The sequence below is a fragment of the Solanum lycopersicum genome, chromosome 4 (assembly GCF_036512215.1).
Source record: "Solanum lycopersicum chromosome 4, SLM_r2.1".
NCBI classification, from domain to species: Eukaryota; Viridiplantae; Streptophyta; class Magnoliopsida; order Solanales; family Solanaceae; genus Solanum; species Solanum lycopersicum.
This window is the reverse complement of record NC_090803.1, coordinates 4,402,993-4,526,696: the sequence shown is the minus strand read 5'-3', so window position 1 is coordinate 4,526,696 and position 123,704 is coordinate 4,402,993. Positions and strand designations below refer to the sequence as shown.

The 123,704-nt window shown below is 31.1% G+C and overlaps 17 protein-coding genes and 6 non-coding genes across 31 annotated transcripts; 10 read left to right on the top strand and 13 right to left on the bottom strand.

Annotated features, from left to right (window-relative positions):
• Positions 1 to 4,448: 4,448 nt before the first annotated feature.
• Positions 4,449 to 6,112, bottom strand: LOC101261507 (CASP-like protein PIMP1). Its single transcript, XM_004236701.5, has 3 exons — positions 5,822 to 6,112; positions 5,321 to 5,453; positions 4,449 to 4,916 (listed from the first exon to the last, which is right to left on the bottom strand). The coding sequence occupies exons 1-3, from the start codon at positions 5,998 to 6,000 to the stop codon at positions 4,722 to 4,724; spliced, it is 507 nt and encodes a 168-aa protein (XP_004236749.1). The 5' UTR covers positions 6,001 to 6,112; the 3' UTR covers positions 4,449 to 4,721.
• Positions 6,113 to 7,884: 1,772 nt separating this feature from the next.
• Positions 7,885 to 10,141, bottom strand: LOC101261803 (CASP-like protein PIMP1). The gene is made up of 3 exons (XM_004236702.5): positions 9,790 to 10,141; positions 9,540 to 9,672; positions 7,885 to 8,311 (listed from the first exon to the last, which is right to left on the bottom strand). The coding sequence occupies exons 1-3, from the start codon at positions 9,972 to 9,974 to the stop codon at positions 8,120 to 8,122; spliced, it is 510 nt and encodes a 169-aa protein (XP_004236750.1). The 5' UTR covers positions 9,975 to 10,141; the 3' UTR covers positions 7,885 to 8,119.
• Positions 10,142 to 14,310: 4,169 nt separating this feature from the next.
• On the bottom strand, positions 14,311 to 17,490 carry LOC104646699 (CASP-like protein 4D1). Of its 2 annotated transcripts, none has more exons than XM_010320954.4 (3): positions 17,247 to 17,490; positions 16,277 to 16,406; positions 14,311 to 14,557 (listed from the first exon to the last, which is right to left on the bottom strand). In XM_010320954.4, exons 1-3 carry the CDS (start codon positions 17,411 to 17,413, stop codon positions 14,345 to 14,347), a joined length of 510 nt encoding a protein of 169 aa, XP_010319256.1. In that variant the 5' UTR covers positions 17,414 to 17,490; the 3' UTR covers positions 14,311 to 14,344. The 2 variants fall into 2 exon arrangements, with proteins under 2 accessions (XP_010319256.1, XP_010319257.1); XM_010320955.4 differs by having other exon boundaries at positions 14,311 to 14,526; positions 17,247 to 17,483.
• An 8,800-nt stretch (positions 17,491 to 26,290) lies between these two features.
• On the top strand, positions 26,291 to 29,377 carry LOC101262100 (uncharacterized). The gene is made up of 5 exons (XM_004236703.5): positions 26,291 to 26,506; positions 26,627 to 26,670; positions 26,792 to 26,833; positions 26,946 to 26,996; positions 27,103 to 29,377. The coding sequence occupies exon 5, from the start codon at positions 27,588 to 27,590 to the stop codon at positions 29,112 to 29,114; it is 1,527 nt and encodes a 508-aa protein (XP_004236751.1). The 5' UTR covers positions 26,291 to 26,506; positions 26,627 to 26,670; positions 26,792 to 26,833; positions 26,946 to 26,996; positions 27,103 to 27,587; the 3' UTR covers positions 29,115 to 29,377.
• Positions 29,378 to 29,809: 432 nt separating this feature from the next.
• Positions 29,810 to 30,826, bottom strand: LOC138347855 (heat shock 70 kDa protein-like). Its single transcript, XM_069296435.1, has one exon. The coding sequence runs from the start codon at positions 30,668 to 30,670 to the stop codon at positions 29,945 to 29,947; it is 726 nt and encodes a 241-aa protein (XP_069152536.1). The 5' UTR covers positions 30,671 to 30,826; the 3' UTR covers positions 29,810 to 29,944.
• A 9-nt stretch (positions 30,827 to 30,835) lies between these two features.
• Positions 30,836 to 31,474, bottom strand: LOC138347836 (uncharacterized). Its single transcript, XM_069296382.1, has one exon. It carries the CDS (start codon positions 31,472 to 31,474, stop codon positions 30,836 to 30,838), a length of 639 nt encoding a protein of 212 aa, XP_069152483.1.
• Positions 31,475 to 31,920: 446 nt separating this feature from the next.
• hsc70.3 (heat shock protein 70-3) lies at positions 31,921 to 34,821 on the bottom strand. The gene is made up of 2 exons (NM_001279284.2): positions 34,567 to 34,821; positions 31,921 to 33,849 (listed from the first exon to the last, which is right to left on the bottom strand). The coding sequence occupies exons 1-2, from the start codon at positions 34,778 to 34,780 to the stop codon at positions 32,108 to 32,110; spliced, it is 1,956 nt and encodes a 651-aa protein (NP_001266213.1). The 5' UTR covers positions 34,781 to 34,821; the 3' UTR covers positions 31,921 to 32,107.
• A 1,395-nt stretch (positions 34,822 to 36,216) lies between these two features.
• TRNAP-AGG (transfer RNA proline (anticodon AGG)) lies at positions 36,217 to 36,288 on the bottom strand. The gene has a single exon. It is a non-coding gene; the product is annotated as a tRNA-Pro (tRNA).
• A 4,914-nt stretch (positions 36,289 to 41,202) lies between these two features.
• Positions 41,203 to 44,819, top strand: LOC101262710 (ubiquitin-conjugating enzyme E2 7). Its single transcript, XM_004236705.5, has 6 exons — positions 41,203 to 41,499; positions 41,590 to 41,692; positions 42,628 to 42,725; positions 42,836 to 42,936; positions 43,859 to 43,936; positions 44,397 to 44,819. The coding sequence occupies exons 1-6, from the start codon at positions 41,457 to 41,459 to the stop codon at positions 44,469 to 44,471; spliced, it is 498 nt and encodes a 165-aa protein (XP_004236753.1). The 5' UTR covers positions 41,203 to 41,456; the 3' UTR covers positions 44,472 to 44,819.
• A 1,544-nt stretch (positions 44,820 to 46,363) lies between these two features.
• LOC101263013 (CASP-like protein 4C1) lies at positions 46,364 to 47,965 on the top strand. The gene is made up of 3 exons (XM_004236706.5): positions 46,364 to 46,859; positions 47,293 to 47,428; positions 47,700 to 47,965. Exons 1-3 carry the CDS (start codon positions 46,639 to 46,641, stop codon positions 47,925 to 47,927), a joined length of 585 nt encoding a protein of 194 aa, XP_004236754.1. The 5' UTR covers positions 46,364 to 46,638; the 3' UTR covers positions 47,928 to 47,965.
• Positions 47,966 to 49,435: 1,470 nt separating this feature from the next.
• LOC104646700 (dolichyl-diphosphooligosaccharide--protein glycosyltransferase subunit 4A) lies at positions 49,436 to 52,658 on the bottom strand. Its single transcript, XM_019213296.3, has 2 exons — positions 52,622 to 52,658; positions 49,436 to 49,706 (listed from the first exon to the last, which is right to left on the bottom strand). The coding sequence occupies exon 2, from the start codon at positions 49,701 to 49,703 to the stop codon at positions 49,593 to 49,595; it is 111 nt and encodes a 36-aa protein (XP_019068841.1). The 5' UTR covers positions 49,704 to 49,706; positions 52,622 to 52,658; the 3' UTR covers positions 49,436 to 49,592.
• Positions 51,762 to 51,834, bottom strand: TRNAR-CCG (transfer RNA arginine (anticodon CCG)). The gene has a single exon. It is a non-coding gene; the product is annotated as a tRNA-Arg (tRNA).
• Positions 52,214 to 52,286, bottom strand: TRNAR-CCG (transfer RNA arginine (anticodon CCG)). The gene has a single exon. It is a non-coding gene; the product is annotated as a tRNA-Arg (tRNA).
• A 124-nt stretch (positions 52,659 to 52,782) lies between the features above and the next one.
• TRNAH-GUG (transfer RNA histidin (anticodon GUG)) lies at positions 52,783 to 52,854 on the bottom strand. The gene has a single exon. It is a non-coding gene; the product is annotated as a tRNA-His (tRNA).
• Positions 52,855 to 57,075: 4,221 nt separating this feature from the next.
• Positions 57,076 to 61,162, top strand: LOC101263507 (UDP-glucuronic acid decarboxylase 6). Of its 4 annotated transcripts, none has more exons than XM_004236707.4 (13): positions 57,076 to 57,316; positions 58,320 to 58,419; positions 58,517 to 58,603; positions 58,911 to 58,998; positions 59,190 to 59,281; positions 59,417 to 59,481; positions 59,553 to 59,641; positions 59,911 to 59,988; positions 60,082 to 60,175; positions 60,274 to 60,340; positions 60,427 to 60,490; positions 60,588 to 60,628; positions 60,811 to 61,162. In XM_004236707.4, the coding sequence occupies exons 2-13, from the start codon at positions 58,339 to 58,341 to the stop codon at positions 60,994 to 60,996; spliced, it is 1,032 nt and encodes a 343-aa protein (XP_004236755.1). In that variant the 5' UTR covers positions 57,076 to 57,316; positions 58,320 to 58,338; the 3' UTR covers positions 60,997 to 61,162. The 4 variants fall into 4 exon arrangements, with proteins under 4 accessions (XP_004236755.1, XP_010319260.1, XP_010319261.1 ...); XM_010320958.3 differs by having other exon boundaries at positions 57,179 to 57,460; XM_010320959.3 differs by lacking the exon at positions 57,076 to 57,316 and adding an exon at positions 57,459 to 57,615.
• Positions 61,163 to 61,510: 348 nt separating this feature from the next.
• Positions 61,511 to 61,583, top strand: TRNAK-CUU (transfer RNA lysine (anticodon CUU)). Its single transcript has one exon. It is a non-coding gene; the product is annotated as a tRNA-Lys (tRNA).
• A 2,528-nt stretch (positions 61,584 to 64,111) lies between these two features.
• Positions 64,112 to 64,608, top strand: LOC544081 (histone H4). Its single transcript, NM_001247192.2, has one exon. It carries the CDS (start codon positions 64,148 to 64,150, stop codon positions 64,457 to 64,459), a length of 312 nt encoding a protein of 103 aa, NP_001234121.1. The 5' UTR covers positions 64,112 to 64,147; the 3' UTR covers positions 64,460 to 64,608.
• Positions 64,609 to 66,851: 2,243 nt separating this feature from the next.
• Positions 66,852 to 79,035, top strand: LOC101263805 (uncharacterized). 3 transcript variants are annotated; one of them, XM_010320961.3, is made up of 12 exons: positions 67,013 to 67,202; positions 67,921 to 68,029; positions 68,396 to 68,462; positions 68,685 to 69,575; positions 69,661 to 69,740; positions 71,685 to 71,897; positions 72,015 to 72,990; positions 73,865 to 74,383; positions 74,481 to 74,809; positions 75,759 to 75,857; positions 75,942 to 76,067; positions 77,035 to 79,035. In XM_010320961.3, exons 4-12 carry the CDS (start codon positions 68,708 to 68,710, stop codon positions 78,790 to 78,792), a joined length of 4,968 nt encoding a protein of 1,655 aa, XP_010319263.1. In that variant the 5' UTR covers positions 67,013 to 67,202; positions 67,921 to 68,029; positions 68,396 to 68,462; positions 68,685 to 68,707; the 3' UTR covers positions 78,793 to 79,035. The 3 variants fall into 3 exon arrangements, with proteins under 3 accessions (XP_004236756.1, XP_010319262.1, XP_010319263.1); XM_004236708.5 differs by lacking the exon at positions 68,396 to 68,462 and having other exon boundaries at positions 66,852 to 67,202; positions 72,015 to 72,987; XM_010320960.4 differs by lacking the exon at positions 68,396 to 68,462 and having other exon boundaries at positions 66,892 to 67,202.
• Positions 79,036 to 79,507: 472 nt separating this feature from the next.
• On the bottom strand, positions 79,508 to 79,579 carry TRNAC-GCA (transfer RNA cysteine (anticodon GCA)). Its single transcript has one exon. It is a non-coding gene; the product is annotated as a tRNA-Cys (tRNA).
• A 1,995-nt stretch (positions 79,580 to 81,574) lies between these two features.
• LOC101264416 (actin-depolymerizing factor 2) lies at positions 81,575 to 84,237 on the bottom strand. The gene is made up of 3 exons (XM_004236710.5): positions 84,046 to 84,237; positions 82,016 to 82,281; positions 81,575 to 81,923 (listed from the first exon to the last, which is right to left on the bottom strand). The coding sequence occupies exons 1-3, from the start codon at positions 84,046 to 84,048 to the stop codon at positions 81,761 to 81,763; spliced, it is 432 nt and encodes a 143-aa protein (XP_004236758.1). The 5' UTR covers positions 84,049 to 84,237; the 3' UTR covers positions 81,575 to 81,760.
• A 1,659-nt stretch (positions 84,238 to 85,896) lies between these two features.
• ypt2 (GTP-binding protein) lies at positions 85,897 to 90,623 on the top strand. 2 transcript variants are annotated; one of them, NM_001311176.1, is made up of 9 exons: positions 85,897 to 86,049; positions 86,141 to 86,266; positions 88,319 to 88,391; positions 88,827 to 88,927; positions 89,386 to 89,451; positions 89,742 to 89,839; positions 89,974 to 90,036; positions 90,127 to 90,219; positions 90,320 to 90,623. In NM_001311176.1, the coding sequence occupies exons 2-9, from the start codon at positions 86,194 to 86,196 to the stop codon at positions 90,401 to 90,403; spliced, it is 651 nt and encodes a 216-aa protein (NP_001298105.1). In that variant the 5' UTR covers positions 85,897 to 86,049; positions 86,141 to 86,193; the 3' UTR covers positions 90,404 to 90,623. The 2 variants fall into 2 exon arrangements, with proteins under 2 accessions (NP_001298105.1, NP_001233944.2); NM_001247015.2 differs by having other exon boundaries at positions 86,135 to 86,266.
• Positions 90,624 to 91,873: 1,250 nt separating this feature from the next.
• LOC101264112 (uncharacterized) lies at positions 91,874 to 100,973 on the top strand. Of its 2 annotated transcripts, none has more exons than XM_004236709.5 (9): positions 91,874 to 92,187; positions 94,138 to 95,791; positions 96,007 to 96,233; positions 96,320 to 96,652; positions 98,731 to 98,977; positions 99,558 to 99,686; positions 99,767 to 99,982; positions 100,265 to 100,388; positions 100,489 to 100,973. In XM_004236709.5, exons 2-9 carry the CDS (start codon positions 94,244 to 94,246, stop codon positions 100,725 to 100,727), a joined length of 3,063 nt encoding a protein of 1,020 aa, XP_004236757.1. In that variant the 5' UTR covers positions 91,874 to 92,187; positions 94,138 to 94,243; the 3' UTR covers positions 100,728 to 100,973. The 2 variants fall into 2 exon arrangements, with proteins under 2 accessions (XP_004236757.1, XP_010319264.1); XM_010320962.4 differs by having other exon boundaries at positions 92,132 to 92,266.
• A 7,356-nt stretch (positions 100,974 to 108,329) lies between these two features.
• On the top strand, positions 108,330 to 111,808 carry LOC101264714 (WAT1-related protein At2g39510). Its single transcript, XM_004236711.5, has 7 exons — positions 108,330 to 108,680; positions 109,264 to 109,326; positions 109,424 to 109,540; positions 109,982 to 110,228; positions 110,751 to 110,915; positions 111,172 to 111,323; positions 111,455 to 111,808. Exons 1-7 carry the CDS (start codon positions 108,472 to 108,474, stop codon positions 111,630 to 111,632), a joined length of 1,131 nt encoding a protein of 376 aa, XP_004236759.1. The 5' UTR covers positions 108,330 to 108,471; the 3' UTR covers positions 111,633 to 111,808.
• Positions 111,809 to 123,704: the final 11,896 nt, after the last annotated feature.

Below are 123,704 nucleotides of genomic sequence, written 5' to 3'. Positions count from 1 at the left end.
TTAAAATTTTGAAATACAATTTATGAACAAACGTATTCTTCGAAAAGATCTATTATTATTTTTTGTAAAAAAAAATCTTATCGGTAGAAGTTACATGATCACGTTCCTATGACTTTATGAAATTGTTAAATAGCTTGGGCATCCTTAAAGGCTTGAGTTAGTCGCAATGTAAAGCCCTTAAAGTGAAAGAATTTTCTTTCATGATTTGATATAAGATCTGATTAAATTAAAGTTTATATTGAAATTAAAACAATTCAAATAGAAATATTATTGTATTTATATGGATTTGAATTTATATTTGACTAAAAAAATAAAATTATACTTATTAATTTATCACAATCTTAATTAATGGTTTATAATTAAGATATAACGTACCATAAATTATAATTAATTTCGTGATAGTTTGGATCATTATAGCCTTGCAAGAGGGATTTAGTGGACCAATTCCACTAGAAAGTGACATATAATTGAGATATTTGATCCTCCATGTAATAATGGCCACATGTCTCCTCTAAAAATGGAATTATTGGCTAGAACTTTTTTTATATTCGGAGTTTCATTAATATTGAAGTCGATTAACTTTAAAATTATATTAAAAAGCTATACTAAGAAGTACCAATTACTCTTGTTGCACAAGAGGATCGAAGAAGGGAAAAAATAATAATCACAATTAGAAATAATTTTCTAAATAAGTATGTCAAAAGTTTACCTTTCGTTTTGCATGACTTTACAAGTTTGATTCTTTATTTTATGTAAAGCTTCGAAAATTGTTAACTAATTCGAACTTAAATGAGTTTTAAAAAAACAATCAAGCTAGCACTGTAATAAATGAGTTCACATGAGGATAATAAAAATCTCACACGATCAATAAGATTGTTGAAACGTTATCATTATACAAGATCCAAATAAAAGTATATATAGAATTTAACTTTAGACAATTAATTTAGTCATTAAAAATCAACTTTATTTTGAAGGAATGGTCTAAGTATTTGTTTATTTATTATAAAAGAAGGGGGGAAAGTTCTTTTCTTTTTAAATAATAGTATCAACATTTTAGACCTTAAATTAAGCTACTCATTTTTTTTATATTAGTGAACAAAGTTTGTTATAACATAATCCAAAATCATGTATTACAAATACATGTCTAACATTTTATTAATTTGAATTAAATTCATTTCCTTTTTGGTTAAACTTAAAGATTTGTGTATTCTACATATACTACAACGTTACATTGCTAATTACTTAAATTTAGGATTCGTCTCTCCCTTCTCTCGTGGTGATTCAGTTAAAGCTATTAAAGTTATTATGGTCCGTCACCTAATAGTATTGATTGATGATGAGAACTAATACCAGAAATCTATAATTACTTTTGATGATGATAAATAAACCACATACACAAAAAGCAATAGTAATTTTTGATGATTACGAGTGAACTAGGTACACAAAAAGCAATAGTAACGCACAGTTATAATGGTGATCAATATATCAAAGTTAAATAAGAAAGGAAACAAGGTTATTTATGTAAATAAAGGGCGTAGATTTTTCTTCTCGCATAGAAATCAAAAATAAAAGACAAAATCTTTACAGAAAAAGGCTTTCTAAGTCAAAAATAAAATACAAAATCTTTTCAGAAAAAGGCTTTGTCTTCACGCGTATAAATCGATAAATAAATAAAAAAATTTCACATTGAAGACGATGACAGAAAACCTCTTTATTATCAACATTGTAGATGTCGAAAATTGCATGAAGAGCGTCTATAAAAATAAAGAAGCCAAGAAAATCGTTTTTGCAATTCACAGAGAATAGAAGAAAGCGAAATAAAGAGAGAGCAGCAGCAAAAAGATTCTTGTGTGAGTTTGTAAACAATTTGAAGAGTGAGAATTTGTGAGTTTGTAAATAAGAATTGTGATTGGCTTCTTGTGAATTGATTAGATCGATTATAGTTAATCGATACTAGTTGAGATTTGTGATTGATAAATTGTAATTGAAAAAATTTAAATAAAATAATAGTTGAGTTTTTCCTTCCTTGAGTGAGGAAAGTTTTCTATAAACGTATTGTTTTGTTTAAGCTCTTTCTTAGGCAAATCAAGAACCTGGTTCTTGATATAGGGGTAAGGTTTCTTCAATTGGTATCAGAACATGTCTTTTTAATAAAAGATTAAAGATTAAATTACAGCACCACCTACCCCACAAGAAGGAGTTTCTCAAACACGACCATCATTGTTCAACGGAAAATACTATGGATGGTGGAAGAACCGTATGATGGATCATTTTATAGGATAAAATCCTAATATCTGAAGCGTAGTTTTAGAAGGTCATACAATACCCATGAAGGGAGCAGTTGGATAAACAATAGTATCAAAGAAGAGAAAGGAATGAGATGTGCTGACAAGCTTGCTATTCAAAATAATGCCAAGTCTAAAAAAACCTTGATTTGTGGTATAGGGCCATATGAGAAATAGGATCTCCCCTGTCAAGATGCTAAGTCATTTTGGAAAACTCCGCAGACCGCACACGAAGGAACTACTCAAGTCAAGAAATCTAAAATTGACAACTTAAACAGACAATATGAACTATTCATGATAATGGCGGAGAAACTATTCAAGACATACAAGCTAGGTTCACATTAATTATCAATGAAATTTACTGTCTTGGTGAAATAATTCCCAATGGAAAAGCTGTCAAAAAATCCTGAGTGTCTTACCTGGATCATTGGAGAGTAAAAATTGAAGCAACTATTGAAGCGTGTGATCTAGACAAACTACCCATGTATGAACTCATCGGAAACCTCATAACATATGAACTGAAGAAAAATCAAGAGAGACAAATAGGCAGTAAAAGAAAGGAAAAGAATCTAGCTCTAAAAACCATCGCATTTGAAGATTTTGAGGATGAAAATATTGCACTTATGACCAAAAGGTTCTCCGAAATGCTAAAGAGAGGACAAACATTTCAAAAAGAAAATCCTCAAAAGAAGAGAACATTTGTGTCATAAGTGTGGAAGTATAGATCCCTTTATCAAATTTTGTCCACTCTGAGCCTTGGAATATAAGAAAAACAATCCAGACAAGTCAAATGAGGAAAAAGTGACGGATTTATTCCAAACAATAGAAGAATGACAAATCAAAAGGTTGTTGATCGCATTTGCAGCCACGTGGAGTTCAAACATTATCAGATAGATGTCAAAACTGCTTTTTTAAATGGCTATTTTCAAGAAGAAGTATTTATGAAACAACCCCCTGATTTTGAGGACCCAGCTAACATAGAACATATTTACAAACTGGATAAACATTATATAGGTTGAAGCAAGCCTCACGAGCATGGTATGGTCGTCTATCCACATTTCTTCTAACACATGGTTACTCACGTGGGAAGATAGACAATACACTATTCCTTCAAAAGCAAGGCTCAAATATGCTCATTGTGCAAATCTATGTCGATGATATTATATTTGGAGGGACTACGCCTCACTTGGAGTCGAGTTTGCTAAGTTAATGAGTAGCGAACGGGTCTTTCAATGTTAATAATATGGGTGACATCCCGACCCTGAGTATTACAAAAAGGGGAATTTATAACCCTATTGTAGATTGTTTTGTTGGCATCTGACTGAAGTTCATTCTTCAGACAAGCTGGTGCGCTATCAAAAATATTTAGTTGTCCCGTGTTTTTAGATGTCATATTGTGTTTTTCATGAGTCAACATGACTAATTTTCAAAACTATATTAGATTACATTAATTTAATATTTTAAAATAAAAAAAAATAGATATTTAAAACTATATTAAAACATTATTAGTTACATTTTTTTCATATCAATATATTCAAAAAAATATATCTTAAAATATTAATCAATTAAATCCATAATGTCTGACACTACAAAAGAAAATTATAACAACTAAAAAGGACCAAAAAAAAGTATGATAGAGGAGTTAAGACTAGAAAGTATGTTTAAAAATGAAAGACGTGACAAGAACCCTACTTTTAAACACATAATGAATCATACACATGAACATATTAATAGTTAAGAACTTAGCTTCAGGGTGTGTTTTGTAAAGCAGAAATTGAGTTTCAAGATTTAAATTTATATATTTTTCATATTAATTTTAAATGAACATACAATAATGATATATAATTGAACTAATAATCAAATATTTATTTTTATATATATAAAAAAGGTTTTGAGCAAAGTTAGTGGGTTCCCATGAACCAACAAACAACGTGAACAAATGGATCAAATTCAATACTCAATAATTAAGGTGTTTAATTAAACACAACAGATTTTCACTTACTTAAATCATATTTTACAAATTCCTTTGCTAATGAATATTCACAAGTTTATCATAAATTTTACTATTTCACCACTTAATTATTCATATCTTGTGTATATTAAATTTGCACTATTGAAATAGTTATACCTATAAAATTATTCTATAACGGGACACAAAAAGCATACTTTGCAAAATACAAATTACTAGAATGACAATATACATGAAAACACCAAATACAACACAATTCTCAAAACAAAAATTACATAAGAAATTAATAACAACACAATTCTCAAAACAAAAATTACTTAACGATATAGATACAATTTAAATACAAATTACAACCCAACACTATATGACTTGACCCAAATATATTACAAAAGAATCTTGAAATAATCTCTCAATTAAATCAACCCACTTGAAAAAAAACTATTTTTTTTTATATTTTTATTTTTATATCAAGCTCTTTTTGGAAGATTATAAGATGAAAAAATAGATGAAGCAGCAGAAAAAAAGAATCCAAAAAGACATAGACTGGCTGCAGCATTTGAAGTGTTGAGAAATTTATCCATATCACTGTTTGTAAGTCTCCTCAATTCTTCTGTCATACCAAAACTTGCTGCTGCTCCAGTAGCAAGAAAGTAGGAAATAAACTGCACAACATAAATAAATAAATTTATTTTTTCGAAATATATATGCTGACAGTATAAAAAAAATACGTACTTGTCACTATAATTACATGTAACGGGTAGAAGATCTCGGTTCTAGAGCTAGCTTTAGATCAAATCTTATATTATTATTTTTTTCTTAAAAAAAAGGGAATTTTAACATTTTTAACTGACGAGCTTGAAAGAATTTCACTCGTATAATTGTAATAGATTTTGGTAGTACATATATAACAAGTGTATAATCAATGTATACAGTATACTAGAAAAATTTATTTGATAAACGAAGATTAGAATTTGTTTTCGTTAATTTCAAATTCTAATACATAAAATTGAAATTCTAGATTCGTTATCGACTATATATAGAAAAACAAAAGGGTAAATTGATTTACCTTGTCACCATAGAAGTCTAATAGACAGAGACCCTCACCACCTAGTCTATTTCCAGTGGTCACAAAGAAAATTGAAAATGCAGTTTGGAGAAGAGTGTATGCCATTCCAATAACCACACTAGAAATCAAATATCTGAAAATTCCAAAAAAAATAAAATAATAATAAATAAATTAGACTAATAAAACTCATTAGTTTTGTCGTGTGAGCTTGCTTGCATTGTCGGTTTCAAATTCAAACAAATGAGGAGGGTTGTGGTAGATCGGCAGCCAACATAAAATTTGTCAATTCATGATGAATCCTCCTAATACAGAAAGTATGACGATGATGATATGAAATAAACTTAAATGATGAAATGACGATTCATATAATTGATTCCAATTTATTTGAGACGAGTTATTGTTATAGAATTAACTAAGAACATGAATCCCATCGAAAATATTTTTTAACGAACAAATTTTTATATATATATTTTATAGCAAAGTAGTGAAAATTAATTTTACCTGTATGCATAAAAGTTGGTAGACTTTGTTTTGATATTAATAAAATTTAGACTCGTAGTATGAGTGTTGGTGGCAATCACGATGAGTGAAATCAACAAGAAAATTAACGTAGCAACCCTCACAATAAGGCTAACAAACGGTGGAACAATAGTAGTTGATGGTAATGGTGGTGGTGCCATTTCACTTTTTGGTGAAGTATAAAAATTCTTATCGAATATAAATTATAATTATAACAAGAAGAAGTAATTAAAAAATTTTGATAACAAAAGGAAGGTTTTCTTTGTAGTGAATAATACTTTGAGGTATGTTTGGTTATATAAAGAAAAAAAAAAGGATAATTACAAAAAAAAATAAAAAGAAATTGGACTTTGTCTTAAGTCAAAAAATAATATACAACTCAAATTACATTTGTATTTTATAATTGATATTACTACGGTTTCCATATGTAGAGAGTTTACTTTGAATATTTTGATAGATATATATTCCTCGACTTATCCTAAATGACGCGTAAGTTGAAGAAGTATTTATAATGATGAATTTAAATAATATGATATAATAAAATTCAAATAATAGTTATAATGTAACGGATAATAATCAGTCAAATAAGGAATAAATGTTTGAATTTGAATGGGCGTAAGCTTTTAACTATTTTCCTTTTTGTATTAAGATTTAAACACTTTTTTTTGTCTGAATAAATCTTAGTCATTTAGATTTTAAACAAAGTTTTAATATTAATATTATTAAAAGGTAATTTTGTGTGGATAATTATTACAACTACTACAAGTCATCATCACTAATCACCTCTAGGCTCTATCATCAATATCATCGCCCCTCGATCATTTACAGTACTATTATAGTCTATTTCTATTGTATCAATTATTTTCATCATCACAAGTAATATTACTGTCCATTGCCATCAATAGATCATCAAGCACCACACATTCATCAGTTATCGCCAATTATTAACTAACTTCATTATCACAATCATCACCTGTCCTCATTATTATAACTATCATCATCATTATTTTAACCATTAACACCAACTATTAACATCATCATCACCATCGCTACAAACAATCTCCACAGTCTAGTAAATATAAATTTATTAATTTTTATGTAAATAATTATTATAGTTTTGTAGTATTTAGTTATTATTAATTTTAATTGTATATTTATTAGGCTTACAAATAAATAAATTGTGTATATTCAAATATTAAAAAATACGGTTAACTATTTCTCATTCTGATTTAGAGATAATATTTTAATCATTCAAATATATAATTAAAATTCATATATCATAATAGCATAGAGGATAAATAAGCTTAGTGCGAGCCCATATTATAATTACTTGATTAATCTAGCCATTTGGTTGTATTTATTTTTCATGAAACAGCTCATCATTCTAAAGTAGAAATATAATATTCTACTAATCCTAAAGATAGGTTTAATTTACTTATAAAATGAGGATTTTTTCTAAGAAAAAAAATGGGCTGGTATTTCATCGACTTTTGATGAAGATTAGTGAGGCTAGCCACTAATACCTAGTATTCCTCACTAAAAATTGGAGAACCTAACTATATTTAATTAAATTAAACGGATTAAAATAGGTTGAATTATAAAATAAATTGATCATTAATTCATATTAAAATTAAATAAATTGTACGAGTCATGATTATTGTATGATTGACTATATATATCGCTCTTACTATCGTATTTAACTATTAAAGCTTTAGATTTGATCGTTACAAATAAAAAGACTTACGATCAGCGTAAAAATATTTTTCTTTAATAAATTTATTTTGTGGCATAAATTTACATTAGTTAAGTGAAAGTTTTTAATTAAAAAAAGAAGTCAAATCCAATTATTAGGTATCATATCAATCATATTTCTTCGATTTAACAACACTTTGGTCTATCATATACAAATAATGATGTCAATCTCGAAATGTTTAATCAAAACACAATAGCATTCACTTAATTAAATTATATTAGTATGGATTCTTTTGCCTTTTTCCTCGTTATTATTCACAAATTTACTACTCTCTCTATCCCTAATTAAAATATAAAAATTAAATTAAAATATATTCCATCAAAAATATAGTAAATGCAATATCCGAAATTGAAAATCCTCAAAATAAAGAAAATACAAAAAAAAAACCTTAAAATTATATAATAAGACTAATTGCATTACATGACACACCTTTGACCAAGTGTAAACCAAAAAAAAAAAAGATTTCATAATATTGCAACAATTAATTTATAAAATTATTAAAGTAAGATTTTTTTTTCCCTTTAAAATTAAGCTCTTTTTGGAAGATTATAAGATGAAAAAACAGATGAAACAGCAGAAAAAAAGAATCCAATAAGACAAAGACTGGCTGCAGCATTTGAAGTGTTGAGAAATTTATTATCACTGCCTGCAAGTCTCTTAAATTCTTCTGTCATACCAAAACTTGCTGCTGCTCCAGTTGCAAGGAAGTAGGAAATAAACTGCACAACATAAATAAATTAATTATTTATTCACGCTTAATATATATATATATATATTGATGATGTAAAATATATTTATATAATAATTTGTAAGTACGTACTTGATAAAAAAGAAAGAGAAACTTTTCAGAAATAGCATAGATAATAGACATAATGAAGCTATATATCTATAGTATCGGTGATTACATTCCATAGTTATAATTTTGCTTGTCATTTGGAGGCTGCAGTTTATATATTTAGATTGCCTGTGTTTGTATATTTTGTTTGCAAAAATATACAAACATTGTAAATATATACAAATAGAGACTGTGATTTGTATATTTCGCCTTGTCTATTTGTATATTTCACTTATAAATATACAAACAAAGTAATTTATTATAAATATCTCATAAATCATGTATAAATAATTAGGGTATGTATAAATTATCAATTTATATAATCGAAAATCAAATTATACAAATTTTGAATTTATACAATTAGGAATCAAATTATATGAGTTCTAAATTTATACAATTAAATAACCAAATAATAAAATATCGCAAAATTATATCCAAAAATTAAAAATAATCAAAATTTTAGCTATATTACATAATACACTCTAGATATTTTCCATTTGGTGTAATTTTCCATAAAACAATAGTACTTTAACTTAATTACTACTATTACGTGTTAAGCTACATTAATTATGTGACAAAATATTTACATGTTTGTAATTAGTAGAGACAGATTCATCGAAATTTCACTTGTCTAGTCGTAATAAATTGTAGTAGTACATATAACCAGTGTATAATCAATATTATACTGACAAAAAACATTTCAAAAAATAAATATTGAGATTGAATTAGTAGGAAAAAAAGTATTATTCTCATGTGAAAAATTTGAAAGTTTTTTATGGGTAAGAATATATTTTTCGCCATGCGTTTTTTTAATAAGTTGGTCCATTAAAAATAAGTCAAAAAATCTAGCACTGTGTTTGCAATGAAATTTCTAGAACAAATTTAGTACTGTGTTCAATGAGTTGGTACGATCTATGGTACAAATTTCTTACTGATTCGCGATGAAATTTCTATTGCGGTATTTCTATCTATTATTTTGGAGATTTATGATTCTTTTGTTTGTTCTTTTTTTTTTTTGTTCCAATATATTTTCTTTCTACTTTTTCAATATATAAATATAGGAAAAATAATAAAGGAAAATAATATAATTAAAGAAAAAATAATTAATTTACCTTATCACCATAAAAGTCAAATAGACAAAATCCCTCACCACCAAAACGATTTCCAGTAGTTACAAAGAAAATTGAGAATGCACTTTGTAGAAGAGTATATGCCATTCCAATAACCACAGTAGAAATTAAATATCTGCATATATATTTTCAGTAAAAATTAATCATAATGTATATATTGAATAAATTTCCAATAAAATATCAAAAGAATTTTGTGTTTTTTTTTTTGGTAGTGATTAGAAATGAATATTACCTGTAAGCGTAAAAGTCATTAAACTTAGTTTTGTCAACGTTACCATCCTCATCAATAGATTTTTCAGTGTTGGTAGCAATTATGATGAGTGAAATCAACAAGCAAATGAACGTAAGAATCCTCACGATGAGGCCAACAAATGGTGGAATTGTACTGGTTATTGGTGGTAATGATGGTTGTGCCATTTGGAAACTATATTATACTAATAAATTAAATTAAAAAAATAATTGAAATTTGTTGATGCTAATTAAAGGTTTTTCTTCTTGTGATTGTTTATATAGAAAAAGGATAATGCATGGGGAAAAAAACGTTGACTTTGTCTTAGTCAAAAGTCAATGTGTACAACTCAAGTGCATTGTGTAATTGATAGAGTGATATTTAGTTTCACATGCAAGAGTTTACTTTTGTTTTTTTTTCTTTTCTAAATAATGTCTAATATATATTTTATCAATTTAGAAAAACTAAGTAAATTATTCATGTCATTGGTTAAATTAATTAATTCATGTTTATTGATTGAAAATTTGAGTTTCAAAAAAATTTAAATAAAGATAGAAAGGTAAAATTACATTATTTCTTAATGCAAGTGTAAAATAAAAAAATAATACATAAAATGGAACGAAGAAAGTACCGTACATTCTCAATCTCAATTGAAAGCGTATTTGCATGTCTCCATCAAAGGAATAAGCATGCCATTTATATGCGAGCTGATTTCGACAATATAAACATTAAAACGAAATAGGACTTTTAAAAAAATAAGGGGAAATGTATAAACAAAAATAACCAAATTAATATCTTCGTTTATTTTTTAAAAAATTATATACAAATATTCTTAAAACAATTTTTTCTTATTAATGCACCAAAATTTTTTAAGAAATTGAGTAAGAGAAACCTATTCATTTTTTGAAAAAATTAATTTTCGTGAAAAAACATTATATTTCGTATCAAACACGCTCTAAGTAACAATTACTTTAATTCGCAATAGTCTTGGAATGGAAATTTCCTAGTGAACACACTTGGTTTTTTTATTTTCTTAGAATTTTGTGTCATTTTCTCTTATATTCGTTGATTCAACAATTGCGATTCCGTCGATTACTCAATTAGTATTGACATGGAAAATAAGAAGTTGACTTAGAAGAATAAATTATCACCACTCAATTTGGACCAACATGCCAACATGTCATATTTATTTATTTTATTATAATGTAAAAACTTTATCTTAAATATTTAGGGTGAGATTGAGGTGTGAATAGCACAATAGGATGTTGATTATAATATTAGCAATCTATATAATGTTTTGATGAAAATTTTGAGTATTAAAAATTGATTAATGATGTCTAAGAGTATAATTGAGATAATTGTGAAAGAAATTAATTTATGTTTAAAAGTCGTTTTTTTATCATTTTTTATGGAAGATTATTTTTCAAGCATAATTAGAGCTCTCAAAATGGACTAGCCCATCCCATTCAGGCTAATTCATACAGGTTTTAATATTTTACAGGTCAGGTCGGGCTAGCCCATTTTTGGTTGTGGGCTGGAAAATAATCGGCACAATCCATAAATACGTGGGCTACAGGCTTGCCGTGCTAGCTCACTTTTTAAAAATTATCTATTTTTTAATTATTAATTTAAATTATAATTTAAAAATATTATCATATATATCGACAAAACAATATTACATGATGTAAATGTTACTACTTGTTAGTCAAATTCACAAATAAAATTGTCTTTGTAAAATATTTATTAAGTTAAGTTACCATTTTCAAAAAAACAAAAAAAAATAAGTTTTTTCAAGTAAAATTATAAATATTTAAATAGATAAATAGAAATATTAACCTAATTGTTTTTGAGTATGGACTCTCTTTAATTTTAAAATTTTAATATTATATTATATTTTTTAATTAAATTTTATTGGTTCACGGGTCGGCCCTACCGATATTTCTCAAGCCCCTCAAATCAACAGACTTATTTAGGCTGGGCTAAAAAACCCCTTTTTTCTTAAATGGACTTCAAAAATCTTAGTCAGCTTACTAATTTCCGGATTAGGCAAGATCGGCCCAACAGACTTAACCTATATTGACGGCTCTACTCATCGGAGCTCGAACGGAAGAAACTTTTTGTTTTTTATGTTTATCTTACCGTTCATTTTGAATTTAAGTGATATTGGTGCACCCGAAATCTTTAAATTCTGAATTAACCTAATATGGTAATTAAAAGAACAAAAAGTGTATGCTCCAAAGTACTTAGTGTACACACATATTGTTGCAATTGCTTAATTATTTGATGGATCTAGCAAGTTGTATTTATTTTTCATAGAATTAACAGTTCATCATTCTAAGGTCAATTAATTAATATTCTGATGAGATTAAAGAACATGTTTAAGCTACTAATTGTGGATTTCTTCCAAGTTTTGTTAGCTGGTATTTTATTGACTTTTGCCAATAAGTGAAGCTGGACACGAATATCGAGTATTTTTTTGCTAAAAATTAGAGTATCAAATAAATGAATTCTGTGAACAAGAGTAATATTTATGAGTTCAATTTTAAGATCTTAAATCCAATCAATTGCGTGTTCAATGATCGTAATGAAATAGTAAATACTTATTGATCCTTCGCAGAGATTTCACTTAATTATCCGGTGAAATTTCTGACACATATCCTAATTAATTGGATCATTAAAAGAACCTAAAAAAAGACACTTCTAAATGTTATATTTATTGGTTTAGTGAAAATATTGACGCCAATATAACTTGTCACTCGTTAAACATTATAATTAGTGAATTATTGATTAATATTGAACTTCTTTTCCCTATTAATCAAAATCATAGTGGAAAAGAAATACGTGGGTAGGAAAGACTCTAATTTTCCCCATTGAGCTGTTTACGACCCTACTTGTTATTGGGGTAGAGTTAGATGATAAGTTTTTTAAAGAGCAACTTTCACATATAGCAAATAAAAAATTCATATGTGTATGCTATAGCAAACTTTGCATAATTGCGGTACATAGCAAACATAAAACTGTATAATTTGCTATACATATACAATTGTATAATTTATTGACCTAAATTGTATCATTTGTTGGCCTAAATTGTATAATTCGCTGGCCTATTTCGCTGCAATTGTATAATTTGTTTTGCATACAGTTGAATCGAATTAAAATGTATGTATATTGTATAATTATAAGTGTATAGCAAGAAGATATATGTTTTTCTCGCTTTATACAAAAAACAGAAACACAATATATACACTTCTGTTGTATAAAGCTGTAGAAAATTGTATTTCACTGCAATTGTATAATTCGCAATTGTATAATTCGTTGGCCTTTTTCTCAGCAATATTTGAAGTAAAATATTTGTAAATTGTATAATTAAGTGTATAACACGAAGATATACATTTTTGCATGTGTATATACAATTTTCTCTCGCTTTATACAAAACAGAAACAAAATTATACACTTCTGTGTATAAAGCGAGAGAGGCGAGCGAGAATGGAGAGTGACGAGCTTTATTTTTTGGAGAGAGACACTGACAAATTTTAGCTAATGTTTGCTATGGATCACAATTAAATCAAACCCTAGCCATTCCATTTAATTTAGGTTATTAGTTTGCTATTATATACAATTTTCCCTATTTTAAATTCATTTAAAATTAGGGCTTATAAGTTTGATCCATATAAATTCTTGGCCCTTAAGGCTTGATTGGGGCAGGGTCAGGATCGGCTCATGAGCTAAAATTATTTATTTAAGAGTAACTTAAAGAAATCTAACTAATGTATGTGTTAATTAATTACTTAGATGCACATTGTGTTGTAGTATTACGAATCTTATCAAATGATGGTGTGATGTATCTTGAATACATAGACTCAAAATTATGTGTCGTTTATTTTAGATACACTCTATCCACGTGAATTGACATGTATCTAGGATATTTACTCTGATATCACACACTAGTCTCTCTCCTATCTCATTCTTCACTCGCTTATCTGGCTCTTGTATCTGACATGCATCACACCATATAAATGTACTTCGTCTATCTAGTATCCTAGATACATGTTAATCAGACTAGTTTTTTTTCCATTGTTATTAAAATAACACCATTATTTTTTATATTTGATTTGTAAATCTTCTTATTTTCTTGATGTTATAGAATTTTAAGTTTGAAAAAAAAAGGGACTAACCTGCCCTAACTCGCGTCCTTCCAGAATTACGTGGATTGATCATTTTCATACCCTTCCAAATGAAGGGCCGACCAACCCTAGCCCATCAAATGTGTTGGCCCGCGAGGCGTGGGCTGGACTGATCTTTTTTAACAAAACGAGCGGTGATTGGTGCATCTTAAAAAAAAAGTTTAATAAGTGATATTTTATGTAAATGTCTTACCCCCTCCCTTTTTTATGCGCTACGAATCTAAATTACTTGGTCCTAAAAGAATGTAAACATATACTATGTATAGTAAAACTTCAAAAGAAATATAAGATATATATTACTCTACCAATTCAATATGTTATACAAAAGAATTAGACAAAATAAGGAAATTAAATGTCCATATATATTTATAAAATTAGCAATCATACATGTAATCATCCTTAAATAATTTAAATGAAATAAAAGATGAAATCATATTGCATACAAATCCAGCAAGACAAAAACTAGCAGCTGCATTTTCTTTGTTAAGAAAATCAACGGTCACCATAGCATGATTTGGCAATCGACTCAAATCCACCGTTAATCCAAATCCTGCTGCTGCACCCGTACCCACTATCATCGACATTATCTGTTTAATTAATTATAATATATACGTAAGACACATAATTTTTGACCTATATACTCAGTATAATTTTCTATATATATAATATAATTTTTCAACGAAAAGTGTTAAAGTTGGATATTCTGAATAACTTTAGATATCAATTGTTGTAGTTAAACAATAACTATACTCTTTGAATTTCAAATTTGTCTCTTGACGGACACTAGAGCAGTCAAAACGGGCTTAGCCCATGGGCCGGTCCAACCTAACCCAACCCGTTATTGGGATAGGGTTGAGATAAGTTTTTCAAGCCCGTTTAAAATTAGGGCTTATGAGCCCGATCATATAAGCCCTTATTCTTTGAGGCTTGATCGGGGCCGGACCAGGGTTGGCCCATGGGCTAACACATTTTATTTAATGGTAACTTACAATAGTATACGATTAAATTACTTAGAGACACACTATGTTGCAGTATTATGAATCTACCAGATTTTGGTATGTCCAGATTGTATCTCAGAACATATGGACTCAAAATTAGGTTAATTTATTCTAGGTACACTCTATTCAAGTAGATTTGCATGTATCTAGGATATATAGAAAAATCTCGAGCACTCACTTGTCTCCATCTTACTTGTTACTATCTTATCTCGCTTGTTTATATGTTATGCGAGATATATATTAATTACACTAAAAAATTTTGCTAGTAGTATAAAAACAACACCATTGTTTACCATATTTAATTTGAAAATCTTCTCATTTTCTTGATGTTATAGAATTATAAGTTTGAAATGAAAATAATGCTAGCCTGCCCCAACCCTCGACCCTTCTAGGGTTGGGCTGGGTTGAACATTTTCATGCCCTCCCAAATGAAGAGCCAACCTGCTCTAGCCCTCAAATTCAATGGCTCGCGAGGCTTGAGCCATGTGAAATTGAACCAGCCCTTCTTAACAACTCTAATCGACATTTTTAAAAAATATAATATAAGCAATCTACCATTACACTAGCATTAATAACTGATTTCATGAAATTTGGATAGTATAGAATGTTCTATATTCGTAGTCCCTTTATCACTTTTTTTAATCTAAAGATTAATACTAATAAATGACTTGAACTTTCCATTTAACCTGTAATAACAAATTTTTGTAGTCATATAAAAATGTTATTCCCTTTGTTCAGTTTGTTTCTATATAAAATTTAAGATTTTTAAAATTTATAATCTCAAACATATTATCATATTATTTGTATAATATTATTAGTATGACTATTAAATATGATATTTGTATATTAAAAAAACTAAAATTTGTTATGAATTCACTCTCAAATCCATTATGAAATTGCTCATAGTTAATATAATATTTTAATAATTCATTACTAAATCGATTTAACAACAAATTATTCTATTTAACTACCAATTTTGTTCGTCCCTAATTTTTATTTTTTAAAATAGTAGTATGACTATACATAGAAGATTTTCATTAAGGAAATATAAAAAAAATTGCATTGAGCGAATCATCAATGAAATTATCAAATAAAGTCAAAAGAAATGAAGTATATCAGATATCACGATTAAGATCATAACTTTTACAAGTGTTCTTTTATTCACACAAATATTATAGCATATTCAACATTATAAAGTTCAAAAATCTTAATTTAGTTCTTTTAAACTCGATATGTTGGATCAAACTGTGTCATATAAAATTAAAATTGAGAGAGTATTAAAGCAATTATGAGGAAAATGGGATGTACCTTGTCAGCATATACATCAAAGTGAGTGAGTTTATCACTTATACAATCTCCAGTCTTGGCTTGGATTATTGCAATTGCAGTTTGTATAAGGGAATATATAAATCCAGTACCAGAACAAGCAAGCATGTAACTGTCAAATCATCATTTATAACATCAAATATAAAAAAATAATATTATTCCAAGATTTAAATGATATACTATATACACTAAATATACATAATTTTTATATCATTAATTTAATAAATTTTTGAATTATTATATCAGACTTGATATAGAGGATTACAAGTTTCTTGCAAATCAACATAACAATAGGCTAGAGCTAAGCAAGTATTAATAGTTGATCATTTCACGATTTAAATCTATGATTTATAGGTCACAGTAAAATCTTAATTTTATCGTTGTTTTATATCTAACCTAAATAAAAATATGCAATCATAGGAAGACTTCCTGTGCACAAAACATCCGGTTAGAGGTGGAGCCAGTCCTTTTGACAAAAAATTACAATGTATATATAAGATTCAAATAATTTTTTTGATATATATGTATATTAGATGTTGAGTTCCCTTTGACTTTTTGTGTAATTACTTTTTTATATCTTCAATGCCCTGAATTAAAATGTTATATCTGCCACTGCATCGACACGCATGATTGGAAAAGGATTACACCCAAGATCAAGTATTAATGCAAGCAACCTAGCAAGCTATCTTGACACAAATATCAACAGTTGATTTTACGATCCGAATTTATGACTTATAGCCTATAATAAGTTGATTTCTTGAAAATAACTTTATCGTACATAACTCTAACACTACCCTATAAATGAAAGATTCAATTACAGAAATGATGAATATGACTGACTAATTTTACGACTCAAACTAATGATCGGTCTATGACATATGGATAACACAGATCAGAGACAACTCTATTGTTACTCCGAGACTCGCAAGAAGTTAAAAGATGAAACGCTTACCGATAAGCATAGAAATCAGTAAAATGATACTTGACTTCAACTTCACCATGAAATATTGAAGCAACAGACATATTAGAAGAAGAAGTTGTAAGAATTGTGACACAAGTTGCTAAAGAAACAAATGAAACAAGTCTTAACAAGAGATTCACAATTGCTAAACAACCCATTTTTCTTCTTTCTTTTTTTTTTTTTTGGCTCTCTCTAAATTATTTCAACTTTTTCAAATTTATAATATGAAGGACATACAAATTATAATTTTTCTCATATAATATAAGAAACATTCGAATCTTCATTATTGTCTCACTATTCAAATGTTGACATAGACTTACCTCATTATAAGTTAATTTCTTTGTAATATAATATAGGCTGCTAACAAAGTTGTTTGAATTGGCGTTTGTTTTTATATTGAATTGTTAATTTTCGAATACAACATTCGTTTTAATTGTAAGTAAAAAAAAAATTATATTATATTCCTAAATTTATCATTAAGTAGACTAATTTGATATAATTGTGTCATTATCTTGTTTCTTTAGCTTTCTTGTTAATTACCTTACTTACATATATATATATATATATATATATATATATATATATATATATATATATATATATATATATATATATACATATATATATATTGAGGATATATATTCATATATTGTTAAAGTATTATTAGATGTATAAATAATGGAGATAAGCTTTTTTCTGAAGAAATGAAAAATTGAAAATGTTAGATATTTATATTAATTGTTGTATCATAATTTGGTTGGTGGTTAATGAAACAATGGGTGAGTTAAGGTTGTCAAGAATATTCAAAAATTTTAAAAACAATTAGAGATAGATATGAGAGTAGACATGGCGAAGACATGCACAATTGACCTAATAATTAATTAATTAGTTTAGTACAAATATTCTTTTTCTCTAGTGATATAATAATTAATTAGATTTGCCCTTTCACATCTCAAATTGTCTAATATAGTAAGCCATAATATTAATTATATTACTATTTTTTTTATCTTCAACTTGAGTTACCTAGTGGCAAAGATTAAAAATTTATGAAAATTCTCAAAATCAACATTGTCATTGATATATATGTTGCAACGATAATTTAATTATTACTAGATAGTATAAATTAGATAGTATAAACTTGTGCAAGCACGAGCTCAATATTTAGTCGTTCATAATTCAATTTAGTGCTAATGTTTTTGGTGACAAAATTGAGATGAATATACTGTATATACAAATAGAAAACGTGAAATATATTTATCATCATCCAATGTGCATGAGAAGATGAAGCATGCATGTAGGTTATAAAATAGATCAAGTTACCATCAGTACAATTATAGTATACTTTTAGGAATTGTTTGGTTTAAATTCAAGTTATGATAGGATTAATTATGATGAGATAAGTTATGTTGAGAATATTTTTTATTGAGTGTGTTTCGTTGTATTCAAAATAATAGGCTTTGCATAAATTTTAAAAATAATTTATTTTTATACAAAAGTACCTTAATGAATGTGAAAAGTGATGTATAAAAAGAATTTTAAAGGGTATCTTTGTCATTTACTTATTTTATTCCGAGATAAATTGTCCTGGATTACTTTACCATCTAAGCGGAGAGATAACTTATCCTAGTACTAATTATTAATTCCAAGATAAGTCATTCCGAACATGCCAACCAAACAACAAATTAAGTGTCGCTACAATTTAATCTCATGATTATTTCGTGTATTCCTTCAAACAAGATTCAAATTTGTTTCAATATATTTCAACAATTAAATAGCAATTGCAAAGCAACTTGTATCATAGACTCAACCTTTAGCCAATATGTATAATAAATTGGATCACCAGTAATTATTTAATTAGTTTCAATAAATCTTTGAGCTATTAAATTTTATTTAATTAATTTCAATAAATCGATAAATTTTTGAGATATTAAATAAAATTTAATAATGTGATTTATTAATCGAAGAAATTGATCAAGTAACGGTGCTATAATATAATTAATATAGATACCTCTAAGATGGAATCAATTTAGGTAAAGAACTGTGCAAAATTCGTTAATAGACCAAACAGATGATCATGAATATATATTAAGTTTTTGATATTTTACCATCTATGTTTAATAAATATATTTTAGTATTATATATTTTATGAATAAAATACATTTAGGTCATCATTTGTAAATAAGACCTTGGACCAAATAAAATTTTCTCGAAGGTTCATAATAAATATTTAGGCCTTTGTAAATTGGATTTTAATAAAAAAAAATATTTTTTAAAAAAATGTGTTTAAAAGTTACAGAATATGTAAATAAAGGATAAAATTGGATTTACTCGAAATCAATAGCGTTAGTTCAAATTAATTTTTTTTTGTTAGATATATGACAATATTATTTGAATATTGTACATTATTTTATATTGTTTTTAAGTATTAAGTTGAAATGAATTTATTTATCTTGCCTCAACTCCAACCAGACAATTTTCATTTTACCTTTTCCTTCTCTTCCAACTGTCTTACATTAATCTCGATAATTGTGGTACTGGAGTGATAGGTATTCTTTCATTATTAACTAGAGATAATTGTCTTATATTAATCAATAATTATTGTGATGAAGTGATAAGTATTATTTTATTTTTTAACTAGAGCTCTCGGGTTCGAGTCTTTGTGAGTACCGAGTCGACTTTGTTAAAGGCTATTTTACCCCACAATGTCGGGCAGTGACGGGTTGAAAAATTTCACAAAGAGTTTTCAGAAATAGCACTACAAAAGCTCTTTCCAAAAGTAGAATTGGTGAGATTTGAACGAGTGAGCACTACCTCATACCAAACATCTAAAATAGTTGAGCTACGATAACTTGTTGTGTTGAAGGGTGTCCAAAATATGTTATTTAATTTCATGTATCATTTAACTTGTATAGCGGTACTTTTTCTGACGAAGACACCTTGACAACCATGTAACTACGCCGATGTTCCCGGTGCGAATCTGAATTCGATCGGCTCATAATGTATCAAACACCGAATGGAAAAAGAAAGAAAAACAACAGTCTTTGTTTGTAAGTTGGACTCGTTTTTAAATGATGAAAGCGTCTATTGGGCCTTTAAAACTATGGGTCAGTTTCAAGCCCACTTCATTTTTCTATTTGGGCCCATATCTGAAAGAGGCCCATTTGAACTCTTAGATCACTAATTTGTGATACATTAATACGAGTCTGTTTTCTACTTTCAAATCTCTCCTTTATTACTTATTAATTAATTTTTAATTATAATTTAAAATGTAGTACTATAAATAACACTAAAAATACTTGAATATGAAATAAGAGCTTTAAATAAATTTTATGTTAAAATTTGTATTATTTTTAAAATTATTGGTATCAAGGCCAAACGAGCCCAGCCTCGCGACATCAGAGGGTTGATTGGGTTTGGACTTAATAGCCTCGGGTTTAGAGTGAGGTGAACATTTCTAGCCTAGACTGAACTGATGGGTCAAGTCTATTTTGACGGCTTTTACAATGTTGATTTGCATAGTATTCTTGCGAGATCGACATTAAAATTGATACTTTTTAAATCCTAAACACCAAAAGGGATACTCTCTAAAAGCATACACCAGAACGGACAGTTCATCCATATATGAGCGAACTATAACTACCATCTTTCTAAACCGTCATCCCTGTTAACTTAAATTCATCCAAAATAATATTACACAAACTTTAAAGATAATTCGCCCACAAACAGTTCTTTTTATTAACTCCTCACGTGAATCTATATCTCTTTCTTTCTCAATTTAAGTGTATTGTGAAGTTTTTTATACATAAATATAAAATCATGACTTTTTTTCAATAATAAACATATAAAACAACTTGAGAATTTTTTTCATAAAATAAATTTTATTATTTATTTGCTTACAACAATAGTAAAAAACTATTAAAGTCGATGTGAATAACGATTTCTTACGAAGAGTTTCTCTTTCACAAACTACATTGTTATGTCATGCGACTTGAAACAATGTTCATTTCGTTTCTATGACACGTAGTACTATTAACTCTAACCATTCTCAAATACAGAGTATTTACGATTAAATTGAATGGAGAAGATAAACAATATAACTCGATCATCCAGGAAAAATATGTCCTTATAAGTTTAGTTGTAATACTCACCTACATCTCTTTGGCTGAATGTCATGTATATCACAAAATTTTATGGCACACAATTTATGCGAAGTGGTTATTATTTTAATATGTAAAAAAATAGTGATAACATCTAATTTTTCTTGTAACTGGTTGGTAAAGAGTCATCATTCAATTTTACTCAATATCAATTATTGCATTTTGGTTTATTAGTGTAAAAAGATATATATGTAAAATAATAATTAAAAAATGGGAGGAAAATAATACAAATTCTAACCATATTTGTATGTCTCAAATGAATGGAACACATGTTAATGCTTTGATCTATTGAAGATTGCCTTGTTTCTTTGATTTGTCCAATTATCTATGCTTTCGTTCAGCAAATAATATAATATAAAATCAACGATAGTTAAAACGTGATTCATAAGCTCTCGATAATACAGATGAACTATACAATCTTTATTTATATGAATTTGTCTATAGATTCAACGACGATGAGAAGAGAATTCATTAATTCTTAAAGAGGATTATTCATTTTTTTCTCGATACACAAAATAAGGATTTCACTAAATTGATTATTATAAACTATCTAATCAAACTTTTGTCTTTGTTCCAATTAAAGTTGATTTTTTAAATCTTTAAAAACAACTATTTTTTAATGGACTCCATAATAATTTATTGATATTTCCAATTCATTATTCTTGTCACAATATTACTAGCTTTTCTATAAGATAATAATAAAATAAAAATAAATTACAGGCAAAATTTGGTATTAGTTTCTTTTATAGAGAAACTCTTTTTTCTAAGTCTCACCAAATAGTGGAATGATTTATTTACTATATCAATAAGTAAATCTTAATAATATTGTTTCAAAGAGTTGTGTACTTTTAAGTACTTTAATTATTTTATATATATATATATATATATATATATATATATAAAAGGAAATTTGCTACCCACCATTGAACATGTGTAAAGCAAAGATGCAAGAAAAATTGCATAATTTGAGATCTGTTAGTGCATCAATATGATAAGTTAAATATGTTTACAAATGGAGTAGGTTGTATCTAGGGTTTGTGTAGGCCACACTCTATTACTATTTTATTGTCATTATTTTAAAATTCATAAATTTTTTATTGCTTATCTATCGATTCTGAAATCAGAATTCTACGAAAAATAATTTCTTCAATTTTATATAAATTATTTATATATTAAATGATTTTTAATATAAATACCAAATTTTGATCAAACGTACAATAAAAATTACAGTTTTAACCCCTCTATCAAACTATGCACATCAATCTAGTTAAGATCGGTTATATAAATTCTTATTTTTATTTTTTTTATTTAAAAATATATTATCGTATCATCATAATTATAATAGATAAATTTAAATTGATAAATACGTCGAAAATATATCAATAATAACAAAAATAAAATTAAATGGCTCTAAAACCTATTCTCAATCAATAGTTAATATCAAAATATAATATAAGTTTAATTCACACATCACATATTGTGTCACCATAATCTAACTAAAACCCTATCAATTATATTAAGTATATAATAAATATACAAGTGGATAGCTTATAAAAGAAGGCCACCTCATACTTTATTTAAATTGAACCTTTAAACAATTCATTTTTTCCAACTAGAAAGATTCTCTTTTTCTTTTTCTAATTATTATTGCTATTACTATCATTTTCCTCTTTTCCTTTTTTCTTTTCTTTTGTGAGGTGCCATAAATATAGGAACCTTTTACAATAAAGTAATATAAGGGTTTAATAATAGTATAAACTAAAGTGGAATATTTTATTATTTAGAGACCAAAACAGGAAGTGACTAAACTAGGTATAAGCTAAGTCCAAATATACTTTTTTATATGTATTGAATATATTAAGGGTTCTTTTTAATGAAATTGCATTATCTCATTAAGTCTCCCTAATAAACATTGTATTGTTTTAATTTATATTACTTGATATATGTTGACCTGACATCAAGGATAATTTCAGAAAAATAAGATGTTTATTCGAATGTTCTGGGTAAAAGAGTTACATTATATATATAAGAATTATATATATTTTTAATTTTTCATGTAGATTTATAGATTTCGAGTCACCTAAACATCAAGGTTAATTTAGTGAATTAGGAGGTTCAAAATTCACTTGAGGTTGGAAGTTTAAATCATAAACGTTATATTTGTATTATTCGAAATTTTCTTAGTGAAAATTCCGAATGTTTGACACACCCTTCAAAAAAAATTTTAATTAGAGGTGTATTTTTACTAAATCAAACTTATTAACAATATTTTAGAACTCTAATTATGTGGTTATATTTAATACTAAAAGTGATATGGAAGGAAAACAATAAAATTTTCTTAATTTACTAAAATGGACCTAAAATGGACAAAACAAAAAACTAAAATATTTATTTGTTATGTAGGTATCAAATAAAATCAGAAGAGAGGATTCCTATCCACTACCCCCTTCACCAAAATATAAGTAAAAACTTTATAAGTATCACTAGTAACAATTAATAACAACTTAATATAATTCATTCCACGAGTGAAATTTGAAGAGTTGAATTATACGTAACTATATTTATATTTTGTGTGACTTGTTATATTTTCTTGTTCATATTTGGAATCGAAATTTTTTTGGAAATAGTTTCTCTATCTCTGAAAGGTTAGTAATAAGATCTGCGTATATTCTATCCTCTTCATACTTACTTATAAAACTTCATATGGTATATTATTGTTGTTTTTAATTGATTTCCCACCCGATATTTGATACTCACATTGAAGCCTAACTATATTCGTATTGGTTTCTCATGTGGAACCATAGAAGGAATTTAATCGCTACTAATTGTTATAAATTAGAATTCACTCCGATAAGTCCTATACATTAAGGGGTAAAGCTCTCCCTAACAAAGACGACTCCATACCCAAGGGAACTCAAACCCAAGACCTCTTAATTAAAGATGAAGAAGTACTTACCGTTCCACCACAATATATACCCAAAGGAACTCAAACCCAAGACCTCTTGGTTAAAGATAAAGAAGTACTTATCGTTCCACCACAACGTTTTTTTATATACTATTATTATATTGCCTTTATTTTGTGTGAGATAGAAATATTATCATCTCCAAGAAAATACAATAATCATTTTTTTTAGAAAAATAAAAATTGTTAAGATAAATTTTCTTTTCAACCCAACACATCCCAAAACCTTATCCCAACAAAAGAAGGGAAACTTTTACAAAGATAAAAAAGGAAAAGATAGGAATGTGTACTTGTTTAGACTAGTACTGTTATATGATAAATCCCCCCATAAATATCAATATCAACATAATGTGAATGTAATAAAGTTAGTTGGACCATATGTGCCACTTTTACTTTTACTTTAATTTAATTTAATTTGCTCATGTTGAGCTGTCCCATTGAATTCTTCACTTTATTCATTCAAAGTCAAGTCACCTTCTTATCTTGATAAGTTCAATTCCAGCTCTATACCTCATATCTTAAAAATCCCCCCAACTTGTACCACCTACCATCAATATATATATATATATATATATAATGTTATGTTTTTTGAGAGTTAATTTTATTGATTATATTAATTTGATATGTTAAAATAAAAATTAGATATTTTAAAATTATATGAATAATTTTATTAGTTATAATTTTTTACATTAATATGATAAAAAAATAAATTTTAAAATATCCGTCAAAATTCATATGATTTAACTCTAAAAATTATGACAAATAAGAAGAGACAAAGGGTTACCCTTTAAAGAACCTCTTTAAAAATTGAAATTATAAAAATTTATTTATACTTTAAGAAAAAGAATTCATTATAAGCATAAAATGAGGAAAAATATAATTAATATGCTCTGATAAGTAATTCGGAACATCAATCTATTTATAATAAATTGGATAACACTCTCTCTGTTTATATTACATTAATTTGATATTTTAAATAAAAAATTTAGATATTAAAAATTTATATAAATTATATTTGTTTACATATTAATATAATAAAAATACATATTAAAATATTAATTAAAACTTTTATAATTTAACTCTAAAAATAATAACCATGACAATTGAAAGTGGACTGAGAGAATACAAGACATCTATTTATAATAAATTGGAAAATTAATATGAAATGTAGAAAATATACATAGATCTTAAAATAAAGATACCTCAAATATGTTGTTAATCAAAAAGGAAAAGAAATACCACGTAAGAAAGAATATATTATTTTTTTTGGGAAAAGTTTGGTTTATTTATGCTATCAGTTAAAAGTTTGGTTTATTTATGTCATTATGACACATTCATGTCATTACTTTTTAATGGTGGTTTTGCAAAACTATTGATACGTGGCTAATTATAATTCGGCCACGTCATCATTTTTTAAAAAATATAATTCTGAAAAAAAATTGAATTAATTTTTAAATTTTTTTTAATTAAATAAATTAATGATGCGGTCGAATTATAATTGGTCACGTTATCAATTTTTTAATAAAGATTTTTTAAAAAAAATTAATTCAATTTTTTTAGAATTATATTTTGTTAAAAAAAATTGATAACGTGACCGAATAATAATTGGCTACGTATTAATAGTTTTGCAAAATCACCGTTAAAAATAATAGAATGAATGAGCCTTTTTTTTAATCGCAATAACATAAATAAGCTAAACTTTTAACTGATGAAATAAATAAATATTTTCTGAAAGTTCAATACATACTTTTTTTTTTTTTTTTTTTTTTACCATTTGTTTTTTTTTTTTTACCATTTGTAGAAAAGGAAGAATTTTGTACATCCACAATAAAATATGATTATTATTTTTCCCCAAATATTAAATATATTAAATTTGACAGGTTATAATAATTGACTTGCTTTATCTTTTTGCTACTAACACAGTCACCGTTATCTAACGGCGTTTGGTCCCTTTGTGTACCGGTTGTAACTAGTGCAGGTCATTTCTCATCAACCCTTATCAAAATTATTATCTTGTTAAGAAGCTCTCAATCAAAGTCCCCTTTTCTCTTCATTCTCCTTTATACGTCACCGCCTCTCATTTCCATAACTTTTTTTGTTATTTTTTTTGCAGATTCAGAGTATTTTATAAGGTATTTTTGAAAAAAAATTGGATCTTTAGTTACATTTTTTACTGAAATTATAGTTTTTATGTGTTATTGTTTAGTGGGGTTGTGTTTTTTTCTAATTTTTTATGATGTTATATATTGTAGGATTGTTTGGAATCAAGAATTTGGTGTTTTTGTTTTGGAATCAGGTATTCTTGAGGGAAAAAATGGATCTTTACTTGGTTTTTTACTGAAATATGTAGTTTTTATGTGTTATTGGTTTGTGGGGTTGTGTATTTTTCTTATTTTTTGTGATGTTATATGTTGTAGGATTGTCTGAATCAAGGATTGGTGTTCTGGTTTTGGAATCAGGTATTCTTGAGAAGTTATGAATTTGGATCTTTACTGAAAAAATTGTAGTTTGTATGTGTTATTCATTTGTGGATGTTGTTTGCTTACTTGATTTTTTTTTTGAATGATACAGATTGTAGGCTTTGTGTGGAATCAAGAATTGGTGTTCTGGTTTTGGAATCAGGTATTCTTGAAAAGTTCTCATTTTGGATCTTTACTGAAATTTGTAGTTTGTATGTGTTATTCATTTGTGGGGTTCTTTGTTTACTTGAGTTTTTTGAATGATACAGATTGTAAGCTTTGTTTGGAATCAAGAAATGGTGTTTGATCTTGGAAAGGTTGAATCTTTAGTGGGTATTTGATGAATTATTTGATAAAGTTGTGAGTTTTCTGATATGGGTGTGTGTGCAAAGCATTGGGAAGTGGTTTATATGGTTCTTTGGTTATCTGTTTTGGCTGGAATTTGAAGGATTGTGAATCTTGGGTTGTTTGATTCAAGGTGTTTGAATCTCGGGTTGTCTAATTCTTTGTGGATATGTGGATGAGGCGGTCATGGTTATGTTACTAAGTGTTAGTTGTGGTGGAAATTTTGTTCCAAATAGGCTGATCCAGGATTTAGAGTCGGTTAGTTGGAAGTGGATTCCTTATAGTATGTATATGCATTTTCAAGATCCCTTTTCACATGTATACTTGGTTAGAACTGAAAGCAGTAGGTTCCATTGAACTCTGTGCTAAGGGCTAGAGGCACCTCTACGACCACCCCGAATAATAGGAAATGCTTGCAAAGGGGAAAATGGGTGAAGATCTTCTAACAACCTTAACCATTGAAAGCAATCATTTGTCCACCCTCTTGTCCATGGATTCTGGCTCATCTTCTCATGATGAAATGGAGAGGGAGTTGATCCGGACTGTTAACCATTTACAGCCGCCTGATATTAATCTCCCACTCGAGCCCAGCCCCCCTCCTCAGTTGTGGAATGATACATGTGATATGCTAGATGTAGGCCTTGGTTCCCAACATTATGAGGTTGAGACAAATATTAGTGTCACAAAGATTGGGAAGAAGTGTGCCAAGCGGCTTGATAGTATTTGGGGCGCTTGGTTTTTCTTCACTTTTTACTTTAAGCCAGCTCTGAATGAGAAGTCGAAGGGTAAGATTATTCGTGAGAGTAGTGGGGTTTCTCGGTATGATAAATCGGATTTGAAGCAGGATGTTTTCCTTGTTCAGCATGATATGGAGAATATGTACATGTGGGTTTTCAAGGACAGGCCTGAAAATGCTCTTGGCAAGATGCAATTGAGGAGTTACATGAACGGGCATTCACGCCAGGGAGAGAGCCCCTTTCCTTTCACTGCAGAGAAAGGTTTTGTTCGATCTCACAAAATGCAGAGGAAACATTACAGAGGTCTTTCGAACCCTCAGTGCCTTCATGGAATTGAAGTTGTTAGGTCACCTAATCTTACAGGTCTTGATAAGGAGGAGCAAAAGAAGTGGATGGAGCTTACAGGACGAGACATGAATTTTTCAATTCCTTCTGAAGCCAGTGACTTTGAGTCATGGAGGTGCCTTCCGCATACAGAATTTGAGCTTGAACGGCTTCCTGCATTGAAGAGCAACACACTTCCTCGTACAGAGAGATTGTTGAATGGATCAAGTCTGAATCTATCTACTCGATCTGCAAACCATGTAAATGGAGAAGGACTAAACATTTTGTCTGTCTGCAACAAGAGGAAGAAAAATGGATTTACTCGAGGAAACAATGACGATTGCTGTTTGCCTAATAGTCAACATCCTGAGAGGCTTACAGATATCCATCCAATTAGCCCACCCTGGCTAAGAGATTTTTCTGGTGCTATGCAAGTAGCATCTGGTCCCGTTACAGCTGCAAAAACTATTTATGAAGACGACGCAGGGTTCTTGATACTTGTTAGCATGCCTTTTGTGGATCTAAAAAGTGTCAAAGTCACTTGGAGAAATACCATCTCTCATGGGATTGTGAAGATATCTTGTGTCAGCACTGGATGTATCCCTATGATCAAAAGACAAAACAGGACTTTCAAGCTATCAGATCCAGCTCCGGAGCACTGCCCTTCAGGGGAATTTGTCAGGGAAATCCCTCTTAGGACTCGCATTCCAGAAGACGCAAAACTAGAAGCATATGGAGATGAAACTGGAACTATGCTTGAAATTCATGTGCCTAAGCAGCGTGTAGGACCAGAAGAGCACGAGGTTCTAGTGTGCCTTCGCCCCTCTCCTTGGACCACACATGCATATGTTGATTTGACAGAAGCAATGGCTTGAAAATCAGTGGATGCTCGCTCTCGTAGGTAGTAGTTACTATTATTTACTGACCTCAATGGAAATGATATTTATATTTTCTTCTAATTCAATCAGGAAAGATTCGTTTTCTTTCCCCACTCATCAACCAATGTGGAACACAAGATGCTATTTTTGCATGCCTTCAATGTCCACAACATTTTGTTCCTGCTACTATTGATCCCTTATTGGCTTCTTTAACAACTTCATACTGTTATTCTTATCGTTGAATAGTATTTGTGCTTAAATCTGTCTCGATTCTTCATATCGTGTGTTATCTTTTCTGTATAACATAATGATCATGTACCTCTCAAGAGAAGGCTGTATTCTTCAATTTTTTGAATAAGCTAGTCTTGAGTATGCACTCGAGCCTGATCAATTCTGGCACTTTCATATCGATTAAGCTGTTAGTTATCTGTGATAACAAAGTTCGGTATCCTGGCAACTTTGGCTTAAAGTTTATAATCTGAAGACTATAATGAAGCTAACTCTGAATGAAAAGTATTCCATAGAGTTGACCCTAAGTTAGAAGTTATATGATGATTTAATCCGCAATTACTTCACTTTACTCGAGCTAATCAGGCTTGATGTTGGAAATGGAAGAAGATATGATTCACCAATACTGATCAATTGAATATATCGACCGACTATCTGAGAGTATGATCCTGCATAGAGTTTGTTCATTTTCTGAAACATCAATCTCTCATAACCGGAGAGAAAGTTGTTAAATGGTTATCATATAACTAAGACTGCACTACAATCTTATTTCTACTACTTAAGAACCAGATTTCACCATAAGCTAGGTAATGTGGAGCTTAGTCCACTTCTTCAATCTTAGGGCCTGCACCAGCACCACTAGCACCGGCTGAAGGGCCATCTTCATCCATCCCACCAGCCATGTCAGGACCACTAGCACCACCCTGGTACATCTTCGCGATAATGGGGTTGCATATGCTCTCAAGCTCCTTCATCTTGTCCTCAAATTCATCAGCCTCCGCGAATTGATTACCATCAGGTAGATGAACATTACTATCTGCATGAGTATTAACTGCCTTGGCATTAATTAGAGTTTTCAACTTAGATGTGATATGACGAGTGGCTCCAGTGTCTATTATCCATCTACTACCTTCATATGCACATAAGAATGCTTTGAGAGAATTAGCTGCATCAGTTACAGCAGCTACATTGGATGAAGATTGAGATGTAGACTCATGTCCATGAGTAGTCAACATCTGCAAAATTTGTTGATGTTGATGTGAAGTAAAGGAAGGTCCTGATTGTGAATTTGCACGTTTAACTCCTATGCCTTGACTAGTGTTTCCTCTAACTTCAGATGCATTGTGTAGTACTGATCTTTGGCGTGACCTCTGTAACCACAATGTTTCACATTGCAAGAAGAACTTACTACCCTTGTTACCAAAGGATGAAGAACCTGCACCACCACTGTAACCTCCACTTGGAGGACCATATCCATGTGTAGCATTGCCTGAATAAGTACTACTTGCAGAGCCTTTATTATATGTAGCATTACCTGAATACATGCTACCTGTAGAACCTTTAGATGTACTTGATCCATTTCTGTTAGAATACAATGCAGTGCCTCCGATTACACCAGATGTAGTAGAGCCTACAACCAGATTTCTTTGAGTTTCCTGATCAACTAAGAGTGCATAAGCTTTGTTAAGTGTAGGAATAGGGCTCTATCATTAGAATCTGACTTCTAGGTTAAGAGTAGGACTCATCAAAAACTGCATTAATCTCTGATAGTCGCAGTGTTCTCCAAACTTCTTAGACTCTGGACAAGGACAAGTAGGACAAGGCGTCAGGGAGTCGTACTCATCCCAGAGATCCCTCAATCTAGAGTGATAGTCAGCAATGGATATAGTGCCTTGAACAAGAGTGTGAATTTCTCTATATAAGTGGAAAATCCTAGATCTATTAACAGTATCAAACCGTTCCTTCAAATCAAGCACATCTAATGTATATACAACAAAGCTAATCAATCCACGCCTGACAGTATTCATTATCAAGCTTAGCACTACTGCATAACATTTCTCCCATTGATTATATAACTCAGGTTCAAATTTAGATTTAGGAAATCTTCCATCGACAAATTCTAATTTTCTTCTACCTACCGGTCCAATTCTGAAAGATCTATTCCATAAGGCATGGTTTTCAAAACCTGTTAGCTGTAATAAAATTAATGAACTACCTACAGTATCAGTGTGTTGAAGATAGAGAGGGTGATTGTGATCAATTACTGAAAACAAGATTGTGCTTGTAATACCACTATCAGCTTCACCATTACCAGCTCCTTCTCTTCCGCTTGAGCTATTAACTGCCATTGCAACGACTTTGGATGCCTTTTTTTTCTTTCGCTTGAGCTATTAACTGACATTGCAACGACTTTGGATGCTTGAGCTATTAACTGCCATTGCAACGACTTTGGATGCCTTTTCTCGGAATCACCTTTGTCGGTTGGTGAATCTGAGCATCAGGAGTCGATTTTATATATTTCTTAGAAGAAAGAAAACTAGCTACGAACATAGCTTTCTAATACCATGATTACTCCATAGATGGAGTTTAAGCTATGGCGATTTACAGAGAAGAAGAAAAATATTATTCACACTATGAAGCTTGTAATTTTCTTAAATTTTCAAGTGCACCACTACCGCTGTTTCATATCAAAGCTTCTGCTTCTAAATTTGGAGACGCGTGGGTTTCCGAAAAGAAAAACAAAGAAATTAAAGATAAATTGCATAAAACTGAGAGTTTAAGAGTAAAGAAATTAATCAAAGATATAGAAGTAATCTAGTACATAAGAAGGTAAGTGCATAGAACTCAAAAACATTAGACTGGGTGAAATATCGAAGGATATTTCTACATACACAAAACAAGTTCGTATAACTACAACTATACATCATCTTATTTCTACTACTCAAGAACTAGATTTCACCATACACTAGGTAATGTGGAGCTTAGTCCACTTCCTCAATCTTAGGGCCTGCACCAGCACTGCTAGCACCAGCTGAAGGGCCATCTTCATCCATACCACCAGCCATGTCAGGACCAGCCCCGCCCTGGTACATCTTCGCGATAATGGGGTTGCATATGCTCTCAAGCTCCTTCATCTTGTCCTCAAATTCATCAGCCTCCGCGAGTTGATTCCCATCAAGCCACTGAATAGCCTGCTCAACTGAATCTTCTATCTTCTTCTTCTCGTCAGGAGAAAGCTTTGAGGCGATCTTGTCATCCTTGATGGTGTTCCTCATGTTGTAGGCATAATTTTCCAAAGCATTCTTGGCTTCCACTTTCTTCTTGTGCTCTTCATCTTCAGCTTTGTACTTCTCAGCTTCTTGAACCATTTTCTCAATCTCATCTTTAGACAGTCTTCCTTTGTCATTGGTGATGGTGATCTTGTTTTTCTGACCAGTTGTTTTATCCTCAGCAGAGACATTTAGAATACCATTTGCATCAATGTCGAAGCATACAGTGATTTGGGGGACACCTCTTGGTGCTGGAGGAATGCCAGTGAGCTCAAACTTACCCAGCAAGTTGTTATCTCTGGTCCTGGCTCTTTCACCTTCATAAACTTGAATCAACACACCAGGTTGATTGTCGGAGTAGGTCGAAAACACCTGCTCTTTCTTAGTCGGAATCGTGGTGTTCCTTGGAATCAAGGTGGTCATAACACCTCCAGCAGTCTCCAGACCAAGGGAAAGAGGTGTAACATCCAACAGCAGAAGGTCCTGAACTTTCTCATTCCCTTCACCACTCAAGATTGCAGCTTGCACAGCAGCTCCATAAGCAACAGCCTCGTCCGGGTTGATGCTCTTACAGAGTTCCCTCCCGTTAAAGAAGTCCTGCAACAACTGTTGCACCTTTGGAATTCTAGTTGAGCCACCAACAAGAACAATATCATGAACACCACTCTTGTCAATTTTAGCATCCCTCAAACACTTCTCAACAGGCTCCATACATTTTCTGAAAAGATCCATGTTGAGCTCCTCAAAACGAGCACGGGTGATCGTTGTGTAGAAATCAATACCCTCATAAAGAGAATCAATTTCAATAGTTGTCTGAGCAGTGGATGAGAGTGTTCTCTTAGCTCTTTCACATGCAGTTCTTAATCTCCTAAGAGCTCTGGGATTCCCACTGATGTCCTTCTTGTGCTTCCTCTTGAATTCTTGAACAAAGTGATTAACCATCCTGTTGTCAAAATCTTCTCCACCAAGATGAGTATCACCAGCAGTAGCTTTCACTTCAAAAATACCTTCCTCAATAGTAAGTAGTGAGACATCAAACGTACCACCACCCAAGTCAAAAATAAGCACAGTTTTCTCCCCTGTACTACTTGATTTCTTATCAAGTCCATATGCAATTGCAGCAGCAGTAGGCTCGTTGATAATACGCATAACATTGAGCCCAGAAATAGTTCCAGCATCCTTAGTAGCCTGACGTTGAGAGTCATTGAAATACGCAGGCACAGTAACAACAGCATTCTTTATTGTTGTTCCAAGAAAAGCCTCAGCTATCTCCTTCATCTTAATAAGAACCATAGAGGAGATTTCTTCAGCAGAGAACTGTTTCTCTTCGCCTTTGTAATTGACAACAATCATAGGCTTGTCAGCAGGTCCCGGGATGACCTTGAAAGGCCAAAGCTTCATGTCACTCTGTACTGACGGGTCACTGAATCTCCTACCAATTAATCGCTTAGCGTCTACAATCAAGTTAAAGAAGAGTTCAGCATCAATTCAAACATAACATAATTCAAGAGTTTTAGCAATATATACATAAAATGACTTCACCAAGAAGTAATTCCAAAATACACAAAACTGATGATCACCAAAAGAGAAGAGAGCAAACACAGAGACAACACGGAAACACAAAATTGATTTCCCAAATGATCTAGTGTAATACAGTTATATATCAAAAAATCACTCTCTCTTCCTTGGAACTTCAATTGAAGAGATAATTTGTGTAAGCTAAAAATTTGTTAGTGGCTACAACAGAGTAAATAATTATTATCTTTGATGATTTTAACCTAGCATTGTTAAGCTGGACAAATTCGCTAGATTCCACTCCTTATAACACTCTTAATCGTTATTGCACTATATAAACTAACAAAAAAGCAGGGCATCAAAAGACCATAAGTTGAAAATGCAGTTACAAATCAGGATCAACTAAAACTTTCATGAATTGATGAAACAGGGCAGAAAAACAGTTCTATATATTTATGTTTGCGAAAACCTAGCTTAACAGTTATAAATGATTGATTAATCGAGAATCTAATCAAATTCAAAATTCATAAAACTCAAAATCCTTGCTCCAATATACTTAACATAAGCTCAAAGTCATAGCTCAAATACTGAACAAAAAGTGAGAATCATCAACAACAAATACAAAAATCACAAAGCAAGGAATTTCCACAACTAACCGAAAACAGTGTTGGTAGGGTTCATAGCAACTTGATTCTTAGCAGCATCTCCAATCAACCGCTCCGTATCAGTAAACGCCACATACGACGGCGTAGTCCTGTTCCCTTGATCATTAGCAATAATCTCAACTCGATCATGCTGCCATACACCTACACACGAATACGTCGTTCCGAGATCAATTCCGATCGCTGGTCCTTCACCTTTTCCGGCCATTTCCAAAACTTTAATTTTCACTAGTAAAGCAAAAGTATCACAGAATTACAGATTGTTTTTGAATAATGTGAATGAAAATGGAAAAAATGAGAAAGAGTATAAATAGTTGAAATGAGTCTCGAGAAGTTTCTAGGTAAGTGTGGATTGGATACTAAAACGGTGAGTTTTGGTGATAATTTTTTTTTTGAACCAATTGTTTGTAGCTTCTGGTAAGTTCTGGAGATTTCTCTACAGTTCTAGACGTGTTTCATAATGCTTCGCTCAATTTTCTTACCTTTTCCTCTAGTATTAGTTAGGCTCTACTAAGTATAAGTACTACTCTTCCCCGTAGATTTAGGTGATATATTTCAAATTTTGAAATTTAAATAAATTTATATTTTATGTAAGTTTTTTTATATTTTTAATTATTAATTATTGAAATATATAATATTTTTTTATGTAATTTATAAATATATATATATATATATATATATATTATTTTTTAAAATAATTGAAAATTTCACTGTTTGACTCAAAAAATAATATGTGTTACATGAATTGGGACAAAGAGTACAACATTTTAATTTTAAATGTCAATATAGGCATTTAATTATATTAAATGTAAATCTATAAAAATAATTTGAACTTTACTTTAAATTCTACATGTTAGACCACTCACTATATTATGAGCCGATAAAATTGAGTTAATTATTCAATATATATATAGAGAGAGAGAGGAATAAGTCATTCGACTCATTCAATTCAGATTATGAATGTTTAAAATGCATATTGTGCAAGGAGACATCACTTTTGCTAATTCGAATTGAAAGGTGATATAAAATCGATCTATTTCTAGCATCATATGCACAGTTAGCCCATTCATCCTAGTTAACAGTTCTAGTTCCGTATCAAGGTTACAATCGATATCGTCATTAGTATCAAGATTGTCACTGTCATCAATATCATCAGTATGCCAATTTTGATCTCATCAATATCAAAGTGTTTGCTAAAGGGCAAGTCCTAACAAAGTCTTTTAAAATATTAATTTGTGTCGAGCATATAAACAACATTTATATTGATATTTGAGGGAAAATGTGATACATATAAGGTGAATAATATTCTTAATGATGTGAAATATTTTCCAAAAGAATTATGTGAGTTTTGTTCATGACGAACAGTATTATACCTTATTAAAAGTATTTTTAAAGTTATTTTAGTTAACAATTTAAATTTCAAATGATAAACGCACTTTGTTAATTTCAAGAGATTATACAACCAAACAAACTTAACATTGCTTAATTTTAAATGAAAAATTATTCAATTACATAACTAACTTAACATTGCTTAATTTTAAATGGAGAAACTATCTAATTACATAAATAGATGTATCAACATTTAATAAGATTCGTAATATTACAAAATTAACGTGTATTTAAAATTAACCAAAATTAAGATTTGGGGCATTCCGAGAATTGAACTCGGGACCTCTCGCACCCTAAGCGAGAATCATACCACTAGACCAAATGCCCATTTTGTTTCTTAGATATCAAAATTTATTTTATATAATAAATATAAATAAGAAATATTTATATCTTTTATTTTCAATCACCAAAGTGATAGAGTTGACAAACATACATTTCATTCAATAAATATACATTATTTTTGACGTATTAAAATAAGTTAAAAATCGAATCATAATCGATCTAAATTCATAAGTAATTTTATTATTTATAATTGAAGCTCCCGAAAGGAATGTTTGTTTCAAATTTCGTGATTCCTAATTTTTTACATTTACGACAACATTATTTTCTATCAACTCTCCAGCGTAAAAATAATCTAGCAAATTATGGTATTGTTAATTAATATTGGGCACCACGTAAAAAATAATTGAGTAATAGTTAATTTTAAAGATAAATTCATTTATGAATAAAAAAATCTTTATCTAAATTGTTCAAAAATAAAACAAAATTGTTACACGAGGTTTGATTCGAACTTTGATACATATAATTTCAGCATAATCACGTGAAGTTTGAAAATTTATCAAAAACTCAAATTTCGTATAAGACTCGTGAAATTTAAACATAAAAAGCTAGAAAATTTAAACTTTCACAATTTAAATGTGATATTTATAAAATTTATTTCGTAATTTGATTAGCGACATCAAAACAACGTAACATGTTAGATTGCTTGATAATTTTCAATCTTTTGGAGTATCTCAGTACAAATCCAAAGGTGCAACGCATGATCCACGGAGGAAAAACATACACATGTTGGCATGTATTTTTTTGTCTAATACTTTTGGTAGTTGTCATCATTTAGACCTATACTTTTTAAACATCATTTGCTTTTTTAATTTTGGTGTTTTGTTTTCACATTAAAATTCGTTTTTAATTTGAATTTTAAAATTTTCAAAAGCTCTTTTTTAGACGATATTTTTTATTTTTTTTAAAAAATATTCTTAGGAGCAAAAACTAGATCTAAATATTTACTTAAAAATAAATAAAAAATATAAATTCATCGTAACATAATTTATATTGAAATAAAAATGTTACTTATAAGTTAGATAAATTCAAAATTTTAAATTATAGAGTATTTAGCACACACATTAATGTGTGGATCCACTTTTGCATGTCGACATACCAATGAGAATGGTCCCTTTTTTTTAAAAAAAAAAAAAGAAGTTAGCTAGCTCACTCAGCCCATTCCTCCAATTACTATCTTTCCTAAAAGGAATTAATTTATATATATAAGATTTTTTTAAAACTTATACTTAAAAAAACTCTATGGATCTAACACTTTTATTTAATTATATTTATTATGTAATTTCTAATGTTCTCTATCTTCGTTTTTAGCTTCAACTGAATTCAATATTTTTTCTTTATAGATTTATCGTTTTCTTTGTCCTCAAGTTCAACTGAATACTAAGAGTGCTAGAATTAAAATAACTATCAACAATCCAATTCACTTTTAAAGTATAACAATACTTTGGAAAAATTCAAGGGTTGTATCTTAACTAAAAATTTGTGTGTTGTATTACCTCAATGACTTTTAGATGGTTATTAAATCACCGATTTATAAAAGTGATATAATGATTATAATCTTTTGATCTTTAATCACCTACCACATTTGACAGTCTACATTATTGAGCAGGGATAGATTGAATCTACAACGGAGTATTAAGTTTTCTTCTTATTTTGTAATCAAGCACGGTAACTAGGTGTATTCCTATTATAAATACAAATAAATTCTAGTTTCGTACGAGAAAAAATCATGTTTCTTATAACTCAAGTTTTATTTCTATATTCCTCTCGCAAGTTCAAGAACAAAGAATAGATTGTTCATAATGAAAGAGTATTAAAATAGTAATTCAAGAACACAAGATTAATTTAAATAATAATCAACTTCATCTATTGATTCAATATTCTGCAATTATTTGTAACTGCAGCCCCAAATCAAGGGTTCTTAGCTATTCATGATAATAAAAAAGCACAAAAGCAATTGTTTCCATGCAAAGTAATGTTTTTTAAGAAAAAATAGAAGATAAGAAACCTAATAACGAATTCTATTGTCTTCTCTTGCGCTGAAAAGTATGACGATACCCTAAAAAAAAGGTACAAGAGAGTGTTTATAGGGTTTGAAAAATTAATTTATTTTCCTTCTTGAATTTAGACCATAAAAAATTTGAGATTCCTCGTAACGACATGTGTGACGGTGTTATGCCAGCATAGCGTCAACTTGGGGCTTCATCAATTTAGACCCTAATGTGGCACACCGACAGAGCGCTAGCTTGGGGTTTCAACATTTTGGAGGCTAGTGTGGCGCCTCTAGTGTTTAGCCTGGGGTGTATGCAGTTTTGAATATGGAGTGACGTCCTGATAATGCTCAATTACACTTCATTCAATTTTAAGTGTAGGCGGTTGCTAACAAGTATAAATCCAACTAAGAATTTGATCGATCCCGCGTACAGTGATATGGTAGAGAATTCAACCAATAAGTGATATTGTGTCCTAATCGTTTGTAGATGCTGAAGTTTTGAAACATTAAAGTAATTACAAAGTTTTGACAATTAATATCGAACGGGGAATTTGAGTAACCAATTTATGACTACTAACAATCGAAAGTAAAAAAGTAGAGAAAGTTTCTTGGGAGTGCAATAAGTTGAATGTTAATGGGAGAATGCACAAGTACTCCCTTAAATTATGATCGAAATTTCAGAGACACACCTTAATTAAACCAAAGTCCTATTACCCTCAAGACTTTTTTTTTTTTTGTAATTATATATACTTTGTGTCTGAAATGACACACTCCGTGACCCACGTAATTGATGCGGGTGGAAGATATTTGAATGCCACATAAGCAAAAAAGGTGCATAAAAATATAAAAAAAAATATGTTCATGGGGATACCTTAATTTAATTAAGGTGCGTCTCTTGAATTTCGGTCATAGTCTAAGGAGGTACTTGTGTATTTTCCCAATGTTAATTTTGCGTGATGGGTAAGTACTAGTTAATCTAATGTGTTGAATCTCACTGGATAGTTATTTTCAATCAACTATTGCAAATCAAGTGAATTCTCTCGAACCTCAACAAGCAAAACACAATTGAACAACTCATTGTCTCAATCAATCAACTTTTTCAAGTTAGATTTGTAAAATTGCAATCAAACTTACGTTCTCAAGTTAGATTCATAATGATGCAACCAATACAATCATCAACTAATAATTCTGACTCTAATACTTCTTTTTCAAGCAAGTATCGAGCACTAAGCTCGAATTACATTTGCAACTACAATTCCTCAATTAATACATAATCAACTAATTGAACCCACATCAAAATAACAATTACAACACCTATTAACTAGCTAACGCATTCAATTACATAATCACACCTCAAAAAATAGGGGTTTCAATCAAACATTGTAAAGAACAAATAACCGTTACCAACAAAGATTTTATCAGATTTGACAACAATCCAAAGTCTTCAAATACTAAAAATTAGGCTAAAAGTCTCACAAACGCTAAATCTCTACTCAAAATGTAAAAATATGTTCTAGAATGAAAAAACTCTAAAACCCATAAGTGAACAATGTGAGAACTACCTCTCTTCTTTTTAAAAATGCATTTATATATGTTCTCAGAATTAAGCACAGAGTTAACTCCGCGAAGTAAGTCGAACTCACTAAACAGATCAACGCGCTGAATGCTCCTCTTCTCGCCTTTTTGGCGTGGCTTTTCACCAAGACTTCCTATAAAATTCAGCGGTTGGGTCGAGTTCGCCAAACTGGTCAGCGGTGCGCTGAGTTCTCCTCTTCTCACCTTCTTAGCGTGTTTCTTCCCACCTCTTTTTGTAACATTTGGCAAGCAAAATTGACATCGCCGAACTCATCGGCGTGTCACCAAACCGCTTGACTGCTCACCAAGTTAGTTTTTATTCATGGATTAACGTGTTGGAACTTTAGGCGAGCTAAAGGTCCACTCGGCGACTCGCCGAGTGACTTTGGCAAGTACCAACTTTGCTTTCCTTTAACTTTTTCAACCTTCTCGCTCTTATTTTTCTCGTAATGTCCTTGTCTTACTCTTGTGTCTTCATTGCTGCCTTTTAACATTTTAGCATCACTTATGAGCATAAAATAGACATTGAGGACACTAAATCTCTATATATTAAGCCCTACAGGAGTTGAAATCCCCGACCCATCACGCCCCTGTAGTGCACCACACTCAGTTTTCACTTGTCTAGTTTTTTCCGCACATTCATCTGATTAGCAACTAAGCTTTACTCGTTCGCTTCAGCTCTTAATTGATTGATTCTCATGTCAAACTTTATATGTAGTCTAGTTATATATCTTAGTGCACAATATCACAATACTCTTTAAAACAAACACAATATAGTAAAAATGCTCTTAAAAGTAAGGGTACATGTGAGTAAAATGTAGCAAATAATATGCTCGAGATCAATATCCTCTATTTTCCGTTTTTAGATTGTGATTATTTTTTAGTAAAATCAAAATCAAATTAATAGTTACGATTTTTAAAATTTAAAATCAAATAAAGTGTCAATTTTTTAATCGATTTGGTTCGAATTGCGATTCGAATTGAGTTTTTTAACCATAACCATGAACATACTTCCCTCATTATTACTAAAAATACAAGGCAAAAAAGGACAAATATATCCCGAACTATCATAAATGATTTGCAAATATCCCCGATCATATTTTTGGGACATTGATGCCATTGCGTCCAAAAATTAGAGCATATATACCCTTTATACTAACTGACATACACGTGTCATAATTTGATCCACCGATCGAACATTTATCGATGCATAAGAACATATATGCTCTAGTTTTTAAACGGCAAAGACATTATATCTCAAAAATATGACAAAAAATATTTACATTATCATTTATGATAATTCAAAAATATATTAATTTTTTTTCTCAAAATTCAATAAATATGAAGTATTGAACTCCTAAAATTTAAATCTAAAAAAACTCTTCCACAAATGGTTCCAAATGATATACTTGTTAACCCCCAATTTTTATGCTGCACCGCCCCTGTTTGTATAAATTCCATGAACCTCTGTTTTTCTTCGTCTCTTTCGCAGCCCTAGAACCTTCTTGAGAGAACCCCTTTTTGTATTCTTTAGCTTTCTCTCTCTAGAAGAATTTCTCTTTTTTCCCCTCTCTCTCTCTGAAGTAGTATGGCTTCACAAGCTAGTCTTCTCCTTCAGAAACAACTTAAGGGTATCCGTTTTGGGGTTCTATGTAATTTTTGCTGAATTGGGGTTGTTTTCTTTTCTTTTTTTTTTTGATTTGTGCTTTTTTTTCTTGCAGATCTCTGTAAACACCCAGTTGATGGATTTTCGGCTGGTTTGGTTGATGAAAGCAACTTGTTTGAATGGAGTGTCACCATTATTGGACCTCAAGATACTTTATAGTGAGTGGTCACCTTGTTTTTGTCTTGATTTTGAATTTGGGTTTGTAGCTAATTTGTTTCTTGAATTTGTTGTTGTAGCTTAAATGACTATCTGATGATTCAAGTAATTGGGTTGTGATTCTATTAATATTTCATTTAATTTAAGAATTTGTTGTGATTTGGTTTAATGTTCCTTTGAAATGGCTGTGCGGTCGAGTCAAGTAATTGGGTTCTGAAGCTGTAATCTACTGATATTTGATAACAAGGTTTTGGCCATTTGGGTTCTGGGTTTTTCGAATTTCTGCTGAAGCTTTGAAATAGAAACATTGATGGTATCTTTGTATTGGAATTAAATGGAATATTGCAGAATAGAAAGAGGATTGCATTGATTGGTTGAAAAGAAGGATCTTGTCATTCAATTGTTTCTTGAAGATGAACTCCCTGTCTGTTGCTCCTCAGACCCATGAATATTGATAACTATAGATTTATTCGTACCGGATTTAGGGGACTGCTAAGTGGTACACCAATTCAATAGTGTTTCCCATATCAATCGAGTATGTCCACCATCTCAGAGGGAGAGTCTGCCTATCTTGATTGGTATGAAGAATGTCTTGAGGTTTCAAGCTATTGAAGTGTATAGATTTATCTTGCCGGGGAGAAAGGCTACATGGAGAGAATGTACAAGTAAAGAGTCTATTTTGACATAAAATAGATAATTTATTTTCCCTATTAAGTGTAGGCGCGAAGTAATTTATGTGAAAAAAGGACTATTTCCAGCTAACTTTGTGTCCTTGGTGCTTGCGGTTTTGAGAACTCATTTTTCTGGAGTTTGCATTCCTCGCCTATTAACTTTCTTTTAATCTGTGATTGTTGTATTAACCTTAGATATGCTAAAATATGACAGTTCTTTCATATTTAATTAAGGGTATAAAATTGTGTAATCGCTATTATTGCAGTGAAGGGGGTTTCTTTAATGCTATCATGAGCTTTCCTGAAAATTATCCCAACAGTCCTCCAACTGTAAGGTTTACCACAGAGATCTGGCATCCAAATGGTCTGTAGCTACATATCTATTTTTGAAGCTTAATAAACTAGTTGTTCTTCATTACCATTGTCAGCACTGATTTTAGTTTTTGCTTGTTTTTTTTTGGTATGACAATACAGTTTACTCTGATGGGAAGGTTTGCATCTCAATTCTTCACCCCCCTGGTGATGATCCAAATGGCTATGAGTGTGCTAATGAGCGTTGGTCTCCTGTCCACACGGTATTGCTATATCACAAATGTCATTGTGAAATGTGAACTGCAGAATTTCTGTCTTTCTTCCTATTTTTTCTAACCTCCCACCAACTGCATGGAGGAAGATTTTTCCTTATCTTTTCATTTTGCTTACTGCAAAAAAACTTAAAAAGTGTGGGGGTTAATGTCTCTCCAAGATTTGGCTACTGTTTCTTGTTTTTGCTTCAAATCTCAAGATCATCTGAATTTACTAAAATGAATAAAAAAACAAAATAAAATAAAAGAAACACTTTGGAGATCTTCTGCAGTGCTTTTCTTAAGCGTTTCCCAGAAAAGCTAAAATTAATGAGCTTTTGATTCACATTGCTCCTGTTTTGAGAAGGCAATGTATGACCTCAAGAACATGGATCTATAATTTTTGTTGTGTATCCTGTGACTGCCTTAATCTTCTATTAGTGATAACTCTTCTATCAATGTTTAATCTCTTTGTAATTGAGTAGGTCGTGGAACTCAATGTGACCACTTTGTCTTTAAACCTTCATTCCTTTGTCAAATGCATCAACCTGTCTACTTTCTTCATTCTCAAGTTCCACATGCATGAAAAAAATACTACAGTTTCCGTTGATCAAAGGATTTAATCTCTTCTGTGGGGTCCCCCTCCCCCTCTTTTTAAATTGACCAATTGATTTATATAAGCAGTGCATAGAACATGTTCAGAGTTCTACTAGATTAGAATTCTCTGTCCAACGTGCTTGCCAATTTTAATGATGCATGTCAAATGTAAGGACACCACCTGTGATGATTTTTTTTTCCCCCGTGGTTTCAAATGTAATTGCTTCAATCTTATATTTTGCCCGACGTCAGTGCTTCTTTATTTATTGCTTATTGACATGTGCAAATGTTGATATATTTCTATAGAATCAAAATTGACTTTGAGAGTCCTTTGCAGGTGGAGAGTATAATTTTGAGCATCATATCCATGCTTTCAAGTCCTAATGATGAGTCCCCTGCTAACGTGGAAGCTGCTGTAAGTAACTTGATTTCTAAATTCTTTCTTATTGATCCCCTGTAAATGAACTGCCTAACATTGGAACTTCATCGGAACCTTCTGTAGTTCATATGTCTTCACACATTCAATAGGTTTTCTTTTTTGAGTTTCACGCATAGTAATATCCCCACAACTATCTCTCTATAAACAAAATGTCCTTAGATATCTCGACTTTTAGGAGTTACCTTAAAATGTAGCCAAGTCTGTGTGATGATAGTGAGATCAATCAGTCGGTGGAAGATATTTGAGTTTGTTAGAGTGGAAGGTGCTGATAAAATAGAAAGCAAATGACATGTCGTTTCTTCTTTATTGTTGAGGCAAGCTGTTTTGTACAGTAAGGATGAACTATAGACACATTTCTTTAAATCATTTGTTCCATCTGATACCCTGAAGTGCCTTCTAATATCTTATTAATGTATCATTTTATGGTCTTGTGCAGAAGGAATGGAGGGAAAAAAGGGATGAATTCAAGAAAAGGGTCAGTCGTTGTGTAAGACGGTCACAAGAAATGTAGTGAACACAGAAATGTACCAATGCATTTTATGATAAAGCTGATAAAATGGCTTATCATCGTTCTTTTGGCTGGATGTTCATTGCTACAAAGTGTAGAATTTGTCAACCGTTAGACATTGTGTATTGTGCCTTTCTAGTCTTACTTTGAAGGTTCATTGCCAGTTATATTTCTTGGAAAAACTTTATAGGTTGCTGAACTTTGTGATCTTTGGCCTTCTCTTTTTTTTTTTATGTTATATCAAGCTTTATGTCTCTTCCACCCCAGAAGTGAAAGAAGGCACATTAATGAAAAAAAGTGGATGGGTTGATATTTGGTTGTAATATATCAAGTCATATTTTCCCATTGTAACGTAGAGTGCTTTTTTTCTTTTTTTGTGTGTGGGAGTCAAGTCATATTTTCCCATTGTATGTATGGTGTTTTTTTTTTCATTCGTTTCTTGTGTGTGTGTGTGTGTGTGGTGGTTTGGAGGGGGGTGGGGGGAGGGAGTTGCATTTGTCTAGTTAAAATGATAAAAAATTTATTTAGATATCACAAAGGTAGAGGTAAGGTTGCGTATATCATTAGTTGATTCTCTTCCATTGAGTTGTCGGGATCTTACATTCTACTCTTTTTATACTTCCACGTACGTGTTTAGATCTCTGAAAGATAGAGGTAAGATTTGTACATATGCTATCTTTGACGATAAAAAATTATACTTAGAATACATGTTAAAGTTCTCTTCCAAGCTTATTCAATCAAAAAGACAAATGATGTAGCACAGGTAGAAAGCAACAAGCAGTGTGTACTTTGAACATTGAATCTTTTTCAAAGTAAAGTGTGTCTATAAAAAGGAAGGAACAAAGAAAGATGTACTGTATTTTGTACTCTAATATTACATATTGATGATCTATTGTGTTAAAAAAAAACATAAAATTCAAAAATATTTCTTACTTCTACATTTTCATGACCTATCAATTAAGACACCATTTAAATGGAAGCAATATAAAGTATTACTAATTATTTATCCCAAAATTAAAAATTCTAAATATTGAATAGGGTCCACATTTTCTCTCTATACCCTTGCCAAACAAATATTTAGTAGTTTTCTTTTTCTGAAATCAAGGTTTGACTAATTTTGAACTCATACATTGCGAAGTTTATTTTTGCAGATAGCTATATATTAATGATTTTAGATTTTCATTAATAACATTGTGCAGTACTCGATAATTCACTTATGATTTTCGATCCTTTTTAATACAGGATTGTTAACATTTAATTGAAGAAAATACAAGAAAATTTTAAGGTTAAAATTTTTATATTACTCAAGATATGGTTGTGTATTGATTGGTTCGATTTGATTTGGAGTTTATTGATTTGACTTATCGGTTATCGATTCGATTTGTAGACGTGTTAAACTATTATAGTATCTCCAAGATATTGTCTTATCAAGTATCGTGTGTCAAGATTGTTATCGGTTCGCTTTGATTTAGTCATAAAGATCTAACACGAACAAAAAAAAAATTGAAAGTCACTTAGAAATAGGTGACAAACCAAATGAATCGTGTACATGAGTTGGCATACTACATCTTGCTTCAGAACAAACATTAGTACATTGTAGAATAATTAATAGTTTGAAACAACCAGGAATAGAAGTATGAAACTAAGTCTTATGTCAAGGACTTCATATATCAAACAACATAAATATAATTAATTAATTTACGATCAAGTTATCGATTAATTCGTTAAGAAAAATCTTAAACTATTTCAAAATCTATTACTTATAATAAAAAGAAAATTAAAATCACTATTAAATCAATAATTTTTTCAATACAAATTACCGTTTTAGTTCAATTTTAAACAATCTTAACTCTACATTATAAAAGTTTACTCGATTATGAAATCATTTCAATCGAGGGCTAAAAATCTCAATCATTCTGTCATAATTTGAGCGCAACTCTTATAAGTGTTGGAACTACTTTTCTCTGTTATTCCTTTTGTCATCTTCCTCACCTTTTCCTCTCTTTTATCTTTACAAAGACAGATTCCTTCTTTTTCTCTCTCTATCCTTTCAAGGGAATTATGCCATGTAATTGTCCTGTAAATTTCAAAACCCTACTCCATTGAAGTAAAACAGTAAAAAGCTTCGAAACGCCGTCGTTACCCTATCAATGCACCGTTGAGACTCGAGATGATGAGATCACCTCAAGTTCGAAACGGCGTCGTCGAGACTCCGTCGCCGTCGCACTTCCACTCCAGCGTATCCCTACACAAGCTCCGGCGGTTCAACATTTTGATTGTCGTCTTCCGGTTTGCTTCCTTCTGCTTCTCTCTTGCTTCAGCTATCTTCATGTTCACTAATTCTCGCCGCGGCTCCGATTTGCCTCAGTGGCATCACTTCGATGCCTTCAGGTAATTATAGTAGTAGTTTTTTTTTTGTTCTAATGGAATTCCTCCTTTCAGCAGCAAACTCTTTCACGCGATTTGACTGGAAATTGAATACTCCGGAGTAGAAGTTTGATGGACTTTTAGCTCATTTTAGCAAAAAAACAAACAAACAAACAAATTGGAATACTGATAAAACGACATTGTTGTAGTACTCTGGAGTTCAAATTGGTTGATTCCTTTTGCTTTTACTGATAAACGCAACAATTTAAATACCCCGGAGTTGAAGTTTGATGGATTATTTGCTCATTGGAGTTGTTTATAGTACTACGGAGTTCAAATTAACTGATTTTTCCGGTTTTATACTGATAATCACGATGATTTTGAGTATCAGGAGTCGAGATTCGATGAAGATTTAGTTCTCCGGCGTTCAAATTCGCTGATTCCTTTTACTGTATAGGTTTGTGGCTGTTGCCGGTGCAATTGTTGCCTTATATTCACTCTTCGAAGTAGGAGCATCCGTATGGGAGATTTCAAGAGGCGCTACTGTTTTCCCTGAAGTCGTTCAAGTTTGGTTCGATTTCGGCCACGATCAGGTTCGTAAATCCTTCACTTCAATGGAGGTCGTTCACCGTTTTTTGCAGAAATTTGTGAAACACGAAGTCAATTTTGTCTATTTTGAGTGGAATTTCAATCTTTTGAGTTTCATAATCGAACTATAACGACATGTAAGGTAGCAAAAGAGAACAATTTGATGAATTGTTAACAATAGTTTGGTCAAGAAACTCTCCCTAACTTATAGTTTAAGTATGAAATTCGAAAAAATTGAACGAGTTTTCGATAATTAGCTCTCTTCATTGGCGGTAGGTTTTTGCTTACCTGTTGCTGTCGGCGGGATCGGCAGCAACGTCACTGGTTCGGACTTTGAAGGAGATGGACACGTGTACGGTTAACAATGCATTCTGCGTTCAATCGGATATCTCAATAGCCTTTGGATTCGCCGGATTCATGTTCCTGGGCTTTTCTTCACTCTTGTCGGGTTTCCGGGTTGTAAGTTTTATTATCAATGGTTCTCGATTTAATGTGCAAAATTAAAATTAAAAATTAAAAAATATATTAATATTTTTAATTTATTTTTTTCTTCTAGTCAATTATATAGTTGATAATTCCTAAAATTTGACCAAAGATGCGTAAACAAAAAGTTGAGTGATGTGGCTATAATTTTATTTATTTATTGGCATTTGATGTTTGATACTACATGAGAGAGCTCAATTGATTGGAATTTGTAATAGCTTCCATTTGGGGTAGCGCACTTCATTAAAGATTTTTTCGAGGAAAGGCTCAAAATAGTCCATTACTTTTGGATTAAGGCTTAAAGTAATTTTTGAGTTTTTACGTAGAGAACTAATAGTCTCTCGTGTTTTTATTATCAATACACTTTTGATTCTCTCCTAAAATTTTGCCTATTTTTAACATTAATTTTGTTCAAAATTTTATACAAAGAATGTCCAATCGTCTTAATATATATAATGGAAATATTAAATCTATCTGAGAGAAGGTGATAAAAAAACACCTCGTTCTGTTCATTAGATATTATTGCAAAGAAAAAATTGTACAATTCCAGGTGAAATTATTGTGATAAACCTCTCGACTTTACCTACAATACGATTTCTACTAAACAAAACAAAAAATATTCTTCTCACATTCTTTCATATTGAGTTTTTATTTCTACTAAATGTATACAATGATGATTAAACATTCCATACATAGGTTTTATGGATAAAATAAATGCTAATAAATAGGTAAAATTTTGAAAGAGGATCAAAAGTACACCAACATTGCAAATCCGAGGAACTGTTAGTGCTTCATATGAAAATTTCAGGATCAATTTGAGCCTTAATCTTATATAAAAAAGGATTATTTTGATCCTTTCCTCAAGATTTTTTCTATGTCTAAATATCAATATCGAGACCTTTTATTAAAAAAAAGTAATGCATTGGACATCACCATGATTATTTTAAAAGTTAGGAATATCTGGAATAATAATGTGTGTATATATATATACTTTTAAATCATTTTTGGTTCATGGATGACCGTATGAGTTCTGGAAGATTGACAATAATTCAATATTTGACTAGCTGTTTTAGCAAGTCATGAAGAATGAGAATTTAAGTCGTCAAAGACGACCAATTATCCATAGAAATTTTGTAAGCGTTGAAATTTCACTTTTATTTTCAACCAACATTATTTCTGAGAAACATTTGTGTATTTCAGAAAAGAATATTTTAGAGATTACAAAAGATATTAGCATTTAGCAATTTAAAGAAGACTGGTTAAAGCTTATAATCATTTGTGTTGTTTACCAAACAAAGTAGCTAAGCCAAAGAGAGCTTATCACTGAACCTCTAGGTGCAGACCCAACAACAAACATACCCAGTAATACTCTGCAAGTGGGTTCGGAAAGGATGAAGTGTCTGCAGCTTTACCTCTACGTAAAAAAATAGAGAGGTTGTTTTTCTGATAGGTCTAACCCGACTATTCAGCACATTTTCTTAAGAATACTTGCAACTTGCAATCGATCAAGACCCATCACGTTCACAAAATGAGAGAGAGAACAAATAAAACTTCTGACTTTCTCAGACCAAATGTCCGATCTCATAATATTCAGGTAAGAACTAACTGGTGATAATAAAAGATAAAAATGAAATTCATCTTGAGCTCATTAAAAGTTACTACTTACTATGGGATCATCTATATCAGTTAGTTGCCCAAGTACTTGGGATCAGCCACTACATAATGATAAGCAATAACAAATACGAAAATAAAGATGCCAAGAAAGTTAGCAAAGAATCCTAAATCTTGATCATCCATTATCTGCAAGACAAAGTTCAAGAGCCAACAGTTAGGACCAAAAGAAGAGTATTAGTTAGTAATTGGTTTAGTAACACAACAGTTAGTCTGCAAGAACAGCTTTACGATTTCAGAGAAATAAGGTGCAAAGACAGAATTCCTTTACAATTCACGAAAGCTATTGAACTAAAACACAAACGTTCAGTTCCTGCAATGATCTCTAGTGTTTCATCAGTCCCATTATCAAGTTACCAGGTAAAAATGAATAAAATATCATCATGAGACAAGCAACATTCGATTCTTTTTGGAGTTGGAACTAAGAATTTCAACCCGTCTATGCAAAAGTAGATTATCTTTTTGTTTCTCTAATAAGGACAAGCTCTGATGGAATAATCTTGATTTCCTATGTTAGATAGTCTTTTCGTGTATCTTATTTGTTTGAAAATGAGTTCAATTGATTTTCTTATCGCCCTACATTCAAAAAATTGGATTACTTTAGTAGGTCATCGACAGTACATCCACTCCCTCCTTGTATAATCAATGTTCTGATGAGACTACAAGTTGCTGAGCCAAGTTACTGAAAAGCAATAACTGAACAATTACGTCAACGATCAATTACAGTTTTAGAGTTAACGAATACATTGTTTTCATTTACAATTAAGAAACACAACCTCAAGGTATCGTCCTCCTCTTTACCACTAGAGAAAAGACTCATTGGACAAGTTAGGTAGCTATACCATGCACAACATTGTGTTCAGCTCAAAACTCTGAAGCTTCACACTGCTCTATACACATGTTTCACAATACCTTTAAAACTCTCTGTCTCAATGTACCTTATGCATATTCCATAATCAGACATCAATCCTACTGTAACAGCCTAACACTTGTTTAGGGAATGATTTAATCAAATTCACAAACCTATCATCATGGTAGACATACTTATGAAAATGTTAAGGTAAAGTTGCTCCTATTCCTTCAAATACTCAAGTAACACCCTTGAGATTTTCATGTACTTCCTTTGTAGATAAAGTAAAGGAAGATTATTGCAACATGTGACACAAACAAACACCTAAACCAATAGAACAGAAAAAGGAAAACTTAGCCTCTTATTTCACTCCATAAGCATCTCTCACGCCGAGGCAATGATTAGAGGAATAAAACCATTAATCAAGTGAAAACCAACATACATTTTCAATAGAAATATCTTGGTGGCATAATTTACCTATATCATGTCCCCAATCAAAACCAAAAAATTACTTAGCAGGAGCACCAAGTTCATAACTAAATGCATATGCAGTGGAGGCAGCTCATAAAAATCTCTCAAACCAATTGCCTCAAGCTTATATCTCCAAAGAAACAAGTACAGCCTCTTTCGAATTTTATATTACAATGATTTTTATTTCACTAATCAATTCCCAAACCAGCGACAACATACCCCATGTAATCCTACAAGTGAGGTCTAGGAGGGTAGAGTGTACAAACCTTACCCTTATCTTGGGAGGTAGAGAGGTTGTTTCAAATAGACCCTCGGATGCAATTCCCAAACCAAACACCAAAATATGAAACCAAGAAAAACAAAACAGGTGCACAAGAAGGCATGAAGCAATCCCAGTGGTATTCAAACCCACAAACTTTAGATCATAAGTCTAACACAATATCCACTCCGCTGTGAGATCACTTGTTACCATCTTCTCTGTTCCCTTATACATGTCAGTACTACTCTCTCCTCTAACATTGAGAAAGACAATAACAAAAGCAACGGTTCAACAATTCCGAAAGAATCTAACTAACCTAGCGTTTAACCATATATTTACTTAAAACTTAAAAAAAGAATGAATTTTCAAAGTTTATTGCAAAAATTGTTTTTGAAACTTGAAGTTGTAGTTGGACATGCACTTTCTACTAAGAAAAAAGTTGAAGTTTTGTGAATCGAAATGAAACTTCACCAAAAATCATGAACAAACAACGCATTCAAACAAAAATTTGAAAATCTACTCCCTAAACAGGAACCAAGTATATATAAACTCACACCGATCTCCAAAACCAAACACAAATTATAAAAGAAAAAAAAGTAGGCAGTGATCACAGTGGGATTCGAACCCACGGCCTTTAGATTCGGAGTCTAACGCTATATCCACTCCGCTATGTAATCACTTAGTTACCATCTTCTCCATTTCCTCATAACTATCCTTTACCAAAATTTCCACTACCATCAAAAGGGACAAAAAACACTCATTTCAGTACTACTCTGTCCACTAACATTGAGAAAGACAAAAGAACAGATAACAAAACCAACGTTTCTGAAAGAATCTAACTAACCTAGCGTTTAGCCATAAATTTACTTAAAACTCGAAAACGAATGAGTTTTCGTAGTTTGTAAGAAAAATAGTTTTTGGAACTTGAATTTGTATTTGGACATGCATTTTTCTCTTAGAAATAAGTTGAAGCTTTGTGAGTTGAAATGAAATTTCACTGAAAATCATGAACAAACAATGTTTTCAAACAAAAATTTTGATCAAAAAAGTAGGCAGTGATCACAGTGGGATTCGAACCCACGACCTTTAGATTCGGAGTCTAACGCGATATCCACTCCGCTATGTGATCACTTTGTTACCATCTTCTCCATTTCCTCATAACTATCCTTTACAAAAATTTCTACTACTATCGAAAGGGACAAAAATACTCATCAGAAATGGGTACCACTTCACCCATCAAAACTTCATTCATGTACGAAGAAAACAAACCAAAATCAAAATCAAAATCAATGACAAAAACGACACACAGAACAACAGATAACAAAATCAAACTCTTCCAAAAATCTGAAATCATGTAAATCCAGATCTATACATATAACAAACACAGAATCATACAGTAGCAAAAACATTAAAACTAAATTAAAAATACGAAACTGTATAAATTCAATAGATCGAGATCTGTACCTTCGATTGATTGAGATCGAATTTGTTGAAAAAAAATTAGTAGCCTGCTGTGAGGGGAAAAAAGTAGTATTAATCAAATAAAAATGAGATTTGGGCTTTTATTAAGTGAACCAAAAATACGAAACTGAAACTAAAAAAGTAAAAAGAAAAAAAAAATTAAGTGTGGCTGCTGGGATTCGAGCCCAGGTCTCCACGGCCACAACGTGGAATTCTTACCACTAAACTACAGCCACTTCATGTTCTTGTAGCAACACAAAACAAAATTATTTAATTATTTGGTGTGGTATTCGAATGTAGAATTTTAAAATTACGTATTTGAGTTTGGTATAAGACATTAGAATTATTGGTTATTCTATATTTTTGAAATACGAAAAATTATTTACTTAATGAATGTCATATTAAAAGGTTCATATTTGAGTAGTACCAGTTCAAAGAGAAAAATACAAAACATAGACAACTAAATACATTTGTCTTTGAGTTGTGTTAATTTAATTTTCTTGATTATTTTTGCTTGTTGATCTTCTATTATATCGTGTATTCACGTAGAAAATAGAAATAATTGAAGCAATAATATTATTAACTTTGTAGTACAATCAGCTACAAATTCAATAAGATTTTACCGAACGTCATATTGATTTATGGATTATCGAATCAAAATTTAAAATTTTAATATTTAGTATCTACTTTTAACTATCAATTATCAAATTTGTAATTTAAAAACCCGACTCGAATGCCGAACATCCCCCTACTTATTCCGGAATAAAATGCGTACATAACAAATATATCCTTCTAAATCCTTTATACAACGCTTTTCATTATTCACATTCATGAAGCTATTTTTATAAACAAATAATTTATTCTTAAAATTTATACATGACATATTATTTTAAATAACAATAAATCGAATGATCAATAAGAATTAATCTCAATAAAATTTATTTCATCTTTAAGTTATATTTAAAAATAAACTTACTCCGAAAAGCACCAACTATTTAGTTACGGAAAAATTGTTCTGTTACTCCAAAAATACACTCAATTTTCCATGCTATCCCTATAAACAAGTAAAAGCCATTATCAATATATATATATATATATATATATATATATATATATATATATATATATTTAGTTTAATAGGAAAAATTATATGTAGAGAATTTGTTCCTTTTTAATTTGAGGGTCCATTCTAGATGATACATTAATTTTGTTTTTTTATCTCTTTATATCGGTTTAGTCAAACAATTTTTTATGTGATAATTATATAAAATCATAATAATTAAAGGGCAACCGTCACATATAACAAACAAAAAATTCATATTTGTATGTTATAGTAAAGTTTGCATAATTACGCTCCATAGCAAACATAAAATTGTATAATTCGCTATACATATACAATTGTATAATTCGCTGGCCTAAATTGTATAATTAGCTGGCCTATTTCGCTGCAATTGTATAATTCGCTATCCTATTTCACTGCGATTGTATGATGCAAAATTGTATAAGTCGCTGCCTATTTCGTTGCAATATTTTTTATAAAATTTGATTTGCATACAGTTGAATCAAATTAAAATGTATGTATATTGCATAATTATAAGTGTATAGCAAAAAGATATATGTTTTCTTCTCGCTCTATACAAAAACAGAAAACCAATATATACACTTCTGTTGTATAAAGCTAGAGAAAATTGTATTTCACTGCAATTGTATAATTCGTTGTTCTTTTTCTCTACAATATTTGAAGTAAAATGTTTGTAAACTGTATAATTAAGTGTATAACATGAAGATATATATTTTTGCATGTGTATATACAATTTTCTCTCGCTTTATACAAAATAGAAACAGAATTTATACACTTCTGTGTATAAAGCGAGAGAGGCGAGCGAGAATTTTGGAAGAGAGACGTCTGACAAACTTTAGCTAATGTTTGTTATGGAGCACAATTAAATCAAATACTAGCTACTCCATTTATTTTAGGTTATTAGTTTGCTATTATATACAATTTTTCCATAATTAAAGTTCAATAGTTAAATGCACAATAATTGGATCAGTATTGAGATTATAAAAAAGCATATCACTAGTAGAAAGTGAAATCAATAAAATTGATTTTAAAAATTTAACTATGTAATCTTTAATATATCATATATAATGTTAGATATAACTAACAATTAAATATAATTTTTTTTAAAAAAAAATGAAATAATCAAATTAAAATAATTAATATCAAAATTCATTTGAATTCAGTAATTTTAATTTAAACAACGAACTAACGGAATTTCAAATTTGGCCTCATATATATGTTTTACGACCCTCTTTGGCACTGTGAACAGTCCCTTCCCAAACTTCTACAACCCTCAACGTAAATTAAAAAATCTCACAATTCACAAATAATTATTTATAAACAGTACTATATTTTTTTTATTAATGGACTCCTTAATTTTTACTAACTCCATCCATATATATTCGTATAAAAAAAATATAAAGTGAAATATGATTGCAATAACGAAGACGTATTTGACTCTTTTTTTTTTATTTGATGAAAAATATAATAAATATCAAACTTTATCTTTTGATTCACATAATGTTTGGTATTTTTAATTGAGTTCATATTAATTTGGATTATTATGGTAAGATTATTAAAAATGATACTATACTTTTGCCTGATAAAATTTATACTTAAAGCTCGATCTTAAAATTTTTAATTAAGGGTAAAATTATTTTATCAATCCCATCATAACATTAGTGGATTGTGTGATTACTGCTTAAAGTTACGTATGAATAAGTTATGTGATATTTCTTTATTCGCGTGAGTATTATTTATCTTCTACATTGATGAGTTAGAATTTTGTGCATAATAACTAAAATATTATTTCGTTAAATCTTAACTTATGTAACACGATTTTTATTTTCTTGAAAAAAAATATTATATTTCAATTATTAAAAGTAACTTAACTTTAAAATTGTAGTATTTTTAGGGATTGTTCGGTTTGAATTTAAGTTGTCGTGAGATAAATTATAATAGAATCTATGATAACTTGTTATTGTGTTTTTGAACTTTATTTATTTTTTCTATTTTCTCAAATAATTTTTTTATGTATCTTATTTTCTCACGATGGTACAATATGTATTTAAAAATAAACTTTCTTCTTATTTAGCTTAAAAATAGAACTTTCATCTTAAGTTTGTTAAAGTAAAAGAGAATTTATGAGAAATCAAAATCAAAATAAACATAAGAATTGATCAAATAAATTCATATATAAGAATTATATTTAAATAGTTGTTAAAGTAAAAGAGAATTTATGAGAAATCAAAATAAAAATAAACATAAGAATTGATCAAATAAATTCATATATAAGAATTATATTTAAATAGTGTGATCTTTTATAAGAAAATATTAAAGGATTATCGTACAAATAAGGAGTGATGAAGAATGCAAATGCTATTATACGTAGTGTTAAAAAAAATATAAAAATACATGAATGTGAAAATGATATACAACAAACAAGGTAGCAGATGTTTTGTCAAAACTAGGTACCAAACATAACACCGTCCATATAAACTATATTATTATCCACTCCACCATATCGTATTCTATCTCTTATCGAGGATGATCGTTATGGTGTAATATCCACTAAAAAATTATTAAAGACAACTTGTAATAAGTTAGCATGTTTTGGAAATCTTAACTCTGTAACTTTTTTATGTTATATATATTATCTTATCATTAAAAAAAAAAAAAGATATACAAAAAATGGTTTAAAATGATATCTTTGTCATTCTACCTATTTACCTCATAAATAAATTATTTTGAGATTACTATATCACCTCAAGAGAAGAATAACTTGTTCCAGTATTAATTATTAATCTCAAGATAAGCTATAGACTAAACGACACTATAATTTAATCGCAAAAGTATTTGATGTTATTCTTTACAACAAACTGCCTTAATAAAAGCATTATAGCCATACAAATATTTAATACTCCTTCCGTCCATTTTTATTTGTCACGTTGCGCTTTTTGAAAATCAATTTGACTAGTTTTCAAAGTTAAAATTAGATTATATTAATTCGATATTTTAAACAAAACATTTAGATATTCAAAAACTATATAAAAAGTACTAGAAATTGCAATTTTTTGCATATCAATATGATAAAAATGTTAGTCAAAATTCTTAAAATTTGACTCTATAAATGGAAATCATAATAAATAATACCAGGGAGAGAATAGATCAAAATATTTGAAAGTCTCTTTTTTAATAATTAAAAGATATTCAATTAAATAATATTACGTAAATTAAGATAGTGATTTGTTAGCTTAGGTACATAACTAATGTTTCGTTCTAATTGGAAAGATAACGTGAACATTTAATTTTGTCTACGTTAATGACACGTAACCAACGTGGCATATTATTAATTACTACAATATAGTACTTAAATGCAAATTAATTTTATATTTTAGATTTTGAAATATATATTTTTAAAACTTTATATTAAATAAAATAAAATAAATAAATTGGAAACAAAAAAGATAAACATATTTATTTATTTATTTTCAAGCAGAAAACTTCAGATTTTTTTTAACTACCAGCAATTATTTAGAACTCCCCACCATTTACCCAATTTCTGTTGAGTTTTATATATATCTCTTCATTTTACACTAAGCTTCATCATTTCCTTCAAGATTTCAATATTCACTTAGGTAGTGCAATATTTTTTTGTTTCAATTTTTTTTGAGAAAAAATAGATTCAGATCTGTTGTGGGGTCTCTTTGGAGTTGCTCAGAAGCTTTGATTGTTTCATTTTTTTTTTAAGTTCAAAGATCACTTTTTTATCTCTCTAGTTGGTATGTTTGGTGTGATTAGAGATCTTGAATCTTGATTTTACGTGTTTTATACGCTATTTTGTTTTGAATCTATATGAATTTTAATCTATAAATTCATGTATTGAGCTTATACTTAGTATTATTTCTGTTTTACATTAACAATTAGAGACAACCAGGTGATTTTTTGCTGAATTTGGAATCAAGTTGTTAGCTTTTAAATGATAATTTGATATGGGTGTGTTCATTTTTTAGAAATTTTGCTTCTTTTGTAATTTGATTTGGGTTTTTTTTGTTAATTTTATTGAGGGGGGGGGGGGGTGAGATGGGGAGATATCTTCTTGCTATTAGAAATTGTGATTGATCTATAAAGAGGATCCACCACATTTGCTGAAGGGGTGTGGTGGAATGTTAAAGGTTCTTACTTTTAACCAGGGTCACGGGTTTTGAGCTTTGAAAAATGGAGTTATCTTAGTTGGGTTTTTAACGGGGCTGATCCGGATTAGTCGGACTATGGAGGATCTTGAAGAGGAAAAATTCATTTTGCTGACACCAATTAATTTTGTGTAGTGAGGACTGGGTGAACTAACAATGTGTGTATGTGGTCAAATTGTTTAAGTATGTATTAGAAGTTGGATCCTCTTAGCTTCTTTGCGTGTTTGCTTTTGTTACTTTTTGGATCCCCTTGGTGGAAGTCCTGCTTCCACATGATGGTGGTTTTATTATTCATGTGTACTGTCTATTGGAGAAGTCGATAATCCTTTTTGTGGACGAGTATGTAATCTTGATTTGCTCTTAGTTAGCTCGATTGTAGATTGTGACAGTTTGCTTGAATCTTATTTATTTTTTTGGCTCTGAACTTTTGATTTGGTCTCTGGTTTAGAAATTGAATTGATCTAGAAATGGCTTCCAATGGAGATAACAATGCTTCTGCAAAACCTCCTCCAGAACCATCGCCATTGCGCAAAGCAAAATTTTTCCAGGTATGGTAGAAATGGCTCTGATGAGTCTTTTCATTTGCTGCTTGTATCTTGATCTTGTGTTTTTACTGTTTTTCATCTTTGAACTTTTTGATTACAGGCTAACATGAGAATTTTGGTGACGGGTGGTGCTGGATTTATTGGCTCTCACCTCGTTGACAGACTGATGCAAAATGAGAAGAATGAGGTAAATACTTTTAAGTTAGGCCTGGCTTCACATCATATGTTCCACTTACAAAAACGGATCCAAGATTTGAAGTTTACGTGTTTCTACTGTAATATTAAGTCGGTTTACGAACAAATATTTATCCATATTTTATGCATTTCTGTGTATATATATAGTGTATGGTGGTAAAAGCTACTAAGCTCACGTGAATCCATTAGTGACCATCTAGATTCGCCCCTGCCACTAGATACTAGCACATTGATGCAATAAAAAATAATAAGGCTAGAAATATGACTGCGTTTACCTAAACTTGTTGTGTTATGCTTAGGTGATTGTTGTGGATAACTACTTCACTGGATCAAAGGATAACCTAAAGCAATGGTTTGGCCATCCAAGATTTGAGTTAATCCGTCATGGTAAATCACTCTTCCTTATTTATCTAACCTTTCTGCTTCCGAAAGTTCATATCTACCAAAATTGTATTGCAAGTATCTCTTGAGCAATATCTGCCGAGCTCCCTCCACAAATTGTTTTCAGATCTCTTCTCTGTTTGCTTCCACAAAGAGTTCCCATTGATTGCCTTGTTTTATCTTCATATTATATGCAGATGTTACTGAGCCGTTATTGATTGAAGTTGACCAAATTTATCATCTTGCTTGCCCTGCTTCCCCAATCTTTTACAAGTACAATCCTGTTAAGGTCAGTAATGAAGATCCCCGTACTGCAAAGTTTTCATCTTTTCTTTATATTATCACTTGTTCCTTTGAATCTAGATAGCCCAAAAAATGGCGTGTGGTTTATATTGATCTTTTACTTGCTATATGGTATTTGCAGACGATTAAGACAAATGTCATTGGCACTTTGAATATGTTGGGACTTGCCAAGAGAGTTGGGGCAAGGTATAAATCTGCTTCTATCGTCAATTATTCTTGTGATAATTGATCTTCGTCTAACTTCATTACTCGAGCAGGATTTTACTGACATCAACCTCCGAGGTTTATGGAGACCCACTTATTCACCCTCAAGATGAGAGCTACTGGGGAAATGTTAACCCAATTGGTATGCATTTATAGCTTTTATAAATTACAGTTTCTAATGATATGGCATTAAACAAATCTTCGATAATGGAAGAAGGCTCGTTGAAAGTCATATACAACACTTGAGAACACATTTAACAAGAAATGACTCGCTTCTTTCATAAATAGCCTCCTTTTAGAGTTTGCTAGAATTGCAGTTTCTTCTTAGTATCTGCTCGATCTATATTTACCCTCGGTTTTGTGAAATTGGTCGTGCTAGATTGGTGATGTAATGTAGCTTGTGTATTTCAGGAGTTAGGAGTTGTTACGATGAGGGGAAAAGAGTGGCTGAGACTTTGATGTTTGATTATCACAGGCAGCATGGAATCGGTATAGCACTTCCTACACATATGTTTCTTTCAAAATCTATTCAGTTTACTTTTGTAAGTTTTGCATTCTGAAGAATTTGTTTTGCATCTCCAGAAATACGGATTGCTAGAATCTTCAACACGTACGGTCCACGAATGAACATAGACGATGGCCGTGTTGTCAGCAATTTCATTGCCCAGGCAATTCGGTAATATTATGAACCCCATTATCACTCTTACCCTTCCATATTTATCTTACATTGTGAGAATTACTAATTGCCTACCCTTTCTTCGTACATTTTCACAGTAATGAACCCTTGACTGTTCAGCTGCCAGGAACACAAACTCGCAGCTTTTGTTATGTTTCCGACATGGTATAATTACAGTCTATGAGCCACTATACTTGAAGTTCATATTACGTTTCATCTTCTTTTCTTACCTTTCTTTCTGAACAATGAAGGTTGATGGTCTTATTCGTCTGATGGAGGGAGATAATACTGGACCAATTAACATCGGGAATCCAGGTTAGCTTCCGTTGATTTGTTTCTTTGGCATGTCCGATCAAAACCCATTCTTCCAATTTTATTACTTAACTAAAACAACTCATCTTCTCGTAATCAGGTGAATTCACAATGCTTGAACTTGCTGAGAATGTGAAAGAGGTAATCCACTGAACATCCCTCGATTATGTATTCACATGACACACACGCCTACAAGTTCATCCAAATCCAGTAACTTCACGGAGCATAATATATATAATGAATCCAATGCTGAGAATCTTAAAGGTTGAATCCATCAAGTGAAAATCTTGAATCCGTCTCTGAGTATAGTTGTTGTTTTGCAGCTCATCAATCCAGATGTGCAGATTATCACAGTGGAAAATACACCAGATGATCCTCGCCAGAGAAAGCCGGACATCACAAAGGCAAAATCAGTACTCGGATGGGAACCAACGATCAAATTGAGCGATGGTATTCCCCTTATGGAGGACGATTTCCGTAGCAGGCTCGGTATCTCCAGAAAGAAATGAGCTATTATTGGTTTTGAGTGATGGACACACTTGAGAGGCTTTTTATGTTTTCATTCTACTCAGTTTTTCCACTCACTTATCTTATTGCATTTGCAGCATGACTATTGTGCTACATATAAATGCATTTTGATGTCAATTTTAATATATGATTATCGAATATTTTTTATATGTGTTTCTTTTATCATTTATGTGTCAAATTGTGGATGAAATGCCTCAACTCCAGTACAAACTTGTATTGGGCAAGCTCCACTACATGGCCGGGGGAAGAAATAGGCGGGGAAAGAGTTTGTAGCAAAATAAATTGAATAGATAGAGAAGCCCGATAAGCCTACTGATACAAGCAAGTGAGACTAGTTTAGTGCCACCTTTAAGACTTCTAAAAAGCGATTTCAAGTCCAGAGTCCTATTCTGATTATAGAGTACAAACCGGTGAATCAAAATGTTTTTGTTCCTGCCTTCTCTTCCAGGAGAAATTCAATAATCCATCAAAGATACGTGGGTACATAAAACAAAAGCCCGTCTAGCTCAGTTGGTAGAGCGCAAGGCTCTTAACCTTGTGGTCGTGGGTTCGAGCCCCACGGTGGGCGTTTATCATTTTTGAATTATTTTAGTCGAACGGTCAAATGTAATTTGCAAAATATATATAAAAAAAAAACAATTCATGAAACTTGAAATTTGCTATGATGTAATTTGCAAAATATATATAAAAAAAAAAACAATTCATGAAACTTGAAATTTGCTATGTTAAAAGTGAACAATCCAAAAAAAAAAATTATGGTGAATAGTCATATAGATGTTGGATGTGCATGGTGATGTTACTTTGATAAACGCGTGACAAAACAAATCTAGTTAAATTCAAGTCAATAAGGAACTATATTATTGGGTAAAACAAGGTGTTCCCAAGGAGAGCTAATTTCGGACATACTCTGACTAGCTACATTAATACGAGGCAATCTCACGTCATGTCCAGTCGATCATTAGTAACCTGATACAAAAGTAAAACTATTTTCCCTCACTTATAACCCATCTTAAGCCCTCAAGTTGTAACAAACTCCAACACACTTTTTTGGTTATGGTGTTCATAAAGCCATTAATGAATCACTCGATAAAAGAATATTATTTCTCTAGTCATACTTATAGAGGTCACTTGGTAAGATGTATTACAACAATGCTTGTTAACTTTGTTATTATTCATATTTTATATGATATACTTTAAGGTATTGCGCTATTTATAATTAATACATGACAATTTTCAGTAGTAATAATACAATATCAAGTTTTTTTAAGATATGCATTAGTATGGATAAAGATACAATCATTCCTCAAAAATTTTTCACATCCTTTCTATCGTATTTACGTAGCAATTTTTTTTTTTGGAAATTTTGCAATGCATATTATTTTCAATAAATCAATTATCAAATATAACATTATGAAACAATTTCAGCATAACGACATCAATATAATTACTATTACTATTACTAAATACTAATTCAAACGTTACTAATACAATATATTTTGATAATATTCATATACAGAATGACATGATAGGCTCAAACTTACACCTCAATTAAGAAGTATAAAGCCGTCGTTATCAAATATAAAACACCAGCTAGGTTGGGTCGTATTTCATGGAGAATAATACAAAAACTAAATTGTATGCGGCTATCTACTTTAATTACTTATTACCAAAACATAATGGAATTTATGGAAGTTTTGATATTGGTTTAAAGTCCACTTTTCGACATATAACAATTAACATTATTACTTACTTCAAAATCAATTAAAGAAAATTAATCAAATTGTGTTTACTAAAACTGTTTGATCGTTCTCTGATTAATTATAGAACTTCATCTTGCGTTGTTAGTATGTCTATACACTTAACCGCTTCTCAACCAAACCAAATGTATCACTTCTATTTGTTCGAACTAAAAGTGTTCACCATTTCGACGATTGATTCTCAAGTTTGTTAATTTTGATATAATATTAACTATTAGACGTGTCTTGAATGATTGTTATTAATTGTTCTTTCAGGTTTTAGTTTTTTTACTCTAACAAGTTAAACTTAAGGTAGATTTTAATGTTTGCAATCATTAGAAAGTCAATTAAAATGAAAGAAATTATAAGGTATACTGAACAACATATGATTTATTTCGTAAAAACTCTAGTCTTAGATCAAATCATCATGGATTTCACAATCCTTAATTATGAAGTTTAGTCACTCATAAATAACGAAATATACTCTACATTTAGAACAACGATGAAAAAACATTAACAACTCAAGATAATAAAAAGTCATGCTAAAACAAATAAAAAGAGATAGTGGAAACAATTTTCCAACATATAACACAATAACCGAATCAAAGGAAATGACAACTATTACTAAAATAAAGAATAATCTAATACAATTGTAACAATAAGAATATTGTGAAGAAAAAATTAAATAATATTCAATTATTTATTTATTACTAATCTTTTACTCTAATCCTCAAACTACATAGTCTTATATCTAATATCATGCTTTCGATGAATAATGAGTATAATTTTAGTTGTTATATATCGTTTTTTCTCGATCATAACAGTCACTAATTTTTTAAAAAAGAAATAAAATGAATTAAAAAAATTAGTACTTAGGTACTACTCGTTTAACTTATCCTCTATGTACCTAATTAATTGTTCACTTTTTAATTGACATATATAAATTTTATCATTTTATTCTTATTAATTATAAAGTTGAAGAACTAAAAAGTATAAAATTGTAAAATAAGTTCTATCTTTTAAAGTTTAAACTAATTAATAAAGACTGGGGTCATTTTAAAATTTTTAAAAATGAACAGGTAATTAAGGAAGGAAGGTATCAAATTTGACTAATCCACGTCATCGATCCATGTGAGAATAAAAACAATTACCATCCGTTGAATTCCACTTAATCAACGGTCCATAATAATCCGTAAGCTATCATGCGGATCGCAATCTCTAGCCGTCCATTTCAAATTTCATAGAAATTCAATCAACCGCCAATATCTTCCGCTCAAAAAATTCAACCCCCCTCCAAATTTTTTCCCCTTTTATATAAACCCTAGCTCAGCTCAATTCTCTCCATCATCCAATCTCTCATTTTTCTCTCTGATTAATCTCTCAAAATTTGTCAAAAATGTCTGGCCGTGGAAAGGGTGGCAAGGGATTAGGAAAGGGTGGAGCAAAACGTCATCGTAAGGTGCTTCGTGACAACATCCAGGGTATCACCAAGCCTGCTATTAGGAGGTTGGCAAGAAGAGGTGGAGTGAAGAGAATCAGTGGGTTGATTTATGAAGAGACAAGAGGTGTTCTTAAGATCTTTTTGGAGAACGTGATTCGTGATTCTGTTACCTACACAGAACATGCTAGGAGGAAGACTGTTACTGCTATGGATGTTGTTTATGCTTTGAAGAGACAAGGAAGAACTCTCTATGGGTTCGGTGGTTAAAACTTTAGATCTCTGTTATTGGGTATTAATACTATTTTAGTTATGATTATGTTTCTGAATCTATGAAATATCTTGTTTCTGAATCTATGAATGTGAAGAACAGTTTTATTTTGTTGAAGATTTATCTTATTTCTGTGTTCCAATGGCTTAAAAATGGCTTCTTTTCATCTCTTGATAATCAGAAACTGTCTAATTTGATCTTTTGCTGTATCTATGAAGTTGTTTTTGCTTTTCCAAGTAATGAAGAACTTTAACCCATTTTAACAAGGCATAATCAATAATGGAACACACCAAATTCATCAAGTACATTGAAAATGGGTTTGCCTTTATAAAGGGAATTACACAATAGCGGCCTCCAATGATTGAATTTCTCACATTTTACTGTCTCTTATAAGAATTTTCGTTGGTATAGAATAATAGTAAGTGGATTATCTCTGCTAAAATGAAAAAGCTAATTAATGGGTTTTTGATTAAGTAATTAAGGTTAAATTAGGATTAATAGGACTGACTTCTCGTTAAAATCGCAAAACACAACTATTTTGTAATAGAATATTATTAATATTTCAAATAATAGAAAACATAAATGAGTTTAATCTTGATAATTTTATGATGTATGGACCTTTCACACCTCTCAAAGGAAAGTTCAATCACATGTTTTTACATCAAAGTGTGTATAGAAATTCCTTTGTTTCTATTTATTTGATTTTATGTTTGAGAAATTAAGTAATTTTTATCATTGTTAACATTATTTAGAATGTAAGATGAATTTGAATTAATTTAGTATTTCAATAATATATTTTCATGGCTAGTCGCTTTCAAGGGTAAAATTGAAAGTATAGTCTTATTTATGCATTTATTTATTATATGTCAAATATTGTTAAATTTTGTGATCGTAAAATTTATTAAGTGAATCGTTCCTTCATTTTATATTAGTTGATTTGTATTGACTCGAGATACCTTTTAAGAAAATTGTAACTAAATATGAAATTTTTAAAAGTAAAATGATCTTTTAATGATACTTTGAACTTTAAATTTGATTATTACGACTCTAGGATTACAATTTATATAATTTTATAATACGCTATTTTTTTCCATTTATATGTATCTTTTTATTTTAATATGTTTCAAAAAAAATTTAAGTTTATTTTTAATAAAAAAATATAAATACGTACGAGATATTTTATACCACAAAATTTATAACTTTTTTTTTAAGTTTTGTACTAATGACATTGTCACAAACATTAAACCTTTTAATACACTAAGGATCGTAGTAAAAAAAACTCTTTCCATTCGCTAAAATAACCAAATAAAATAAATATTTATATTGAATCTAAGAGTCAAGTAAAATATAAAAAAATACTTATTATATATATAAATATATAGGCTCTTTAATTTGGTTTTATTTTTCAATAATGTCCTTCGTTTTAAATATACATAAATAGACCGTTAAGTTGGTATAAATTTAAACAAAGTTGACATATTAATTCTATGTGGCATAATATTTATAAGACACTACGTAAGATGCAAATATCATGCATGCAACATGCCACATAGAATATCTGTGTCTATTTATTTAATTACTCATAAACAAATTTCTAAATTTGTTGGGTTTTTACATTCAGATGTTTTAACTATGCTATTTTCCTATTAGATCATTGAACCACCCATAATTTATTTCTTTTAAACACTATTGGTTGATTTTTATCGACTTTTCTATTGTAAATGACTTCAATTATATTCAAATTATAATAATTTTGATTGAATGAACGAAGATAAACTTTGTGTTAGTCTTATTTTTTTTTTCTAATGTCTTCAAATGACTTGAAATAAAATACAATCATTTCTCAAACAATTTCTTTATCAATTGAATCAATAAGTCGTGGAACAATAAGCGTATTGAATCAATGAGTCGTGGAACAATAGACGTATGCTCTATGAATTAAAGAGTATATACACTTTTGTTAAAGGCCAAATACATAAACAAATTCCTAAACTTGTTGGGTTTTTTCCCTCAGGTATCTCAACTGCGTCATTTTCCTATTGAATCATCCATAATTTGTTCTGTTTAAATAAACACCGTTGTCCGATGTGAAACCAGATTTGTGAAGGGTATTGATAAATGATACATATGTTATTTCAGAACTCATTATTCTAATTGATAATGAAAATGTTCAAGAATAATTATATTTTAAGTCATTTGAACACATTAGAAAATAAAATGAGACTAACACAATTTGTGTTCATTCCTTCAATCAAAATCATTACAATTCGAACACAACTAAAGGCATTTATAATAGAAAAATCGATCAAAATCAACCCACAATGTTCTAAAAAAACAAATAATGATTGATTAAATGATTTAATAAGAAAATGACGTAGTTTGAGGTACTTTAGGAAAAAAAGCCTACAAGTTTATGGATCTTTTTAGTATTTGGCCTTTGTTAAATACTCGAAATTTCATCCCCACAAATTCCCTTTTCGGAATTTCGGCCTCCAATTTCGTCAGCCAAAGTTTCCCTCCGTAACCGCCATTGCAATAGGAGAGAGAAAGCTAGAGCGCGCGGAGAGAGAGAGAGATTGGGCTCAAATGGCGAATATCGACGAAGAGAGGAAACAGGTCATAAAGCATTCGGTAAAAAAACTTACTGAGGAACGAGGAGGAAGAGGAGAATCTTCGTTTCTGAATAACAACAATTCCTCAGGAAGCAAAGAAGAAGGAGAACTTACTGCATCTGATAACGATGTAAGCATCTCTAACTTACCTCAATTTCTATTGATTTTACTTCCTTTGCTCGAAATAGCAGCTCAATTTTGCTAGTTCTATGTTTTAAACTTTAAATTCATCATTTTCCAGATGTGTATTTGCATAGTTTCATTTACTACTGTTTTTTATTTGCATTTCAATGTCTTCCTAGAAGGAGAAACTATACCTCGATCCCAATTTATTTTCTGATACTCAATAATGTGTCATATAAGATTAATTAGGGTTTATATCCGGTACTTTTACTGTGGGAGGTTGCAAATACCTGTGGAATTAGTTAGTGCTCGCAATTTGACTTAGACAACACGTTTATAATAAAACGATTAGTTAGGTTTTAGAGATTCTCTACATTTTGTATAAATCTCTCAACAAAATGAGAAGATTCTAGAGAAGCATCAGATTTAATTTAAAGTTCAAAATCAACTAAGTTCTAGATGTGAAGGTTTTCGCCCTATATTCTGTTCCTTCACCTTTGTGTTGCTTTAAAATCCTCCTGAATTTAGTCGTTACTGCCTTGGTGCAAAGTAAGATGTCTTTTCTTTCACCTTCGTGTTGCTTTGAGTGCCTGTGAAGTGTGAACTTTATTTATTATTGTGTTTTAACAATGGTGAGTGTATGAATTTCTTTTTTGGGCAAATAGAAACTATTCCGGGTTATCAAGCTACAGAGTATTGAGTTGATTGAGAATTGTTTTTGACAGGATCGAAATGTTTGTTCCACCGATCAGCTTACGAGCAGTGTTTCTGCTCCATTGGAGCGGCAGGTTCACGTTGATACAGTGAATGGGAATTCTCAGGATACCCAGGCAGGTATGTCGTTAAGCTAGAGTATTAGAACATTTATATGTATTGTTAACCCTCGCGGTTTCATCTAGCTACTAGGAATGACTGGTGACAGTTTTTTGATCAAACCATCTCATCAGCATATATGCACATTGTTGTTAAGTTCACTTTTCCATGCGTGGCTGTTAATTTGATTGACTTTACTCTGTTGTTTTTTTGAATAAATTTTATTATTATTATATTGAATACATTTGGTAAACAGTGCTTGTCTTGGCACGTGGTATTACAAAACCATAAAATAAAAAATTAGGTTAAAAAATATATATAAAGTGTTTCTTTTGGTCTATGTTGGACTCTTCAAAAATGCCAACGGATGCGTGTCGCCAAAAGTAGTGTATTTTTGAAGAATCCGAGACAGGTTCGGCATCAAAAATGAAGAGTCTGCGCAACTAAGCTTTTGGTACAATTCTTCTCCTTCCTTGGTTCATAGCCCCCCCACCCCCGTATGCATTAAGGAAAGGTAACTAGATAAGAGGTTATAACACATATTCTTCTAGTTCTACGATCCATTTAATCTATGGAACTTGCTACTTAATTTGTTCGGTCTTTAATTACATTTCTTGCTTATCTGTCTGCCCCATGACTTATTTGCTATATTTTTTCTTAACTGCATGCTTTGCAGAAAAAAATACTTCTTCCAGCAAAATGGGTCGCTCAATTGATGCGCCTTCTAGTACACCTCATGAATCAGCTCATCTGAAGAGTTCTAAAAAGAATCGAGAGCATTTTGTACCGTTTCTGATTAGCTTCTCAGATGAAAGTGGCAGTGACTGTGAAAATTCTGGACGGAAGAAGATTTCAGCAAGTAAAAACAGAACCTTTGCTGAGGAAAAATTTATTAAACCACCAGCACCTGCTCCTCGAAGACCTCAGAAATTGCAAAAGATTACTAGAAATGAGGCAAAGTTGATGCCAAGCAAAGGGGCTGTAAGTCACAATGTTTCTTCTTTATTGACCAAACCTAATGGAGGCACTTATGGAAATGCTGCCCGCTTGCATTGTTTTACAAAGTTTAACAACTCAAATAAGGTAGCTACCCTTGACCATGGGAAAAGAGCAAATGCACATCTGAACTCTAGTAAACTTCATGACTTGCGCCAAATGATCGCGATTCGCGAGAATCAATTAAATCTTGAGAGATTACAGAATACCAAAAAGTTAACTTCAGCTTCGTGTAGGGATGTAAATCTTGTCAATAAAAGGAATTTGGTGGTGAGGGCATCTAGAGAAACTACTAATGATAATTTACGGGAACTACAAGAACCAGATAAGAAACGCAAAAAAATTGTTTCGTCAAATCCAAGTTGGGGTTTCTCAAACTCCCATGAAATTATGTCTATGGTTATAGGATCAAAAAACTGTGCATTAAAGGATTCCTGTCAACTGGAACTAGCTGATCATAGCAGTCCTGGAGAAAAATATCTGTCTTGTTCAGTCATTGCTGGACAACTAAAACAAAAAGAGTATCAGGGCGCTTCTTCTTCAACAAATCCATCTCTCACTCTCAAAGATGGTACACATACTCTATTAATATATAGAAGCAACTTTATTTTAATGACATTAGTTGCTGTGTAATTCAAGTGAGCTTATTCCCACAGGTATTGATACCGTAAGGAATCTCAATCAGAGTTCCAGCAATTCGTCAAAAGAAATTGCAAGTAAAGCTGCCAATAAATTGGTAAATTCTCGTGTTTATCTCAAGAATCCCTATCTAGTTGTTAACGTCAAGCGTGAGAATGGGCATTGAATGGCTGGTTCAATATCGTTTTGGCGCATGGAGCCTTTGTGTGGATATTTTGAACTTAGTTTCACTAGCCCAAAAGTCTTCCATTTAGTAAAAGTTCTCTCCTCTATTACTGCAACTACTGCACTTAGAAGACGGTATCTTTCAGAGGTAAGATAGTGAAGATAAAATTTCTGTGCCAAGTGCATTGAAATAATTGTCTAGCCTTTTGGCAAGAGATGCTTAATTCTAAGTGCCTATGTAGATATTATAAAGTATAAGGTGCTTGTTCCCGTAGGGGTTCAATAAAACATTGATATAGTCTGATAAAAGCCTTAGGATAGTCAACAGTTTGATCTTTTTGGTTTGGCTCGCAAATCCAATAATGTTTCCTCTTGGAAATTAAAGACACCTTGAAAATACTGAAAATAGAGGTTGTACTTTCTCTTCGTCAAAAAAAATAAATAGAGGTTGTACTTTCTCTGTCTTGTTCTTCAATATCAGGTTCTCTGGATTAGTTCTTTTTTTCTTGTGCTTCATTATCTTTCACTGGTTGTATGGACTACCTTGAGGCCTGTGATAAGGGGCAATGGGTTAGAATGGGAAGGAAATAAATAGTGATGGAATAGTGAATGAGGTACTGTCTTGACTCTAAAGTGCAGTCTCATTCTTGTCCATTCCTTTCTATTTATCCAAAGCAATTAGTCCCTATGATCAAGCATGAGAAGTTTTGATATTGTTGACATTCCTTCTTCGGTTATACTTGGAGTATGTCGCCCCATCCGGGTCTATATTAAGTCATCCATGTTCTTATTTATTCCTACATATATCATCTGTTGTTATGACTTCTATTTTTTTATAGTTAAGCTGCTATGTCGCATCATTAAGAGAGTTTTTTTTTTAAAGAAGAGCCCTCACAAATTATCTACCTAATTCATTTGGAGTGTAAAACTTTTAGCAATGTTAAAGGTCCAAAATCGTTTTAAATAGGATGGATCGACAAGCTAAAATGACTGCTCTTGCCAATCAAACTTTGTTTACTATGTATTCCTAAATGATCTAGGTATATAATCTTGTCCTATTAACTTTATTTCTTCTTCTTGGCCACCACTACAATTTGCTTAGCAAGGGCCAACTCGGAAATGAAGGATAATGACTCTTTATGACGAGATTCAATGCTTTCCATTCCAAAATTTTCATTAAGCTGAGGTTTTGTATTAGTCATGGTTAAGTTTTTTCCTAGATTTCCTCATCCTGGACCTAGCATGCTTGTATATGCAACATTCAGATACATTTGCTATAATGTCACTTCCACTGTATCAAGTCTGGTCGGGCATATATCAAATCTTTCTTTTCTACTGATTTTGTTTCTGACTTGTGAACTTGACCATTAAACGATAATGTAGTTGAGTAATATGGGAAGGAAATTACCTGATAATGCCAACTTCCTCTTGGATTCTGAAAGTGAACATATAAAATTACTCTTTTTTTGTTGTTGTTGTGAGATGGTGGTTATATGAAATTTCATTTGTTTCAACTTAGTTTCCGCTGCATGATTCCGAGGTGCAAACTTGTCGAAATGGATAAAGCTATCCTTCCTTTTCTCTAACAGTAAAGATCACACAGTAGGAAGGCTTGATTTTTGTCATTGTGTTTTTTAAGCTGTATATACTGGTGATAGCGCAGGGGCTTTTTTTTTGTGTCCGTGGTGGTGTGGTGTGGTGGGGGGGTTAGTCAAAACATGCTTTCTGTATTGCATCGATATTGATCTTCGGTGAACTTAAATTGCAGATATTTTATTGTCTCTTGACAACTCGTGTTAACTTCATGTGCATTTGATTGTGCTAGTGAACTTTTTTCATGGGTACTTGTTATCTTTTCCCCTTTTTGCATTCTAAGGACAAGACAGAGCATGCTGCTGAACTAGGTAGTCAGTACAATCAGCCTCTTTTACCGAAGAAAGTGAGTTCTGGGCTTGCTGGTGTTAATGTAACTGAAAAGAGCGGCAGCAATCTAGTCAGATCTAATGAAAACACACAGAAGCCTTCTCCCGATGGTAACAACATTGCAGCCTTCAACCATGGTGCGGGCAGCAATGCTGTGGCCAATGTGGTACGTTTCTGCCTTTTTCTGTCTTCCTCTTTCCTGTGTTTTTCTTCTCCCTTTCTTTTTCTATAACCAAAGCTTAGAATTGCGTATTTCTGATAGTTGTTTTTCCCCTTGTGAAAGACATCTCTGAACTTTCCAAGCTTTTGGAACTTCTGTGACAAGCCGAATATTAGTGGAAGCAACAGAATAGACTTGCAACCACTGTTGAATTTAGAAGAACTGCAAGATAAAGAACTGGAAGAAGCACAGGAATATCGCCGCAAGTGCGAGATTGAAGAAAGAAATGCTCTGAAATCTTACCGAAAGGCTCAAAGGGCCTTGATTGAAGCTAATGCTAGATGCTCTCACCTATACAGTAGAAGAGAACAATACTCAGCCCAGCTTCGAGATCTTATGATGGGAAATCCAAATTTGTTACTGCCTTGTGGGTTTCCTGATGAGACTGGAATTGGATTGGGCTCCTTACATGCAATTTCTGATGTTAATTTGCATTCAGTTCCCTCTTCAAGTTGTGCAGTGCAGCCTACATTTGACTTCAACAATCAACATGAAGCCAATTTAAATGTCCATCCAAATAATGTCGCTCTTCAAAACGTCTCCAGTTTTCAGGAGCATTACAATTTGGCATCTGATCCCTGCAGCGAGCCTGATTGCATCACATTCAAGCCTCATAAGGAAGATAATGGTGCAAATAACATGTGCTCCCCTTCTGAGGATTTCAGTATGTCTCGTAATGAGGATGAAGGGACATTTCTGTTCGAAGATAAATCTCCAGAAAACCATCTGGACTATCAAGGGAAGGAAAAATCCATAGTTGACATGGACAAGAATATGAACAAAGCATCAGAGGGGCAATCAACGATGGATAATTCTCAGGATTCTTTAATCCTTGAAGCAACTTTGCGCTCTCAGCTTTTTGAAAGACTAAGGATGAGAACTTTGTGCCAGAAGGAGTGCCCACAAGAGAGCCTGGAAGCCGTAGCTGAAGGAAGAACAGAAAATAATGAGCTTGTGGGGAGGGTGGTAATGGGCGATAGATTATGCTCCGATTCAGAGCGAGAGATTGAGCCACAACAAGGATCTGACTTTCAAGGTAGTGGTACTTTATGGACATCTTTTTCTGCAGTAGCTCATCTCTGTTGATCACAATTTGACCTGTGTGCATATGATCTGTAAATCAGAATTTTCTTAAAACACTAAAATACCTTGTTGGCTATTTGGTAGTGCGATGCTCTTAGATAAACAACAAATACTTCTAATAGAATGTAATAAATGGATTTAGTAAAAGATGCACAGTATCCTGTCTACAAAGGACATATTACAAGTACTACACAATAGTTAATTGGATGTGGTAGCTGAAAAATGATATGATGTCAAACGATCCATCAATCTCAATGCCAAACTAGTTGGGTTCAGCTATGTGAATCCTTTTGTATTTGTTGTGCTCTACTTGATTTCACGAGTTCTTTGTTTTCTTAAAACAAATTGAGGGTTTTCTAAAGCCAAAGGTTCTCTACATCCTTGAACTTATTTTGACAGACATACAAATCTCTAAAAAGATTAAAGACTCTTGGCAACAGCAGATCTAGCGTTAGTGTGATAATAATCAAGTTGTTATCGTGAACTAGCTTGTATTGCATATATGGTAAGCTTAGAGGTAGGGTTTTTTTCACCATATCCACTATTTGATGTAGTTTCCTGGACAGGCAAAATTCATTCTGTTGCATCACTTGTACGGTTGTACAAGTTGTTAGGAATAACTATTTTCTTTCTATTTTTGTACACTTTTGGTTTCAATTCTCCAGAATGCTAATCACGAATTCATAATTTTTGAACGTCATGGTATCCATGCTCTTTTGGACGTCATATAACAATGAGTTGTCCTAAATTATCATTTCAGAGATTGACATTCTTTATTCTGATTGAGCCAACTTTCTTTTATTTCTCTTTCCTTTTGAACTTTTTATTAGGTCGTGATGTGATGAGTACGATGTTTAAGATGCCTGCTGAGGTGGACCGTCAGGGCAACAATGAGAAGTTTGATTCTACTTCTGCATCACCTTCCTCTTATATTTGTTTAGATAGTTGTATCAACACAAGCGATGACAAATCTCAGTTCGCAAGCTCATTCACCTTTTCATATCCTATTTTGAAGAGTGCTATCTTAGACTTCAAGGCTTCAGATTCCATGGATCTACTCAAATTACAGATTGGAAATTCCAGTGTACAAACTTCTCATGATCAGGGGGAAGACAATTTTGGTAGCAGCACCATTCCAAGCATTTCAAGTGCGGTCTCAGTTGAAGCAGCTTCACTGGATTTAATTAGCAGTAAGAGTGGGTCTTACTCTTGCAATTTTAGCATTGACCCGCTTTGGCCACTTTGTATCTTTGAACTTCGGGGAAAATGCAATAATCCTGAGTGTTCTTGGCAACATGTTAGAGACTACTCTTCTGGCAGTAGAATGAAGGTGACATTGGATAATGATGGTATGGGTCTTCTGTTTGAAATGCGTAAGATATCCTGAGCAGTTCCTTCATGTCCAACATGTGGAGTTAAATTTTTGTTACTTGTTTTCTTCTGTAGACAGGGTTGGATCACCAACTCAAGTACAGCTATCTTCTGCCGAAAGAACCCTTACCAAGTCACTTGACTGCCTTGGTTTGGCTCCCCCAACTTATTTGGTTGGCTTGGATGTTCTGAAAGCTGATCTGCAGTCATGTAAATCCATTCTAAGTCATGAGTACAGCCAACTGTGGGTGAAGTGTTTCAGTCTTACCTTTGTTCTCTCTAGTCAGCTGCCCACTGATTTACCATTTGATGGGCCGTTATTTCATGGCGCTAATGCTCGTGTTGAGGTCCAGGGTGGTTGGAATAGGCAATCACTTTATTTTCAAAGCAGAAATGGATCATCGGTTTGTCGAATTATCCTGTTATTTTCTAATAATGCATGGGTGTGGGGGATAAAAACAGGGGAGGAAAAACTGATTTTTACCTACTTATATAACGCTTTTGGAAAAAGCTGAACTTTTATTTTTATCAACTATTATAGAAAACTTGCCTTTGAAATACTAATGCATCTATCCTTTGGGGTGGCCCAGTGGTTTGAGCTTAGGACTTACATGTTTGGAGGTCTCAAGTTCGAAACCCCTTGCCAACGAAAGCAAGGGGTTTGCCTTCTGGGTCGAGCTCGTCGCACCAAACTTGCCTAGTGTAGGTTTCCTCTCCTATGTGGTTTGAGAGCTTTTGCATAGGAGCGGGGGTTTACCCTGTGCGCACCCAAAGGGTTGCGACTGCGGGTTTCTCTTGTCATCCAAAAATAAAATAAAATACTAGTGCATCTGTGGAAGTATTAATTTTATTTTTCCATAGATGAATCAAGAAAAATCATTTTGCATCTTCTTGTGGCTTGCCAAAACAGTTCTGTAAGAAGAATTTGGTGATTGTACGAACTCTTAAACTTAAATATATTTTGGTTTTCTGGGTCATATTCTATTTTTATTTTTCTTTGGGAACGTTTGTAATTGCTTGTCAAGGCATCTAAATTTATCTAAAGAATGCAAATGCTGTGTTATTGGTTATGACCTTTTATATCATGCCACTAGGTCCTTTCTGGGGGCTCTTTTAACTTCCCATTTCACTATAATGCTCCTATCCTTCTTCCGGTTTAGGAGTCATCATCTGGATTTTTAGTCATCAATGGTGCAATATCCCTTTTTGTTCCCTGTCCTTGTATAGGATCGAGTTCACTATGCAGCAATCACAGTTTTTTTCAACCTTCTGTTGCAAGAAGATAAAAATAGTTGCTGCCCTTCCTTGACACGTGCTGTCAGTGCTGTAACTAATCTTCTAATAACTTAACAGGGTCCATGCAAGGAACTATCTGCTGATGATGACCAGATTGTAGAGATGGCTCTTCTTAATCTCAGTCAGGAGGCTAATAAACCGAAGGGAAGATCACAGGTATGTTCTTTTGGTGGTGATTATGGATTAGATATTTGGATGGGTCTGTATTCTCATCCTTCTAATTTTCGCGAAAACATGTAGGCTCTTAAACTCCTTGCTCGAGCTTTGGAAGTTAATCCTACGTCAGCAGTTGTCTGGATTGTTTACCTGTTACTTTACTATAGCAGTCAGAAGTCCATTGGAAAGGATGACATGTTCAAATGTGCGGTATGCGGTATTTCAACATTGAATTCTACTACTGTTAAAACAGAATATTTTAGTTGGTTCAAGGTGTTAATACTATTAGGAAGTCTATGCGCTAAAAAACTTTTGTAGTTTTGTATATTATAGGCATAGTAATATAGTAGCTAATTGCTTTGATGGTGTGCCAAATATTTTTTTAATTGCATCAGAGAACACCAGTTTGTTTTACACATTATTAGGTTAAAACCGTGAAAACCGACCGAACTGAATTTTTTAAATTTATTTTGGTTCAGTTATTTTGGTTTAAAGTTTTCAAGTTTTTGGTTTTTGGTTCGAATTGGGCAGAGAACCCGATTAAACCGAATAACTGAACTTCTGCATACATATGCTATTTCTGGTTTCAGTTGCCTCTCAACGTGGGAAATGATGTTTTACTTTTGCAAAATGGGCTTATTTGCATGGCTAACTGTTTGAAAAAGCATTTTATAAATCACCATCAAATCTGCAATGATGTCTCACCAAAAAAAAAAGAATTTTATTTTATATTTGAATTCATTCCTTTTCCAGTGCTGATTTGACTTTAGAATTTAGATATAATATTCTACACTTCTACTGCATTCTTCCGTAGGAGTATCTTCTCAATTCTGGAAGTCAAATGTAATTATCACATATCCTTATCAAATTGATGTAATTATGTCATGTTCAAAAACCCAACATAAAAGGTAAAAACCAAAAAAAAGAACCACACCGAATTAACTTAGGTTCTGTTTTGGTTTTCTTCTTTTACCTTACCAAACCAAACCATATGCCGGCCCCTAGTTTAAGGTTCCTTCTCCAAGTTATGTATTCGCCTTCATCCTAATAGATGGACTTCCTGAAAAAGTGTCATAAATCCACTTCAGCGGAGGTTTGACTTTGACTTGTGAGTTTGTCTATGATTCACTCAATTATCCACATAGATACTGATAAAACTTCTTATTCTACAATCCAGGTTGAGCACGCTGAAGGCTCTTACGAACTCTGGCTTTTATATATAAATAGTCGAACACAGCTGGATGAGAGGCTGGCTGCGTATGATGCTGCACTCTTGGCCCTGTGTCGCCATGCATCTGTATCTGACAGAAATGCTCTTTTCGGCAGTGATGGCATATTGGATATACTTTTGCAGATGATGAATTGTCTGTGCATGTCTGGGAATATTGCTACAGCTATTGATAAAATCAATGAGCTATATCCCACAGAAGAGAAATCTGATAGCCCGTTCAGACTGTCTCTTCCTGATATCATTACATGCTTAACCATTTCTGATAAATGTGTTTTCTGGGTCTGTTGTGTCTACTTGGTTGTGTACAGGAAACTTCCTGTGACCGTTCTGCAGCGATTTGAATATCAGAAAGAACTTTCTTCCATAGATTGGCCGTCTACTGACTTGAACTTTGATGAGAAGCAACGTGGTGTCTCTCTGATGGAATTAGCAGTAGATTCTCTAGCATTGTACATCAATAGAGAGTCTCTTGAAGATGAAGCAAATCTCAGGGCAGCACACCTGTTTTCGGTCAATCATGTTAGATGTGTAGTGGTGCTTAAGGGTTTAGAATGTAGTAAGAGTTTGTTAGAGAACTATGTCACGTTGTATCCATCATGTCTAGAACTTGTTCTGATGTTAGCTCGGGCAGAGTATGATTTTGCAGATGGAAGTTTTGAAGGTTTTGAAGATGCTTTAGATAACTGGTTTGACGAAGTTCCTGGAGTTCAATGTCTTTGGAACCAGTATGTCCAATGCGCACTCCAAGACAGGAAAAGAGATTTTGTTGAGGGATTAATGGCTCGATGGTTCCAATTTTCATGGAAACACAAATATTTCCAAAATAGTTGTCTGGATGCTGTAGATAGTGATAACTCCCAGTCTTTACCAGAGTCTGCTTCAGTATCTGATATTGCTGCTCTCTTTTCCAGTTCTAGCCCGAATGATTATGTATTTGGGATGCTGAACTGTTCCATCTATAAGCTATTACAAAATGACTATACTGAAGCTCAATTAGCCATTGATAGAGCATTGGAGGCTGCTTCTGCTGATAGTTACAATCATTGTGTGAGAGAACGTCTTTTGTTTCCGCGTGCAGAGAATTTGGACAATGATGGGAAAGTATTGAGACTTCTGTCAGGTTATTTGGCTGATAAGCGTGCTTCCATCACATCTGAGCCATTGTCCAGACAATTCATCCAAAGAATTAAGAAGCCTAGAGTCCGGCAGCTAGTTGGCAAGTTGCTATGTCTGGTATCTTTTGAGCCTTCCATGGTCAACACAGTTCTGGAAGCATGGTATGGTCCATCTCTCTTACCTGAAAAGAAAGACGAACTAACCAACTTTGTCGACATGGTTGAGAGCTTAATGGGGATGCTTCCTTCCAACTATCATCTGGCAATTTGTGTATGCAAGCAGATTACGAAAACCTCAATTCCAGCAAACACTTCTGGTGGCGTCTCCTTCTGGGGAAGTGCTCTACTGATAAGTGCATTATTTCAAGCTGTTCCCGTTGCGCCAGAATATGTATGGGTAGAAGCTTCAGATATTTTGCATGGTCTTACAGGTTCCCCGTCCCTATCCCTCAGTTTCCTGAAGAGAGCTCTGTCTGTATATCCATTCTCTGTAATGCTGTGGAAATCTTATCTCAGTTTGTCCAAGGCCGAAGGAAACTCAGAAGCTGTTAAAGAAGCAGCAATGGCAAAAGGTATTGAACTCCAGTAACTAATGCACACACCCCTCGATAAACCTCGGGGCAGTTTTTTTTAGTGTACTGAATTGTTGTATTTTTGTAGAGAATTAGAGAAGTGTACATGAGAGGAAAATCATGTAATTTCATGTTGCCACAGGTATTTCTTTGAGAGAAACATTTTTATTCAGTAGCTTATGAATGTTTAGAGTAGAAGTTACCGTATTGATATTTGATGGAATGGTAGAACGGAAGATTTACTTCCATTTCTTGAACTATTTATTGTTTGCTTATTAGTTTTCTTTTTCCAGTCACTGAATTTTGAAGGATCTATCGGAAATAGACTATCTACCTCACCGAAAGTAAGGATAAGGTGTTATATATATATATATATATTATATATATATCCCACAGTTTCTACATCCCGCTTATGAAATCACACTGGATATATTATTGGATCATTAAATTCTTTAGTTGTTTTCCTAAGCTCATACACATACACTCTTGTCGTATTGTGATTTACCTTTAAATAACACTATCTTGTAGTATTAACAACCACCTCAGCGATTAAAATTGCAATTATGAAGATATCCTTTTGATAATAAGGAAATTGATACACCAACTTTATGCAACTTTAAACGTCATTAATTAACATGAAATTGAGTAGTCAAAAACGTGATTAATTAACGTGAAGTTAAGTAACCAAAAAAAAAAACGTGATTAATGAACGAAAAAAGGTTGAAATTTTGAAGGGCCCAACCGGGTTCGAACCGGTGACCTCTTGATCTGCAGTCAAATGCTCTACCACTGAGCTATGGACCCTTGGTGATAAAAACAGTAAAAGGTATTTATTTAAATTAATATAAGATTATCGTTAGCTCACTTAATAGAACCTTAGTAAGAAACTTTGGCTTCAACTCTCGTTGTCTTATTCAATTCTATATGGTCTGAACTATGTCATTGAAAATAGGGTGTTGCGCCCTTCTTATTTGGGTGAGAAAAAAATATCGGATCCTATTAACGTTCAATCACCGCATGAGTCTAATGGTGCTTATAACTTTTTTTATTCGAAAAATATCAAACCAAAAAAAACTCGAAAAAAATACAATCCGTCTAGCTTTTTATCAACCCCTTCTGTAAAGCGGGAATGCATTATTGACTGCTTTTTACCCACATTAGACAAAAACAAATTCAAAAATTTAAAAGTTTGTAAAATTTCAATTTTTTCACGACATTCGTGTGGTAAAGCTGCCCTTGGTATGTGTGCACATTCACATCAATTTGGGGACTGAAAATTCATGTCAGTAAAATTAAAAAAGTTTGCTTTACACAAGAAAAATATCAATTAAACATAATGAGTCATTTTTAATTTTTACCCTTAGTAATCAAACTTGTGCATGTGAAACATATATATAGTTCTTTAGAAACTAAAGTTTCATGCCCGAACATCACATGAAATATTATGATACGAAAGTAAAAACTTATACCCCGCAAAAAAATATTATTTATTACAAGAAATATAAATTAAAGACCAAACACAAAATAGGAACAAAAGTGCAAATGACCCAATTCCCTGGTTCGTAAGGCATGGTTAGTGAGAATTCATACAACAATTCGAACTTTTTTTTTTTGTGATTAAACCATAATTGTAATTTCCACACCTGTTAAACAATACTTCAGTATGCTCCTTGTTCATTATTCTTTGTCTACAACAATTACAAGTACATCTCAATCTCAAAGCCAATAGAAATTCGCTATATGAATTCTCACTGTCCATGTTCCTCAACTTTCATTCATCTGAACTAAATCCAATTTCTATTCCCAAAAACTTCTGTATGGGAGACAAGATTCTCACCCTCTTAGGAACAGAGACTTGTGAAAACCTCCATGGTCTGGAATTCTGTCATGCGGCTATTGACGCATGTATAAACACATAATAACAACAAATACGCCTCAATCTGAAACAAGTTGGAGTTTGGATGTACGAATCCTCCCCACATAAGTTCAACTCATGTCATCATGATACCAAATAAATAAAGTGAAATAGGTTAAATGTATATAAATAATAGTAACAGTAACAATATTAGAAGTCCTATAACAAGACAAAACATATTCCCAACTAGTAAATGTCATCAATGTGGATCTTGTACCTCAATTTTGTCTTATCTAGAGCAAAATCTGAATATATGTATAAATAAATACATACTTGAATAAAGAAAAAAAATGAGACCACCTTTCGACTATTTTTCTTCAACTTTTTGTGTTACTAACAACTTATCTCTCACCACACAAACTCATGGGCATATGTAGTAACATTATGTTCAGCAAGTTCGCTCGTGCAGCTTAAAGCTCAGAGCATTTCTTGCTTCAAGCCTACTTGTTACTGATTCTCCAACCAAGCACACAAGATGGGCATGCACAATGCTATTTTCTAGGCAAAGTAGTTTCTGTTTATAGGTTTCTTCCATTAGAACTACAGTCCAGTTTAATACTTAAACCACGACTGAAAAAACATCTCGTGCAAAAAAGCAACATAACCAAAGGAATGACGAGAAGTAGCTAAACATACTGTGTTTGTGTCTGCGTGCGAGTATATGTTGTACCTCAATTCAGGCTGTTTTTATTTTCTTATGGTGGGGAAAGGTGGAAAAGGAAGTAACTTAAGTGCATGGTAAAGAAATAATGATGCTCAAAGTGACAAGATGTTCCTGGACTTCACGAGTAACAATAAGAATGTATTAAAGACTATAAAAGTTCTCTGAATAGATGAGACTTAAAAGAGTATGATCAATGAAAAGAAAACAATGATGCTCAATGTAAGAAGATAACTCCTTGATTTCATGAGTAACAATATAACATGGATTAAAAAGTATTGAAGTTCTCTGAGAAGAAGAGACTTTAGAGAGTAAGGTGATTGGGAACGACAAGCCAGTAGTATAACTAACCAAGTTCTACTTCCCCACAAACTATAAGCACTTAACATAAACAAAGACACTCACACACTCAACATTCAATTCCACCAGCTCGGCTTCTGAAAACATCAAGCCCCATCTCTGTAGGATCAGTTGCTTGCAGCTCTACCTGGAATCCATCAAGCTCTCTCTTGAACCTGTCTTTGGAGCTTGCATAAATCATCTTGCTTCTCACCCTTGCTGTGTCAGGTGACCTTCAACAAAAGACAAAACAAAAGGTCATGATAACCAAGAGTATAAACCGACAAGATGATAGTTTATATCACCAAATTTGAGTCAAACATACCAAGCAATGAAGAATATTCTGCTCTTCTGGCAGTTTTCTTCTGTCATGAAATCAAAGTCATAGACAGCGTATCGACACTCATCAGCAGGGAGGCCTGCAGCGAAATCCTCATAGCTTTCAGTTGGTTCGCCAAGCTTTTCCACAATAACCTGCTTTTGCTTCTCTTCAATCTTATAAATGATGAAACGGTAAGTTCTTTTTGCCTTCAACTCTAAAAACTTCAGCTTGCAATCATCATGCACAGCCATCCCAGATGCTGCGTTAGCCTACAATTTTTTGTAATATACAATATTATCTCAGACGTTCTATAATGCAACACATTGAACAGAAACACAGGGGAATAGTAATGGGATAACTACCCTATCTAGATCAACAAGTTCGTCTTAGACCTATAAATCATTAGGTTAAAATTATCCAATCAGTCCAATCACACTTCCAGATAATCCGCCTCCCCTAAGAACAAAGAATCAACAAAACGAAGAACAATGAAAGAAACCAAAGCCTGCAGCATTTCAGATCTTCAAGTCCTATTCATTACTTCTAGAATTTATCTTGCCCACTTAAAATATCTCCACCAAATGACTGTGAAGAAACAAATTACAAGAGAAAGATGACAATTCCATTTCCAACCTAACCATAATTAGGTTGGTCATTCTTCAATTCTTCTGCCTCAGAAGAGGGATGGGGAAGAGCAGTGGCATCAACCTGTGAGACCTTACTACCACATCAATAAAATTAATAAAAGCTCCAAATGCAACTTCCAAGGTACAAGTGTTCCAGCACTAGAAACTTTGTATAATCAACGCCAGCGTCACTTCATAAATTTCAAGTTAACTTAAAACTGATTTTGGGTGTTTCGAACCTCAATGAAATTCTATGAATAGAGTAAAGCGCTGATAGAACTTAGTAGGCACTTGGACATGCATAATTTGCAAAATCATGTTTGTTTAACAATTTGTCTATTATTTCAGCTTCAACTTGAAATATAGAATCTGACGCTCAATAACTGGTTTAGGAGTATTTCAAGTAAAATAATGATTTCATTCCAGCTACAACTTCAAAAAGAAAAACGAAATCCAGCTTCAACATCAAATATTCATTTTTCAGTCAACCAAAAATTGTCAAGACGCAGCCTTATTTCCCAATGCTAGCAAGAAATTTTATCCAATAAAACATAGATCCACACTCCTATTCTGAAATCTGAGATTTACCCTGGATTTTTTCATAATCAAGCTAGCAAGACTAGAAGTTCTACCAAGAACAGTATCTAGATGAGCAAAACACAAAAGGGTTATAATCAAACACACAGAAGACTCTGCATGCAAGACAGGCCTGTAGGCTGTAGCAAAGAACTCACAATTCAAACCATGATCTCACCAAAATTATCAACAATAACAACTAACTAACCCAGTGTAATCCCACACGTGAGGTTTGGACCAAAAGAATCAAACATTTTTTAAAAATCAGTTGGAGCTGGTTGTCCATACAATTTTCTTTCAACACCATTTTTCATTATACATTGAATTGATTTTTAAAAAAATTTCAAGTTAAAGAGTTCCACAAAACATTTTTATTAGTGAAACAAAAAAATCTTTCCCAAGCAAAAAATTCCAACTTTTTCCAACTTAAATGCATGTTCTAACACAACTTCAATTCCCAAATAGAACTTTTCCAACTTATACTTCAAAGCACTATTTTTACATTTAATCAAATACATCACAGTTTTAATGTCCAACCACTACTAAGCAACATTGAAACAAAGATCTAAATAATGATTTAACAAAAAAAAAAAGAGCTCTTCATAGCTCAAAACCAATAGATCCCACATCAATCTAACAAATAAACTGAATCAGATCCATAAAACACTAAGCAATCAGCAACCCAAACTCAAAATTTTCATCAAAATTACAGAAAAATCATGTCTATTATACATATACTTTATAGATCGAAGTAATGCTAAATAAAAATCTTTAATATATAAAATTTTCGTATATAATAAAGTTTATATATACAAAATAAAATCGACTAACCATGATTGAGGCGAGAAAACAGATTTGAAAAAGATGAGAAAAATGGAGAAAATTTAGGGCTCCGATAAAATTGGTATTTGGGGGAAAATGAGACCAGATACGAAGAAGAGGGGTTCTTGTTTTTTATCTCTTTTTTTCTTTTTTCGGAGATGCGATTATTCAAATATATATTTATCTTTTTTTTCTTTAATTAAAATCTTGATTATAATTTTGCATATTAAATATTTTTAACGGAAATTCAATTAATTTATCGAATAACTCTTTTAATATAATTTTAGGTTAGTCTTAATTTTCAAAGTGTGATATGTTACCCAATGTATTATGCATGGTGACATTGATATTTTTAGAAAATCTTTTTACCCTTCTTACAACTTTTTTTTTTTAGGGGGGGGGTGTTGTGACTTTGAATTTAATGTGTGAAAATAAGGAAAGTTTGAATAAATCTCTCTTATTTTGATATTGATATTATAATGTTCGTTGTTCTAAACGAATAATGTTTATTGCGTAAAATCAATCACGTGATGATCCTACTTGTAGCTAAATAAAAGTTATCCAATGTAAAATTGTTGAGGAAAATTGATGTAAAATATTATAATTTATTATGTTCTATTACAATACGAGATTTGAGTTTCAGATTGATATTAATGTAAGCTACTAACAAGGGTTGTGATAGATTATGAAGTGTAAGTACTTCTTATCTTTAATTAAGAGGTTTTTAGTTCGGGTCTCGTTGCGTATGGAGAGTTACCTTTATTAGGAAGCATTTTGCTCCCTGATGTATGACTTCCAGCACAAATTTATATTTAGATGGACTCCAACGCGGGTACCAAACATCTGGTAGGAAATAATTTTTTGTAGAAAAAAGTCTAATATATCCCTTAACTTTCATGTAGAGTTGATATACCCACGTCATGAAAGTGACTCATATATACCCTTATTGTTATACGAATGACTCACATATACGATTTTCCTCTAACAGAAGAGATTTAATTTTATTTTATTTTTGAAAAAAGATAAAATACATATGGGATATATTTGATCCTTCTCACACATAATTTTTTTGGACTTTTTCGTTTGAACGACAAATTTAAATTTATCATTTTGATGGTCAAGTTTATTTATATTTAACTAGTTCTCTTCTAAAATTTATCATAGATACCCAATTTTTAATTTTATTTTACAAATACAAACTAAATTACAATATTACCGAAAAAATTGATTTAAATTTTTTTATTTAAACTAAAGAATAAAAGAAAAAAAATAAGAAACTCGAATAATAAAAATCAAAGAGGTCAAAAACAATTATTACATGAAAATTTTTTATAATGTACCTTAATTTTGCTAAAAGGATTAAAAAAACTATTCTACCTATCCATAATTACTTATCCTCTTTTGCATAACACACCTATTAAGAAAATAATTATTGACATAACGAATTTATCATTTTACCTCTATGAATTGTAAAATGGATGAATTAAAAATTAAGTTTATCAAGAAGTTCAACCGTTTTCAAAATAATTAATTGAGGCTATAATGGGTCAAAAAAGTTTCATTTCTTGATTTGTCAAAATTAACAAGTAATCAAAGAAAAAGGAAAAAATGGACAAGTAACAAGAGGGAGAGGGAATAATTTTTCCACTTCTGTTAAATGAATCATAGCTCGATAATGATATATATCAACTATTTGTATAACAATAAAGTATATATAAATCACTTTCACGATAAGATATATATCATTTCTAAATGGTAAAGTTAACAATCTATGGTAATACCATTTTTTTTAAAAAAGAAATTATTTGTATAATAGAAAAACAATTTGGAGGAACAAATGGTCCACTTCCCCAAATAATACAAATACCAATACAAAGCAAAAGTCGCACACCAATATACACTTGGGCTTTGGTAGATTTTTTTCTACCATCTCACAATTTTTCTTCCCCTTCAGCCCAATGTCGCCGGCGACTTTCTGACCTGCTCGATAACCTCCGTCTCTCTCTCCGTTCGGTGCGTTTTTTTGTTGAATTTACGAATTTCATTCTTTTTGTTATACAATTAAAGCCTGATTCATTTGCATTTTGTGTGTTTACAGAAACAGATTTCTAGGGTTTTGGATTGTTGATTCAAATTTATACATATCGGAATAAGACGATGGCAGCTCCACCAGCTAGGGCTCGAGCAGATTATGATTATCTCATCAAGCTTCTCCTCATTGGCGATAGCGGTTAGTTTGCTTTTGATTTGTTCCTTTTCTTATCACAAGTTAATCGAATCCATTTTCAGGCAAATAAGGTTTTAGAAAAGAAGAATAACACAATAAATCTTATCAATTGGGGAAAAAAATTGTATCTTTACGTGAAATTGGTGAGATTTGGTTAAGATGGGCTTCGGGTAATGTGGTAAAGCACATTTCTTCCCTTATGTCCAAACCTGGGTGGGCGGAGTTGCCTGGTACTTGTGTTGGTGGAAGGTAGCAAGTACCCGTGATGGTTTAAGATGTTATTTGACATGTCACAATAGAAAAGAATATGTTTAATCGACTTGGATTTCTATACTAATGAAAATGGAATAGAATATAAAAGTTATGGTTGATTTGATGGAACAAACATAATATATAAGTTCAAATTTTTTAGTTGTTTAATCTAATTTGAGATCTTGAAAGTAGTATTTAAAAATGGAGTTGTGTGACATAATTTAAAATGTTATAGAGCATGAAAAGTGTCATATAAATTGGACCAGAGAGAGTAAGTTTTATCATTTGTTGTGAGGTGTTCTCTCATGGTCTGGAGCTCCTAAAGTGCAGCCATAGTGATGCTCCAATTCAACATTTTTCTAATCAATTGCTGTCCAATTTGATATTCCTTACGGTTATACTATGTTCCGTTTCTTTTTTAAGTTAAGCTCATGCTAAATAGTTCTAGTCTTTGCTTGCAATTGAGGGATGGGGCACTGACAAATGCATTTTCAGCAATCTGAGTTCATAAGTCTCCAGTTTCCTTGTGAAGCCTCTTAACCTCAAGTGTCCAGAGATGTGTACTGATTAGTTCATCATTCTTAGCTTACTTTTTGTTCTTTCTATGATTAATTTTGTTGTGTTCTCTAGGAAATTTGAATATGGATTTGGATGGTCTTCTGTGAAAGTCAGTTCAAAAAGCTTTTTTTGGTATTCTCTTACTTTTAAAATTAAAATTAAAATTTCAAAGCTGTGTCTCAAGGATGACACAACTTTTATTTCTGTAAATTTAGAGTAGTAGGAACATGGGAGATACTTCAATTTTAGAAGGCTTAGTGAAACAACAAGGGTGCTGCATCTAATTCTGAGTTGACCACCAGCTTCTTTACCTTTCTCCTTTTCTGGGAAAAAAATTGACGCGGATATGAGAATCACTCAGATTTATAGAGATATTACATCCATAAATTTATACTCCCCACCTCAGTATCTTTGGACATTTGTTCTTTCACCATACTTGATGGATCACTTTGATAATATGATAAATGGATGTCTCACATCCGTGTTTGGTAAACTTGACCAGCTTCGACCAAAATGCTTGATTTGTTCATTGATTCACCTAAGTGCATACTGCATCCAACACCCTTTTCACTCCAGCCCTCATATATGAACAACCTAAGAGATAAAAAGGTACTAATAGGATTCATCCTAGGCCGAACTTGGTCAGTTACCACAACCTCTCCCTGTTTATTCCTCATCTTTAACTGAATCTAGAACACACAAACGAAAGGTTGAACTTTTATAGAGTTGCTGAAACATAAATGTTCCTACTTCAAATAGTTTTGAAATTAATTAAAGGACAATTTCAATATGTTGTTACTATATTCACATAGTGACTAGAGTACCATTAGTTACAGGTTGAACTTTAGGTACTTATCATTGTTAGGCAAGATCTTCCATGAACAGGCTTCTAGAAAGGATTTCTAGTTAAGATGCAAAATTTGAATATGAAGGTCAAGGCCACAACCTTTTTAAAAAAACTGATTTTAGTAGTAATACATTTGAAAACCTGAAGTATTTTAATGAGAGGAGCGAGGATGGTTATTTTGTCCATATGATAGACGGAAATTGGCCATAAATATGATCAAACTCTCATTCTAAGCACAAGAGACTCATTGTTGAATTGGTAGGAAGATGCGACAGTTTCACTATATTTCTAGACACTAAGTAGGTTGCTTATTTATTTATTACCAAAGAATAGAGGATATTTTCCATGTATAACATCAATTATCAGTTCCTTACACTTAATGATGGTTATATTTATAGGTGTGGGAAAGAGTTGTTTACTTCTGAGATTCTCAGACGGATCCTTCACAACAAGTTTCATCACAACTATTGGGTTTGTATCCTTGACTCTCTCTCCTCTGGAGCTACTACTTAGATTGTGTTTCAGACACCGAAGTACATCTTTTCGGATTACTGCAATACAGTTAGTTCTTTTTCCTTTGGCAAGACTATCGTTTTAGTCAAATGATGCAGAAATTTGAGGTGTTACTCTGATAATTGAAGAAGTTTCCAAGAAACTGTGAAAAAGTTATACGCCAATGATCTTTGAAATGTAGCAGGAAAATATTGTGCTGGAAAAAAAGAGTAGAAAAAATGTGCTCTCTTGTGCAGGATGCTATATGAACTGTCTAGTTTGGGATCGTCATTCTTGAAAAATAAAGTGAATTTATACCTCATTGCACTGATTATTGCCTCCTCTCAATCTTTTTCCTGGCTTTTACTTTTCCTCCTCCTCCTTCATATTTACCGGATTGCTCTGCTTTTACAGAATTGATTTTAAGATAAGAACAATTGAACTTGATGGCAAGCGGATTAAGTTACAAATTTGGGATACAGCTGGTCAAGAGCGTTTCCGCACTATCACAACAGGTATATCCAAACCCAGTGAGTCGAGTGTTGTTGGATTGAAATGTTTCCAGTCCTAGCTTTTTGCAAGGGTGAAAAGAAATAAAGATTACTAGTTCTGGATCTGCAGATGTCCTAGGATGTTAGCTCCTTGCAACGGTTAAATGAAACAAAGACTTTTTGTTGTGTAACTTGTGTCCTAAATAAATAGAGTTTGGAGCGGCTATATGTAGTGACCATATTGATTTGAAGCTTGTCAATGGTTAATGATTCCTTTTATCAGGGGTATTGGATAACTTGTATATGCACATACTTTAATTTTTCAAAATGTACTTTACCACATAATTGGGAAGTTTCTCAGCACTTATGAAGTCTTTGGAATAAAATTGCTAGGGGATTGAATTAAAAGGTCTCTTCAAATGTGAAATTTTCTTTCATTTTCAATTTGTGTCTCATTCAAGTTTGAATTTGGTTGTTCACAGCGTATTACCGAGGAGCAATGGGGATTCTGCTGGTGTATGATGTCACGGACGAGTCTTCTTTCAATAGTAAATGCTCTCACTAGCTTGCGTCAATGCTCTTCTTTTGTAACTTCGATTTTTTTCTCAATTCATTTTTTCGCTACCTGCTTATATATGTAGACGTTCTATCGTTCAGTGTGATCTTTCTTTTGCTGAGAGATGTGATAATTTTGTTCCAATTTTGAGCTTAAGCTGGTTTTATGGTCTCAAGTTGCAGTTGCATGACCACCTTTCAAAAATTGCTCTTTGATAACCAGATTCAGCATTTGCCAGAGCAGATTTAACTTAATTGTTTAATGTTTAACTGAACCATTCAGACATCAGGAACTGGATTCGCAACATAGAGCAGCATGCTTCTGATAATGTCAACAAGATTTTGGTCGGGAACAAGGCTGATATGGATGAAAGCAAAAGGGTAATTATTATATTTATGAAAATTGTAACCATTGGAATTTCTTGTCCCAACTTCTTTGATCAATTACTTCTTTTCTGATTCACAAGAGTTTCCATTAGATGTTATCGATATTATTATTCCTTTTTCCTATCTAGGCTGTGCCAACTTCCAAAGGTCAAGCTCTTGCTGATGAATATGGCATTAAGTTCTTTGAAACAGTAAGTCCAATTCTTTCTGATGTAGAAATTGAAAGTTTTTTCGGATGTAGTAAAGTTCAGGTCACTGATAAATGACAATATCTACTGCAGAGTGCAAAGACAAACCTGAATGTCGAAGAAGTTTTCTTTTCAATTGGTAAGGATATCAAGCAAAGGCTTTCAGAATCTGATTCCAAGACTGAGGTACGCAGATAGTTCCTTCGCCTTCCATTATTCTTTTCTTTCAACGAACTCGAGTTATTAGTACATCTCGTGTATGAATATGTCCTCTCTGTTCGTGCAGCCTCAGTCAATCAGGATCAACCAATCCGATCAGGCAGGAACTGCTGGTCAAGGTGCCCAGAAGTCATCTTGCTGTGGTTCGTAAGCCGAGTTGGCTACTGTTTTCTTGATTGCACTTGGATGTACAAATTGGTGGGGATGAAAAACTGATCCTTGTGAACTTCATTACCATTTATCTGCCATTGGATGGCAAGTTTGGTGTGTCAAAGGCCTTTTCTACTTTATATTTGGAATCTATTTGTCATATACAGCTTAATAGCCTTTGTTTGGTTATTGTTCTTTGTTATCTATGTCTCTTAGGATTTCATCTCCTTTCCTTGTTTTAATCATGAAACTATTAGCTTTTGCTTTGATTTAGAAGGTGAAAGAAAAATATAATGCATGCATGAGTTATAACCTAATTTTTTTTTCTTCCTCAACAGACTCTCAATTAAATCTTAGACTAATAATAGCTACGCTTCAGTCCCGAATAAGTTGTTTTGTCAATGTGAATAGTTTACTCATATTTTATTTAAGATCTAACTCATATTATCATCGCACTTAGCGCGTGATGATGGTAGTCCGCATTAGCTTGTGACTTTACACTAACTTGTCGATTTCATAATAAATTGAGACTAAAACGTTGCTGTCTAAGATAATTTCCAAAAACTGAAAAAAGACAAACATAATTTCTATTAATTTACAATACAGGAATTTACATTTTTACTCAATTTTATAGTGGGGAAATCATATATATAAGCCATTTTATGTCATTTTTAGTGTTCCACTCTTAGTTTTGAAAACGATAAGATTCAACTGAAGAACATTTTTTACGTTAATAGATCTTGTATAAATATAACTTAAATTAATCGATCCCTAAAAGTAGCGCAAAATACCGAATAGAAAAATAAAAATCAGAAGCAATATCATAATTCTGTAAATAAAATAGGAAAAAAATAAATAAAATTGAAAGTGATCTATTTTCTTTAAAATTAATAATAATGAAAATAAATAAAGAAATAAAATGTACTGTGCCTTTGACAAGTATTGGTTTCCAGATCACACTTGTGGCTTAACACGCACAGGAAAAGACCATTTACATGGGGCAGTTTATTTTGAAAAAGATGGATATTATATAAAAAAAAAATAAATTATTTTTGACAAATAAAATAAAATTTTATAATATAATAATAATATAAAAAATTAATAGTCAAACCATAATAAATAAAACCAACACATCACACAAGTCTTTGATCCCTACCTATTAACTTATATATTGCAACTTTAAAATTAAAAAATTATTCGTATCGAGTATTTATATTTTCGATAAATTAAAAGTTTATTAAAAATAATAATTTTGAACAATGAATTATCTTTTATTGTATTATATAAAATATGTTATAAAATCAAGCTCATAAGAGATATAATTATAAAGAGAAGAAGAGAAGAGATGTAGATAAAAGAAGAGGAATTTTCTTATTATTCAAGTGTATTCAAGTCTCATATGTATCTATTTATTATGATACTTAATATGGTAACCTTTGGAGTGATTTCTCACTCTATTTACTATTGTAATATATACATATGAGACTTGAATACACTTGAAGAAAATTTCCCTTCTTCTATCTATCTCTTTTGTCTCTTTCTCTTGATTTTATAACAAAATATATTTTATTCACAATTATTATTATAACAATTTTTTGTTTTTAACTGTCCAAAAATTATATTTTGCAGGGAATAATGGTGACTGGTGAGGTTCGAGAAGAGATGGAAAAAGTATTGTTAAAATATTAAATGCTGATTGCTCAACTTTGAACGTGGCTTCGTCCACTCTCTAGAAAGTCATTATATTCGCTTCGCTCAACCCATAAAACTTGTTAACTCTTCAAGGTATTTTTCGAATCTTCTTCTATATTTTCACTTTCAGTTCATTAATTTCAATGCTGCTCGTAAGTTGCTACAATTCAGTGTAAGTTTTGTTCGATTTCAGTTTTTTAATTGTGATTTTTCTACTGTTAAATCTGTTTTTTTGGAGATTAAAATTTTAGATCATTTTCAATGATGTGATTCAGTGTAAGCTCTGTTCGATTTGAATTATTTGGTTTCGAATTTATCTGTAGTTTTTTTTTCTATTTTTTTTTTTGGAGATAAGAGTTGTAGATCATTTTCAATGCTGCTCGTAAGTTTTTTTTTTGTTTGTTAAATTTGTAATTATGATTCAGTGTAAGTTCTGTTCGATTTGAATTATTTGATTGTGAAATTTTACTGGAAAATTTGCTTTTTCCAGTTAGTTTTTTTTGGAGATTAGAGTTTTAGATCATTTTTATTGTTGCTTGTTTTTTTTTTTCTTTACAAAAATAATAATGATTCAATGTAAGCTCTGTTCGATTTGAATTTTGTGATTTGGAAATTATACTGTAGAATCTGGTTTTTCTAGTTAGTTTTAGTAGTCTTTGGGAGATTAGAGTTTTAGATCCTGTATCGTTTGCGTAGCTGTTGAAGGAGGACTGTTGGATCGTGACTTTTTCTGCTTTTATAGGACTGGTGTTAAACTTCATTTTGCCATTCTTATGCTACCGATTTTATATGTTCTTATCTATTTTCATTTTTCGGTTGATTATTTTAAAATGCTGTTTGTAATTTATTACAAGTCAGTGTAAGCTTTGTTCGAATTGAATGATGAGATTTTGAGTTTTGCTGAAAATCTGCTTTTTCCAGTTGTTTTTTGTCTTTACTGTAAAATCTGTTTTTTTTTTCAGTTAGGTTCGGTCAATTGTAGAGATTAGGATTTTCGATCCTTCAGCATTTAAATAGCTTTAGCAGGAGGACTGCTGGATAGTAAAATTTTGCTTTTATAGGAGTAGTGCTTAATACTTCAACTTACCGCATCTAACGTTGCATAGATTTACTATGTTCTCATGTATTTTTGTTTTCAGTTGATTGTTTTCAATGCTGCTCTTAGTTTAGTACAATTCCGTGTAAACTCCATTCAATTTGAATTATAAGGTTTTTGAAATTTTACTCTAAATCTGTTTCTCCGTGTTAGATTTGGTCGTGTTTGGAGATCAGGATTTTCGATTCTTCAGTGTTTGAATTGCTTGAGCAGGAACATTGCTGGATCATAAAATTTGCTTTAATAGCTGTGGTGCTTAAAACTTTAAATGGTGAAGGGATTTGTTTTCTACTAAAGCTAAACTATCACAATAGACTGTCTGAATCCTCTACCAAATTTTCTTTTTTGATAGCCGCGGTTCTTGCATGCACCTTGACTACTTCCATGGTACCTGCTACCTCCCATTAGTACCTGCTCTACCCATAAAGGCAGCTTAGACACATGCGAAGAAATCACCTAGTGTTTTGCTTCTTCTAAGATTTGAACCTGAGATCTTATGGTTATCAATCCAACTCTAAGCCAAACCCTTGGGTGCTGAATCCGATATAATTATTGTGCTTCATTTGGGCACATTTCATGCTCATCCTTAAAGCTAAACTATTCAAATTATTCAACCAAGGAAACCTCAATCCCAAACTAGTTGGATTGGATGTATGAATCCTTGGTTATCATTTTTCTCTATTCTGGCTTATTTCATTCACTAAATGTCCAAAGCTGAACCATTTTATCAATCAACCACACCTCAATACCAAACTAGTTGCCGTTGACTGTATGAATCCTCAATAACAATTTTGGGCTATGCGGGCCCATTTATCCTAATACTGCAAACTAGACCGTGGAGGCTACTTACATTCTAGAAATTGATCTTAAATGTTGATTAGTATCTGTCTATTTGCTGCTTTTCCATTTGAATTATTGATTATTTTGTTTCCTGTTACTCTTACTAGGTCATTTCTCAAGGTATAATGATTGTGTGTTGAAGTTTTGTTCGTTGAGGGTTTATCGGTACTTTTGAAGACTTTTAAATTCGATTTGAGGGCTTGATTTACAGAAATGGCATGGTTTAGAGCTGGGTCTAGTGTGGCAAAGCTTGCCATTAGAAGGGCTGTGTCTCAGGGTGGCTCTTATGTGCCAAGAACTCGCATTATTCCATCACAAAGCAGATATTTTCATACCACAGTTGTCAGGCCAAAAGCTCAAGCTGCACCAGTCCCGAGGCCTGTACCACTTTCTAAGTTGACTGATAGCTTCTTAGATGGCACTAGCAGTGTCTACCTTGAAGAGCTTCAGCGTGCTTGGGAGCAAGATCCAAGTAGTGTAGATGAATCTTGGGACAACTTTTTCAGGAATTTTACTGGCCTAGCTGCCACATCTCCTGGGATTTCTGGCCAAACAATTCAAGAAAGCATGAATCTTCTGTTGCTTGTTAGAGCTTATCAGGTTAATGGTCATTTAAAAGCCAAATTAGACCCATTGGATCTGGAGGAGAGGGATATCCCCGATGTTTTGGATCCAGTATCATATGGGTTCACTGAAGCTGATCTTGACCGAGAGTTCTTCCTTGGTGTTTGGAGGATGGCTGGTTTCTTGTCTGAGAATCGCCCCGTGCAAACCTTGAGGGCGATTTTGACAAGGCTTGAGCAGGCTTATTGTGGCAGCATTGGTTTTGAGTACATGCACATTTCTGATCGTGATAAATGTAATTGGTTGAGAGAACGAATTGAAACTCCTACACCCAGGGAGTACAACCGCGAACGACGTGAAGTTATTCTTGACCGGTTGATGTGGAGTACTCAGTTTGAGAACTTCTTAGCCACCAAGTGGGTGGCAGCCAAGAGATTTGGGCTTGAAGGTTGTGAGACTTTGATTCCTGGCATGAAGGAGATGTTCGACAGATCAGCAGATCTGGGAGTTGAGAGCATAGTAATTGGGATGCCACATAGAGGTAGATTAAATGTTTTAGGTAATGTTGTTCGAAAGCCACTAAGGCAAATTTTTAGTGAGTTCACCGGTGGTACAAAACCTGCGGATGGAGCTGGTTATGTGGGAACTGGTGATGTCAAGTATCACTTGGGAACTTCTTATGATCGCCCTACTAGGGGTGGTAAGAGAATTCATCTATCTTTAGTTGCAAATCCAAGTCACTTGGAAGCTGTGGACCCAGTTGTTATTGGAAAAACTAGAGCAAAGCAATATTATTCGAATGATGTGGATAGAACAAAGAATATGGGTATTTTGCTCCACGGTGATGGTAGCTTTGCTGGACAAGGTGTTGTTTATGAGACATTGCATTTAAGTGCTCTTCCAAATTACACAACTGGTGGAACCATTCATATTGTAGTGAATAATCAAGTGGCCTTTACGACTGATCCAAAGGCTGGAAGATCTTCCCAATACTGCACTGATGTTGCAAAGGCTTTGAGTGCTCCAATTTTCCATGTCAATGGCGATGATGTCGAGGGCGTTGTTTATGCCTGTGAACTTGCTGCAGAATGGCGACAGACATTCCACTCAGATGTTGTGGTTGATATTGTCTGTTATCGTCGATTTGGTCACAATGAGATTGATGAACCATCCTTCACCCAGCCCAAGATGTATCAGGTTAGTTTATCTTGACGTTCCTTGTGCTTTATGCAGAGTTATATTCTTTTCCGATTTTTCGGCTGAAGTTACTCATTTACCTTCCAGTTTTAAGTTATAACTGATGCAAATGAACAGTATAAATATGTTTACCTTCTCTGCGATCTTACTGGGCTTCTTCTGTTCCTTTTGACTGCAGTCATAGCATAATATTTTGTTCTCAATTGTGGTTACAGGTCATCAGAAATCATCCTTCTTCATTGGAGATCTATCAAAACAAACTCCTACAACATGGTCAAGTGACAAAAGATGATGTGGAAAAAATACATAACAAGATCAATACAATCCTTAATGAGGAGTTTGTTGCTAGTAAAGACTATGTCCCTCAAAAAAGAGATTGGCTTTCAGCCTTCTGGTCTGGATTTAAGTCACCTGCACAGCTTTCACGTGTTCGAAACACTGGGTATGGCTATTACTTTTCATCTTTCTGTAACTAGTGTAATTTGAACCTTGAATTATGAGACTCAAATTAAAAACACTGGTTTGCAGTGTCAAACCTGAGATCTTGAAGGATGTCGGGAAAGCAATTACCTCCCTTCCAGACGATTTTAAGCCTCACAGAGCAGTAAAAAGGATTTTTGATGACCGTAAGAAAATGATTGAGACAGGGGAGGGCGTTGACTGGGCAGTGGGAGAAGCTCTTGCTTTTGCAACATTGCTTGTGGAAGGAAATCATGTTAGGTTGAGTGGTCAGGATGTTGAGAGAGGTACTTTCAGTCACAGACATTCTGTTGTTCATGATCAGGAGACAGGGGCAAAGTACTGTCCTCTTGATCATGTTATGATGAACCAAAATGAAGAGATGTTCACCGTGAGTAACAGGTATATTCTGATGGTTGTTTGATTCATATCAGTGCTTGCAGTGTTTTATCATCGTTTATGTCAATTTCCATCTGGATATTTGTCTATGAATTTGAATTTTTAGTTTCTATTTGATCCTGGTGATTGTATCTAGTTGTGGCGGGTAGATTGCGTCACTTTGTCTTTTGCGAAAAGAGAAGTGCTTTTGGATGCTTATGAGACTATACTGCAACTGATCTTTGATGTCGTTGCAATTTTTTTATTTTTTTTTTAAATGGTAATTGTTTCTATTTCTGCAGAACAGTACATAGGCTGTATTGAAATCCGTATTTACATAAGGAACTCTAATAATACCGACCTATCCCTATAATGAGTCTTAAGACATCAATGATAGAGACGGTATCATTAAAGTAAATTTGATGACACCAATATGTCATTGCAAATTTTTTATCTGCCTAAGAACTTGATGAACATGCTGAAAAGTTGTAAGTGTTCAGAATGTTTCAACTCGTGCATTTGTAGCTAAGTACTTAACCTTTTGGAAATGACGTAACGATATATGTCTTTACCTTCTGAGCTCCAGTGCGTTGAAGGTGAAAAGTGCAAAAATGCACCAACATCTGTTGCGCCTTAAAGCTAAGATTTAGTGTGAATAGAGGCGGAGATTGAAGCAATCTCCTATAAACATGCAAATACAGACAAATATACATGTGGATATATGTTATGCTTGAAACATATATAAATTATCCTGAAATATGAATCATTTATTTTTCATATCAGAGAAGTGTAGAAAATTCATTTATAGAAAAGTAAAGCAATGTCATAGCAGTCTTCTGGATTCCTTCCACTGATTTTATTACTTAACTTTCTCACTCAATGTTTGCATGCTTTATTCCACCTTTAATTGTTTTCCCATGATAAAGTCACTTAGTAGCTTCTGTAGAATCCTTTAACTGATTATATTTCCAGCCCAGGGTCTTTTTTCTTGAGGTTTCCTTGGGACAACTCCTCTACCAGTCTTATTTATAAAGACTACATAAAGTCAGAGAGAAGGGAACCAAAGCCCAGCTTTTGCTCCCTCTTTCTAATAGAAAAGGCTTCCCTTCCCATTGTTGTAGTGACTTAAAGACTTCCATCAATTCAGTCTATTTGGTTCTTGAGATGGTCATCACTCCTCCTAGGACTAAAATAATAATCCCTGGCTGATGGGTTCACATCATCCTGATTATCATCCGGTACTGTTAACCAATAGTCATCCATTTAATGGCATACTCTCAATAATCAATTCGTTTATTTTCTTCATATTGCACGCTTGAACTATTTGTTATCTAAGATTTGAGTAACTACTAACTAATGCGGAGTGCCTATGAATTGATTCCATTATTGCAGCCATTAGTGTCAATAATTTAAGGATGTATTTAAGATTGATCTTCCTTAAGAGTTAAGATAGTTGCATTCATTACCTTCTCAAGGAAAAGATATCTGCAGTCATTTTAGCACAAGATCTTAATAGGATACAACCGATTGAGCACTGAATCTTGCTCTGAATCTGCGGGGTTTCTAGCATATTAGTAGTTCAATTATACCTTTCTTGGCCTTTTGGCAAGATCTGAGTTGAACCTATGTGTATATAATATACATTGGTATCTAAAAAAAAAGGCCAGCACATAAATTATAAAGTAATTTCAATGAATATTTTGAAAATGAAGCATGTAAGCATATAACATTCAGAAGTAGAACAAGGGAATGCAGAGGATCTAAAAACATAGTGATCAGTAGACTAACAGAACTAAAAATATAATTGACCGAAAAACTAAACAAATCCTACAAAGCTTCTCATTAGCAGAATTCTGTTTATACTGGAAATTCCATAAGCTTTTTTTCCTTGTACAACAACCAAAAATAAATAAGGACTGACATTTTAGCATATTTAGATTATTTTTAAATCATTCAATTATACATTTTGTATGCCGACCCCAATTTGTTTAGGACTGAGGCGTAGTTGTTGTTTTTTTATACATTTTATGGTTGTCTCAAATTGCCTGATATAAGGGCTGTAATGTATGACTCTTATGTATTGACCTTGTACTTCTGTGCAGTTCTCTTTCAGAGTTTGGTGTTCTTGGATTTGAACTGGGTTATTCCATGGAAAATCCAAATTCTTTGGTTCTTTGGGAAGCCCAGTTTGGTGATTTCGCCAACGGGGCTCAAGTAATATTTGACCAGTTCTTAAGCAGTGGAGAGGCCAAATGGTTGCGCCAGAGTGGGTTGGTTGTGCTTCTACCGCATGGTTATGATGGCCAGGGCCCTGAGCATTCCAGTGCACGTTTGGAACGTTTCCTCCAGGTACTATAGCTAATTTCCATTTCCATAAAGGGAATCACTTCTTATTTAAAGGCTTCCTTCTTCCTCTTTGGTTAAGGAGCATTAGCCCAGTCACATGAAATGAATATGATTTGACATGCTAACATTCTCTGGTAAAGAAAAAAGATCAAAATGCAACAGGTCTAGGGCATGTGAATATAATGAAAGCAATCGTTCCGTGATGCATACTAGATAGTAATAAGGTCAAGTACATATACCACACCAAGTTTGATGCATTTTGTATCTTTTAATCCTAGACAGTTTTGAAGGGCATTGTGTTTCGGTCTAACCTTCTTTATGGAATTGTTGCATCTTTCACTGTTTAGTTACGAGATCTTTATCTGTCTTTTGGTAGTGATTAGCTACATGTTACTATGTTATTTGACCATATGATACAATTTCAATTAGCTACATGGTGGGAAATGATGTTTGGGTTCTATATATCTTCTTCTCCAAAAGCAGGAAAGATCATCATTAATGAGCATGTGTTTCTTTGATAGTTCTAAAATATATTGTTACTTCTGTCCATTGCTTAATGTTACGCAATGATTTTTCATTGCAGATGAGTGATGATAACCCCTATGTCATTCCGGACATGGAACCTACATTAAGGAAACAGATTCAGGAATGTAACTTGCAGGTGGTGAATGTGACAACTCCTGCAAATTATTTCCATGTTCTCCGGCGTCAGGTATGTCGATTGCAAGTTTTTTTAATTTTTCTGAGCTCATACACATTTGTTTTTCTCATGAATTATTGTCACCTTCTCAGATTCATAGAGACTTCCGTAAACCTCTCATTGTAATGTCCCCAAAGAACTTGCTTCGTCACAAGGACTGCAAGTCAAACCTATCTGAGTTTGATGATGTCCAAGGCCACCCTGGTTTTGACAAACAAGGTACCAGGTTTAAGCGCTTAATAAAAGATCAGAATGACCACTCGGATCTTGAAGAGGATATCCGACGCCTGGTCCTTTGCTCCGGAAAGGTGGGTAATTAGTTTGTCGTATACTTGTATTTCCTCTTTAAGTTTGTCGATGTTCATGTCAGACACATATAGTTCATTTGTTTAGCATGTATAGAAGATTACATGACAGAAGTTAGATGGATAAAAAAATTTAGTTGACTTGTTTCACTCATTTTTTTTTAATAAAAGACTTTTAATGGATGTCCCTGAAAGGAGTAGGGGCTGATGTGTTTTTGTTTGTTCATTGTTCATTTGTGCTCACAAGTTGCCAGCATTGAAGTATACTTTCATAACTTCTCCCAGGTCTACTATGAGCTTGATGAGGAGAGAAAGAAAGTTGAAGGGAAAGACGTTGCAATCTGTCGGGTGGAACAACTTTGTCCTTTCCCATATGACCTTGTTCAACGTGAATTGAAGCGCTACCCAAGTATGTTCTCTGAAATAGTCTTAAAATTGTTCAGATTGCTAGTGTAATGTAATCTGTAATACTTGGTGTATTTGACATCATTTGATTTTCATGTTACCAGATGCAGAGATTGTTTGGTGCCAAGAAGAGCCAATGAACATGGGTGCATACCATTACATTGCACCACGTCTTTCTACTGCGATGAAAGCCCTAAACAGAGGTAACGTAGACGACATAAAATATGTAGGCCGTGCTCCTTCTGCAGCCACAGCTACTGGTTTCTACCAAGTTCACGTGAAAGAACAGACCGAGCTTGTCCAGAAAGCCTTGCAACAGGATCCAATTAGTTCTCCAGTCTGAAGCTGAGCCTCTGGTGTATTTCTTTGCACAAAGTACCTAGATTGATGCTGAAATAAATCTTTCAACTCCACAAACAGTATTTTATGGGTGGAAGTTTTCATTCTTTGGGGAACAGGGAAAAATATTATTTGTCCTCCTTTTTTTTTAACTTAGAATTGTACAAATAAAATGTCAGAAACAAGTCTCTGTTCCTCCCTTTTTTTATTCTTCCAAGAGAATGAAGTTCATGATTGGTGGTTTCGGAAAGTTTGCATACGAACCTATCCTCACTAGATCCCTAATTTGTGAAATCACACAGGATATGTTTTTGTCGTTGTTATGTTTTACTTCAGACTTCACTTATAGAATCACATGGGGTATGTTGTGTTTCACTCCAGTTTATCATTGACCAATTTTAAAGAAAAAAAAAAGAATGAATGCTATACTTGTTCTTTAATTTGTACATCTTTTTTCAATTGCTTGTTAGTATCTCCAAAGCTTGTATAATCTAATGTTCGTCATTACGCATAAAAGATGATGATTTTATTCTCTTTTCCTTTTTGTCAGTTGAAGCATATGATGCGCAACAGTAGTAGTGTAAAAGGGTACTTTGAAAATAGAAATTAGCAGATGCGGAATGAAGATTAGCAGTTTGGGGTTATTAACTTAATTTTTATTTGAGATTCACATGTTAATATACATATATTTATTTAATACAAATATAACATTTACGAGAAAGCTAATATTTTCATTCAAATCAATAAACTCTCACCTATCTCCGTCTCTGAAAATTAAGTCAATTTTTTCCAATTACAACATGGTGGAAAAAAAGTGATCACTTAAGTGTGTTCGATTGTGGGGTTTCCAAAATACGTCTTTATTCCATTCTTGTAGCCCCCCACCCCATACTCTATTTTTACGTCACGTAACATTCATTTAAAATATACATAAATATTTTTAGAATAATATTTCTTGTACCCATACTCTATTTTTACGTCACGTAACATTCATTTAAATTATACATAAATATTTTTAGATTAATATTTCTTGTACCCTTTACTTCAGTTAATTTCCTTTTTTATTGATTTTTGAATTATGAATAACAATACAATAAAATAGACTTATATCTTCCACTATAGTATACAATATAATAATATATTTATATTGTGCGATCATATAATAGGTAATTTTGCGTTTCATAATCACGAATATCATACAAGTGTTCAACAAAGCTAAAGAGTTAGAGGAATATGAAACTTATCCGAAACATGTTATTTTATTTGTTTTGTCTTTTTTGAAAGAATCATTAATTTATTAACCTTTAGTTAGGTGAGGAAATATTCGAGATAATTTCGTTTGATAGATACAATTTGCTTAATTATGTTTTATAGCTATAATTTTGTTAGATATTGGTATTTTTACAAATAAGGTAAGTCTATATAAATTCTGTATTTATACATTTAGAAGTTTTTCAAAACTCCTGTTTGTATATTTCACTTGTCATAGGAATTTTTCAGAACTCAATTTGTATACATTTTTTGTCAATATACAAACAAGGTAATTTATTATGATTTTTTCATAACTTATACAAATGGAACGTGTCAACAAATCGTATACAAATAGTTAGGGTAAGATATACAAAATCTTGATTTAGACAATTAGGGGTCGAATTATACAACTTATGAATTTATCAATTAGGAATCGAATAGCAAATTTTAAGAAACCGTAACCGCGAATCATAATTATCTGAAACTGTAGCGATGGAGCGTAATATACTATAAACGTTTGTCATTTGTATAATTTTTCCTAAAAGTATATATCCTCTTGAATTATTAGGGTAACTTTTTGAAAAATTTGCAATTACTAGTTTTGACGTAAAAAATCAATTTCTAAACTCTCTTATAAAATATCACCTATCATACCAATCCAGTTATCAACATTAATTTGCATCAATCGTGTAATATATTTATACCATTATTGCATACAACTTTTTAAGTTAAAAAGGCAATAACTTAGTCACACCACACATGTAAAACCTATGGGGGGAACAAATAGAATTGCATCTATATTTGCAGCGTCACTTGTGAAGGATAAATAAAATATAATGTCATCAAAGGATGAGGTGTATACCATTTACATTAAATAATAATAATAATAATAATAATAATAGTAATAATAATAATATATTCATCTTTAATTTTTAGCCCTATGTTTTCTATTCTTTTTTGTTGGATTCAATATTGGAAAGTGCTTTTTTTCCGACACGTGTAAGACATGACTAATTTAAATTTATCTTACGAAAATTTCATTTCAAAAGGTAAAACGCTTTCATCAATTTTATATTAAGAGCTTGAGAGATTAAAAACAAAAAAAATACTTACGATTATATTATAATCCTTGATAAAATATTCTGGTCCACATTACATTTCTTGAACTATATATAAAAGTAAACTTATAATTTAGAGAGTTATTATAATTTATTATATTCGTATATCGTTTTAAATAGAAGGAATTATTCCAAATAGATGTTCTAAATTGTATAACTAATAATATATAACTATATATATATTAATTAAGAAAAGTAAATAGCGAATCTAATCGATTATTTATTTTTATAAACATTGCATATGATTAGTTAGTAATTTCTGACCAATCAACTTTATATCTTAAATTAATTTGAATATATAATTAAAATTTTGAATAAACAATTTATCAATTTATTGTTATATTTTATTTATCTTGTAAAAATTTGAACTTTGAATATTCTATGATTGTGATAGTTTTAACTTTTAAGATATTGGATTTAAGGTAGTATTAGTTTATTATATTTTTTAATTTATTCTTTTTTATTTAGTACTTGATATTTATATTGGAGTCTGATTAAATTTGAATTATACGTTGTTAGGCTCATTTTGAGGGCAGTGCTTCCAACATAACTTTTTCTATTTTCATGATTTAAATTTCAAATCTATAATTAAAAATACATAGAAATTTTAATTATCCGATCAACTCATGTTAATATTACTTATTATACATATGCATATTACTTTTGAGAAAGTATTATTTTTACACATGCATTTCTTTTTTCCCAAGCGGCATCGCATGATCGATAGCCCCAATAAAGGAGCTTATTCGCACCGATTAGATATTTATAATAAATTATATTAACTTGTTATGATTAAGCATTTAACGAGCTAAGAATATATAAACTAATAATGATCAAAAGAAAAAATAATTTTGTGCATAAATACATGTCATGCGTTTGTTGATTTAATATAAAATTATGTACGATTATATTTTTACCTCTAAAAATATTTCCATCATGATGGAGCTGGAGGACGGAATGGGATTTGGTTTCAAGAAATAATTACATTACAAGGTTAACTTTTTTAAAGGGATAGGAGATCATAACCGGAATTCCAACGTTACATTTTACCTAAACTAATGTCGTCCTGTTATCCCCTTGATCCCATTTTTATGTAATATAGTATATTTTTTTTGATTTATGTGACATTCAAATATTTTTCAAATATCTCAACTGCATGAAGTAACAGAGTGTTACGTAAACCAAAAAGTATATAAAATTACAAAAAAAATATTTCAAAAAGGTAATAAGACCTTAGATAAGGTATGTCTTTGAGATTTGTTCGTTATTTAATATGTTTTGGAACTCTAGATAAAATTTTTGACTTCGCTGCCGATTTCAGATAGATGCTAGTGGTGCTTTTACAATGGGATATAGGCATCTGGTTTCAAGAATCCCAGCAAATGTCAAATTGCAGTGAGTGCCTAAGTGAAAGGGATCTGACTAGGAACTCAAGATGATATGATGACTCAAAATTATTTATGTTTGCCCACAGCTTTATATGCTCAAAATGTTACATTAATTTGTGTACTTGTTGGATGATGTCTCTCTATTGATGAATATATTAAAATATACATAGTTTTATTATTTAGTTTTGTATTTGATGTTCGATATATATTTATTTTAAAATTCTGAATGTGTTACATTCTTATTTATGAAGATTGTTTTTCTGATTTTCACGCTATTAGTTAGAGTCGGATCAAGTATTTATATTTTATGAGTTCAATTCTTCAACTTTTAAGAATTGATCTATTTATATTTCTAAAATAATGGGTTCATCATATTTATTATTTATTATAATTTAATATAGTGCATTTTAAGCATAAATTATGCTTTATGTGAATGTATTCGATTCAGATGAACTCGTTGTCACTATTAGATCTATCTTCACTGTTGTATTTAGTGTTCAAATTCGTATTGAGATTCAATTAATTCAAGTTTATACCACGTAAAACTCATTAAAAAAGAAAACACTCAATTATTTTTTATATTCAAAACTATAACTCGAAATCTCTCATTAAAATTATAAATAAAAGGGAAAAGGTGTGAAATATATCCTAACTTTAATCGAAATTATTGTAAAACTTTGAAAAAGACGTTTTACACACACACTATTTTATAGTGTATTTTAAAGGTATATATGTACCACGTGAACATCATTTCTATTGTATCATTATAAATAATAACGTATCGTAATAATAATTTTGACCAAAATTAAAATATTTATCAAACTTTTTTTCCTTAAAAAATTATTTATCTTATCACAAATCCGAGCTATTTTTTTATCTCATCATAACAAGGTAATATCAAAAATTGTACATCCTATGTAAAAGCACTTACCTAATTATCTCCAAATCGTGGTTCCTAACAAACTAATATAAGACAATCCATTATTCTTCCCCTTTTCTTTGTCATCATGGTTTACATTGTCAGCTTTTTTTAATATATAAATTAAAAAAAATGTAAATCAAATTTTAAATTTTAAATCATAGTTCATTTGATTTATCAAATTTGAAATCAATTATTTATATTAGCTTAATAACTCCTTAACGAATTAATTTGTACGTCAAATGACATAACTTTGTTTTACTATAATAGTAAAGTTACAAACATATTTTTTGTTATTTGAAAATGACTAAACTTTATTCAATATAATAGCAAAATCACAAAAATACTTCACTTGCAACAACAATAAAGTTACTATATTATTTTTATCAAATTAAAGAAACTTATTTTTACTCAATTTCTTTATATATATATGTACATTGAATCAAAAAAATTGAAATTCCCTCTAGAAAATACCAAAAGTCCTCTTCAATAAATACTTCAAAATTGCCTAGTAATAATTCATTTTTCTCATTTGAAAAATACAACTACGACAAAAGAATCAACATGATGACGACACAATCTTTTTATATCTCCAACAAGTATACATGAAATTCTTAATATCCTGAAATAAAATTTATAAATTATGTAAAAATTACTGTAAAATTCTAACAATATAGACAACTCAAAATATTTATAAGATACAACGAAAAAATTGATTATATAAATTAACAAATTATTAATTTAAGTTAAATGCTATAATCACAGTTTCATCTAATTCTAATCCGTAACAAACAGTTTGTCAATCGCCTCTCTCTCCCGTGAACTCGCTCGCCACTCTCCCAGATCTCGCTCACCATTCGTCCTCGCATCTCTCACTTTATACAAACACAAATATATAAATTGCGTTTCTGTTTTGTATAAAGCGAGAGAAACTTGTACATACACGTGCAAGTACATATATCTTCGTCCTATACACTTATAATTATACAATACAAATCTTTCATTGTCCAGTTGTCTTTCTCTCTTTCTCGTTTTATACAAACACAAACTATACAAATACAATGTATAATTTGTGTTTGTATAAAGCAAGAGAAATTTGTGTACAAATCTATCTGTATACAAAAAATATAGTTACATATACATATGCAGATTTATATTGAAATACATCTAATACGCATATACATATACGACAACTGAAAATCACATCAAAAAGAATATATTCAAAATACAGTTACACACACATATATATAGAGATTTTTATGTATAAGTATATCAAAATATACAATTACAGATTTTTATGATATGATCTATCAAAATATACAGATTAATAGCCATTACAAACATAAAATTTACTATAAAGTGCAATTATATAAAATATAATTATAACATATAAATATTATTTTTATGTTTGTTAAACCTAAAATTTACTTCTAATAAAAAAAAGCCCATTTAACTCTTGAGGTTAAGAGGTTTCCAAATTCCACATAAATTATAAAGGAGGACTAATGTACTTCTAAAATGAGTATAAATATAATACATTTTTTAATTTATGGAATCAAACACATATTTTAATTAAATTATAATTAATTAATAGAAGGTTAAATATGTTAAGTTATACCTTAAAAGGTTCAAAATCATAATTGAGAGTGACCAAAAGTAGTATCCATCTTTTTATCGATGATGCATATGATAAACCCCATAAAGCATTATTCTGATTTGCTATTTCTAATATTCTAAAGGACTTAATCCCATCTTAGTGTCCACTTAATTGAACATATTAGCTTAGTGCAATGTAATTAATAAAAGTATTTTTATGTTTTATTATATTTATTTTATGTTGAAACTGCCACTTGTTTTTTTCCCCATTGTTTTTTGTAGTAACAAAACAAAAGTTTTTGTTTTCTAATTTAATGTCACATTTGCATGCATAAGTGAAAAGTGCCAATTGATCCTGTAAAAGCAAGAATCTTAACATTCTAAATTGTAAATTTTTGTGATACACTTTTTAAAATTAATTAATTAACTTTTTTTTTTGAAAATCATGTAATAATCTTGGCTATTCTATTCTTATTCGTAATTAATGACATAACTTGCGGTGACCTACTTAAAAATAAAATTTTATGTTACTAAAAAAAAAATCGAAAACATAATGTCGATACTTTATATATATATTAACCAACATGTTGAAAGATTCCTTTAATTTCTTAAATTTCATATTTCAATCGAACACCTTCACATTTAATTTTAATAAAACGCAACAAATACTTTGTTCTTGAATTCATAGATATAAAAAGTTGTCTTAAGAGAAATATATAGAAATTTGTTAGAAGCCTTTTCATAAAACTCCTTTTAATAGTGAAAAGTTTGTTTTGAGAAGTGTTTAAATGAACACTCCCATTATACGTAATAAAATAAGATAGTGGAATCCATAGGTAATTAAAGGGTATGTCTAGTATGAAAAAAAAATTCTAATTTTTTTTTCATACTTAAATTTTTTAGAAAATATATTTTCTAAAAAAATAAAAAGAAATAACTTTTGATCAATGATGATCTCCCAGATTCAAGATTTTCCATTAAAGAGATTCGAAAAATAGAGCCTAAAATCTAAACTTGGAACATTACAATAAATTTCAGACCTCCTAAACTACTGAACAACCTGCTAGGCTTATGTTTAGGATATTTAAATATATATATAATTTTTTTAAAAATAATTATATTATACATATAATATAATTTTTTATCGATGAGGTTCATGTGAGCATCATCATGCCATCCTAGATTCGCCCTTTGATTATATATCAATAATAATTCTTCAGTTACGTGTCAAACACCAGAAAATAAATAAACCCCGCAATTAATTTTTTTGGAAAATATTTTCCAACCTACCAAGCACACTTAAATTGGATGACATATAGACGTGTCCTTAAATCACTTTAATATTTCTTGTACCCTATAAATATACTTCTCAAGTGAGAAGTTTATTATAAATTACACAAAGCAATTTATAAACAATATAAGCATTTCTTCATCAATCAATCATATAGTTTTTTTTTCCAATTAATTAGAAAAACAATGTCATCAAATACAAAGGAATGTCTAATGAAGTTATTAAAGAGATCAAAACCATATTTGGCTGTAATTTTCTTGCAATTTGGTTTTGGAGGGTCAGCCATAATAGCTAAAACTGCATTAAATAATGGGATGAGCCATTATACTTTTTCTGTCTATAGAAATCTCTTTGCTGCTGTTGTATTTGCTCCTTTTGCTGCTCTTCTTGAAAGGTAATAATCTTTAATTTAACACTAAGCAATGACATATTTAGAATTTAAATACTATGTCGTTTTTGGGTAGTGGAGGAGGCATAACTCTGTATCCTGACCGTACTGAACACTCTTCGTTGAAAAATTATGATGTATACTTAGAACTCATGTGATTGGTTGAATAACATTATTAGTTGGAAAATGATAATTTTTGTATATGTATGTATACCTTTTTTTTCCACATATATATTAAATTTTGAAAGTCCTTTATTAATTTTTGTTTTGAGTTGAAAAAACGCGTTTTAAAATGTATATTTAATTTTATTCACCACATATATATACATATACAATTTACAAAAATACCCAGCGTCATATTTGGTATTTAGATATGCATGTACGTTTTGAGTGAGGGGCTACATACTTGTAACGAGGGGCGCACACATATATATACGTCAAATATTACTTTTTATACGTATATATTAAATATTGAATAATTGTAACGTTTTTTCTGACTTCACCACTTGTATTAATAGTTTATTCACATGGAGTATTTGGTTAAAAAGTAATTAATCTTATTTCTTTTTTGTCTTACACATATATACAGGAAAATAAGGCCCAAAATGACACTATCCATCTTCTGGAAGATTATGTTGCTGGGCTTATTGGAGTAAATATTCCTGATATACACTATCGATATACAAAATTGTTATGTCTTGATTTAATTTAATATTTTGATCTAATGTTTTTTTAATTTTTTTTTGCAGGCCTGTTATAGACCAAAATTTATATTATGCAGGAATGAAATATACCACTGCTACTTTTGCAACTGCAATGTGTAATGTTCTTCCAGCCATCACTTTTTTATTAGCCTGGATACTAAGGTAATTAATTAATATGCTATATTTTCAAATTAATTAGTTTGTCACGTGGGAGATTAAAAAATAATAATAATAAAAAAGTACTTTGTCCCTATCAAATGAAAAACAAAAGTATTTATGTAATTGTATATTAGTGGATCAGGTCATTTCCAATGTTATGGGATAATTTTTTTTTAATTAAAATGATAGTACAAAAGTATTTTTCAATTATCAAGTCGTTCGTGACGTAACTAAAAGTTTATATAAAAGAATAAAAAATATCATATCTAAGTTAATCTTTAAATTTTATGCTCAGTCAAATATGATATATAAACTAGAACAATGAGAATACACGAACTAAACTAGAACAATGAGAACACACAAACTCATGTGTACTATCGGTATTAATATTAAATATTATACTGTTAGTGAATATGAGTTAATTCTCGAAATTTTTTATTGTAGGCTTGAAAATGTGAATGTATGGAAAGTAAGTAGCCAAGCAAAAATAATTGGGACAATAATAACACTTGGAGGTGCAACAATTATGAGTCTTGTTGGAGGCCCAATAATTGGATTGCCATGGACCAAACATCATAGCAATGTTCCTACTACTAAAAATGTTGTTTCTCCCAATGAACTCAATCCTGTTAAAGGTGCAATCTTCATTGCTGCTGGTTGTTTCTGTTGGGCTTGCTTTTACAATCTTCAGGTAATGTTTTCGGAAAGTTACTGTCACGTGATTAAGAGGTTACATGTTCGATTTGTGAAAATCGACTCTTGGAGAAAATGCATAAGGTTATGTACGATATAATAGATCTTTGTGGTTTGATTCTGAAATAATCTCGTGCAAAGCGGATATAACTTTTTTTTTTTTTTATATTTCTATTTATAACTTTATAGTTATGGAGGCTATTTTTGTAAAAAATAACTTATTCATAGAAATTATATAGTGTGTGTTGTTTTATTCACTGAGAAACAATATCAGAATAACTAATCTCATCTTCAAACCAAACAAACCCTAATAGGGATAAAGTTTACTCGTAAAGTTACTTATATATGTGATCAAGAAGTTACGAGTTTGAACTCTGAAGACAGTCTCTCGCAAAAATACAAGATATAATATAGATCCTTATGTTCCGACCCTTCCCTAGATTCCGTGCATATTAGATAATTTGATTTTTTTTTAAAATTTCTTTTCAGTATAATAATATTTTTTATTTTATTTTAACAGGCAATTACATTGAAGAAATATCAAGCAGGAATGTCACTTACTTCTTTAATATGTATGTCTGGGGCTCTACAAGGCACTGCACTAACACTTTTGGTTCAAAGGGGCAATTTTGGAATTTGGTCTATTAAATGGGGCTCCAGTTTATTTTATGCATCACTTTACTGTGTAAGTCTAAAAAAATATTAATTATTTCTCTTTTTTAAAATTATTTTTGCTAAGTTTTAAATTTTTTTTTTATATATATATATATATATATATATATATATATATATATATATCGTTAGCGTAAAAAATGTTAATTAATTTCATAGAGTAAGTCTAAAAAATCTTATACCTAGATTTTTTTTTTGAATGATTTGATAATTTTTTTTTTACTATAACGATATATATAATTTAAATTTCTACGATATTATTGATGCAGGGAATTGTTAATTCAGGGATTGGTTATTATGTTTCTGGATTAATTATGAATGAGAAAGGACCAGTTTTTGTAACAGCTTTTAATCCTCTAAATATGGTTATTGTTGCAATTTTGGGTTCATTTATTTTATCTGAGCAGCTCAATATGGGAAGGTAATTTAAATTCTTATTCCCCTTTTTATTTTTATTAATTTAAATTATAAATACCAATACTAAAAAAGTTTTTTTTTTTTTTACATTATTTCAATTCTAATCTTCTTTTTTGCTGATTTTAATTTATGTAGGGTTGTGGGAGCTGCTGTAATTGTTGTTGGATTATATCTAGTAATATGGGGTACTAGCAAGGACAAAAATTCAACAAAAATAGTGAGCACCAAAGAAAATGTTGAATCAAATAATGATAAAGAATTAGCAGACATTAAATCTTCAAATCAATTAGTGATTGGAGATGAATCTGTTTAATTAAGAGGAGATTAAAAAAAAAGTTATGGACTTATGGTTATGTCTTAATTGGTACAAGCTTTGAGGGTTTAATGTTTATTAGATTAATGTGTGTAACTTAGATGTGATGTATTTTAAGTGTTAATTTAGCTATATAGTTGACGTTTGAAAATATGCTCATCAATAACTTTTTGCAAGATTTGAAGTATCTATTAGTTAAGAGTATTTTATCATTTATTTAGGTATTTAATTGAGTATATTATAATTTGAAATGCTTAAATATATTTTATTATAAAATCGTACTCTGTTGAGAGTGTCCTTGTCCCTTAATCTTCAAGCTATTTTCAAATTCTTAACTGAGATTGCAAAGTTATAATAATGATATCTAAATCAATTTACATGCACTTCAACCTATTTTATGAGATACTTTCTACCTACTATTCTGTTTTCCTTTGTCATTTTGACCCTATCAACAAAGTTAAAAATCACGAAATCAAATTGAATATGCAGATCAAATTTTACTGGATTTGGTACATTTCAACTATTAAATAAAAATATCTTCCTCCGCTCCATAACTATATTTTCACTTTCCACCAACACAAATATCGACTAACACGTCAATTAGATTTCCATCATTAGATGTAATGATGTTGTAAGCCATAATGTATAGCTTATAGAGCTATAACCATACTATCAACAACTCTCTGCCCTAGCCACTCATTTGTAGCCAAAAATTAGGAACTTGAGAAAGAATAATATTCAAAACCTAAAATATGAAATTTATTTTATAAAAATGAAAAGAGAGAGAGTTTCAAATAGCATATTTAGCGGTCACAAACCTGAAAATGTAATAAAAACACAACACGATCTGCTAGAGTTGTCTATAAAAAAAAAAACAGATTTGTAGTTGCTAAATAAAAACACAGAGTTTTAAGGCCTCTTATTAAAATTTAACTTTAGTTCACTGACTAATCGTTGAGCTGCCCCTTCCTTTGACCATGAGCAGAAGATCCATCAACAGATCAAACTTGTTTCGCTGCTTCATTTTTTGCAACATGCTCTAACACGTGTACTCTGAATGCAAAGACAACAATTGAGTTTTGTTTTAGAATACAAATAAATAACAAAATATCATTAACTATAAGGGTGCATTCATTGAAAAGAAAAAGTATTCACCATTGAAGGTTTGAAAATTTTCCGGATTGATTGGAGAACCAACGATTTTTTGAATTACTTCAAAGATCATTTCCGTGGGAGTCTTCTTCAACTTTTGAACAACAGCAAGAATTGTGATTCCGCTATCAAAAAAAAATATGATTGTTAGCATCTTGCAACCAGCATGCCTCTCGAATTCCATAGCACTTAGAAGAATCTTCTTCTACATAAGACATAAAATGCCCCGTTAGATATGAAGAAAATTCGCGAAAATAAAATAGTAAAAGAATCAAAACTTATATCCCTCCGATGACTTGCAGTTATCACAGCTACTACATAGGTAACCATTCTCTTGAGAAATAATGTTTCATATACAAGTTAGTAGCATTTAACATAAAAAAATTATTTGTTATTCAAATCATAATTAAATCTTAATTTAGGTAATTAAATCTCAACCTTCGATTCTTAATTATGACATGTATCTGTCATCTAAGTAGGTACTTGGGAATAGAGAGGATGTGTAATATAGAGAGGATGTGTAATGGAGAGGAGCCTCATCCATGGGTAATAGTCATGTTTGTTACGAGATATTTTGTCTTTTATGTGATTGATTGTTATACATATATGATAACATTTGATATTTAAATCTTATTTTAACTTATGCAACTAAAGTAAATATAAAGAATCAAAGTATTCTTTTATAACTGCTCCTAATTTTCACTTACGTGCATTTTCCTGCTAAACAAGTAAAGGGATATGAAGTTGATGAACCAAAAGAACATTGGACCGTATAAAAGTTGTCATATAAAAGTTTTTTCTGAAAAGATAAAATTAGAGTTTACAGAGAATGGAAAAGAAATTATTAAAGCTATTCGAATTTCACTTAAATTTTTTTTGGAGAAAGGCATATAAAGGCACAAATATTTCATGCTACTTTGGAAAAGGTTTTTTTTATTGCAATTGTAAATGAAAACCCCGTGCAACAAAATAAATTAATTTTTTTTTACCATTTTCAAGTAGTTCAGATGATTTATTGATATTCTCTCAAATATTCGTTTACGTTTTAATGGTGTTTTTTGTGCAACAAAACAACATGAGAATTTTACCAAATTAACTGCGCACTAGATTTAAACTAAAACAACACTATAATTACACCAAAACAATAGAATAAAACTTGTTTATTTTTTATTTTAAAAAAGAAATGTAATTTAGTCAAACTCTCTTTATGATAGTCTTGTTTGTTATAAGCTCTTTGATCTTATATGTGACCAACTATTAATCACGTATGATAACATTATATTTAAATCTTATTTTCACTTCTGCACCTCAAGTAAATATACTTTAAAGAATCAATTCTTTTATAACTATTCTTTATTTGTGCATTGGCATGAAAAACACAAATCTTAACCTCTCGATGAGCAGAGACATGATATTTACTTAGATGTACATTTTTCTGCTAAACAAGTAACGAGATGAAACTAATGAACCAAAAATTCAATTACTAAAGTAAAACAAGGTTTAAAACCACTCAAATCTGAAATCACAAAATGAGAGAAATGCAACACTTTGAAGTACAAACAACTTTATAAAAAAAATCACCATAAAATTCATAATATAAACATCATTTCTTGTGGACACTGTTCCCTCCAAGTGATATTCTAAGAAAAGGATTTACAAAATTACTCAATCAAAAAACAAAACTAATTTTGCATAAATAAAGACTTGTTTTTTGTAGTTTTAGAATTTGAAGATGCTTAAATATGATAAGAGAAAATTTAAGAAAATGAGTGATAATAGCCACAACTTTGTAAGGTCTGCGATACAAGACAAAGAAATATAATTTTGTTAGAATACAATAGTAACAGGGGTGGCATAATGAGTTACTACAACAACTCGCAATTCCTCAATATAAACACAAATATATATTATATTAATAAAACATAGTTTACTGAATACAATAGGAAACAACAAAGGAAATTGCTGGGAACAACAATACAAGAAAATACACTTGAAAACTTAGCTGAATGTCAAAAAGGAGACGAGAATATTCAAAATCATAATTAACTTCTTGATCGCTTTCTCCCACGTTCTCACACTACTATACCAATTCCATTACTAAATCTAGCTTTGCTCGCGTGACTTTCTGCCTTCCCAAAAGTAATCATCCAACCTTTTAGGTGGAATTACACTTCTAGTACCCCGACGCAGCTTGCCAATGCAGAAATCACCCATGACATCAGGCTTTGTGATCCTAGAGGCAACACCTAAATCCTTATCGCCATTCACATTATTGATTGTGTTGTCTGTAGGATTGATGGGGATTTCTCCCTTTGCAGAATTGTCCCCCACAGAAATGACATTTTCAACTTCATGTCCTAGAGATGTAGCATTAGTGTCTGAAGATTTTGGAAACTTTTTCTGGAAAGACTGAAAAGATCATACAAAAATGTGTCAAAGAATAAAAAAGAATTAAGGTTAATCAAATATCATCATTTTTTTTACATAGAAGACATATAAAGGCACAAATATTTAATGTTATTTTGAATAAAAAGATTTTACTGCAAATGTACATGAAAAACCCTAGCTTGGGAGCGTTGGCTCGATCTCTATTGATGAAGAAGACAAGGGGAGATAAAGAACACATATGACTAGATACAAAGGATGAAGCTATCTTCTTTATAATAATTGAACAAATTAATTTTTAGCACACTAAATTTAATATTTAATAACTATTTTTCTTTTTTAAATAGTGCACATTGTAGAATTTCTAGATTTTCCTTCGATTAAGGTACCCTCAATAAGTTAAGGAGGAGCCAAAGTATATCCATATCAACAATTATTATGCAGAACAAAACATTAGTGATTCGAATAACTAGCTCTCAATTTATTGTATATGACTTGAACCATAACAATTTCTCAACATAAAAATATTAATCTTATACCACGAGGTTGATGAAAACAGAACACATATCAAAGCACACGTTACAGAAAAAGAAAGAAGCACACAAATAAATTAAAGAATACATTAGATATTGAAAAAAAGAAACGTAAATTAAAGCAAAAAAGATTTGTTGTTAGTTTTCCATAGCCTTACAACAAGAAAAAAAATCATTGGTGCAAAAAAAATGTTGGAACAATTCAAATTGAAAATTTTACCATTTTCAAGTGTTTCTGATGTAGGGCTCCAATAACGAATAGCAAGTATTGAGTTCTATGAATGTAAAATCTGTCAATTCAAAAATCAAAGCAAAAAAATAAAAATAAAATAATTAGAACATATTACGAAAATCTGATAAAAAATAATTACAAAAAGAAATGTCACTTTCAACTTGGAAAACTCAATTATAGAAAATAACACCAAATATAGCACCAAAAATAATTCAGTGTTTTGCTAGATTCTCATACACTGAAATTTGACAAGTGAGAGGAAGAGAAAACTTATGAGTTTATATATTAGTGTGATGAGTGATCCTATACAACGCGGATTATAGAAAATAATATGTTCTGTCTTGTTGAATTGACTATGCTATGTCACGAGAACTGTATTAAAGAATCTTTAATGAAATGCCATAATTTATAGTTATTGACTGACCCCTAAAATGAAATAAACGGTAAAAAAACATTGATAATTAATTAACTTTTATGGTAAAGTTAGTAAATATAAAAGTGTCCATATATATTACTTTATTGTCCTAAATTACTTTATCACATTTAATTTGAGAATTTAAACTTTCTTCACTAATTGTTTTAAGATTTAGTAAATATTTTTTTTTTCCATACATATGTTCATTTTATCCAAAATTGCTTGTACACACTTGTTTTGAGAATTCAATTTTTTTTATTAATAGTGTGAAAAGTATTTATTTGGTCAAATATAATTTGAGATACAACAACAGAGACACATAAGACTGACTTAAAATGATATTATTAATAAATTATTAATTATTAGAGAATCTCATAAATAAAGAAATGAAATTTAAAATAAAGGCTTAAGGTTCTAATAATATAACAACATTTTTATAAAATAAAGCATGTTTATCATGTAGTCACACCAAATCAGCAAATATATGACACATATGAGAACTTGTCCTTTGATTATTAAATATCATAGTCAAAGATTAGTAAAACAAAATTATTCATAAACATTTGATTGTTCATTAACTTTTTCAAGATCTAGTACTTTTTATAAATAAAAATATATGCTTATTTTATTTTAAAATTGCTTGATCACGCACAATTTATAATTTAAATTTTTTTTACCAACAGATTTTGTTCGGCACTCCTACAACAATAGGTTGGGTAGAGGATTCCACTCATTGATTTCCGTTCATTATTTTAAACAAATATGTTTTTCTCTTCAATTTTTTTGAAATGAAATTTATATATTTATAAATTACAAAAAAAAATAATTATAAGTTACAATAATTGGTAATTCAAAATATTTAAAAGTATATAGACCTTTGTCCTTGAGAAATAATAATGAAATGGAATTTCCAAACACACTACCAAAAGAAGTTACTCCACTATAACACGCTTAGAATGAGTGCTTTTCTAGTAAAACGAGTTTATTGATATCAATTGCAAACTTGTTTTTTTTTTTTTTAAAAGTGCTATTAATTTAGTCAAATCATATCTATAACAATCTTGTTTGTTGTGAGATTTTGTATTTCATGTGACTAACTGTTATACACGTTTGATGACATTATATTTAAATCTTATTTTCATTTATTCAACTAATGTAAATATGTTTCAAAGCATCAAGTATTCTTTTATAAATGCTCAAAAGACCAAATATGAACCTCTCACTGAGCAGAGACATGATAGTGACTTAGATGTGCATTTCATTGCTAAACAAGTAAAAAGATGAAACTAATGAACCAAAAACCCTATTACAAGAGTAAAACAAGGTTCAAAACACTCAAATCTGAAATAAAAAAATGAGGCAAATGCAACACTTTGAAATATAAACAACTTTATTTTTTTTTAACAAAAAATAAAAAACAACACCATGATTTCGTAACTATTAAAATCACTACTAGTCGACTCTATTCCCTCCAAGCGATATTCTTAGACAAGGATTAATGAAAAACTTACTCAATGGAAAAACAACACTAATTTTGCACAAGTAAAGACTTGTTTTTTGTGCTTCTAGAATTTGAAGAGACTAAATTATGATAACAAATAAAGAGAATGAATAATAACAACCATATCTTTGTAAGGTCTTGTAATGTCTTTGATAGAACATAATAGTAATGGGAAAGACAATATGGGTAAATGAAACAACTCACAGTTTCACCATACAAACACAAATATATATTGGTAATATGTTTTACTAAATGCAATAGGACACGATAAAGACAATTGTAAGGAATAACAATATAGGAATATACAATTGAAAATTGAACTAGAAGTCTAAAACTTGACTAGGATATTCAAAATCATAATTATTTAACTTCCTTATCCCTTCCTGCCCATGCTTTCAAACTTCTACACAATTCCATTGCTCGCATGGCTTTCTTCTTCTCAAAGGTAATCATTCAATCTTTTAGGTAGAATTACACTTCTAGTACTATATGCGGTTTGCCAATGCAGAAATCACTCATCACATCCCTTATCAGGATTTGGAATCCTAGAGGCAAAATCAATATTCTTATTGTTGATTGTGTTGTCTATCGGATTGATGAAGTTTTTTCCCTTTGAAGAGTTGTCCACTATCGAAATGACCTTTTCAATTCCATGTCCTACAGGTATAGCATTTATTCTATCTTCTCCGGTAAGAAAAGGATAATCACTCGTACATCCACTTGTAAAGTCTTGCCAAACACGAGCCAAAATATAATTATTTTGAATAAGGAGACGACTTCTATCACTATTTCTAGCATTCAGATCATTAGGTTCATTTCCAGCATGAGTCAAAACATTATTTGGAGGAGGATTACTGAAATGGCTTGCTTCACTTGTCATATTTTCACCGCCTAAAGATAGATGAGTAAACTTCTCTTCGATACTTATCTCTTCATTAGATAGAGTATCAACATCATTAAGCACCTTAGTGTACTTAATCTGAAAATGGAAAAAAAATTATTAAGGCTATTTGAGTTTCATCGAAAATCTTATTTTGGAGAAGGCATATAAAGGCATAAATACTTCACGCTATTTAATTATAAAAAGGTTTCTACTACAATTATAAATGAATAACCCATGGTTGGAAGATTTGACCTGATATATATTAATGAAGAAGACAAGGGAAAATTAATAAAAACAAATGATTATATACAAAGGATGAATCTTGTTTAATAATTGAACCAAATAATTTTTTGCACACTAATTAATATTAAATTTATTTTTTTCTTTTTTAAGTAATGCACGATCTAAAAATTCTAATTTCACCTTTAATGTGATACCCTTTACAAGTCAAGGAGCAAACAAAGTGTATTTATATCAAGAATTGATATGCATGCTGAACGGAATATCAGTACAATAAGTTTTTATTCGAACAACCGACTCATAGTTAATTGTATTTTGCTTGATTCATAACAATTTCTCAACACAAAAAATATTAATGGTAAACCACAAGGTAGATGAAAAAAGAATACAGAACAAAGCACACGTTAGAGATTAAAAAATAAAAAGCACACAAATCAAATTAAAGTATACCTCACATAATTGTTGAAATAATTCAAAGTCGAAAACTTCAACATTTTCAACTATTTCAGATGCAGTCCTCCAACAACGAATAACAACTATCGAGCTCTACCAATGCTAGAATCAACTACTTCAAAATCAAAGCAAAAAAATGTTCATATAATAATTAGAACATATTATATAAATCTGAAAAATAAAAATAAAATAATCAAAATCATCACTAAAATCACTTGTTTAAAATTAATAATAATAAAAAAATGTTTTCCTTTTTCTCATTTTTATAAGAAAGTTCATATGATTTAACAATAAAAATCAGGTTGAAGCTGAATAAAATGGAAGATGATCACAAGTCTCATGTAACTTTTACATGATGAAATCTAGCAAAATCGATGAACAAATCGAAACGATTGAGTTTAAGCAGTTCACCTCAATTGCATCTCTCCAGTGAATTCTCCAGAGTAATTAGTTAGAGTATTTCTAAGTTTAATAATAGCAAGTGATCCTATATAACATGGTTTACGAAATATATATAATAATATATTGAGCTAAATTGACTATGTTATATCATTTCATAATTTATTAGTAATTGATTGGAATCCCCTAAATGGAAAAAAAGAAGCTAAAAGTATTTATTTTTCAAGCTTTCTAGTCAAAGATTAGTTAATAGGAAATTATACATCCATGGTTATGTTTGTTTTACCCTAAATTACTTGACCACTCTTATTTTGTCAATTTAAATTTTTTTCTCCAATAATAGTTTTAAGATTTAGTAAATAATTTCTTTTTCATATATGCCAAAATTATCCTAAATTTCCTCATCACACTGATTTGAGAATTTAAATTTTATTTATTGATCATATGACAAGCATTTAGATGGTCAAATATTGTTTGAGATTTTTATTTTTGTTTTTACTTTTGATAAAAAAAAATATAAAAAGACACTGTCTAATGATATAAATTTGAAAAGAAAAAAAAGTTGATATTTCAACAACGAAGACACCTAAATTTAATTTTAAAATGATATTATTAATATATTAGTAATTATTAGAGAATCTCATAAATAAATAAATAAATGACTGTAGAATAAAAGAACAGGCCGCTAGTGGATAAAGTGGAAGTTACTCCATTATAACATCCCTTGACTATGTGTACTTTTCTAGTAAAGCGAGTTTATTGATTTTAAATACGAACTTGTTAGTTGTTTTTTTGGTCAAAAAGAAAAGTAATTTAGTCAAATTATCTTTGTAACGGATAAGATCCCTCTTCATTACTCATCCTCTCAATTTTCCCATGAACCTATTTGAATGATAGCCAAATGTCATAATTAAGAACTAAAGATTGAGATTTATTTAACTAAATTAAATTCTAACTAGAATAACAAATAATTATTTATTTATTTTTAAAAAATGTCAATTTCATAATTCTAGCTAAAAATTCTCATTCATAAATATATCTAAAAATTTTCACTATTACTATTTACTATGAGCTCTTCTATTTTTTAAACCATTTTTTTTCTCTTTCGTTACAAAATCTTGTTTCTAAAATTCATTGGAACTCTGAGTTATTGTAAAATAATAAAATTTCACATCATGCTTTTTATTAAAAAAAATAAAAATTTGCAAATACTCTTTCTAGATTTTTTAACATCATATGTCGATTAGTTTGTGTAACGATTACCAGTGAGGCCTAATCATTACCGGAGTGGACCCATGTGTGTCACTGTGGGTGCACAAGCATCCATTACTTTCGACTCGAGCTTTATATGTACATATAGATTATTGAAAGAAATAAATAAAAACAAATTGTGAGTTGTGTGTTCTGTTTAGCCAAGCAAGCTACCTTTCCCTTTTTATCTTTTTCCTTGTTTGGAGTAGTTCATATTGTTTCTACACGATTTTTCTTTAATTATTATTTTTTAATTAGTGTTAATCTATTTTATAAAAATAAAAGAAAATATATATTAAACTATCGTGGGTCATGACAAAAAATTACTCACTTAATTCCATTGTGGCACCTTTTTTTATTTTAGTCCATTTTAAAAAGGAATGCCACTTTACAATAATGTAGTAATGCTACTATTATTTGGTTCATGCTGAGTAAGATTGTGATTTTTAATAGTTTTTTTAAAGAAAATATTAATTATAATTTGAAAAATTTCCAAACTTAAATTTAAAATAGTTTTGAACTTAGTGCTTTGTGATTGCAATAACTATATGTTATTAGAGTGATGCAACACTTTAATAGTCTGCGTATATTTTATCTTCCGACCTTATGAGATAATATATGGATATGTTATTGATATGGTAGATCAAAGCACCCACGTCATTACAATTCTGAATCCGTCACTAAGCATTCGTACATGAACAAAGTAGAAGTCAAAAAGAACATATTTTTTTCAAAAAAAAGTTGAGCTCATTAATCAAATGGAAAATAGTGAATTCTTGAAAAAAAAATTATGAGATAATTTTTAGATAGAATAGTGGGTTTGATTAAAAAAAAATTTAAACAACTAAATAAGGAAATTATTTGTTATTCAAATCATAATGAAATCTTAAATTAGGTAGTCAAATCTCAATCTATTCGAGTTTCACTTAATTTTTTTTTGGAGAAACGCATATAAAAGCACAAATATTTTATGCTACTTTGAAAAAAGTTTTTTTTTATTACAATTGTAAATGAAAACCCTGCTTGAAAGATTTAGCCCGATCTCCAAATATAAATGATGAAATTATCTTATTTAATAATTGAAGCAATTAATTTTAGCATACTAAATCTAATTGCCTGTGCAACAAAATAAATTAATTTTTTTTTACCATTTTCAAGTAGTTCAAATGCAATACTTCATCATTGAGTAGCAAATTTGAGCTCTATCAATGCGAAATTCGTCAAGTAATTTGAATGAAAAAAAAGAATTTCACTCTCAACCAGAAAACTCAATCATGAAAATTATTGCTAAACATAATACAAAAAATATTAAAGACTAACAATAAATAAATAAATAATTCACACAGGTAGATTTGTTAAGTTCAAAATCATTAGTAAGACTACTTATCCAAAAAAAAGTAAATAAACAAACTTTTGCCTACTTATTTATATATTGGCTCTGTTATGTCACGAGAGTCTTGTTAAAATATCTAAAATGAGATGTCATAAGTAGTAGTTATTCACTTGCTTCGCTAGATTGAAATAATCTATTAAAAGATAATGATTAATTAAATTTTATGGTCAAAGATTGAGAAAATGATCAAATTTGTCCTTTATCTTTTAGTTACGAGTCAAAGTAATTATTGTCTTAACATAGAACACTAATGGTCCTCCATTGATACTCTCTCAAATAGTCGTTTACGTTTTAATGGTGTTTTTTGTGCATCAAAACAACATGAGAATTTCACCAAATTAACTGCGCACTAGATTTACACTAAAACAACACTATAATTACACCAAAACAATAATATAAAACTTGTTTATTTTTTATTTTAAAAAATAAATGTAATTTAGTCAAACTCTCTTTATGACAATTTTGTTTGTTATAAGCTCTTTAATCTTTCATGTGACCAACTGTTAATCACGTATGATTGTAACGACCCGCTAGGTCGTTTTGAAAACTAGGACTAGTTTGACTTCATTTAAAAATTTAAAGGGGTACTTTTAAAATATTAGATAACTATGAGTACCCAATTGATGAAACTTTTATTAAATAAGTAATATAGATAATAGGTTAGTGGGGTTTCACGGTTAATAAACTCTTGTTTAGAAAAAAAAAATGGAAGCGAAACCTTACCACAGGCGACCAGCGAGAGGGAGAAAAATCATAGCCATTGTTCAGGTAAAGATATGAGATATTCGTTCTTTTCAATTCTATATATAGTAATATATTGTCGGAGTGCTTGGGATTATGTTATTATTTTATGCTATATTGATAATGGGTGATAAGAAATAATGGGTAAGTTGGTGATGATTACTAAATTATATTACATTGTTAGCAATTGGGTTAGTATTCAAATATATATATATAAAAATCGATCGAAGTCCAATAGTTGAATGGCTGCAGGTTAATGTTTTCTGTGATTTTGTCAAAAGTATTTATTATATATATTGTTAGTTTCAGAATGGTAGGAATAAGATTGAGCCAATCATTGTCAATGATTGCAAATGATTGGAATTTGATAAATATTCTAGAAAATTGGTACTTGTTTACAAATGGGTTTCTGCAGAAAAAATAAAATAATAATAATGTATACAATGATAATAGATTTTTTAATTGGTAATTAATTATTAGGTGTTATTTTATAT

Bases quoted from the DNA above. Each gene is read 5' to 3' on its own strand.
- LOC138347855 (XM_069296435.1), bottom strand. From the start codon at position 30,670: ATGTATTCAGGTAATGCTACATATAATAAAGGCTCTGCAAGTAGTACT.
- hsc70.3 (NM_001279284.2), bottom strand. From the start codon at position 34,780: ATGGCCGGAAAAGGTGAAGGACCAGCGATCGGAATTGATCTCGGAACG. The intron at 33,850-34,566 runs GTTAGTTGTGGA...ACTTGATTGTAG, and splicing joins CCCTACCAACACTGTTTTCG to ACGCTAAGCGATTAATTGGT.
- LOC104646700 (XM_019213296.3), bottom strand. From the start codon at position 49,703: ATGGATGATCAAGATTTAGGATTCTTTGCTAACTTTCTTGGCATCTTT.
- LOC101261507 (XM_004236701.5), bottom strand. From the start codon at position 6,000: ATGGCACCACCACCATTACCATCAACTACTATTGTTCCACCGTTTGTT. The intron at 5,454-5,821 runs GTAAAATTAATT...TGGAATTTTCAG, and splicing joins ACCAACTTTTATGCATACAG to ATATTTGATTTCTAGTGTGG. The intron at 4,917-5,320 runs GTAAATCAATTT...TATGTTGTGCAG, and splicing joins TAGACTTCTATGGTGACAAG to TTTATTTCCTACTTTCTTGC.
- LOC101264714 (XM_004236711.5), top strand. From the start codon at position 108,472: ATGTCATCAAATACAAAGGAATGTCTAATGAAGTTATTAAAGAGATCA. The intron at 110,229-110,750 runs GTAATGTTTTCG...TTATTTTAACAG, and splicing joins CTTGCTTTTACAATCTTCAG to GCAATTACATTGAAGAAATA. The intron at 111,324-111,454 runs GTAATTTAAATT...TAATTTATGTAG, and splicing joins GAGCAGCTCAATATGGGAAG to GGTTGTGGGAGCTGCTGTAA.
- LOC101261803 (XM_004236702.5), bottom strand. From the start codon at position 9,974: ATGGCACAACCATCATTACCACCAATAACCAGTACAATTCCACCATTT. The intron at 9,673-9,789 runs GTAATATTCATT...ATATATATGCAG, and splicing joins AATGACTTTTACGCTTACAG to ATATTTAATTTCTACTGTGG. The intron at 8,312-9,539 runs GTAAATTAATTA...TATGTTGTGCAG, and splicing joins TTGACTTTTATGGTGATAAG to TTTATTTCCTACTTCCTTGC.
- LOC101263013 (XM_004236706.5), top strand. From the start codon at position 46,639: ATGATGAGATCACCTCAAGTTCGAAACGGCGTCGTCGAGACTCCGTCG. The intron at 46,860-47,292 runs GTAATTATAGTA...TTTACTGTATAG, and splicing joins CATCACTTCGATGCCTTCAG to GTTTGTGGCTGTTGCCGGTG. The intron at 47,429-47,699 runs GTTCGTAAATCC...CATTGGCGGTAG, and splicing joins TCGATTTCGGCCACGATCAG to GTTTTTGCTTACCTGTTGCT.
- LOC101264112 (XM_004236709.5), top strand. From the start codon at position 94,244: ATGGCATGGTTTAGAGCTGGGTCTAGTGTGGCAAAGCTTGCCATTAGA. The intron at 96,234-96,319 runs GTATGGCTATTA...ACTGGTTTGCAG, and splicing joins TCACGTGTTCGAAACACTGG to TGTCAAACCTGAGATCTTGA. The intron at 99,983-100,264 runs GTGGGTAATTAG...AACTTCTCCCAG, and splicing joins TGGTCCTTTGCTCCGGAAAG to GTCTACTATGAGCTTGATGA.
- LOC101262100 (XM_004236703.5), top strand. From the start codon at position 27,588: ATGCTTGCAAAGGGGAAAATGGGTGAAGATCTTCTAACAACCTTAACC.
- LOC138347836 (XM_069296382.1), bottom strand. From the start codon at position 31,474: ATGGCAGTTAATAGCTCAAGCGGAAGAGAAGGAGCTGGTAATGGTGAA.
- ypt2 (NM_001311176.1), top strand. From the start codon at position 86,194: ATGGCAGCTCCACCAGCTAGGGCTCGAGCAGATTATGATTATCTCATC. The intron at 88,928-89,385 runs GTATATCCAAAC...GGTTGTTCACAG, and splicing joins TTTCCGCACTATCACAACAG to CGTATTACCGAGGAGCAATG. The intron at 89,452-89,741 runs GTAAATGCTCTC...TGAACCATTCAG, and splicing joins GGACGAGTCTTCTTTCAATA to ACATCAGGAACTGGATTCGC.
- LOC544081 (NM_001247192.2), top strand. From the start codon at position 64,148: ATGTCTGGCCGTGGAAAGGGTGGCAAGGGATTAGGAAAGGGTGGAGCA.
- LOC101263507 (XM_004236707.4), top strand. From the start codon at position 58,339: ATGGCTTCCAATGGAGATAACAATGCTTCTGCAAAACCTCCTCCAGAA. The intron at 59,642-59,910 runs GTATGCATTTAT...TGTGTATTTCAG, and splicing joins GGGAAATGTTAACCCAATTG to GAGTTAGGAGTTGTTACGAT. The intron at 60,341-60,426 runs GTATAATTACAG...TGAACAATGAAG, and splicing joins TTTGTTATGTTTCCGACATG to GTTGATGGTCTTATTCGTCT.
- LOC104646699 (XM_010320954.4), bottom strand. From the start codon at position 17,413: ATGGGTTGTTTAGCAATTGTGAATCTCTTGTTAAGACTTGTTTCATTT. The intron at 16,407-17,246 runs GTAAGCGTTTCA...ATGATTTGACAG, and splicing joins ACTGATTTCTATGCTTATCG to TTACATGCTTGCTTGTTCTG. The intron at 14,558-16,276 runs GTACATCCCATT...TTAATTAAACAG, and splicing joins TTGATGTATATGCTGACAAG to ATAATGTCGATGATAGTGGG.
- LOC101262710 (XM_004236705.5), top strand. From the start codon at position 41,457: ATGGCTTCACAAGCTAGTCTTCTCCTTCAGAAACAACTTAAGG. The intron at 41,693-42,627 runs GTGAGTGGTCAC...CTATTATTGCAG, and splicing joins GGACCTCAAGATACTTTATA to TGAAGGGGGTTTCTTTAATG. The intron at 42,726-42,835 runs GTCTGTAGCTAC...ATGACAATACAG, and splicing joins AGAGATCTGGCATCCAAATG to TTTACTCTGATGGGAAGGTT.
- LOC101263805 (XM_010320960.4), top strand. From the start codon at position 67,047: ATGGCGAATATCGACGAAGAGAGGAAACAGGTCATAAAGCATTCGGTA. The intron at 67,203-67,920 runs GTAAGCATCTCT...TGTTTTTGACAG, and splicing joins TTACTGCATCTGATAACGAT to GATCGAAATGTTTGTTCCAC. The intron at 68,030-68,684 runs GTATGTCGTTAA...CATGCTTTGCAG, and splicing joins TTCTCAGGATACCCAGGCAG to AAAAAAATACTTCTTCCAGC.
- LOC101264416 (XM_004236710.5), bottom strand. The intron at 81,924-82,015 runs GTATGTTTGACT...CTTTTGTTGAAG, and splicing joins AGAATATTCTTCATTGCTTG to GTCACCTGACACAGCAAGGG.